At 44.3% G+C, this 144,179-nt stretch overlaps 1 protein-coding gene across 3 annotated transcripts; it reads left to right on the plus strand.

The window, feature by feature from the left end:
- Positions 1–51,797: 51,797 nt before the first annotated feature.
- CACUL1 (CDK2 associated cullin domain 1) lies at positions 51,798–119,522 on the plus strand. Of its 3 annotated transcripts, XM_008685056.2 has the most exons (9): positions 51,808–52,566; positions 75,253–75,379; positions 76,706–76,808; positions 96,223–96,318; positions 98,366–98,468; positions 104,243–104,332; positions 107,088–107,226; positions 114,061–114,104; positions 114,544–114,717. In XM_008685056.2, exons 1-9 carry the CDS (start codon positions 52,200–52,202, stop codon positions 114,582–114,584), a joined length of 1,110 nt encoding a protein of 369 aa, XP_008683278.2. In that variant the 5' UTR covers positions 51,808–52,199; the 3' UTR covers positions 114,585–114,717. The 3 variants fall into 3 exon arrangements, with proteins under 3 accessions (XP_040479873.1, XP_040479874.1, XP_008683278.2); XM_040623939.1 differs by lacking the exons at positions 104,243–104,332; positions 107,088–107,226 and having other exon boundaries at positions 51,798–52,566; positions 114,544–119,522; XM_040623940.1 differs by lacking the exons at positions 107,088–107,226; positions 114,061–114,104; positions 114,544–114,717 and having other exon boundaries at positions 51,799–52,566; positions 104,243–104,580.
- The last annotated feature ends 24,657 nt before the right edge of the window (positions 119,523–144,179 follow it).

The following is a 144,179-nucleotide window of genomic DNA, read 5'->3' on the forward strand; positions in this document are numbered from 1 at the left end:
TTTATTTATTTATTTGACGGAGAGAGAGAGAGATTGAGAACGAGCAGGGGGAGCGGCAGGCAGAGGGAGAGGGAGAAGCAGGCTCCCCGCTGAGCAGGGAGCCTGAAGGGGGCTCGATCCCAGGACCCTGAGATCATGACCTGAGCTGAAGGCAGACGCTTAACCGACTGAGCCACGCAGTGCCCCCAAAGCAAGAGCTGTTAAAGTATGGTCTTTGGACCAAAGCTTTAGCATTATCTGGGCACTTATTAGCAATCCAAATTCTTGGGCCTTGACCTAGACCTACTAATTTAGCAACAAATATTTTCTGTTCACATCCCCACTTCCTTCCGAAATTCCAGTCACATATATATTTGGTTGCTGGGAGTTGTTTCAGAGCACAATGATGTGCTTGTAATTAAAAAAAAAAAAAAACTCTGTTTCGTTTTGGATTATTTCTACTGCTGTCTTTAAGTTTACTAATCTTTTCTTTTGCAATATCTAATCTGCTAATCCCATCCAGTGTTGTTTTTTATCTGAGACATTGTAGTGTTTTTTACTAGAAGTTTGATTATGGTCTTTTAAAAATATCTTTCATAAAAAAAAACCCTATCATGCTGCTTTTTCTCTTTTGAGAGAGCTTGTTTGGGGTGGGGGGTGGGTTGCAGAGGGAGAGAGAATCTTAAGCAGACTCCCTTGAGCACGGAGGCCGACAGGGGCTCGATCTCATGACCCTGAGATCATGACCTAAGCCAAAATCAAGAGTTAGACGTTTAATTGAGCCACCTGGGCACCCACAAACTTTCATGTTTCTATGTAACTGTTCAACATATGGAATGCAATTTTAATAATTGTTTTAATGTCCTTGTGTGCTAATTCTAACATCTGTGTCAGTTCTGGGTTGATTTCAATTGATTGAATTTTTTCCTCACTATTGTGATTTTCTGCTTCGTTGCATGTCTGTCTAGTCATCTTTGATTGGATGTCACATGTTGTGATTTTACCTTGGGTGCTGGATTTTTGAATTCTTGAGCTTTTTTCTGAGATGCAGTTAAATTAAAGACTCTTCTGAGTCTTGCTTTTAAGATTTGGCAGGCAGGACCACAGCAGTGCTATCTGGGGTTAACTATTCTCTACTAAATCAGGAGCTTTCTGATACTCAAAACCCATGAAGTTTTCCAGTCTGGCTGGTGGAAATACATACTATTCCTAGCCCTTCTTTTGGGAGGTTCTTTCCATGACCTATGATAGTTTCCTTGTATGTATGTGCTGATCGATCTCTGCTAAGTACTCAAGGGGGACCCTCCGCAGGTCTCCAGAGCTCTCTCCTCTCTAGCACTCTATCCTTCAACCTGTAGTGGCCTGAGCCTCCCCAAACTCTTAGCTTTGTTTCTCCAATTCAGGGAGTCCATGGAGCTCCTCTTGGGTTTCCCTTTCCTGTACCTTGTCTGGAAATTTTCCGAAGGTAGCAAACGAGGCAATTATAGGTCTCATCTTGTTTATTTCCTGTGTCTCAGGATCACTATGCTTCCTTGATGTCCAATGGTATTGAAAATCATTACTCCATCTTGGTTGAATGTGATTCTGTAAGCAAATGTGTTGATCTCAGATATTCTGATTGGTCAAAGTAGTAACTCAGACTTTATAAATTATGGTACATTAATTCCTCAGAAACTGCCATGAAGAATTTATTTTTGGGGTGCCTGGGTGTCTCAGTTGGTCGAGTGTCTGACTCTTCATTTCGTCATGATCTCAGGGTCATGAAATTGAGCCCTGTATTGGGCTTTGTGCTGGGCATGGAGTCTGCTTAAGATTCTCTCTCCCTCTCCCTCTGCCCCTCCCATCCCCCTGCTCACACATTCTCCCTCTCTCAGATAAATAAATAAATCTTAAAAAAAATTATTTTCATTTTACAGTTAAGGAAACCAAGGCTCAGACATGTGAAGTGACCACTCGTTTGACACCTAAGCTTTCATATGTTCATCATTTGATGATGTTTCTTTATGCGTCTGCCAGCCCTTCCTGGGATGTCTCCTCTTCAACACACACTGGGAGTGCAGTAGGCAGAGTCAGATCCTCCTCACTACTCAGAGTGTGGGTTGGGGGCCAGAATCATCAGCATCACCAGGAACTTGTTAGATATGCAGGAGCTTGGTCTCACCCCAGACCTGCTGAATGAGAACCCTCGGGTTGTTAGCGAGATCTAGATCTCAGGTGACTTTCTGTAAGGCATTTCAGTTTGAGACACATTAAGTTAGAAAATAGTGCCTGGGCCTTGATCCCCTGGCCCAGTCCTGGTTCCCTGGGAACATAGAGCCGAACTGAGAGGGGGCACAGCCAGACACCGGGGTGAAACTGTAGGTCCCCACCTCTCTTCCCATGGCTGTTCATGTGCCAGCAAGAGTCCACTCTGAACACGTCTCCTGGAGAAGCCACGTTCTAAGCAGAAAGACTTAGGGGTTCCTGGGCAAAGACAGACATAGCTTTCTTGATAAGACAAGTCATTTTAGGCCCTGGCCGTCTTGTGAAAGGGTGTAAGAACAGCCCCTAGCAGACCAGCAGGTGGCCTGATCGTATCAAAGACAATGAACCAGGAGTAAAAGTTCCTGTGCTGATTCAGAAGTGAAGATTGAGGTCCTCAAGTTATCTTTGCAGGATCTAAACCCCTTTGAGCCCTAGGCTACCAGACCAGCTAGAGCCAAAGAATTGATGATAGCCTCATGACTTTGACCTGGCCTCAGTCACCTACAGATGACTTTTACCCCAGTTCCATGCTGTGTTCCCCATTGTGCAAGCCCCTTCGTGAACATGTATGCATCCTTAGCTTAAAACGTCCCCAGTGTTATTGTTCGAGGAGACGCCCTGTGGGAAATAGCCTTGGTGTTCTCCTTACTTGTTGCAAGTAAAACCCTTCCTTTTCCTATTCTTTGGCTGGGCTGTGTGTTTTGTCTTGATACTCACCTGTCCTCTGGGAGTTCGTCTAGACCACAGTTTCCCAGGAAGCTGTGACTCACCCTGCCTTTATCTACCTGCCAGGTGCAGAGGCCAGTGGGCTGATCTCTGGGAGAAGGAGCCGGGAAGGCCTCTGGGAAGGGGGGAAGTGAGAGGAGCAGAGGGTAGTGGAGAGGGGCTGCAGGCCCTGGTGCCTTCCCTGCAGGGGGAAGGGTGGCTGGAGGCCTCTGCAGCATTACCTGCCCCACTCCCCAGCCCTCCAGCTGACCACAGCTAGAGACAGGCCATCAGACAGCTGCTCAGGCCACCTTAGCATTTTCCCGCTGAGGCTTTGTCTCTGCATTTCAGGGAGAACATTTCCGAAAAAGCCTCTGGATTCCTTCTCAGTAGGACAGGGACTTTGAGTCGATGGTTGTACAGGACTAAAACCACAGGGGAGGAGAAGGCAGGGCTATTAAGAAGCCATTTATTTCTTGTTTATTTCCTCTGAGGCCAGTATCTTGCAATTCACATAGATTGCTCCCAGGAAGAATGTGGCACCCTAAGGTCCAAAGGGCTGGGAGAGGGGTGCCTGGGTGGCTCACTCAGTTAAACACCTGACTTGGTTTTGACTCAGGTCAAGATCTCAGGGTCATGAGATCAAGCCCTGCATCGCGCTCTGCTTACAGCAGAGCCACGCGCTTGGGACTCCCTCACTCTCGCCCTCTGCCCTTCCCCTCTGCACTCTCTCTCTCTCCCAAATAAATAAATAAATCTTAAAAAAACAAAGAGCTGGGAGAGGCTTAACAAAGTTCCTGACCAGCCTCCTCTTCCCAGGCAAGCATGCTCTTTGTATAGACAGCTCCAGAGGCAAGGAGAATTTTTCTCCTCACCAGGAGACACTGCAGCGCCTCTGTAGGTGTGGGGTTCCCAGACTCCTCTCCCCGGCGGCCACGAACCACACTGCAGCCAGGCGCCAGGGACAAGTGATCCGCGCTCCGTGAAGTCGTGGTGACCTGGCTTGGCTCCGGCGTGCACCGAGTATCAGCTGTGAGGCTCCCGGCGAGCTTAGCGGCTTTGGGTTCACGTGCTTGATCTAGACAACGGGGGGATAATAAGACCCACCTGAAAGTGTTTCAGTAAAGTGAGTTAATATAGGGACCAGGTGAAATGGTTCATTTTACGGGTCAACTTGACGGGGTCCTGGGGTACCGAGATATTTGGCTCCACATTACGTCTGGGTGTATCTCTGAGGGTGTTTCCAGATGCTGTTAGCGTTTGAATTGGGCGGTTCAAAGAGCTAACTGATCCAGGCTACAAAACCACCTAATTAAACTGTGAATACGTGTCTGATTTATCTGGCATTTTGCTTCACGTCCGTGCTTTTGTTTAGATGCACCGCACTGTTAACCCAGCCCCGCATCTTATTACAGTCACTGTACCCACTTAGAAATAACTCCACTGTGATATTTAGCAAATTATTTTTAATCTAATGAGTAAACTCACATTAGTGCAGCTGTTCATGTCAGAGAGAAAGGAACAGAGTGAGGGGTGTTTGGGCGCCTGCCGCGCTGGCTTCATCAAAGGGGGCTTGTTATCTGCGTTCTGTCTCTGGTCGTGCTATTTCTGCCGGATTATGCTGTCACTGCCTTGTCGCCGGTGGCAGTTATGACACTTGAAGAATGGGGAAATGTCCTGATTCAGTAAGAGGGCCCTGACTAAGCACGTGAGGCGGTTTTCCAGCTGAAGGAGGACGCTGGTCGCAGTCTCCTGGTCCTCAGCCTTGTGCTAGGCAGGCTTCCTGCCCAGCCCCGTCTTCACTGGGTTTTCTCTTTCTTCTGGAGAACTCCCTCCCCGGCAGAGAGCATCAGCTGCCTCGGTCAGTGGCCAGTTGGGTTCACCTGCCCACAGGAGATCTTCCAAAGAAAGGTCCTTCTGGAATCGTAGCCTTCATAGTTGCTGTTCCCTCAGCTGGGGACAGGCTTCCCCCAGGCATGTGCGTTGCTGTCTCCTTCCCATTCGGGCCTCAGTGAGAATGTCACCTCCGCAGAGAAGCCCTCCCTGACCACCTGTCTAAAGGAGTCCCCACCCCTGCCAGCCATCTCATCCACTGTCCCCCATGTGAGTGAGTCACTTCAGACACCCGGCTCAGCCAGGCCTTCAGACGGTCGTGGCTCTAGCTGATGGCCGCGTAGCTGACTGCAAGGACAGAAGACTCCCAGTGAGAACCACCCAGCTGAGCCTCAACTCATGGACCACGAGGGATGTAAGCTGTTGCTGTAAACCAGAGTGTTAGCTAAGTTTCCCTCACAACAACTACCTCGCTAGGAGGAGGGACAGCCTTATTTTTTTTTAAAGTTTTTATTTTAATCCCCTGGTACTCACCTTAAGTTCCCTCCTTAATCTCCATCACCTGTGTAACCTCCCCCCCCCGCCCCGTCACCATCCGTGTGTTCTCTAGAGTTAAAGAGTCTGTTTCTTGGTTTGTCTCTCTCTCTCTCTTTTTTTTCCTTTGCTCATTTGTGGTGTTCTTTAAACTCCACATACGAGTGAAATCATGGTATCTGTCTTTCTCTGACTTATTTCACGGAGCATTATACCCTCTAGCTCCATTCTTGTTGTTGCAAGTGGCAAGATGTCCTTTTCCTGGCTGGGTAACAGTCCGTTGTGTGTGTGTGTCACATCTGTTTATCCAATCCTCAGTCGATGGACACTCGGGCTGTCTCCGTAGTTTGGCTGTTGTAGGTAAGGCTGCTGTAAACATCGGGGTGCATGTATCTCTCTGCATCAGTGCTTTTGTAGTCTTTGGGTAAATACCCAGTAGTGCGATTGCTGGATAGTAGGGGACGTCTATTTTTAAGTTTTGAGGAACCGAGGCGGGACAGTCTTATCCCCTTTAGAAAAGAGGAAGTGAAGCCACAGAGAGGCTCTTTTATCCCTGCAGCCCGGATGCTAGCCTCTAGCCTCTAGCCTCGTTGGGTAGAGGATAAACTGAGGTTCTCAGGGGTTAGAAAAGCTGCCTGGGAGTTGCTGCTGGGGGCTTTGGGGTTGGTAAGAGGCCCAAAGACCTCAAGGCCTGAGCCGCCAGCCTCTCCCCTCGCCACTTCCCCCTCCTCCTGTCACAGGAGGGCTGTTTTCCAGCTGCACGTCTGCATTTCTCACCTTTCCGGAGAGCCCCACCCTCCCCAAGCAATCACCAGGGGCTGACATTTTGTGAGCTGTACTAGGAACAGGGCTGGGCAAAAATAAACTCCAGATGGAGCAAAGAGCTAAACAAACAAAAAACTAGAATAGAATATTTGCAGAATATATAGGAGCATATTTTTGTAATCTTGGGGAGTGTAAGCCTTCCTCGGCAAGTCACCAAACCCAGATGCTACCAAGGAAAAGATGGACACACCTGACTACGTAAAAACAAAAAAGCCTTCAGATTGACAAAAGGCACACTAAGTAGAGTGAGGCCCCATCACAGACCAGAGGAAACTTTTTCTTCATATCCCACAAAGAGTCGATATTCAAAATACTCAATGAGAAGAAGTTAAAAGTACCCAATTTCAAAAATGGGCAAAGGTTTAAAGACCATTCACAGAAGACAACTGCAGCTGGTCATCGACCTGTAAAAATGTGCTTGGCCATATCTTGCGTGGTCAGGAAAAGGCAAACTAAAACAAAGGCACTTTGTTAAAAACTCAGATGGACAATTTTTTAAAAATTGGTGATATCAAGTGGTGTCAGGGATGCAGGATGAAAGGCATTCTCAGACCTGGCTGGTATTTGTAATTTCCTGCTTATGTATATAAGGTGCTTTGCCTTTTAAAGGACGTGAAGTTTTCCCACTGACTTTCTAGAAGCGTGCTATTCCCCATGGTAGCCATACATACCAGATTGTAAAGACTTGGTAGGAAGAAAATAATATAAGAAAATAGTATAAAGTACCTCCTCAGTGATTTCCTAATATTGCTAACAGGTTGAAATGATAATCTCTGGATATATTGCATCAGATAAAATATTATTTTATGTGTTTCCTTGTTCTTTAATGTGGCTCCTTGAAAAGTTAAAACTACGCGTGACGTGCATTTACTTTACACGCACAGCACTGTTTCAGAATAGGACTAAGTGAACACTCTTTGCCGGCTGTACGAAAGTGTGGTTCGGCTGAGCCCGGGTTTAGTTCCCCCCAGTTCTTAATTAATGGGGCCACATGACTGAAGGCTTCCATCTTCCCAGCCTGGGATGGGGAGCCGGTGAAGAGGGGCGGGAGGAGCCAGTGTTGGTCTCTGAATCTGTCAGGCTGGGTGTTGGGCACGTGCGTCCCTGCCTCTCCTAGCCTTGGGGTTCCTCTTGTAGGTGACATGGAGGAGTGAGGCCACCTCCAGGGCCTCTGCTGCCCCGAGAGAGGCAGACTGGTTGGCTTCTGGCCTTCCATACCATGGTAGGCGTAGGGGACTCCTGACAGCAGCCGTTCCAGGCCTGACTCTCTAAGAGGCAGAGATGGACAGACTTCTGGGACTTAGAAGGAGGCCACGTCCCTGCTCAGTGGCCTCAGGGGGAGGGGTGCCAAGAAGAGCTGGATGGGGATGAGGTATAGGAAGCAGCGGCCCTGGCAGCCCAAACCCAACGCCAAGGCTACGTTGGCCCCATTGACCTGAACACGTGGATAAAATGGGCTTGAACCTCAGAGAAGTTGGAATATTCTGAACCAGCAGACTGAGTGTGCTTAGCATGTGTGTGTGTGGGGGGAGTCACCATGGCCAGATTTCCTCCCCCTCCCCCAATCCCCCGTTTCACAGGGGGTTCCCCCTCATAAATATTGTTTCTTCTTCCAGCCTGACAGACTGAGTGAATCAAACCTTTGGGGTACCCACTGCCAATACTGAAATGTCCATAATCCTTATTGTGTGAGTTGGAGATAAAGAGCCTCCCCACACCCACCTCAGTAAAAACCCTAGTGCAAACACACCTCCTCAGGTGTTCTGATTTTTTCTCTTCTGCAGAAATCCAGAGGCAGGTGTTTCAGGGCTGGTGTGAGCCCCACAGTAATCAGGGATTCGACCTGCTTCTGCCTTCCTGCTCCACGATTGTTAGTAGCTTTCGTCCTTAAGTTTGCCTCAGCTTCAAAAGGATTGTTGGAGCTCCAGCCATCACATCTGCATTCCAGGCAGGGAAAAGAGGAAGAGAGGAGAGCAAAAATATGCATCCCAGCTTTCTGTTCTCCGAGGTAACCTCTGCTCACATTTCATGGATCAGAATTTAATTACTCAGGTGCAGGGGAGTCTGGGAAATGTGGTTTTTTTAGCTGGATGCATTGCCACCTTGACTTAAACAAGAGTTCTGTTTCTCAGGAAGAATAGGAGAATGAAGCTGGATGGGCATGACAGTCAAGGCCTTGAATGAACTTTCACACCAGCGAGCCTGTTCTGTTCCTTCTTCCTGCTCTGCAGGCATGGCTCACAGATGGGTCGGCAGGGAAAGTCCGTCATTTGGCCATTAGGCTTGTCTGCCCTGACTTTGATACGCAACTCCTGAGCAAGCCTGAGCTTGCTTTTTTTTTTTTTTTAAAGATTTTATTTATTTATTTGACAGAGATAGAGACAGCCAGCGAGAGAGGGAACACAAGCAGGGGGAGCGGGAGAGGAAGAAGCAGGCTCATAGAGGAGTGTGATGTGGGGCTCGATCCCATAACGCCAGGATCACGCCCTGAGCCGAAGGCAGACGCTTAACCGCTGTGCCACCCAGGCGCCCCAAGCCTGAGCTTTCTGCCTTCTGGCTCAGCATTTTTGCTGCTTCCAAGGCAACATCTGGAAACCCATGTGAAGGGCAGAGCTGCTAACAGCTCTTGTTCTGTTCCCCGGTGAGTAGGGCAGTTTCCATCCCACCCTGGAGTTGTCCACTGAGAAGACCGAGTTTGCACGTGCACACCTCCATTCCAACTCTCACCTATGGTTCTCCCAGCAACCTCTCCCTCTTCCTCTCTCTCTCTCTCACACACACACACACACACTCCCCTCTCAAGGAAAGAAACCTCGTGTTAATACCTTTCCACCTGGAGCAGGTTACACAGGTAAGCAGTCTCCCATAACATGGGCAGATCTCCGCAGGACCCCAGCACAGGGGAGGGGTGCCCGCGGCAGTGGGTGATCCAAAGCCCCGCAGGCCCCCCACAGGCCCCTGCATCATCCTTCCAGCTGTGCAAATCAACAAATCAAATATCGCATCTAATTCTTAAAGCTGTTTTCACGACAGCGGTTTTCCATTTAATCCCCCAGAGCTAACAATATGTAATCAGTTTTCCTTAACAAATGACCTCCTTTAACTTCATTAGTTCATAATTAATTTGCTAGCATGTAACCAGAATAATTAACACTGCGGATGAGGGACAGGCTAAAGAAGCAACCTCTTTTCTCATGGCCGAGGCAAATATTGATTAAAATCTGAGCTGTTTACTTAATTTTCCTTGCAATTTAATTCATTGATGGTGGTTGGTGATTGGTGGGTTTGGTATAAAAAATTAAAGTGGAGGCGAGAGGAAGGGGTCTGGCTACAGAGCACTCCGTTGCCGACTTGTGTTTTGGATAATTTGCTTTCTTGTCCTTGGATACAGAGATAGGAAGCCAGAAAATCAAGGGGCAACTGAATATGGTTAATGGAGACTTTAAATACCTGCGGTGAGACTTTAAATACCTGCGGTGGCCTTCGGCTCAGGAGGCAGGGAGCTGGGCCGGAGCGAGGCGCTGGGCTGCACGGCAGCGATCCTGATCGCGGGCATCCTCTCGCCAGGGTTCTGGGGCCCGTGGTGTACAAAGCCCCTTCACTCCCTTTCTTGTTTGGCCCCCTGACGTGGTTCCAGCATGGGCATGGTGGAGAGGAGCCACCATGCTGGCCTCAGCATTTTGGATAAGGAGACAGCCCCGGAGAAGGGGGGGGCGGGGGGTTGCACCCTGCGTCTCCCTGCCTGCCTTTTGTGAGCACTGGTGCAGATGTTGGCTGATGCCTGGCTGCTGGGCTCTCTCACGTGCCCTGCCATACTGTCAGTGAGGGAAGCCAGGTGCCAGGCCAGGAACCTTATTTAAGGAGCCCTTATTCTCAGGCACCTGCATTTTGTGCCCTTGCTACCTGCTGGTTTCACGCTGGCCCCGGCCCTGCATCCCAGCTTGCTAACCTCCGTTTCGAGCTTATGCCCTGCCAGGCCCTGCAGTTCTCATTTTTAAACGTATTAGCTCATTTAATTCCCGCCATCCTAGTGATACGGGTATAATCGGTAGCTGCTTTCGTACTGCGTTCTTACTGATGAGGACGACGGGGCTTCGAGAGGGAGTAACTTGTCCAGAGTCACGAGACTGGAAATGCAGAGTTCGATTGGAGTCCTGGCTGGCTGGCTCCAGGCCCTCCTCTCTGCTAGCAGGACCCTGGATTTCCCAGGGAGAGAAACACGTGGATCTGGACATTATCTCCGCATGGGCTTCTTGCTCAGCCTGCAATGAATGGCTGGGGGTTCCCTGGAGAGGGTCCGGAGAAGGGAGAGCAAGCCAGGTGCTGCATGGCTTGGAAACGTGGCCCTGGGTGTGTGTGTGTGTGTGTGTGTGTGTGTGTGTGTTAGTGGTGGTGATGGTGGTGGTGGTGGGGAGGGTGCGACGCCAAAGGAAGGAAGCAGGGAATCGCCCTTAGTCTGCTCACGTTGGCAGACCCCGCTGATGAAGACAGGCCTGCTTTCCCCTTGGCGTCTTGCAGCCTCCCAATCTTAAACACAGAATTCCTTTGCATTCGGCTTGTCCTCTGGGTCTCCAGAGCTGGAGCCCTTCCCTGGGGACGGAGGATGGAGTGGGCATGCTCCGTGGGGTGGGGTTTGGGGCTTACGCTGTGTCCAGCTCCAAGTCTTGGAGGCTGATGGCAGGGCAGCTTTCTGGGGATTCTTCTGGGGCAACCCCATCACCCCAGCCCAAGGAGCACTTGCTCTTTGGGGGAAGGAGACCTGGGGGCAGGAATCCCCTGGGCCATGAACAGTGCTTTGAGGGAGGCTGCCCAGTCCCCCTGCCCACAGTGGGATGAGAACCATAACAGCAGCTGATCTGAAAGACTGTGATCTATAATTCATACCCAGCTCCTTCCAGAAAGGACTAACGGCTGCCTGCCAGAGGATTTGTAACTGCGGGTTTTGCTTTGATGAAGCTAAGGGGATTTCAGGTGGTCCCTCGCGTTAGGTGGTACTAAATTCAGACCATCTGTGAAGCAGTTTCCCGCGTATTAACTTCTCTATCTTCACAGCGAGGCTGCGGAGTCAGATTAATTCTCTCCACGTGACAGATGGGGAAACTGAGGCTCAGGGTGACATGACTCGCCCAAGGTCCCACCCCTGGGGAAGGCAGGATTTAAGTCTCTTCGATTTGGGCAGCATCTAAAACTATTCCCTAGGAAGCAGATGTTGATATCATTTAAAAATCTCTGATTGAAATCTCTTTGTTGCCTACAGGCATTTTAGGCATGACCCAGCTCTGCGTGTTTCCTAGATAATTCTAGCCACCTACGGAACTCTGCCTCCTATTTCCCTGGGACCATTTCCACCCGAAACCTGGGTCTTGGCAAGCCCCAAATAGGGCGTCTTTTGTTGTGTAGAGTAAGGAGGGAAGGGGGTGAGATTTGATGTCTGTGTATTTTGTACACGGAGACCTGGCCATAAGGAGATCTTCTCCCCACCTCTCCCATCAAAGAATTGAATTGTAGACGATGAGGTCCTTAAGAATTTGGCTCTGAAGGGCACCTGGGTGGTTCAATCGGTTAAGCATCTGCCTTCAGCTCAGGTCATGATCTCAGGGTCCTGGGATCGAGCTGCGTCTGGCTCCCTGCTCAGTGGGGAGTCCGCTTCTCCCTCTGCCCCTCCCCCTGCTCGTGTGCAAGCTCTCTCTCTCTTTCAAATAAATAAGATTAAAAAAAAAAAAGTATGGCTCTGAGGTCAGATTGCATTTCCCGCGTCGGCTCTCCTGTTGGGCGATGTGCTTGTCAGCTCAGGCAGCCATAACAAAGCACAGACTGGGTGGCTCGAATGACAGAAATGTGTTCTCTCACAGTTCTGGAGGCTGGAAGCTCACGATCAAGTTCAGCAGGATTCGGTTTCGTCTGCGGCCCCTCTCCTTGGCCTGCAGATGGCCACCTTCTCGCCGTGTCTTTACGTGGCCTCTCCTCTGGGCACATCCCTTCCTCTTCTTATAAGGACACCAGTCCTATGGGTTCTTACTGGATTGGGGCTCCATCCTTCCGACTTCATTTAACCTTAGTTCTCCCTTTAAAGACCCTGTCTCCAACTACAGTCGCATTGGGGGTTAGGGCTCCACGTATGCATTTTGGAGGAACACAGTTCCATCCATCATAGGTGAATAGGGGCAGGAGCCTCCCGGAGCCTCAGTGACACGAGATTAATAAAAGTAACTATTCCGTGGAGCTGTTGAGGGAGTTAAAGGAGGTGACGCATGGGGACAACACATGGCCTGTAGCAGGTGCTCAGCGTGCTAGGGGCCAGCGCCCCTCACCTTCACCATCACCCCCAGCGTCACCACTGCATTATCTCTGTCAGTCTGGAGGGAATTACGAGGACCCAGGGGGCTCCTGGGTTCAGACCTCTAGTCCCAAATAGCCCTGCGTGTCGTTCTTGCCTCAAGGTTGCAGAGCTGCAAGGATCTTGACCTTTGATACCAAATGCTGATTTTTACAAGTGGAAAGACTGAAGCAGAGTAGGTGGCTCACCTTGGGTCAGAATGTTGGTCCCCCGGCCCCTGTTCTAGTGTTCCCATGGCTTTTTGAACCATCTCAGGGACCACGAGTGGCCAGGAGGATCCCCTCCTTGTTGGAGCCACCATGAAGGATCTGGACAATTCAGTTAGTTTTTTTCCCCTTCATGTTTTAATGCCCATTTCCCTCCTGTCCAGACAGAGTGCCTGTCACATAGTGAATGAATGAAAGCCATTAATTACCAGCTCCCTACACATGGGTGCCCAGCCCAGCCTCCCCCTGCACAGACCCAGCGTCCCAGCTCCTGGTGCGAGGACATCAAACCCTTCCAAGGGCAGCCTGACATCTCCTTGCCTTATCCCATCCAGGCATCTGTGTCTCCCCGGGAATTTGGATGGAAGCATTCATAATCCACCAGGTTTCAGTCAGAAGGGCATGGTGACTCACTTGTTTTGACAGTATAATAGCTCTAGTTAAAAATAATGCAGATGCGAAAAAACAGAAGTGTCAACAAAGCCTGGCGGCTCGGTTGATTTCTGACCAAACATCCACCCCTGCCCTTGTCCTTCCAGCAGAGCCCCAACTGTGCTCATACATGGGGTGCCGTGCACTCGGTGGGGGTCAGCCTGGAGCCCAGCTCGCTCTTGTCTTGTGTTAAGACTGGGCACGTGACCCAGTTCTGGCCAATGAGACTCAAGGAAAGGCTCCTGGGGACTTGACTTAGGTGGGAAGCCCCCTGCCCCCCAGCTTCGGGTCTCGGGCTGCAGCAGCTCCCCTGCAACCAGGAGGGCAAGGCCAGAACAGACGCTCAGAGGATGCACCAGGAGCCCTGACGTCACAGAGCTGTTAACCCACTTCAGAACCTCCTGCCTCCCGCTGCTTCTTAACTGAGGTGTGAGGTTTGCTCGGCTGTTCCTTGCCGCCAAAGCCGTCCCAACCAAAGCTGAGTTAGGTGCCGCTTGGCCAGGTGCCGCTAAGGGAAGTCATCTGTTCCTCCTTAAGGGCAAAGGAGGTTCTAAGGACACTGGATGCAGTTCTCCATCGTGATGTCTCACCTTGTGACGGGTGGTCAGACAGTCCTCCCACACCTCCTCCTTTCCCATCCCCCTCCCCGCCTGCATGCAGCAGACCAGTGGGCACCGCCCTGAGAGATGCGGGCCGGGGGTCATTCCACTTTTCACCAGCTTTGGATCAGCCGCCTCCGCCTTCCCAGGGCTGTTTCTCCACCACCATCCCCTCAGCTCATCCTGGTTCTGGACTTCAATTTTCCTTGCAGATCCAAGAAGCAGCTACTGAGGACTGCACATGCTTCAGGCCATAGATGTCCTACACCAGACCCCTCCATGCACAGTGTCAGATTCATGGGCACCCAAGCCGGTCACAGTGTTCACCGCATTTTGCAGGTGGGAAGGTGGAGTTGCGTGAGGCCAGGTGACGTGCCAAGGTCCTGTGGCCAGGTGTTATACCCAGGCCTCTTTCTGCTCATTTTTCCCTGTAAGATGGGGTGGGTTGGTAATATAAGGTCATCAGTGAGGGTCCCAGCATGAGGCTGAGTGGATTCAGATGTGGCTGGGTGTGGGCGTGGGGGGCTCACTGGAAGTGCATTTGCCTGATGGCCTAAAGAATTTGCTGGGATGAGAAGTCACTGAAGGAGAGAGTTGGCAAGACAAGTTCAGCTCAGGACTGACCGCGGTGCAGCGGAGGGGGCTATAGGGACTGCACCGAACCTGAGTGCAGTTTGAGACCTCAGCAATCTATGGGGGAAGGGTGGCATTTCAAGTAAGGACTATAAGATGTCAGGATGGCCCCACTGCCGCTCAGGGGCCTGTGGGACCTGTGTGGGGAGAGAGGCCTCAGCATGGCCTGGTGGCAGGCCAGGACTGGAGACAGACTGACACACACATGGGCAGGTCCAGTCCCCAGGTAGGGTAGGTGTGCACGGGGGCTCTGTGATCCCCCAGACTTTTGTGGCACCCACATGTGAGGGCTTTGCCTTGTAGGAAAGCTGTAGACAGCCTCTCCTGCTGGCTTCCTTGCCTCGGGGACTGGAGTCCAGGAGTTGGCAAATTGGGCTCACCACCTGTTTTTGTGTGGCTTATGAAATAAGAATGGTTTGTAAATTTTTAAGTGGTTAAATTTTAAATATTTATGCAAGTATCTACACAATATACTGTTTTGCCTCTTGGCCTACAAAGCCTAAGCTGTTTACTGTCTAGGACTTTATAAAGTTTTCTGGCCCATGGTATGGTCTGTTTTTAGAGTCCAGCCTGAGGGGCAGTTGCCTGCCAGTGGAGAGACCTGGCTTTGCCCGTGCCTTGGTCCTAGGGAGGGTGGGATGCTGGGCTTCCTTGGCCTTGGGCTCAGCTTATCACCATGCCCCCCACATTTTCCCTGAGGCCCCCCAAGTATAGAGGGTAGGTCTGGGAGAGGGTGCCAAGCTCTAAGAGCAAGCCCATGGCTCCAGCCTTCCCAGGGCCATCAGTGCTTCTAGCGGCCACTCTTGCTGGGGGCAGGTGTGTTCCTGCCAACCGAGCAGCATCTTGCTGATAAAACCTAATGAGCTGCGTTTAACAACAACACGGTCCTGCCATGTGGCTTCCCCCTGGGGGCTGCCCATCTGCCAGCCTTGGGAGACCACTCTCTGTGCAGCTGGAACCTCCCCCACCATTGAAGCAGGAGAGAGCTGAGGTCCCCCGAGCCAGGCCCAGCACACAGGCCAGCAAATCTCTGTGCTTAGCCTGTGCCAGCTGCTGGCCACCTTCCAGTCTCTCAACGACACCGCCAGATGGTGGCTAACGAAGGGTGAAAAGCTCCCGGGGAAGGCCTGGGCACAGAGCAGTGTGGGAAGGCCAGCCAAACAGAAGGTACCCTGACCCTGGCTGTGGGGAGGGCTCCAGGTGTGGCCTGACTTTGCTTGGGCCACCAACTTTTATTCCTGACCCCTTGCCAGCTGCCCTTCCTTTTCTCTTCTTGTCCTGGCCAGTTGGACACTCATACATTGCACAGGACAAGCAAAGGCAAGGCCTTAGTGGATGCGTGTAGTCCCCAGGCCCAGGCCAGCGTATTCTGGGACGTAACTGCTCTATGGTCCTCTTACCTGCAGACGTCCTAGCAGACCGAGCCCTTCCTTTCTCCTGGAGTGAAGGGTTGGGCATCACGCCTCTGGGATCTCTGTTTCAGCGTGCGCCCCTCCAAGCCACAGGCTGGTCTGTTCCGGTGAAAGAGTTTGGCCTAACTTACCAGAGCTATGACTGATGTTCACTTCGTCCCCCGATGCTTTCAAGCGTCGTGTTAGGCCACTTTGCAACAAGTCCCGTCCCCACCTGGGCCAGGGTCGTCTTCTACCTGGAACCCCCAGGGGACCAGGTGGGCAGGGCCAGATGGGAGAACGGGGCGGGGTCAGGGCAGATCCCCCTCCACATAATGGAGAAAATACCGTTATAAAAGAGCCCAAGCCAACTGCAGGACACCTGTCTCCCCAGGGGAGCGCATGCGGCATGCTTCCCCGGGGATGAGGGAGTGAATGTGGGCTGGAGGAAGGAGGGCACCGCAGGACGTGCTGGGCTGTTAGGACAACGGGCCATGGCGGACTTGCCAGGGGCCCCCCAGGGCTGTTCGGTGGAGAAAGCTGAGCTGCACGAACAGCACGGGGTCTTTCTGAGGTTGTAGAGGAGCCGGTGATGAGAAAGAGCGCCGCGCAGCCTGGGAGACGTTGGCTGTTGGAATGGCTGGGGTGATGAGTGTGGGCACCTCCAAGACTGAAGCTTAAGCCTGTTTTGTGGACCGTCTGCCCTTCCTCTTTCCAAATCACCCGTGCAAACCGCTGCCTTCTCAAGGCCCCGGGTGGCTCTGTGCCCCGTGGTTGGACAGGGCCACATGAGCACACAGAGCCAGCCAGGGGACAGAGAGCAGAAAACAGGAATTCGGAGGAGGAGGGATGAGAAAGGGAGTGATCCTGGGAATGGAACCCTCTGGGGAGGCACGGGCTTGGAATGTGGGAGGGGGCTCTGAGGCAGTGTTGTCTAGATCTTAAGGGACAGAGTGACCCCAGGTGACATGTGGGTTATAGCCACTTTAGAAAAGGGAATTGAGCCCTTGAACCCACAGTGGGTGGACGATGGCTTTGCTCTGCTGCTTGCTGACCCATTTTCCTGGCAGTTTGCCGGCCGAATGCCTGCGTCTCCGTCTCCCTGGCTTTGGAAGTGGAGATAGGAGTCTGCAGCCCAGGGCTCTGTCAGGTGGCGCAGAACTCTAAAAGGGCGCCAGTCTTCCCTCTGGGCAAGGGAAGGAGCTGGGGCTTTTGGGGCATCTGCTTACTTTGTCTCACCGATGGGGAGTAAATGGCAGGAATTCCAAATCCAAAGAATCTTAAAGCTTTAAGACAGTGAGGATGGGGATGGGAATCTGCCTGGGTGATCTCCAGCGCCTTCCTGACCCAGGACCCCTGCAGAGTGGAAACGGTTCTGGAGATCTCTGTGGGGAAGAGCATGTGGTGAGACGGTGTAGAGGTGAGGTGGCAGGGAGGGAGGCCGGCCCCAGAGGTTCTTACCTGCTGAGGGCTTGGTGCTTTCTGGCTGGTGAAGGTCTTGCTTGACTAGGTCCTCCAGAGCCAAAGAAGGTGGAGCAGAAAGCCCAGATACACCCTATCGATTTTGGCTGGAGAAGGAGCCAGACTTGCTGGTGAGCCCAGATTGTAGCAGCATTTGTCACCAGGCTCCCATCGGGGCCCCTGGGGAGGCAGGCATTCGCACGCACCATGCTGAATGGGGCATGGAGCCGACTGTATTGTGCAAAGAAGGCAGTGCCACCAGGCACCCCGCCTCACGCTCTTCTTACACTAGGACATTGACCTCCATAATGCAGGGAAGCCTGTGTTCCCTTCCCCGAAACTGGGCAGACCCTGGTGACCGCCTCCACCAATAGAGTGTGGTGAAGTGACTTCCGAGGTTAGGTCATAGAGGGTAATCCAGCTTCTGCCTGCTTCTCTCTTTTGGGACATGCACCTGTGGAGCCCAGAGCCCCCAGGTAAGAGGTTTTAGTTACACTGAAGACACCATGTGGGGGAGAGCATGTGGCCAGACCATGTAGAGAAAGAGAAGCTCAAGGAGCCCAAGCTGCCATGGTAGCCCAGCAGAGCATCAAACCAGAGAAGGAGCGAGCCCTCAGGTGACTCCAGCCCCATCATCCGTGTCACCCCCACCGGACGCCAAATGCAGCAGATGAGCTCCCTGCCAAGCCCTGCCAACACTCCAACTTCATGGGCAAAAGAAACACATAGCTGTTTTAAGCCCACAAGGTTTTAGGCTCTTTGTTATGCAGCCATAACTCACTGATACAGGGGTGGGAGGAGGCTATGACTACATATTAAGCAGCCATTTGCCAATATTTCACAGGCATGAACTCGTTCAATTCCTACAACAGAAAGGTAAACACCACTGCTGGCCCACCTTTAAAGATGCAGACACTGGGCATCATAGGAGCTAAGTAGCTGGACACAGGACACATGCCTGTGGGTGATGGCATCAGGACCGGAACCCCGAGCTGACCTGGAGCCAACGCTGTGTCCCATGGTGTTGCCTCCCTGTTCTGGAATTCTCCCCCCCGCTCTGTTGTGAGCCGACTGACCAGCCCGGGGCAGCCTTGCCTCCTCACCTGTGCAGCAGCAGACTCCCAGCCTTGTACCCGAGGCCTGGCCCAACCTCTTCCTTGGGACACACGAGGCTGCCCCCTGTGGACCTACAAACTTAGGTCTTTTGAGGCCAGTGGGGCTGGACACATAAACATGCATGAGGGGTGGCTCCCCAGCAACGGTGGCAATGGGAGGAAGGTGTGCTCTGGAGCATGGAGTTTTTTTTGAGGGAGCTGAGAAATAATCTCTTTTGGGGCACCTGGGTGGCTCAGTCTGTTAAGTGTCCGACTCTTGATTTCGGCTCAGGTCATGATCTTAGGGTTGTGAGATTGAGCCCCGCATCCCCATGCCCAGCGTGGAGGCTGCTGAAGATTTTCCCTCTCTCTGTGCCCCTCCACTGCCTCTGAAAAAAAAGAAGAAGAAGAAGAATCTCTTTCTGTGTCTAGCATTTCCCCTGTGCCGAGCACTGCTCGAAGGGTTTTATGAGTAGTGACTCATTAATTGTCACAGCAGCCCGATGAGGTGGAGACCTGGCTGTATGGATAAGAAAACTGAGACACAGGGGTTATTGCATTCGCCCGAAGTTACATGGCTAGTGAGGGCTGGAACTGGTATTTGGACCCGTCAGTTTGGCGGAAGAATCCCACGTGGAGGGATGTTAAAACAGCTCTATTCTCAGACGGGTCCAAGCAGATTCTGTGCTGTGTTTTCTTTCCTCTTCACATCCATTGTTCCTTGATCAGAATCTCTTGGAGAAAGAAAACGGAGATGCGGGCTGGCACCAAAGGGGGAGGTGGGGTGCTCTGGGCTTCTCTCTGGTCCCCAGGATGCATTCAGTGACTAGCCCTCTCCAGCACAATGAGAAGACAGAGGTCTGAAATGTCCCTGGAGAGATATTCCCATCTGAGCAGGCTCAGAGTCTCCACAGTGCCTGTTGCCATGGCAAACAGCCATTACCGAGAGCCAAACAGATCATTCCAGAACCCCCGCGCCACCGCTTACCTTGTGACGCAGCACAGTAAATAGGCTGTGCTTTGAAGATGCAAAGTCTCTAACCTGAGTCTGAGCTCAGCGTTTGGCCTCACCTTGGAGAGGCGCATGCCCGCGCTCGTGCTCTGGACCCAGAAGTAGCTTTCTTCTCACCCCACTGGTCTGGAGGGAGACAGCACAGTGTTCAGATGCTCACAACCCCTCAGCCTTGGAAAAGCACAGTAACTCTCCAGGTGGATGAGACTGAACCCTTGCATTTGAGCTGTTGCTCAATGTCAGTCCTGAGCTAGCTTCCCTTCTGGGCCTTGCATGTCCCCACATCAAACACTCAGGAGCAATTCACTGGAAGTGGCTGAGGCTGGGTTATCGTTTTGTTGGATTAACCGGAATATCTCCCTTTTTTGGGCTGCTGGGTAGATAGAACGAGGTATAGTATATTTAGGATATTATTTTAGCACAAGGATTTAGCACAAGGATTTAGCACAATGCCTGGCCCTAGGAAGGGGCAAATTCTTATTCTCTGTTCATTGACCTGTCCTGCCCCCACCCCTGACTCCCCAGTATACCCTCCTCTGTCCTCTCTTCCCCTGAAAAGTACTCCAGAAACTTGAAAGAAAGCCTAGAGGGCTTCCTGGAGGTGATACTCCTATACCCAAAGTAGGATGTATATTTTCCAGTAAAATAATGGCCCCTATTTCTAGAGTGTCTACTGTGCGCTGTGCACGATTGGTATGCTGTCTCACTTGATTCCTGTTTCAGCCCTTCAGGGTTTCATTATCCCTGGTTTTCAGTTGAGGAAATTCAGGTGAGATACAGAGAAAAAAAGTAACCTAACCCAGGACCACAGAGGTTATGAACCTAGGAAGTGTGATATCAGAGCTTGGGCATTTAACCCCCATGCAATACATTTTTTGTGTCATATTTATGCTTGTGTTTGTACTGGGTGTCTTTCCAGCTGCCCCTCATACCCCGTTTCCTGCCCTGGCTCCTCTGAGCACCTATGCCTCCCTCCCTGAAGGACTGGGCACTTATTGCCTCTGCCCCTACTTTGGATTCTCTATGCCTTCAGTTAGGCAATGGCTATTTCTCCAGCTCCTGGACCACACCTTCCAGTCCACTGAATGAAGATGGAAAGAGAAGGGAAAGAAAGGAGACAAGCTCAAGTGTGAGACTGACTGGGGCCATAGCCATGCTGGTTGGCAGGCTTGTGGGAGGGGGAAAGTCCCCAGGAATGGGGCAGGTGTGGTCCTGCCACCCAACAGCAAGCTCTGGACAGTCTGGGAAGCAAGCTCTCTCTTTGAGAGAAGGGGCTGGAAAAAATTCAAGCAGCGTTAAGTCCCCAGTGAAGCAGACAGAGGAATTAGAACTGGGATCCCGGTCTGTGGGGCAACAAAGTGCTAGGAGGGAAACTGAGGCAGGAAACTTGTTGTCCATGCTGGGCCAACCCAGGGGTCTACATGCAGGCTTCGGACTCCTAGCCTGACCTGGCCATGCAGCCTTAGGCCTGTGGACAGTAGGACTTTATCCCAGCCCCAGGGGCTGCCATTACTAAGGCTGTTGAGACATCCACTGCCTGTTAGGATGGTCCCAGACCTGGGTCGTGCTCGGTCTGCAGGTGGGCATGGGCCTTCCAGCTCAGGGAGCTGGGAGAGAAAATCAGGTGAGAAGAAGTGAAGGTGGCAGCTTTCAGCATCCCATGTCTCTCACCATAGGATCCTGCATGCACAGAGCTCAGAGTCCTCAGACCTCCAGGGTTTGTTCTCCAAGGACCCTTAGGACTGGTGTCATCAGGGCTTAGGAGGGAAGGACCTGACAATCTGATTGTAGAACTTTATACTAAAGTGTTGATGACTACTTGTTTTTTTAAAAAAGGGTCTGAGGACCTCAAAGAGGCCCCTTCTTTTTTTTTTTTTTTTTTTTTTTTTTTTTCTGCTTGTTTCTTTCTTTTTTTTTTTTTTTATTAATAATGATTTTTTATTATATTATGTTAGTCACCATACAGTACATCCCCGGTTTTCGATGTAAGGCTCGATGATTCATTAGTTGTGTATAACACCCAGTGCACCATGCAATACGTGCCCTCCTTACTACCCATCACCGGTCTATCCCATTCCCCCACCCCCCTCCCCTCTGTAGCCCTCAGTTTGTTTCTCATAGTCCATAGTCTCTCATGTTTCATTCCCCCTTCTGATTACCCCCCTTTCTTTATCCCTTTCTTCCCCTACCGATCATCCTAGTTCTTATGTTCCATAGATGAGAGAAATCATATGATAGTTGTCTTTCTCTGCTTGACTTATTTCACTTAGCATTATCTCCTCCAGTGCCGTCCATGTTGTAGCAAATGTTGAGAACTCGTTCTTTCTGATAGCTGAGTAATATTCCATTGTATATATGGACCACAACTTCTTAATCCAGTCATCTGTTGAAGGGCATCTTGGCTCCTTCCACGATTTAGCTATTGTGGACGTTGCTGCTATGAACATTGGGGTGCATATGGCCCTTCTCTTCACTACGTCTGTATCTTTGGGGTAAACACCCAGTAGTGCAATGGCTGGATCATAGGGTAGCTCAATTTTTAACTTTTTAAGGGACCTCCACACGGTTTTCCAGAGTGGCTGTACCAACTTGCATTCCCACCAACAATGTAGGAGGGATCCCCTTTCTCCACATCCTCTCCAACAATTGTTGTTTCTTGCAAAGAGGCCCCTTCTTGGTGTGATGTGGGGGTGGTGGTGTTGACTAAGCTGGGGGATGCCATATATACCAATAGCCTAATTAAAGCCTACCTGTCTCCCTCCACAGCCCTCTTCTCTTCTCTTTATAGATGTCCTGGGACCTTGACTCTCCCCTTCTCACTCCTGCTTTGACCCTCCATGTTCTCATTCTTCCCTCTCCCTCACTTAACCACAATGAGAACCAGTCCCCCATCTTGTCTCTGGCACCCTGCCTGGGATGTGACTTCTGGCATTTGCTTCCCGCCCCAACCGCATGTTGGAAGGACCAGTAAGAGATGTCCCATCTCTGGTCTATGGTACCAGTGAGCTGTACCCAACGTGTCCAGTCTCTGCTGCTGGAGTTCTGTGGGGCAGGAGAGACAGAAAGTGATGAAAACCGTGTGGTCCTTTGGGGACCTTTGGCTCCCCTTCCTCCCAGCTGACCCCTCCTTCTGAGAAAGAGGCAGGGGCGCCGCATGGTAGTACAAAGCGAGCCACATAGGTAGGCCACTCTGCTCCCTGGGGTCGGGAACGCTCATCACCATGGTGCCTGTCCTGTAGTCCCGGCCTGTTGTGAATTCCGGCACTGTGACCCCAAATGGAGAGGCCGGCCATGAAAAAAGCAATGGGGAGAGATGAGGGAGGCCATTCCTCAGTGGCTCTCTGCTGTTCGGCTCCCACACGTAACATTTATTATTCCCAAATCTCAGTGCTGGGGTCTGCCCTGCCAGGTGTCAGCCCTCCTGGGGGTCAGTGGTGCTGGGGGTCAGCCATACCAGGAGTCAGCCATGCCGCTGTGCTGGGGGTCAGCCATGCCGGGGGTCAGTGGTGCCAGGGGTCAGCCGTGCTGGGGGTCAGCGGTGCCGGGGGTCAGCTGCGCCGGTGGTCAGCAGTGCTGGGGGTCAGTGGTGCTGCGGGTCAGCCGTGTTGGCCTCTGCCTGCAGCTGTGGCCACCTATCTCCGTTCCACCAGCTTCATTCTACCTAATGACTGCTGGGCACCTGCACGGGAAGATAGATGGCTGCTGTCACTCGGCAGGTGTGCCATGCAGAGGCACAGATAGAGGGCCACAAGGGCAAAGGTGGCAGCTGCAGTCAGGTTGGGAGCTGGTTTGGGGCTTCCGGGGGGACAGAGCCTCCAGCCTGCGGCCTCGCATGAAATGTAGTTGCCACTCTGTCCTCCTTGCCTCTTCCTCTTCACTTCCTTCCTGGAAGCCAGCCAGCTCTCCCTGCCAGGACCATGGGCCCTGTGGGCTGTCCTGCAGCTCCACTGCTCCACCACTCCCTGCCCCCAGGGATGAGAGGGGAGGCTCCCCAGTCTCATGTGACCCAAGTGCTGGCTCTGGCCTTCTGTCTTTACCCTGATGCCATCATTGCAGTGTCCTTCCTGGCTCTTACCAGGAGGGGAGGAGGAGGAAGAAGAGAAGGAAGAGCGAAGGAGGAAAGCGAAGGGGAAGGAGGAGGAGGGGGAGGATGAGGAAGACGAGGAGGGGTCATCGATTCCCATGGGCCGCTGTGGTGGGAGAAATTCCCTCCCACTGAGCTGTGGAACTTGAGTGACCAACAGGTTCCGTTTGCCTGGGACCAAGGGGGTGCCAGGAGGTGGGACTTTGGGTTTTAAAACTGAGAAAGTTCCTGGCAAGCTGGGATGAGTCGGTTACCCTGTGCGGGAAGTGGGGCTGGATGGGGCAGGAGGCACTGCCTTATTCCCCTGGGAACAAAAGTGCCTGCTTTCCCTGTTCCCTGGACCCTCTGTAGGAATGCAGCTTTTCGGTCACCTGGCTTTGTGAACCCAGGTATGGCTCCTGGGGGGGGGGGGGGGGGGGGGCTATTTGCCTCCACACTGGATAACCCTCTGGTGAATTCCATGTTCCAAGTATTGGTGCACTTGGAATCTTGGCAATGCCCTGAGAATGAGATTGCCCCATTTCACCGGCACCTTCCCGTCCCTGGGTGGTGGCCCAGAGCCTGTCTGTCCCTGAGTGCGGAAGGGCCAAACCTGAGAAACAGATGCCTTGCCAAGTCCAAGGGTAGGGGTGGGAAGTGAGGGGTCAAGGACTTCTGAGAACATGAGACAAAGCTGGGGTCAGGGCTGTGTTTGAGACTCGTGAAGATGACTGGTTTATAAAAGTCACTCTCACCTCCCTGCAACATCAGAGTGCCTGTGGAGTAGGTGTTAGTGCGTAGGACAGGGAGGACCTGGGGGAGCATCATCTTTGACGCTAGCTTTGCAGAGCGCGTAGCAGTGCAGCAGGGCTGGGCCCTGGGGAAAGTGGTCGGCTGGGGTGCTCCGATGCGGCCTTTGTTCCTGGGCATCAGCTCCCTGCTCCCCTGAAGCTGAGATGAGGATTTCCACCTCCCTGGCCTGGAACCTTCGTACCTGCCCACTGGTGGCTGTTCTGAATGACTCAGTCCAGCTGCCCACCCCCCAAATTAGCACTCCTGGTCATTCTGTCACAAGGAACATGGAAAGGAAAGTCTGAGACCTCAGGCAGAGATGTTACCAGGCATGCGAACAAGCTTCAACTTTACTCAAAAAAAAAAAAAAAAAAAAAAAAACACACACACACAAAACAAAAACAAAACAAAACAAAAAACAAAAAAAAAACAACAACCAAAAAAGCAGATTTCCGGTTTGCTTCGGTGAAGAGGAAGTTTTCCGCAACTTCTCAAATATTTCAGGCCCCAGTGCTGACTCTTCTCCCGGGGAGGCACCTACAGCCTCAGACCCGGCTGAAGGTTTTTCCCTTTATGCGGTCGCCATCAACCACATTTAGCTTTTTCATAGCTGGTTCCAGCCAACCTCCTCCTCTCCCCATTTCCAACCCTAAGAGCATTGCAGAGATTAATTAGAGAGAAGCTATCTGCAAGAAGGCAACCACAGTATGAGTCTCTTGAGAGCAGGGCCCCTGTCTAATTCAGCTACTCGTTCCGTAACTGTGTATTGAATGTGCCTGGCTTTCTTCCAGGTCATAGAGAAGAGTGGTGATGGTCCGGGCTCTGGAGCAAGACTGCCTGAGTTCTTCCCTCAGCCCCACCACTTATAAGTTGTAGGACCTTGGGCAAGTTAATTAAGCTCCTTGAGCCTTGGGGATAATGATATTACCTGCCTCGTAGGGTTTTAAGGATTAAATGATATATGTAAATTTCTGAGAACATGGAATGAGAACATACATCCCCCCAAAACTTGTGCACAAATGTTCCTAACAGCCAAAGAGTAGAAACAACCTAAATGTCCATCAGCCAACGACTGGACAAAATCTGCTACCTCCATACAGTAGATTGTTCAACAATAAAAAGGAATGAAGTCCTGACAAATGCTACAGTAAGGATAAGCCTCGAGAACATTCTGCTAAGTGAAAGAAGCCAGTCGCAAAGAACCACATATTCTACGTTTCCATGTATACGAAATGCCCAGATTAGGGAAACCTATAGAGACAGAGAGTAGATTAGTAGTTGCCTGGACAGGGATAGAGGAGAGTGGGGAGTGATTGCTAGTGGGTACAGGGTTTCCTTTAGGGGCAATTAAAATGTTCTGAAATTGACCATGGTGATGGCTGCACAACTCTGGATATAGTGAAAGCCACTGAATTGAATGCTTTAAAGGGGTGATTTGTATGGTATGTGAGTCATATCTCAATAAAGCTGCTTTTCAAATGTCTTCGAACAATGCCGGGCACATCTTGAGCACTAAATAAGTGTTAGCTAGGATTATTTGGAGCTAGGAAAATAGGAATGGAAAAGATGAGCAGGTTCTCTGCTCCGTAAAGCTCGCACTCCTAGAACTCACTTCTGTATCCCATGCATCGTGGAGCTCAGGGCTGGCACGTGGCCCACACTTGCACCATCGGACTGTAGTGCCTTCTGTGAAGTCCTGTCGTCTTATTTTATGTGAAGACGTGACTTCTGATATCTGGCTAGCGCTATCTGCCTGTCCGTTCTTGCCCCTGAACAAAGCTCAGCACCCTCTCATGGCCCACATGGCCAGCTCACCAGTTCTGCTTCTGCGTTTTCTCTACTCCTGACCTGGCTTTGTCCTCCTCTGTAAAGCAAGCAGGAACTCCATGTCTCCTCTAGCCTTGCTCTTCAGAGTGAAGTTCTAGGACCAGCAAAGCATCTGCAACACCATGGAACATGTAAGAAACACACCCAAATGTCAGGCACCTCCCCAGAATGACTGAATCAGGTGATGATTCATTTGTACATCAAAGACTGAGAAGAAACTCTGAAGCCCCTTCAGGCTGTAAGGCTTTATGATTCTATGGGAAGGCGTCCAGTGACACCAGCCAAAATATATGGACCCCTTACTCTGTGCCAGGGCCTCTCCCACGATTCCATCTCATTTCCACACGAGCTCCAAGCAGGGGCAATCATGCCTCTATTTTACAGGAGAGGGAGCTGAGGCCTGGCTCAGGAAAGCTGGGCTTCTCTGCTGAGGTCACCTAGCTAACTGGGGACAGAGCTGGATCCCCAATCAGGTGGGCCTGACTTCAACCACCCTTCATGCTGCCTTGCCTCAGGGGGCCAGGTGATGCTTCAGAGAGGAATTGACATCAGAATTTTGCATTGCCAGGTGATGAGGAGTTTGCCAGGTGGTTTGCCAGTTTGCCATGATGGGAGACAGACATTCCAGGGGAAAGCAAGAGCAAGGGCAGTGGTCCAGGGCTGGGAGAAAGTTTGGCAAGTCCAGAGAGTCACCTAAGGTGTTGTTTTAATAAAATGAATGATAATTTGGCGAGAGCTGGTTTTAGCTGAGCACAGCATGGGAGTAGGGGGAGATAGTCAAGTTACCTAAATTATCAGCAAGTTTCTATAAAATCTGATGACATTTTAATGTGTTTTCTGAAGATGCTACTTACTGAGGTGAAATGTATCATACTGAGCAAATGTATCATATGCTCATTGTGCTGGAGAAAGATCGTTCTTGTGGATTGCATTTGCTTTTTATAATTTAGCTGCCACTATTTAAAAAGAGTCAACTTCACCCTAGCCAGGTCAAGCATCTCAAGGGTCACAGAACCGGGTCAGAGAACCAGGAGTGTCTCCTTGCACGGAGGAACCATCCCCAAGGAACACCATGCTTGTTGGAATACTTCCTGTGTTTGCTGATCTGCCCAAGTTTCTGAAGTTGTCCTCAAGCGGTCCCCATGTCACTGGGCAAAGCGTCACAAAGTCACAGCAGTGAGGCTAGAAGTCATTTCATAACAGATTGTAGCCATGGTGAAAACTGTCAAAATCAAATTTCACAGACATCCATTGGAAGGAAATTTTTAAGCCGATCTTTAAAGATTTTGTTAGAGTCTTTGCCCCAGTGACGAATCACTTGGTAAAACCAAAAGAAAGAAAAGATAATCAACACATCCTTCTCTTTAACTTGGATTTTCCTCTTCTGAGGAAGTACCTGAATCAGGAAGACTTGAGCTGTAAGGCACAGAAACTGCGAGGAGATGTGGTCTAAATAGCAAGATGTAACAAGTAGGTCCAAGTTAGGGCAGCTCCAAGGGCTCGCTATGGATGGCTTCTCAATGGTGTCCTGGCCTCAGGCTCTTCCCAATATGTCTGCCTCAGAATATCGGTTCTCTTGTTGGCTTCGCTCATGGTTCCAAGATGGTAGCAGCAGTTCCAAAAATCTAGTGACATGAAAAAAGGAAGCGTCACCTTCTGGATTTCTTTTAAAAAGGTTTAAAGCCTTTCTAGAAGGCCCCTCAACCAGTCTTCTCACATTTCATTGGCCATAACTGTGTTATATGCTCTCCCTCTCTCTTTCTTTTTTTAAAGATTTTACTTATTTGAGAGAGAGAGAGAGAGAGCATGAGCGGGGGGTGGGTAGAGGTAGAGGCAGAAGCAGACCCCCCGCTGAGCAGGGAGCCCAATGTGGGGCTCCATCCTAGGACCCTGGGATCATGACCTGAGCTAAAGGCAGACGCTTAACTGACTGAGCTGCCCAGGTGCCCCTATATGCTCTTTCTTAAACCAACTACCAGCAAGCTATAATTGGCTTGGATCATGGAGATTTGTACCCTGGAGGGGCAGAGGACACTTTCTCCAAGCACTTGTCTGGGCTGGGCAAGGGTGAAGTCCTGGGGGAAAAAAAATCAAAGCTCTATGAGCAAGGAAGAATAGCAGAGGGGCATGGATTTGGGTAGGCAATCAATAGGATTTGCTAGTAATCACTTAGTCATGGCAATGAAAAATTTCTTGAAATTCTGAAATCAAGGGGTGTTAGAGTCAACTATTGGTACAAAAATGTTGTAGGGCGCCTGGGTGGCTCAGTCAGTTAAGCATCTGCTTTCGGCTGGGGTCGTGATTCCAGGGTCCTGGGATCGAGCCCTGCATCAGGATCCCTGCTCAGCGGGGAACCTGCTTCTCCCCCTCCTTCCTGCTCGTGCTCTCTCTATCTCTGTCTCTCTCAAATAAATACATAAAATATTAAAAAAAAAAGTGTTGTATAACAACCACAAAATTTCAGCCAGATGCATTGGAAAAATAACCATTTATTTAACTCATTGGTCTGTTGTCTAATCTAGACCGTGCTTGGCCAGGGGTCTAGGCTCCTCTCCACCTGACCCTCACCCTCCTCCTGGGACCAGCAGACTAACTTTAGCCTGGTCTTCGAACGGAGGTGGCAGGGGTGTGAGAGCCTAAACCCCAGTGAGTAAGCAGGTTTCAAGCCTCTACTTGCATCATGTCTGCTAATGTCCTATTGGCCAAAGCAGGTCACATGGCCAAGTGCAACCTCAAGGAGCTCCACCCATTTAGTGGGAAGTGCTTCATAGTCAGACGGCTGAGGGCTGGGATTGAAGGAAGGGGACAAATTGGAGTCAATGATGCAGTCTCTAACGGGGAAACAAAATATTAAATCAAAAAGAAAATATTTTTGCTTTTAAACTGCGCCTTAAAGATTCAAAGACTTCTTTTCGGAATATAAAGGAATTTGGGAATGTTCAGGTGAATATAAACATTTAGAAATTGTGTGTGTGTGTCTGTGTGTAGATTGCAAAGGATCTCAAAAAGCAGATCTTTCTTTTCTTTTTAAAGGATTTTATTTATTTATTTCAGAGAGAGCATGTACCAGCATGAGCAGGGGGAGGGGCAGAGGGAGATGCAGACTCCCTGCTAAGCAGGGAGCCCGATGGTGCAGGACTTGATCCCAGACTCCAGGATTATGACCTGAGCTGAAGACAGATGCTTAACCGACTGAGCCACCCAGGTGCCCCAAAGCAGATTTTTCTAGCTGTGAATACGACCAGTATTTGTGGTATATGTCAGAGTACTAGTTTTCACGGAGCTAACTACTCTCATTGCCTTTATCCTTCTCTTAAAAACCAATACCTATGGTCTATACTGAGGAAATAAATAGAGACCACATAAATGAGAACAAACAAGCCATTTACCTAGAGCAGAAAGTCAAAAGCAGGCAGGGGAGTGGAGAAGCTTTAGGGATAAAGAAGGAAGCCCTGATTGGAGATTGTTGGGACACTGGAGGTGGGTAACTGGAAAGGGGGTGTTTTGTGTCATTGGTCCTGAGTTGGAAGCAGGGGCAAAAAAAATAGGGAAGCTGGCAGTATGGATTGAGCCCTGGCCTTTCTGGCCGGACTGCTGCAGGGGCTGTACTCTGGCTTCCTGGCGGGGGGGTTGCTGTAGAGGATATGGTTGGAGTTCTGCTGTCAGCCATGGTCTGGCCATTGTCTATTTGTATATTAGTCTCTCAGGACCGATGGTGGGAGAAAGCCCCAGCTCCTCAGCATGGTGGAAAGAGCCCTTCACTCTGGGCTCCAAACTTTTCTGTCCCACCTCCAGACACCAATGCCACCAGCAGCCCGAGAGACACACACAGCTCGCCCCTCACCACCCCAGCCACAGGGGCACCTCCCTGGTCCCAGAATATAGTGTGTTCCCCATGTCCTGCCTGCTTTACATCTGTCCATCCGGGTCAGGCTCAAGAGCCCCATCCCTGCACCTCTCCAGAGCTCTTTTCCTCTTTTCCCCCAGACAGAACAAATTGTTCCTGCCTTTGTGTCACCCAATTTGTGGGAACATTTATTAGGATGGGCATGGATCACGTTGTGTGAAAAGCATGTGTTATCCGCTTGTCTCCTTCCCTGTGCTGTGAATACCTTGAAGGAGAGCGTTCGGCTTTATTGGTACCTAGTAAAGGACTTCGCAGAGAGCAGGCTCAAAACAAAGGCTTTTTGGAAGGAAGGGTGGGAGAGAAGGCCGTAGATAGGGATGACAGATAAAATGCAGGATACTCAAATTTGAATTTCAGATAAACAATTTTTAAAATATAAGTATGTTCCAAATATTGCATTATAGGGGCGCCTGGGTGGCTCGGTCGGTTAAGTGTCTGCCTTCAGCTCAGGTCATGATCCCAGGGTCCTGGGATTGAGCCCTGCATGGGGCTCCCTGCTCAGTTGAAAGTCTGCTTCTCCCTTTGCCCCTCCCCCAGCTCGCGCGCGTTCTCTCTCAAATAAATAAAATGTTTTATCTATTTATTTTTATTTTTTTTAAAGATTTATTTATTTATTTATTTGACGGAGGGAGAGGCAGCCAGTGAGAGAGGGAACACAAGCAGTGGGAGTGGGAGAGGAAGAAGCAGGCTCCCAGCAGAGGAGCCTGATGTGGGGCTCGATCCCAGACTGCCAGGATCATGCCCTGGGCTGAAGGCAGACACTTAATGACTGAGCCACCCAGGAGCCCCTCAAATAAATAAAATCTTTTAAAAATTTAAAAAAATATATTGGGTTATAAGTAGATGCAAAAATAATGCGTGGGGGCATACTTACACTAAAAAACCTACTCATTGTCTATCAGAAACACAAATTCAGCCGGGCATCCTGCATTCTAATTTGCTAAATATAGCAACGCTGACCACAGGGAAATGCCTAGTTAAACTTCAAAATGGTTTGACTTCGAGGCCAAGAGGAAATCTCCCTAGTCCACTCTTCCCTTCCCTGTGAGGCCAGAACTCTGCCCCTGGGGTTGGCCAGGCTGTGCTGCTATTGTGCCCACGGATCAAACCCCAGATGGCTGGCTTCTTCCCCAGAGATCAGAAACCAGGCTTCTAGTTTCCTGGAAAATGTTTGAAGATTCCCAGAGGAGAAGAAATGCATGGAAATGGTAGTGAAAAGACAGGAGGAAGGAGGCTTATGGTCCTTAAAGGGCAAGAAATTGCTTCACATTGCCTTCAAGTCAGAAAACAGCAGTTAATCTTGAACAACAATGAGGAAATGCTTTTTTAAAGTTTTATTTTAAAGATTTTATTTATTTGACAGAGAGAGCACAAGTAGGGGGAGCAGCAGAGGCAGAGGGAGAAGTAGGCTCCCCGCTGAGCAGGGAGCCCAATGTGGGGCTCGATCTCAAGACTCTGAGATCATGACCTGAGCCGAAGGCAGATGCTTAAGCCACTGAGCCACCCAGGCATCCCGAGGAAGTGCTTCTTTGTGTGGGGAAGTCTTCTGTGATGAAGCATGGTTTTCAGCGAAGTCCTGCATGGTCACGAGAGAGGAAAAGACAGAAGCTAGTCCACGCTGTACCCCGATTCACCTTCTGGGCTCCACTTTCTCTGTAAAGATTGTGGGGTGCATGTGTGCCATGGGTTGAATGGTGGCCCTCAAAACCTGCAGATGTGACCTTCTTTAGCCATGGGGTATTTGCAGATGTAAATACCTCAAATGGGGTATTTGAGATGAGAAGATCACCCTGAATTACCTGGGTAGACCCCAAATCCAATGACAAATGTCCTGATAACACACAGAGGAGAAGAGAGACCCACAGAGGAAAAGGCAACGTGAAGACAGAGCTGGGTGAGCCGTGAGCCCAGGAATGCTATCACCACCAGAAGGTGGGCAGAGTCAAGGGGGGGGATTCTCCCCGAGGGGCCTCCGGAGGGAGCCATGGCCCCGCTGACACCTTGATTTTGGACTTCTAGCCTTCAGAATTGTGAGAGACTTTTTGTTGTTTTAAGCCATCAAGCTTATCGTGGTTGTGCTGATAGCTGCAGGAAACTAATACGACATAGGGGTAGAGTCCTAAAGCCTGGTGCATGGACTTGGGGATGGAGTCAAGGAAGTCCTCCCAGAAGGCTACACACTGACGCTAACATGAAGCCTTTCTTGTTTCTTATGAGCAAATGGCCTGCCATCCCATAGACTTCCAATTTTATATAAGACCGAGTCCTACTTAGCCGGTACTTTGTATTAGCTATGCAGTTGTTACAAACCCTGGGTATAAGGCATTGTTTTAAAATTGGATGTCATGTGAAAAATCTCACATGTACATTTGTAAAAAAATATTTATTTATTTTAGAGAGATGGGGAGGAGGGACCGAGGGAGAGGGAGAGAATCCTGAGCAGACTCCCTGCTGGGTGTGGAGCTGGATGCAGGGCTCAATCTCACGACCCTGAGATCATGACCTGAGCCGAAACCAAGAGCTGGACGCTCAACCAACTGAGGCACCCAGGTGCCCCTCACATGTACATTTTTGAAATCAAGTTTAATTATGTGTATCTGAGATTCTCCTCATGTTTGGTTTTGACAAAGCCAATCAGTGGTCTCCAGGTAAGGGAGCTCAACACAGTCCACTGCGTTGCAGGAAAAATAGTAGAACTTTAGGTCAAAATAGTAAGAAAGCAGTTATATTTTCCTAGTCTTTATATGTTGAAGCCCTAACCCCCAATGTGACTGTATTTGGAGAGAAGACCTTTAAAGAGGTACTTAAGGTTAAATGACGTCACGAGCATGGGGCCTAATCTAATACAGTCGTGGCCTTACAGGAGAGAGAGATGGATCTCCTGTAGGCCCGCGTTGAGAAGGCAACTGTCTATAAGCCCAGGAGAGAGCTCTCACTGACACCTGATGACGTTGGCACCCTGATCTCAGACTTCCAGCCTCTAGAACTAACAGAAATAAATTTCCGTTGTGTAAGGCCCCCAGCCTATGGTATTCTAATGGCAGCCGAGCTGGCTAATACAGGGGTATGTTATCAAAAACATTCAGGGACTACTGAAGTACACAGTACATGGTTCCTATATACTCCTTCCCTAATTCTTACCAAGTTCTTTTTCCTCTGGAAAGTGGCAATGGCTCAGAGAGGTTGACAGTGGCAGTGATGGCTCCTGTTTGTTCTTGCTTCCCTTGTTCATTCCCTGTGGGTGGTTCCCTCCCACTTTGGCCTTGGCCTTGTGACTTGCTTTGGCCAATACAAGGAGAGGTGCTATGTCATAGGTGGAGCCCTGGGAAGTGCTTGTGAGTTGGAGTTTGCTTCTCCTCTTACTGTGGGACCTTCTGGAACTTAGCAAACAAGCCAACCATCATCTCAGAAGGCTGAGAGACCATGAGGAGAATGGCTGAAGACATCCCCACGGAGGCTGGGAGCCTGTGCATGGGGCCACCCTGAACTACGCAGCTCTGATCAGCTGGCCCTGATCGGCAGAACCTCTCAGATAATGCACGGAGTCATGAAAAGGTAGAAATGTTTGTCATTAGACGTCACTAAGTTTTGGGGTGGTTTGTTACATGACAAAAGCTAAGTGATACTCAGGTAGGTAGATTATAGGGTCTTTCACCCAGTTTAGATGAGTTGCCGTCCAAAATATGGATGGTCGCCAGGTGAGATGCTTTCCCAAAGTCTTTCCAGCTTTGTTGTCTTGCGCTTATCGGCACATACTGAATACATGTTAGATGCTCAAACACAGCTGTTGAGTGCAGATGCCTCATAGCAAAGACCCAACAGCGTTTCTTACATACGCTGACATGGATTATTTTACTTAATCCTTCACCCCAAATATGTAGTAGGTACTATGATTACCACGCCCATTTGAAGATGGGGCAACCAAGCCTTAGGGAGGTTAATAACTTGCCCAAGACCAGGCAATCGAGAGCAGCCAAATTGGGATGTGATCGCTCCCATATGTCTGCCTTTGCTGTACCCACTTGGTCCCACGTGACACCACGTATTCTCAGCTTCTCTACTGGATGAATTCTGATGAAAGCTAGAAACAGCAGTTTCAGAGTCCACCCGTGGCTCCTGTTGTATTCAGGACACGCATCCTGCCGCTGCAGGCATACGGTAGTAGATGGGGTCTGATCACTCAGCTCCAAGGACCTCGTTTCTCACGATGGTGCAGCTGTGGGCCTGGTGGGCCCTGCCTGATTGAGAAGAGGTCACCGATGGAGGTTGTTAAGAGTAAATGACACACAGCCCAGGAGCTGGCAGCTTCCAGCGCCACTACCTGGGAGGAGAGCCAGGGTGCCCCTGCAGCTTGGGCTCACTGAAAACTAATTGATGGCAACTGCCTTCCCTGGGCCCCAGGTGGTGCCCATGATGCAAAGAGACACAGCCAGCTCGGTGGAGGGTCTATGCCAGGCAGGGTCTGCGGCCAATAGCTTTCCATCCTGGCGGTCTGCGTGAGGCCTTCTGTCTGTCCGTCCTCCCACCATCCATCCTCACATGGACAGAAAAAGCACAGATTGATCTACCCTGGGCGGAGCTGTGCTCGAGCTGCCTGGGGTGATGGAGGCACTTCGGCTTTGTGAATGGCAGTCCCGCCTCTGAAGGGAGTCGAGCTGGCAGCTTCCGGGCAAGGGCTGTAATAGTAACGGGAGAGGGTGCTCAGAGCCTTAACATGAGGTTATTCTTTTAGCCCTGACAGGGGATGATTTCCCAGGTCCCTGTGCCCCAGCACCTGTTCTTCTCTGTCACGGTGAACTGTTTACTATGAATATTTTGTTGGCTAATTCATTTGCTTTTTTAATCTGCTCTTCCTCATTGGATATGAAGCCCTGTGAAGGTGGAGACCTTGTCTTTTTCGCCATGGCATCTCCAGCGTAATGGCATGTAGCTCGTAGATGCACAAGAAAAATGTGTTAGGTCAACTCTTCAAGACAGACATTATTCTTATTTAACAAAACAGGAAACTAAAGTTCAGAAATGTTGGGTAACTTGCTTAAGATTACACAACTAGTGAATCTTAGAAACCAAATTCTAACCTGCGTTCGACTGACTTTGAAGCCTGTGAGGTTTCTCTAAAATGTGAGGCAGGTACCACCTGTGGTAGGAGAGAGAGTTTAGTGCCCAAACACATTTAAATAATACTGAGTCAGAATGCAAAAGTCATTTCCTTTCCATTTATCTTTCAATCCTGGTTACCTCAAAGAGTTTTTCCAAAAAAGAGTAGGCCCCAAGCTTAGAGCCAGACTATCAGCATAAGGTTTGGCTATGAGAAGCAAAAAATTTGAGAAGTTTGGTTGAACAAATAAGGTATGTTTCTCTTTCATGTAAATGAACCTTAGGCAAGTAGTCCAGAGTTGGAAAGGTGGTTCTATGATTGTCAGGAACCCAGCTTTCTACTCTGTTGTTCTGGCACCATTATCATGTAGAGTATACTTTATAGCCCAAGATAGTTGCTGCAGCCCCGACCATCACATCCACCGTCTAACCATCAGGAGGAAGGGAAGATCCTGCCCTTTTCATTAAAGGCCACCTCCTGGAAGTCATGTGCAACAATTCACTTTATATTCCTTGGCCACTGGAGAATTTTATTTCTACTGCTATGTGAGGAGCCCGGCTTTCACAAGGTCCATGGGCTCATTGCATTTGGCAGAACCTCCAATATTGGAAGCTTTGATAAGATCATGAAGTGCTCTGTTGTTGGACAGGCTATAAAGTAGGACTTGCTCTATGGCTTTGGGCCCAAGACTGATGAGGACAGGGAGTCAGTCTGTATGGGGCTGTGTGAAGGAGGGCTATGAGGGGCAATTTCCTTTCCTCCCCAAGGTGTGGGGGGGTAAAGGGGGAGGAAGGGCTGCTCCACTGTGTTGCTCCCCTCATTGTGCTACCGAGCCCAATGAAGGGGAAAGGTTTCAAAAGAATCCCTTGTAGGGACTAGGGTGCCCGCAGGAGGGGGAGCCTGGCACTCCTTCCTGATCAGAGAGTGCTCGGGCCCTGGACATGCTGATCTCCAGATGAGCCTCATTGAGCAAGGGGGAAGAGGGCTGGCGAGAGGTGGCAGGGTAAGGGCAGGCACCTGTCTACCAGTGTGTGTTCTGAACACCCACGTGTATGACTTTCTCAGGAGTCCAGGGGACATGGTGGGAGGTGGCTGCCCCCAGGGCCAAAGGACCCCAGCAGTAAGAGACTGTGGGTATAAATGCCAGGAGGGGCGGCTTAGGTGTGTGGTGGAGTGGAACCGGATGGCTCACTCAGAGAACTGGCAAGCAGAAGACCCCTTGGATCCGGGAGAACTCAAGCCTGCACCCACAGGCACTGGCATCTACAAGCTGCCCCCAGTGAGGATTCGCCAGGCAGGCAGCCCCTCCCGACCCAGAGAGGACTGCAGTGTGCCAGCGCCAGCAGGAGACCTCTGTCCTCTCCCCTGAATTGCCGGTCCCAGCCCCCAATCCCAGACAAGCTGGAGAAGGGAAGGGTTTTCTTAAAGGCACACCAAGCTCCCCTTCACTCCTAGGTGTAGGGAGGAGGAGGAGAAAATAGAATGCCTGTCCTCACTCAGGTCCCCAGACCCCAAGCCCACTTTTGATGGGGAAGGGGTGACCTTGGAATCAGACAAGAAAATAGCATTCTAAACCAGACTGGGCTGTTTTAATGAGGAAAGGGATCTGAAAGTTCTGAAATATGCCCAAGATCTTGTTTAGGGACGGGGAAGGGATACTCAGCAGAGGCTGGTTCATTCTTTTGACTTATGTACTTACCATCTATTTACTAAATGCTAGTCACTGCCAGGTGCATAGGTCCCTGCACTCACCAGGGGTTGGGGGAGACAGATGATGGGAGATAAACCCCCACTCCTGGGGTGGGGCATGAAACAGGCTATGAAGGACCGTGGAAGGAGATGGAGGGAGGTAGCTCTCTCTCCAGGGAGGGGATCTTGAGCAAGGGCTTGAACAAGCAAGGGAAGAACTCCTGTGACTATTGGGGGCTGAGATCAAAGTTTTCTCTACATTTCCTACAGGAGGAGGCCTCACCAGCCTGGTGGGGGTCTCCCCAAGGGTGTCAAAGCTAGTGATTATTAGAATCTCAGATTCCCAAGCCCAATCCTGGGATTTTGATCTGGTTGCATTGGAGGTGGGCCAGAACCTTCCTGAAAGCTCGTCATCTTATTCTGATCATCTGAAGGTCTGAGAACCAGATGAACTCAGTGATCATATTTGCTGCTCACGTGCACCTGCTGGGTTGAGGAGGGAGCTGGAACTGTAAGAATTAAGAGCTGTCACTGTGTATCAGGAGCCCTGCTAAGCACGTTGCTTGCATTATCTTTTATATGTCTATCTATCTGTCTATCTATCTATCTATCTATCTATCTATACACAATGTTTGCAAAAACACTGAGGTAGGTACAGTTCTTCTACCCATTTTGTAGATGAGAAAACCAAGGTTCATTGATGTTAAGTCACTTGCTTGATTGAGATCACAAGATGACATGTGGGGGTATCAGGTTCTGACCCCAGCATGAAACCGCGGCCGTATCTTCCCTCTGCAGAGATGAGATAAACACTCACTAACACAGGAAGCAGACACCCAAGGCAGGACTTCCAAGTGATAGATAGGAGTGGACCATGCACAGCTTAAGACTTTGGAGGTGACAAAGTAGCCAGCGAGGTCTGGAAAGGGAGGAATAAGGGCTGGACTGTCCCCGGTGGGGAGCTAAGCCTAGGAGACAAGGAGCAAGCAGAAAGCAGTGCCCAAGAGCAGGGACAGTCGCCCAGAGAGAAGCAGAGATCGGACACCACACGGGCCCTGGATGGGGAGCGGAGGTAGTCCTGGCCTTGGTTTCCTATGGCAGTTTGGACCCTCATACCAGCACAGAGGGAGATAAATGGAGCCTAGGGGCCAGAGTTTGCCTGGAAACAAATATCAAACAGTGTAAAACTAGTGGTTTCATGTTCAACATATCCAAAAATAGTAACTCAGTACGTAACTAAAATAGAAAAAGTTGTCTCCCTGAGTCTTTGTGACGGGCACTCAGGAACCTGCGTCCCTCTCCTCTCCTCCCTTGACGTGCCTCTGATTGTTTGCACAATGCTTGGATGTGCTTTGTCGCCAGGGTCCATGAGACGTAGTAGCCTCATGATAGATGCTTCTGCTAGTTCGAGTGGTTTCTGATCCCTGCAATCAGCATACGCTTGTCTAGCATAGAGATGATGAATCTGGTCCAGGCCAGTTGAGATGCGGGGGTGGGATCAGGCAGGGTGGCCTCTACTAGCAAGCTGGAAATGAAGAGATGGGATTTGAGCCATGTATTGAAGATAATGCCAGCTGCTGTGACACACAGACCCTGAAAGCTTAGTAGCTTAACTCACTAGAAGTTTACTGCTTTGTTTACACCATGGGGTGTGTGTGTGTGTTCCTGGTCAGGTGTGTTCCTTCATCCAGGGACCCAGATCCCTCCATGTTGTGGCTCCTCCCTCCCTCCTGTGCTCAGCCAGGACTGCGCCGAGCCTGTGGGAAGCACCCCTGCCCAGATGTGACGACGATCCCTTCCACTCACTTGCCATTGGTGAGATTGAGTCGTTGGTCACACCATCTTCCCAAAGTGCAAGGGGGCGATGCTGTGGAAAACAGTCTGACAGCTCCTCAAAAGGTCAAACACAGAATTACCAAGTGACCTGGCAATTCCACTCCTGGTATGTACCCCAAAGACTGGAAAACATGTTCCAACAAATGCTTGTACATGAGTGCTCACAGTAGCACTCTTCACGATAGCCCAAAGGTGCAAACAGCCCACACGTCCATCAACAGATGAATGGATCAGCAAACTGTATGGAGATCCATACAGCAGAATATTATTCAGTTACAAAAAAGAATGAAGTATTTTATATGCTACAACATGGGTGAACCCAGAAAACTTAGGTGAAAGAAGCCAAACACAAAAGGTCCGATACTGAACGGTTCCTTTTGTTATAAGAAATATCCGGAATAGGTCAATCTATAGAGACAGAAAGCAAATTGGTGCTTTCAAGAGGTTGAGGGGAGGGAGGAATGGGGAGTAATTGCTTAATAGGTATGGAGTTTTCTTTTGGGATGATGAAATGTTTGGAACTTGATCTAGGAGGTGACTGTACAACAATGGTGAGTGTATGAAGTGCCGCTGAATGGTACATTTCAACACATTAATTTTATGTTAACGTGAATTTCACTTCAATAAAACAACTGTGAAGGGGCTGGGAAATGTCCAGGGACAGCTCCACACTCCTGAAGGGTGTCAGGTGCCCCTAGTGACCAGCTAAGCATCTTTCTTCATCTCTCCCCCAGAACACATCTCCTACCCAAGGGGGATAATTCAAAGACCTCCCAGGTCCCCGTATCCAGCTTAAAGCTGAGGCTGTCCAGTCCTCTCTTGAGTTTAGATGTGGCTTCCTTTGCTTTGGTGTCATATAAACTAAAAGGACACCACCTTCACAGCCAATACCTGGGGGTGGAGCACAAACAGCAGGACTACAATACAAACATATTCAGGAAGGGGAAGACTGGCAGACAGAACGGCCACTGGCCCCTGGCGATTGTGGGCTCGGCTGGGCTGGCACCGAGGCAGGTGGGACCAGGTGGGGGTTGGGGGTGGAGAATTTCCCTGGTTAGACTCTATTCTGATTTCTGGGAGGAGCTCCCTCGTCCATTGTTCTTTGTGGCCGTGACTCCATCCCCTGGGAGAGTTTGCCTTGATCATTATCTCCCGGGCCGCATCTAAGGTGAATGTTGGAGAGTTCGCCCTACTTTGCGGCCGTGCACTTGCACAAGCTGACTTCCTGCCTGTGCAATCTCAGGGCCCCAAGGGTTGTTTAATGCTTGAACAGTCAAAATATTTGCTAGTTTGGGCTCGTCATTTCTTTGGCAATGAAACACATAAAAATTGTAGTACGCTTCTTCCAAGATACACAAAAAAGTACATTGTGTATGATTTTAGTTACATGATGTTTGAGAATAGGCAGAATGAATCCATGATGACACCCTGTGTTTGATTGGAATCCCACGACGAGAAGATTCAGAGGGGCTGAGTGACTTGCCTAAAGTCACACAGCCACCAGTTTGAGCAGAGGCAGAACTCGAACCCAGGTCTCCAAATGTACAACCCGGGAAGCTCGCTCTCACGCTTGGCTCTCACAGGGAGTGAGCAGACACAGCAGTTTCCAAATGCAGCTTTTTCTTTTGGTGCTTTTAATTAGCATATATGAAATACACTGCCAATCTAATTTAATTATAATTAGGTAACCAGAAGGCTGATTATGTTGTAAATTTAGATTAAAGAGCTGTTGTTTTCAATTAGGTTTGATTGTAAAGTGCTTTGACACTTCTGCTGGCCTCACGGAAAGTTCGTTATATAACTTCCCACTGACTCTCATTTTGCCAACAGGTCTGGGGTGGTAGTAACTGGACTAAGTTTCCCAGGACACCCCAGTGTGGTGCAGATTTGGTACCTGGTACTTATCCATTGGTGATAAGGACCGCCAGGTGCTCCTGGGCTGTTGTAGCAGGGCACTTTCAGCCGCCTATAATAAAGGGTCCAACTAGAAAAGCTCGAACCTCAGGGGACATACAGTCTCACACAATAAGACATATGGAGGCACGCAGGTCCAAGGTTGGTTCATTTGCTTTCAAAACATCCTTGAGGACTCGGGCTCATTTCATCTCCCTGCTCTGCCAACCTCAGCATACTGGCTTCTGTTCTCAGGCTTGTTGCTAAGTGGCTATGCGATGGTTGCTGCAGCCCCAAGCTTTCCCCTGCCCCCAGAAGGGGACATTCCTTCCTTGGGTCCCTTGAGCCTCCAGCAGCCTTCTCATGGCTCCTTGGCCAGGTCTGCAGCACGGGTCCAGCCCTAAGTCGACCACTGTTCCCAGGGAGTCAGCCTGGCTGGCTCAGGCGTGGAGTCTTTCCGGGAGCCCAGGGTTGCCTGATGCCTCCCAGCAAAGTAGTAGAGGCCATGGGGACAGGAAGTGGCTTTTGGCTGGGCTGCCAATGGTCCTTGCCAGAAGCCTGTGTGCCCACACCCTAGGCAGACCTGGCTGAACTCAGCTCGGGTTCTTGACTCTCCATCAGGTATCTGCTGTCTCTCTATTCCTGAGGGCTAAGCTTTGGCACTGTTTGTAGGCAGTGTTGGCAGTACGAGGTATGGTTAAGCAAGAACAAGGATGGAAAAGAGGACATTTTAGAAGATAATGCAAGCCAACTAGAAGATGAGAGAGAAGTGCATATAACTATGGGAGTGGCCAAGCTGCCCCAGTTGTCTCTGGGGAATATGGGGAGCATTGCCTTGGAAAGAGGGTATCAAAGAGAATGGGTTTGACCCTCAGCACCTCAGGTAATGCTCCCGGCAGTGCTCTGAGGTATTATCTGACCTAGCCTCTACTTTTCTGCCATACCAGGCTGCCTCCAGAAGTGACCATCCTCTTGCTGGTGGGTCACCGGAGGCTGCTACTTCCCCCTGCTGCCATGCATGGCCCACTTGTGGACAATGGAGTGTGGGGGATGTGTGGCTAGGTCCTGGGGTCAAAGTCCTCGTGCTCACACTCCAGCTCCTCTCACTTCTGACCTTGGGAGTTTCTTTAAGCTCTCTTAGCCTCAGTTTCTTCATCTGTAAAAATGCTTCATAGGGTTCTTGTGAGGATTAAATGAGATAACCTGTAGAAAATGCCTTAGCACCGAGTCTAGCACGTAGGTAATAGGCAATGAGTGTTTGCTGTTTTTATCACTACTCTTAGTAGCATTACTATTATTATTATTATTATTATTATTATTATTATTATTATTATTCATGGTATTCTGGGCCATGTGGAAAAGCTGGCGTATGCTCCGGCCATCATGACCCCATAATCCTTTTTAGCATTGGTGTTAAGGGTAGCTCTGAGCACAGAGAAAAGGCAGCCCATGCTGGCTGGAAAGAGCCTCTGGTATGGGCCTTGGCATATCGTAGGTATGCAGTAGCTATTAGTTGTCTTTGCTGCCTTAAAATTATATAAACAGCTCGATGGCCTTCCCATTCTCTCCTGTCAAGCCTTCAGAGCGATGCTTAAACTGTCACCTTGGAGACGGTGTGCTCCAGGAGAGAGGTTTCCGTTTTGAATCTCTGATGACTGCTCAGGCAACCTCCAGTTTTAAAAAAAATCATGTTCGTCAAAATGTTGGGGCATCTGAATGCAGCAAAGTCGAACAATGGGTCCCCATAGTTGTAAAAGGTTGTTCCATTCTCAGAAAGCTAAACATACAAAATCCTCGATCGTAAGTGTCCTTTTTTGATGGTCCTTAACGGTGTTTTGTTGGTTTCTGAAATGAATTTTGTTCTTTTATTTTGCAATTAAACACATGAGTAACTGGCTGCAGTCCAGTGAATGGCCAACAGAGATTAGAGTCTCTGCAGCACTCCTAATGGTTTCCATCTGTGGCTAAACGGGATTAACTTTATAGCTTTTTAAAAATCACTGGTATCAGTTCATCCAGTTTTCCATTTTCCCATTTTTTACAGAACAATAAGGCAAAAACATGCAATTTTCATAAACATATACTGTTGACCAGATAATGGAAGGGAGCTGCCAAAACTGACCTGCTGGCTGCAGGATACAGCACTGTGCCAGAGCCGGAATGTTTGGGTTTAGACTATGAAAGGCGATGTGGGGTATAATGTATGAAAGTGCTGATTATGTGTGAAAAAAATGGAGTTGAGACTCATTTGTATCTGCCCCTTCTTAAATATGACAAGATAGATACTAACTCCTACCAGATGATCAGCGTGGCCTCTAAAAGGACCTGGCCTCTGCCACAGCTATTCCACTGAGGATGCTGGCCCCATGATCGCGAAGCATCTTGGTCCAACCACCTGGAATGCCAGTGAGCATTGCCCAGATTTACTGGCCATGAAGAACCAGGTGTTTCGAGCTCATTGCTGCCAACCACAGACATGCCCACGGCACCTGCCAGTGCTGGCTGATGGTGGAGGGCCAGTCCTGAATTTCAACCACAGGAAGGGCCTCACTTCCAGGCCACAGCTGAACTGCGTTGGGCCCAGGTGTTCCCTTCCCCTAAGGCGCCACTGGGATTGGATGCACTGGATCTTTCAAAGCTGTTTCATCACTCAACGCGCCAACCATGACTTTTAATAAACTTCTGCATTTTCATCTCCAAAGTTCCCTGTAACCTTCTCCCCTGACACACTCCTTCACCCCACTCTTCCTTCACAATCCCTTTCACTGCTGCGTGATCAGCACATTCTTTGATGTATTTTTTCCTCAAATTTTCCCCTCCAAGTCTTTGGTTTAACCCCACGTCCCTGTTCTCTGAGCGCAGCTTCTCTGCGACCTCTGAAAGAGACACGTTTCTCATACCCTGTATCTCTCCCAATGGGGAGGTGGTGTTGGCGTCCTCCTTGTCCCTTCCCTCCCCCTTGTGAGCTCCACTGAGGTACACACCACTCCCACATGGCGACCATCTCCGGGTTATTAGCACCCCTCACTTTGGTTTTTGGATGACCTTTATCTCCATGTCAACTTCTGCCATCATTCCCATGAGGGAAACTTAAACATGCATGTGGGTGGCCCTTCCAGTCTTCTGAACTCTTACACCCCCCCAGCCCCCCGACCAGGCCCTATTCTAATATTTGCAGCAAGAGTACAAATGGAGGCTCATCTGTGTGTCCCAATATTTAAATGTTACACATCCAGTTAACCAGCTGTTACATAACACATAGCCTATTCCCTTTCCTTGATACGAAAAAAGGTACATGTAAAGTTATGGTAAAATATCAAAGATAATGGAATTGAGCTGCTTTTGTAGATGTCTGGGCACTCTTTCCAGGAGCTTATTATTTGGATAAGTGACAAAATGAAGTCATACATAATTCATAAATTATATTTATTCCATAAAAGTTAATTTTCTTGCCTTCATTTAAGTAAATTACTAATTATGTTGTTATAATCAAGGCTTTCACATAATTTGTGTTCTATTGAGAGTAATGACTAATTAGACAACCTTCTGGGGACATTGTGGTTCTTAGGGTGTTTTCATTGAGTTCAAAGTGGAGAAACTGTTTGGCTGAGGTTGAAGCAGCTGGAATTGTCAAGTAAATTCTTAAGGCAACACTTGGATTGGAAAGGAACCATGAGTTATCACTATATCACATTAATATGATCATGATGTATCATGAGTTTAATATATAACTTTGTGATAGGGTTAAGTCATATATGATCAATTGTTACAGAAAATAGGATAAAATCTTTTAATCTCATTATATAAATCACTGATCACCAATATCATGAGTTTCATTGTCTCTTGAAAGAAATATCAAGGTCCATACAGTATTTTAAAGTATTTTCCTTTCGAATTCTTCAATGCTGACAATAGCACCATGTTTTTAATTTGTTAAAATTTTTCTCCAGATTACATTTTGTTCTGTAACAGTCCAAAATAGTCTCTATAGGTATTAGTTGGGGGAAATTTTGTATGACTTTCCTTCATAGTCATGCAAACTTTTTGTTTTCTTTAAAAATTAAAACCACTAATGCTTTAAAAAGTGAAATAGACAAACTTAACTCTGGTTTTCTTTGGTAAGCAACAGCTTATCACAGATAGCGATGGGTAGTGCAAATACACTTTCTGCAAATACATTTTCTCCTGAAGACTATACTTCACTCATATCTGAGGATCTTCTGTTGTTTTACGTAACTCTTCAAGTGCATCTCATCTGTCTTGTCTAAATTAAATCAAATTGCTTTAACACAGCGAGTAACTCTAAGACCGTGAATCAGAACATGAAAATGGACAATTGGCGCAACTGGGAAATGTTACTTTTTTATGCAAGAATCCATTGCATTAATGCCAAGTGGAAAGGATTCCAGAAGTTAATTTATGTTCTCTTTCAGTTAAGTGCTTCTTTGGCTCAAATCCTCCCTGCATTCTGATAGATCTCTGTTTTGTATGTAGGTGGTGGGTACCACCCAAAAGCCTCCAGGTATCCAGGAACGGTCACTTGTTTTGAGGACGTGGGGTGTAGAGAAGCAATACTAAGTTGTATTAATTCAAACATTCAACCTTTTGGTAGAATGACCTATGACCAACCCGCTGGTTTCTTAATTAAGGAAAGACATCCTTGCAATAGCTCTTCGACCTCACGGAGACTTCTTTCCATAAACAACTCTACCTTCTCTCTAGCCATCTGCCCCAGCTGGTCTTTATTTTCTCATCCAACTTGAAGTCTCTGATTCATCATTTTTATCACTCACCCAACTCTCCTTCCTTTGCATGCATTTGATAAAACCCCAGCTATGGATGAGGCTGGTCATCTACCCAGGTCTGTATCAGAGTAGCTGAGTTATCCTTGACACCTTTCCTTCTCTCACCTGCAGTATTTAATGCATCGAGTCCTGTCCAGTCTAACTCCAAAATCAGTCTGCAGTCCACCATCTCTTTCCATGCCCACTGACATCCCCCTAGTCCAAGCCACCGTCATGACTTGCCTTAAGTATTTGCATTAACTCTCTACTTGGTCTCTCTGTTTACTCTTTCCATTGCCCCCTCAGGGCAGTTGGACATTCTTATAAAGCACATCACAGCACATCCTTACCCCTTTTCCATTCAAACAGAAATACCAAATCCTCAACAGGGCTGACAAGGGCTTGTATAACCTGGCTATCTCTTCCTTTAACCTTTCCGCCATATGTCATATCCCCTTACCTCTCCCTCACTCCACTCGAGGCTCATTACTTTCTTTAGCTTCCTAGATGATGGCAAAACGCCTTTTCCCATGTTGATTCTCCTGCCTGGAGTGTTCTGTCCCTAAATTGCTGATTGATGAACTTCTGCCTCCTTTCATCTTAGCAGAAATATGCTTTTTCAGAAAAATTCTCCTTGATCGCACAAAGTAAAATAATTTTCTGTTATGCCATCTCCTAGCATCTAGTATTTTCCTTCACAGTGCTTTGTCATACTTTGGCTTATGTGGTTAATTGTTTAATACTTGACATCTCAGTGGAATGGAAACTCCACGGGAGGCAGAAACTCTTTTTGCCTGTTTACTCTCCTAGCTCCAGCACGTGCCTGGACACAGAAAGATTTGTAAATGACTGAGTGGAAGGGATAGGCCTGCAACAAGGTGTGGATAGGAAGAACTTTAACTCTACGGCCTCCTTCAGTCTGGAGTCATTTTCTTCAGCTTCTAAATTCACGATGTTTACAGAGAGAATCTGCATCATTATCTGTTTCCCTGCTAGGATGGAATTTAGGATTCGGATGCTAAGATGCAAAAGGAAGGAACAAAATCCAACGTGGAAAGAAATACCGAATAGAGAATACTCCCCCGAGTGGCTACACATCTTCACTGTAAGCAGTAATCTCAGTGTGCAACCATTAAGGCTTATTTCTATGTCTCTAATCTTCTTGCCTTCTAATCGAGATCATTCCAATAGCTTTGCCTTTAGACTTCCAATTGCATTATGCATCACGAGTCATTTCTTTGTCAAGTGCTGTATCGGTCCATTATAATCTCCTAGGGATTAAAAAAGCATTCTTCTTTATTCTAATATAGTTTATCTCTATCAAAGTCGTGTTTTTAAGTTTTCTGTGCTAATGCCTTTATGAAATTAATTTATAGTAAAACACCAATTAAAATAAATCATTTCTATGCTGTATGTTGTCTGCCACATCTTTTTTGATTCAGTTCTTACCTGACAATTTAGAAGAGGCATGTATAGTCTGTGGATTTTTTCACATAATTTTTCTTGTCTTCTTTCCTCTTCCTGCTCACCTCTGAGCAATGTCATCCTTTACTAACGAGGCAAGAATTAGGAGGGTAGAATAGATAAAAAGATGTAAAAATGGCAATAATAAACTTCGCTTTGTCTTAGGGAAAAATGTATCTCACTGTACAGATCATGTTTTAAGAGTTGACTAAAAAAAAAAGAACCGTTGATATGAATAAGATTTCAGGTAGACTTCAGTTAGTTATGCATGTGTTTATTCAAAAGTATTGAACAATCACAATGGACTATTCCATGGGAAAAGTGACACAAAGGTATTTAAAGCCAAACAGACTAATTCTTAGTGACAAAGTCTCTGTATCTCACCCCCTCCAAATTTTAACTATTTTAGACAATTATTTATTTATCTAATCAGTATATACACAATTTTGCATAAACACATTAATTAGGGAGGTGCTAATGAAGGGGTTGGAGTGGAGAGGCTGGGATGAGGTTATATAGTGGATAGGCTCCAGGAGATTAGGTACCTGGGCCTATAATGGGCACTGTTGCATACCCAGCACACATTTAAACCTCTTCACTTGACCCCAGTTTTGTTCTTGTATCCATTCTTCACTTCTCAGCCAATGTACTTAAGGAGAAGCTGATCCCACTCTGGGCTTCAGGGGTGGACCTTATTTTCCAGGAATAAATCCATACTCTTTCCAGTAAATGGCTCTGGAATATGTCTAAATGTCATGTGAAATCAGTTGCAGAAGGAGCCAGTGAGGCACTGAGAGGAAGTTTGCTGAGGGCTTCTGGAAAGAACTTGCTTGCTCATAATAGAGAGCTACTAGAAGTTATGGGCCTCCTCGCCCCCTCCCCCTCCCCCCTCCTCCTCTTCCTCCTCCTCCTCCTCCCTCCTCCTCTTCCTCCTCCTCCTCCTCCTTAAAAAGATCTTATTTATTTTGAGAGAGAGAGATAGAGATCACGAGCAGGGGGAGGGGGAGAAGGAGAGAGAGAATATCAAGCAGACTCCATGAGTGCTTCCTCTCACAACCCTGAGATCAGGACCTGAGCCAAAATCAAGAGCCGGTTGCTTAACTAACTGAGCCACCCAGGCGCCTTGGGCCCTCTTCTTGACATCTTATCCATGCATAAGAGGTACAGGGCTGTGACAGCCATTTTGCCAACAGCCTGAGGATGAAACTTATAAAAGAGGAGATCAGGACAAAGACCAATGCAGAGAACGGAGCTGGAGCCCTGGCTGAACCATATCTTACCTTTGCCCTGCTTAGACCTTGTCAGTCTGGTAGTCCACGAAGAGCCTTGATTTTTATGCAATTTTTACTTGAGATTTGTGTTTCTGGGAGCCAAAAGAAGTATTTTAATGTACAGAATCCCAATTTATACTTCTTTAATGTTGTGTTTATTTAAAGAATTTATTAATTTATTTGAGAGGGACGAGGAGAGAGTATGTGCAAGCGGGGGAGAAGCAGAGGGCGAGGGAGAAGCAGGCTCTCTGTTGATCAGGGAGCCCAATGCAGGGCATGATCCCAGCCTGGGATCATGACCTGAGCTGAAGGCAGATGCTTAACTGACTGAGCCACGCAGGCGCCTCTTTTGTGTTTATTTTTTAAAGTTTTAGATTTTTTTCTGATTATAAAAATAACACACACTCATTGTAGAAAATATAGAAAACATTGAAAAATACAAAGAAGATTAAATCTGCCCATAAAGCCATTATCCCTAGATAACTGCTATTACTATTTTGAATCAGTCTTCTCTTTGTGTATACAAACTTATGATGCAGACTGGCCAGGTCCGAGGATCCAGAGCAGGTCTCACACGACAGCCATGAGGCTTCTTGGCTTTGCACAGGACAGAAATCAAATGCAAGCCAAGAGGAAGTAAGAGCAGAGTTTATTGAAGACAGAACAGATACAGAATGTCCAGGAGACTCAATATAAAGGGAGCAGGAGTCTTGTCTTTGCTCAGGGGTCTGGAGTTTTGAGCGTAGTGGTCTGGTGTATGTGTGCTCTCAGGCATCCAGGAACTGGTAGAACAAGAATGAGTGCTCAGGTGTCCTTCACAAGTCACTTTATGCCCTGGAGCCAGGGGTCTTGGCATCAAGGTGTTTGGAGTCAGTGGTCTTGGAGAAGTTTATGACCCTGACTCCTTAGATGTTATGTGTTGTGCTGGAAGACTCCAAAGAAATCATTAACTCCTTGACCTTTACAAGAACATATGTTGAGGAATGTGTAAGGCAGGGGTGCAGGTCCTAGCAAGAACAGATGCGGGAAAAGGAGCAAAGAAAACCATGGCTTTTTTCCCCTCAGGGGGCCCCTTTATATATATATCCATATATCTATATAGATATAGATATAGATCTTACATATATATTTTATAGATATCCTGATTTAATGAAACTGATAACCTAGTGCAAAATAGAAACCAACCAACCTAAAAGCGAAACAAATAGATTAATACCTGCAACCATGGGAACTTGCAGTAATTACTAACGTGTTTTAACTGTCCAGTATTGGGTCAGTGGTCGCTAGTAATGTTATTCCCTCTCTCCATATCCTAGAACAAATCATCTAAGATTTTAAGTTAATAATTATTAAAATATAATATGCTTTTATGTGTAATTTATGTCTCATAATGTCCATAAAAACAATTATCAATATACTCACTTGGTTTCCCTTTGGTAGGTGGTACCTCTTCTTATTTACAGCAAGTTGCATCCTGTTAGTGATTGCTTTGGCCCAATCATCATTAGATTTTTCCCTGATGGTGTGTTAAATACAACTAAAATGAATGTCTTATATTGGTCATTTTGGCGGTATACATATGAAGGGTCCAGTGTTCATGAGTATGCGGGGTAAAAACCTCTGGAGTAGGGCCTTGCTAGGATGGAACCTGCGTTGCTAAGATAGTACCAATCCCTTAAGTTCTAAATGTTTTCCAATTTCCATTATGATTTTCTGACCTGTGAGTTGATCGAAAGAGTAGAAATATGAGGGTTTACTAGCTGTCTGTTGGTTATTGATTTCTAATTTACCTCCATACTGGTCAGAGAATGTGGTTGCTATGATACCAATCCTTAGACATTGTAGAGAGACTTGCTTTATGACCTAGTTCAATTTTTGTCAGCTTTTCACATACTCTTGTGTATATTTATTCCGTGGTTTTTGAGTGCAATGTTCTATTTGTATTCATTAAATCAAGCCTGGTAATTGTGTTATTCAGATCTTCTAGTTCCTTAAAGATTTTTTTATCCTCTTGATCTATGTATTAGTTTCCTGTGGTGCTGTGACAAATTACCATGAGTGGTGTGGTAAACAACAGAAATGTATTCTCTCACAGTTCTGGAAGCTAGAAGTCTGAAATCAAGGCATTGGCAGGGTAGAATTCTTTGGAAAGTCTAGAGGAGAATCCATCCTTTGCCTCTAGATTTGGGTGGCTATTGACATTTGAGTGGGAATGTGGCACCATCACTCCAGTTTCTGCTTCTGGGGTCACATTACCTCCTGACTCATTTTCTCACATCTCCCGCTGCCTTTCTGTTAGGAGGACACTTGTCATTGGTTTTATGGCCAACTTGGCTAATCCAGGAAGATCTCATCTCAAGAGCTTTAATTACATCTGCAAAGACCCTGTTTCTAAAATAAAGTAAGATTCATAGGTTCCAGGGATTAGGACACAGATATATCTTTTTATATATCTGGGGGCTACTATTCAACCACTGCAATCTATTACAGAGAGATGTGAAAATCACCTACCGAGACGGCAGATTTCTCTTTCTTCTTGTACTTTCATGAACTTTTGCTTCATTTATTTTGTGACGTTATTAGAGATATATTTATGATTTGTATCTTCCTTGTATATTGAATATTTTATTATGTAGAAACCTCTTTATCTCCAGTCACACCCACCCACCCGCCTATATAGAAAGTCTATTGATTATAAATTATCACTTGCTGTTTGTAAAAGATTGTGATTTGTTTTTCCTTTTTCCAACCTCTTTTTTTGCGGGGCACAAAATTCTAAGGTTACATTTTTTCCACCCTTAGCATTTTACTCAATTATCTTTCACTTAAGAAAATATTCCAAAAATGTCCCAGGGCCAGAGAATTAGTATAGTTCCAGGCCCAGGGAATTAAAAACCTGCACTGCTTCAAAAAATATGTGCCATTAATATGTGGGAGCAAAAATTAAATCATTAAGTGGTAAACAGTTGCATTAAGTATAGCCCAGAATATAGTGGGAAAACATACGTAGAGAAACCCAAATAAATGTGGACATTGAAGTACATTCAAGACAATGATTTTTCAGTGGCTGAAGTGATTGTTCACACTAATTACACATCTGTGGAAATGAAGATTCATTATCTGCTAGAGTAAATGTAATAACAGGTTTTTCTAGACAACTTTATCACCAGTAGCTAGAATGAGCTATAAACATAATAAACAATGATAACGCTTGTTCTCCTATAATATTGCTATAATTTGAGAATGCAGAGAAATTATAATATAGTTACATAAACTCTCCTTTTTGCTCCTCAGGACTCTCACACATAATCTCCAATTTATAATCAGATTTGTTGAACACTGTGTGAAGCCTGGCATTTAAAAATTTAAAATTCCTGGCCTCAGTGTATGGAGACGCTAAGGAACTTAAAAAAAACTCATGACTAGCTCAAACGTATTTTTTTTTTTAAGCCATCTTACTATGTTTCGGTTTTTATTCTTCGTTTTGAAGGTGTCAGTAGTGTGGGCTAAGGCCCACCAGCAGACCCATCAACGCTCACTCAGGGCAGTCCCACCCATTAATATTGCGCGAACCCAGGCCTCTTGGGGTTCCCTAGCTCCGTGTCAACCAAAGGCCTGGGCGGCGACACCCTGTGCGGTGCGAAGACCCAGTAAATCCAACGGGCGTAAGAAAAACACCACTGAAACAGGGGCCTGTACCGCAGCGAACGCCAGAGGGTTTGGGGCGCATCTTCAGGCGCGGGCCAGATTCTGGTCGTCCTGGTAACCAGACACAGAACGCGCGTGCGCAAACTCCCTTGTCACGTGGGGCCGGACCGTGGGCGGGACCGACGCCTGCTCCTTCGGACCCCGGGCCCCTCCCCTCTCAGCGCGGGGCCAGCCGAGGCGGGCCAAACCTCTGCCCTTTTTGCGTGAGGGTGACTCACAGCTCCTGCCCCTTTTTGCTTTGCTTTCTCCTGGCTCGTTCCTTGCACCACGTGCCCTCCTGGCCGCTCCCCCAGCTGCCCTTTCCAACTGCCTGTTGGAAGTTGCTGTAAAATGTCGTGAGGGGCGCTATCGCTTTACGGCTGCCTCTCCCAGGCTAGAGCCCGGGAGCGCCCACCGCCGTCAGCCCTGTCTGTAAGAGTCGGCCCGGCGGAGACGGAGAGATCCGGCGCGCCGCTCCCCTCCCCGCCGCGCCCGTGCCGGCCCCCGGCAATGTGAGCTCGAGGAGGCTGCGGTGCCCCCTGGCCCGGGGTTGAGACGGGTGGCAGGTGCCTGTGAGGCGGGCGGGTGCTGGGGGCCTGCAGGATGGAGGAAAGCATGGAAGAGGAGGAGTGGGGCAGCTACGTGGCGATGATGGACGACCAGAACCACAACAACTGGGAGGCCGCGGTGGACGGCTTCCGGCAGCCCCCGCCACCGCCGCCGCCCCCCTCGTCGATCCCAGCCCCTGCGCGAGAGCCGCCGGGGGGCCAGCTGCTGGCGGTGCCCGCGGCGTCGGTGGACAGGAAAGGCCCCAAGGAGGGGCTCTCGATGGGGCCGCCGCCACCGCCGGAGGCCAATGGGGTGATCATGATGTTGAAGAGCTGCGACACGGCCGCCGCTGTAGCCAAGGCGGCCCCCGCCCCCACCCCCAGCTCCACCATCAACATCAACACCTCCACCTCCAAGTTCTGTGAGTCCAGCCTCTCCCCAGCAGCCTTGGCTTTTCTCCTCCCCACCCGGACGCCGAATCCACCCTTCTCGGCCAGCCCCGCTTCCTTTGTTTCAGGCCTGGGTCTCTCCTCCCCTCCCCGCCTCCCTCCCCCCTTCGTTTGGTGTCTGCGGCCAGCGCCGGAGCGGCCCTGGCTTCTTGTGTTACCTGGCCTAGAGAAGCGGCCTGGTGCGCACACAGCCCCAAGTTCTCCTGCAAATGCGATCTTTATCACAGCTGGCTATCTCGCAACATTAAGAAGCTCTTTTCTTCTCCGTTCCCTCTTCAAAGTTTCGCCCTCAAACGTGAGGGGAAAATAAGGCCGTCTGAGTTGCGTTAGGGAGAGGTGTTTTGTTTTTTTTTTCTTTTTCTGTAGCCACTTTGAAATCTGGCAATTGTGTTCTTGTGCTTTAAGCTAGTCTGCGTTAAACAACTCAGGAATTAGAAAGTTGACTAATATCCACACCTCGTTCTTTCCCTTCTTCAGTGTACACTTTCTGCGTCCTGTTAGAGAAATGTATAAGTTGTTTCTTGGGTAACACCGATGCGGTGGGAGCGACATCCGTTTTGAAGCTAATAACGTATAAAATTACTTTTCAAAGCCTACACACGTAAGAATAAGCCATTTAGCATGTGTCCCAGACCAAGAATATGTTGAATGTTGAACTTTATGTTCGTGATGTGCCTTGCCTTAATGCTCTATTGCGAGCAGAAAGATGGAAGACCAAAATCTCTCTTGTAATCCCAAACTGTCCCTAACCAGGAGGTATGCTTCTGTAGCTAGGGGAAGAAAGTGCTTTTGCTTTGAGTGGGTTTTTTGGGAGGTGGTGGTAGTGGTGAAAAGTGACCATGGCAGCCAGATTTTACTCTCCTATTAATAACTGCAGGTTTTGAATAGCATCTGGTAAAGCAACTGGAGATTTCATTTCTAGTTACTAATTTTATCAAGTGGTACCAGTAATTGTCCAATTAGCTGTGCAGGGAAAATATCTGCCTTGATTCAGATACACAATTACAGCCTTACACTTTTTTTTTTGGTGGGAACAAGCACATAATCTATTTTCCTTCAAGATAAAGCTTTGGTCAAGGACATTCATGTGTAGGTATGGTTGGTAAGAATTGGATATGATATTTTTTTGTATTATGCATATGAGAAAAATATGTATTTTGTGTATTGAAGTCTGTATAGTGAAACTAGGCCTTGGACAGAGTGGCCAGGTGACTTATCTAAATGCTGGCAGAAGCTTGTTTTAGTGCTTAAATGGTTCTTTTGAAGAGTTCAGAAAACACCATCAAGTTAAGAGCAGAAACCAGTGAAGTTAGGAACAAAAAGATTTGCCGAACCAAAAGATTGTTCTTTGAAGATTAATAAGATAGACCTCTGATAAGATTGATCAAGAAAAAAAGATGCAAATATAATTAAGTGAAAAATGGGGAATAACTACAAGCATGAGAATTTTAAAAAAGAATTTTATGAGCTATAAGTTAATAAATATGAGAGCTTAGGTAAAAAGTATAAATTCTTAGAAAAATACAAACTGAATGTTGGTATTAGAAGAAATGGGTAACTTGAACTAATATTTAACAAACTGCAATGGTAAAGACCTCCCCATTCAAAAACTGGACTGAGATCAGTGAGTTGCGTTGAACTTTATATAATATTTCCTTTTTACTAGTCATTCTGGGAAATAGGGAAATAAGATGCCTAGCTCAATTTATAAGATTAGTGGAATCTTGATTTTAAACCTAGATAAGGACAAGATAAGAAAATATAGATCTATTTCGGTTATTAGCATAGATATGAAGATCCTACTTCACGTCTGTGTTAAAGAAATCATGATCCATGGAGTTTAAGAATGTAGATATGATTCAACATCTATTTATTATTAACATAATTTATTTCATTAATAGACTCAAGGAGAAAAATCGTGATTATCTTGATACCATAAAAATACTCGATAAGCTCCAACAACTGTATATGATAAAAACTCTTAGCAAGCTTGGAATATGTGATAACTAGATCAAGGTAATTGCCAAAAACCTAAAGCAAATAATAATACATAATGGAGAAATTTTAGGTACATTCATTTTAAGATCAGTAACAAGGATGCTGTCTTATCACTGTTGTTGTTAAACATGATAAGAAAGGTCCTGGCTAACACTACAAAGGGAAAAAATAAGAAATATAAGGATATGAAGGGAAGTATAAAAACTCATTATTTGCAGATATTGTCACTTAACTACAAGAACTATTAGAATCCAGAGAAACTATTAGAACTAGTAAGAGTTTAGCAGGGTTACTGGATTGAAGATCAAACTGCAAAAATTAGTAACATTTACCATGCTAGCAATAACCAACTAGTAAAGGTAATCAAAAGTAAATATTGTAAATAATAAAAACATCAAAACTATAAAGTCTCTAGGAATTAACACAAGAGTACATAAGAACTTTAAGAAGAAAACTTTAAAACTTGAATAAGGAACTAGAAGAGGATCTAAATAAGGAAAAACTTTCCATGTTCTTGGGATATGTTTGTTTATTATGAGGGTCAGATTTCTCCATTTTAATCTAAAACTTCGATTAAACTGCTATCAAAATTCCAGTTGGTTTGTCTGACAAACTCAGTAACCTAAATCTAAAATTCGTATGGCAGATGGGATAAAGTTTGTGAATAGCTAAAGCAGTCTTAAAGGTTTGTTTTGGTGGGGCTTGCCTTATCAGAAATTAAGATACAGTTTCAAGGCTATAGCAATAAAAACTGTAGTGTAAGTGCATGAACAAAAATAGACTTGGGGAACAAATTAGAGAGCAGAGACTTACCCATGTGTGTTCAGGAACTTAAGATAAGGGTGGCATCATAAATCACTGGAGAAAGGAGTCATGTTAGGAAGAGTGGTTCACTATATGGAGAAGAAAACAAACCTTACGCTATAGACAGGATGGGTTATTGATAAAAAGACCTAAATGTGAGAGCAATTATAAAATTAATGGAAGATATTGTCCCTTCCTTGACAAGGAAGGACTCTTAAAGCTTTAAAAATTTATAAAGGTAAAAAAGTAATGACTTGGATTAAATAAAAATCAAAGATTTTCATTCAGTAAAAGACGTGAAAGAAATAGAGAAGGTATTTGTAGTGCCCAAAATTGATAAGGGATTAATACGAAGACTAGACAAGGAACTACACATCAATAAAAAGAGGGCAGCAACCCCTGTAGAAAAATAGTCAGAGGATATTAATAAGTAGGTTACAGAATAGTAAATCCTAACATGCATAGAAAGAGGTGTTTGGAATTACTAAGTAATCAGAGACAGGCAAATTAAAAGAGTAATAGTGTCTTTTCCCACCTGTTAGTTTGGCAAAAAGTAGAAAGCTGGATGGCACCAACTGTGGGTGGGGATACAGGATTTGCTGGGTGAGCTAACAATGTAGTGGACCTGTGAGGTGTCGAGATGCCCACAGTCTCTGTGGACCAAATAATGAAAGATAGCTGGAGTGTTGATGAAGCCCTGAGCTATGACAGTCAAAGTGTATTTCTGGACTGTAACATGAAAACAGCTTCTGGTGGTCTGTTTTTGAAATAGGTAAAAAAAAAAAAAAAAAGCATTTGTTAGCTTGATGGATGCATATGAGGTACCAGGGATTGTATTGATTTGTCCCAGTAGAGACTGTATCTGGAACCATTACAGTTGGAGTCACCACTTCATTTGGTTTACTATAATCCACAGTCATTCTCCAACATCCAAGTTCTCTGCACTGACCCAGTAGGCTAGTGAAACAAAAGGTCCTAACAATCCCCATCCCACCATGGTTTAAGTCTTTGAAGTTGGTATTGTCCTCTCCAGTTTCCACAGAGCTGTGCTGTTGCTTTGGATTTATTATTTTGTTAGGAAGGAGCGCATCTATGGGATTTTACTCGGCTTTTTTTTTTTTTTTTTTTTTTTACACACTTGGCCCTTCTTATGCTGGTAACCCTTACTCCATAGTTTAGGGAGCCTTTAACTGTGTTCAAGAGCACAGGGTGGGTCTTTGGATTCACTGGGTCCACTCTGAGATGGACCGAAGCCAAAACACTTTCTCCGTATGACATCACAGCTCTTGATCTGACTGGTTTACCACAGTGACATTCTGGTCCTTAAGGGTTAGCATGGGCTTAGAGTCAGTGTTGAGTAACTCCCAAAAAGCCCGAGTGATTCTGTTTCCCACATGTGTTGTCTCCTTGATGAAAAGCTGCTTGTTCTCTTGGGAAGGCTAGGAGGAAGATTTCCAAGTATGCTCTTGATGCAATTTTGTAGGGTCCTTCCTCGGTGGAACCCTTTGTCCCCTTTTTTCCAGGGGCTCTGTGTCTTTGAACAAGCTCAGCGTGTGCATTAGGTGACATGCCATAATTCTTACATTGTGGCCACTTACATCAGGCCTCAGTTTGATATACCTAGAGTGTTTCTGTTTTTGTTTTCTTTTTTCCTTCTAATCAAGTATACTGCCCATCTGTTTTTTCTTAGGACACCATGGTTAGCCACCACCAAAGATCCAAACCATTCTGATGACAGGTCTGGCCCTCTTGCCTATTATAACCATGCCTATGTTATATCTGAGGATTAAGTGCTTCTACTTATCCTTTGTCACTCTGGGAATCTCACTATCCTGTTGAGATCAGGGAGCCCCTTTTAATGGCAGTATTGCCCATCTTTAACCCAGAACTACAAAGGACAGCCACCACGGCAGTTTTCAAGGAAATCAGTACATCTTTCACCAATATATTTAATTCCTTGAGAAAGGGTTTTCTTGGAGGGCATTTAAGTGTGTGTGTGTGGGGGGCGGATGTGATGAAAACACTCAAACATTCTTTGTTAAGTCTGGATTGATTCATTCTACATCCAAAGGAATATCTGTTGTTCCAACCTCTTCTTCCCTCCCTCTTCCTCTTCTTCATTCTCCTTCTCTTCTTTCTCTTTTTGTCCATTTCCTTCTTTCTCATTCACCTTTTCTCCTTTCTCTTCCATTTATGTTCAATAAATTGTACCCGTTTGAGGCATAAACTTTTATCTAGGATTTGAGCAAGCTAAAAGCTAGCCTGTTACTGTCACTACTGGATGCTGGCAGAAGCCAGAGACTCCTGGATCAGAGAAAGAAGTATGTTATTCATGGCACAGAAAATAGTGTGAAAATCAGCATATTTGCATAGGTTTCCCTTTCCCCAAGTCTCCCAGAAGCAATACAGTATGGCCAAGATGGATGCGCCCTCATTGGGTTTGTGTTGCCGCTGAAAAATATTGAACTTGGGGAATCCACTGCTTTTATAGAAAGCAGTAAGCGAGCTTGCTCTTTGTTTAGGGGAAGACATTACCTCATCTTTCAAGGTTACCAGCTATAGAATGGTTCAAGTTCAAGAGCAGTTGGTCTGGGCCTTGCAATCTTAGCACACTCAGCAAGACATGTAGAAGTGCAAGAAGCCCAAGGAAGACTGTCTCTCCTACAGTAACCACTAAAACAATCAATAAAACATTTTCACCACTAAAATACTTTTTATGCTTCTTTGCTTTCAGTACTCCTGCCTCTAGCCCCTCTGCTTTCTGTTACTAGGTTTTCTTACAAATGGTATCATACAGTCTGTATTATTTTATGCTTGGCTTCTTTCCTTCACCTTGTTTTTGAGATTCCTACATATTCTTGCATGTTACTACTTTTTAGGACTGAGTTCTGTTTTGGGGAGGATACCACAAATTGTTTATCTGTTCATACGTTGGTGATCATTTGGGTTGTCTCCAATTTGGGTTATTGTGAATAAAGCTGTTTATGAACCATCATGTAGTTTTTGTGTAGACGTAAGTTTTCATACAAATACCTGTAAGTGGAATTGCTTGGTCCTGTATTAGCTGTATGTTTACTTTATGAGAAATTACCAACCTGTTTTTCAGAATGGTTGTATCATTGTACATTCCCATTAGAAATGTGTAAAAGTTCCAGTTGCTCCACATATTTATTGATATTTATACCGGGTACATTTCACATTCTTGGTATTGTAAGGTTTGTTTGTTTGTTTTAATTTTAGCCGTTTTAGAGGGAGAATAGTAGTATCTCGCTGTGGTTTTATTTTGCATTTCCCTTTTACACATGGCATTGGCTTTTTCATATGCTTATTGCCCTTTAATTTTGTTTGTGAGAATCTCTTTAAGTTTTTCTTGGGTTGTTTGTCTTATTGCAAGAATTCATCATTAATTTTAGATACATATTTTGTGAGATAATATATATTACGAATGTTACCTCTGTGACAATGTCCTGTGAAGAACAGTTTTAAGTTTTGATGAAGTCTGACATCAGTTTTTCTTGTATGGCTTGTACTTTTTTTATTCTAAGAAATACTTACCTCCTTCACAGTCAGGGAGATATTTTTTTTCCTGTATTTTATTTTAGAAATCTTATGGTTTTAGCTTTTATGTTTAGATCTGTAATCTAAGTTATGACTTAATACCTGTGTGTAGTATGAGATAATGATTGAAGTTCTTTTTTTTTTCTTTTATATGGATATACAGTTATTTCAGCACCATTTATTGAAAAGATTATCCTTTCCTCACTGAATTACTTTGGCAGCTTTGTTGAAAAATAACTGACCATATATGTGTGGATCTAAATTCCATTAATCTTTTCTTTGGTGTATTATATTTAGGATTGTTGAATCTTCTTAATGAATTGGGTGTTTGATCATTATAGAATGTCTGTCTTTATCTTTCGTAATAGCCCTTACTCTGAAGGCTGCTTTTTTTTTTTTATAGCCTTTCCCATTGTTTGTTTTGTTCTGTTTTCAGAATTATTGTTTGCACACTATATCTTTTCCTATTTTATTTTAACCTATCTGTGTATTTAAAGTGCATTTCTTGTATACAGCGTATGATTTTGTTTTGGTTTTTTAAATCTAGTCTGACAACCTCTGCCTTTTTTTTTTTTTTTAAGATTTTTATTTTGAGAGTGCAAGTGCACATGCAAGTCGGGGGAGGGATAGAGGCAGAAGAAGAGAGAATCTCAAGAAGGCTCCATACTCAGTGTGGAGTCTGGTGTGGAGTGTGATCCCATGACCCTGAGATCATGACCGAGCTGAAATCAAGAGTTAGATGCTTAACCAACTGAGCCACCCAGGTGTCCTAACCTCTGCGTTTTAATTGGAGCATAATTTAGACCATTTACATTTAATGTAATTAACAACGTGGTAGGGTTTAAATCTACTGTCTTCTGATTTGTTTTCTCTTTGTCCCCTCTGTTCTTTTGTTTTTCTTAAATTTCCTCTTTTTCTGTCTTCTTTTTGATTATTTTTTATGATTCATGGTTGTCTTCAGTTTGGCTTATTAGCATGCTTTTTTTTTTTTTTTTTGCTTTTTTTTAAGTGCTTATGTTAGTATTTACAGTATGAAAATTAAACATATCACAATGTACCTTTAGGTATTAGACCACTTCACATATAATGTAACAATCTTATATCAGTATACTTCATTTCTCCCTCCTGTCCTTCATGCTGTGTTGCCATTGTCATAATCGTACTTCTACGTATAACACACATCAAATATATAGTTACTAACTTTGCTTAAAACATCCATTTATCTTTTTAAAAATTGAGGTGAAATTCATGTAACGTAAAATTCACCATTTTAGAGTGAACCATTCAGTGGCATCTAGTACATTCACAGTGTTGTACAACCACCCTTGATCTGGTTCCAAAACATTTTCATCATCATAAAATAACATCTGGTACCTGTTAAGCAGTTACTCCCCATTCCTCCCTCCCCCACCCTCTGGTACCCACCAACTAGCTTTCTGTCCCTATGGATACACCTATTCTGGACATTTCACATGAATGGAATCATATAATATATGAAATTTGTCTAAAATAAAAAACTGGAAAATAATTCTTTTTTGTTTGCTCAGAGAGTTACTGTTTCTGTTACTCTGTATTTCTTTGTTTGGACCCAAGTCTCTGCCTCTTATTTTTCTTCTGCCTTGAGAACTTCGTTAATATTTCTTATAGTGCAGTCCTTTTGGCCTTGAACTTATTCAGCTTTTGTTTGTAAAAGTATTTTATCTTCATTTTCTAATGATATTTTTGCTGGATATAGAAATCTAGACGGACAATCTGTTTTGTTTTTGTTTTTCAACACTTTATTTATTTATTTATTTTTTTTTTTTAAAGATTTTTATTTATTTATGTGACAGAGAGACAGCCAGCGAGAGAGGGAACACAGCAGGGGAGTGAGAGAGGAAGAAGCAGGCTCCCAGCGGAGGAGCCTGATGTGGGGCTCGATCCCGGAACGCCGGGATCACGCCCTGAGCCGAAGGCAGACGCTTTAACGACTGCGCTACCCAGGCGCCCCATATTTTTTTTTTTTTTTAAGATTTTTATTTATTTATGTGACAGAGAGACAGCCAGCGAGAGAGGGAACACAGCAGGGGAGTGAGAGAGGAAGAAGCAGGCTCCCAGCGGAGGAGCCTGATGTTGTTTTTCAACACTTTAAAAGATGCTTTTTCCATTGTCTTCTGGCCTTCCTTGTTTATTATAAAACATGTCCATATAGTCTTAGATTTGTTCCTCTCTCTAAATTGTCCTTTTTTTCTGGCTGCTCTTAGGGTTATCATTTATGGCTTAAGTTTTCAGCAGTTTGATTGTTATATTCCTTGGGGTAGGGTTGTCTTTATGTTTATTCTTTTTATTGTTCATTGAGCTTCTTGGATCTATAAGGTTTTAGAATTTGTCAAATTTGGAACATTATCATTTTTTATATTCTATTTTATATTATAATTATATATTATATTATAATATATATTTTATATTATAATTTTATATTATATTATAATTATGTTATATTATAATTATATTATAATTTTATATTATATTATAATTATACTAATACATATTCATAGTTACATAAGTATAACAATATTATAATTATATATAATTTTTAAAAAATTTACCATTCACTCCTTAGTTACACATGTGTTAGACCACTGGTTATTGTTCCCTAAATCACTAAGGTTCTTTTCATTATCTTTCTGTTTTTTTTTTTCCACTCCCTGTGCCTCAGTGCAGGTAGTTTCAATTGCTTTGTCTTCCTTGGTATCTAATCTGCTCTTTAATCCTGCTTTTACTCAGCAGGTGTTCCAACTGTCTTTAATGTAGGCTGTCATTGAGTCCAGGTTTCAGTCAGTTGACTGAGCCAACTGTTTATAACCATATCTAGTTGCTTGAGGTAGTACAGTAAATAATCTTTAGTAGTGCATTCCTTTTGATAACTTCAGTCTTATCTAAAGTTGTTCGTTCTTATTCAGTAACCCTAGCATCTGATCCCATGCACATTTTCTAGGTTTCTGTCAACATAAGGTGTTAAAGTCTTTGGAAGTCTTAAAGTCTTCCAAAGCGTATCGTTTTTTTTTTTTGTAATGTAAGCTGACTCCTGTTGGTTTAAATTTGGTACTTGTTCCCCTGGGGAATCTGATTGGGTCAGAGGTTTAGGGGCAGTGAGGGCTGCTTGCAGATAAGGCATGAGGAGATCTGCATTCCCTTGTAGGTTTCAGGTAATGGCTTGACAAAGTGTTCACTTAGGTAATGAGTAGCCTCATGTGTGGAGGAGGGGTTTTTCCTAGGCAGGGAAGGCTCAGTGACTTATGTGAGGTCAGGGTTCCCAGATGATCAGACTCCACCAAGCTGGTCCCATTTCAGGTCTCAAGGCCCTACTGTTCCACAGTCAGTATCCTTTCACTTAAAAGATTTGTCTAAGCTTTGAATTATTTTTGTATGTTAATTGTGTAACTTGCAGGATCATTCTATTTCTGATTTTTGGGCTATATCAACCCTGTACCTATAAGAACTAAGAGGTGGTTTTATGACAGTCACAGATGCTCTTTGGTCTTTGTTCATTGAGCTAATCATTTTCTTAAAAAGTTTTCACCTGTTACCAAATCAGCCCACTCCACGGTCTTTGTTTCTCATTTCCATCGTAACTGCCAGAATGGTCTGCCATGTTGTTTCCTCAAGAAGAACTATATACCCGGTGTGTACAGGTGATAATTTGAGTAACTCTTTTGCTGCTGCCTGCCGTGTACTGTTGTATTATGTTATCTGATGTTGGCACTGTCATCACTGCCTCTAAATCCAACTAGATTGGAAAACCAAAGCCAGCTTCCTGGCTTTTGAGAATGTGTCCTGTCACTACTCCAGTACTTTTATCGATTATAGTTCAGTGCAAGAAGGCACTCTAGATATGCAGAGCAAGAAGATATTTAATACCGGAAATCAGGGCCTTCAAACATTGTTGAGAAGGCTGGAGGTGTGGAAGTCAGTGAGGCTGCGCCACTGAAGCTGAGGGCAGGCTCCCTCCGCTGCTGCGCTGCCGCCATCCGCAGGTCATATCAGAGTAGCTGCCTCCCTCACCCCTGAAGTGGGCCACCAGACACTGGAACTTGGAGCTTGGATGTCACAAACTCTCCTGTCTCTAACTTTACTTGCCAGAATCACCAGCAGCAGTAATACGTCCTTTGCTTACTTTGACCTTCCAAATTGCACTCAAATGTGTCTCATTAGTGGACTCAATAATTTGGGAAGTGTAATTATTTAGTTCAGCTTTCCATTCTACATTGGTTAGCTTTCTATGATAATAACCCCCCAAATCTCAGGAGCTTATGGAACAACATGGGTTTATTCTTGTTTGTGTTACATTCGTGGCTGACAATTGGCTGTGGCTTTTCACATGTCATCTCATTCTCAAGAGCAGCTCTTTTCTGGGTCCTGTCAGTCTTGGCAGAGGCAAACAAAAGAGAGTGGACAGAAGCACTAAATGGCTTTTAAAGCTTTTGCTCAGATGTAGCACATGTTACATCTGCTTATATTGCAAATATATTAAACAGAATAGAATGGTTCCCTGTCACGATGTGTTGGGGATGGAGGCAGGTGGGACTGGGGTATGAAGATAAAAGTGGATAGAGAGGGAGGGTTGGGGGGGATCTTGCATTAACTGATACTGTGCCGTGATCTCAGGAAAATTATTAACTCGGTGCTCCAAAAGTTTTTCTTCTTCAGATGAACAAAAGCTTCACGGGATTTTAAACTGAATTCAGTGAAATTATTCTGTTTTTAAAAATTAATGATTAAAAAATGTGTTAAAATTGACTTTTGAATTAAATGAAAGTGTTAGCTGATTTTGGTAAATCCTGCCCTTTACATCTGGCAGTTTGCAGACTGGCAGATCCTTTTATAAGTGTATCAGGTCTTAAAATACGCACCGTTAGTAGCATCTGTGGTTGTTAATTGGTATCTTCTTGCCTTCCAGCTTGGTGGAGTTGTGCTGCAGTAAGTGGCACCATGATTTGATTGATGGACTGAATTTCATGGTCTCTTTGGGAATCTTGTCTTGCTATTTTTTGACATGTATTGTTCAAAGTGACATTGGTGAAGCTTTAAGAGAAAGCCGTTGTGATGTTTATGTAAGGCCCAGTCCCAAATCCCTAAAGGAAATGAATGCTGCTTACTTCCTCTTTAAGCTGTAACTCTGTGAGCTGTAGACCATGTGTAATTACATGGTAAACTGTTAAATACCATATAAAAATTATTGTTGATAGCCTTTTGTAACATGTCTTAGCAGGACAAACTGGCCTTCTGTTTTTCTTTCTACTTTTGTAGTCATTTGGCTACTAACCTCTGTAGATAGAGTTATAGATCCATAATTTGTAGTTGCAGTTGTGCTGACCAGACATCTGAATGGCATTTTATCCAACAAATATTTATTTAGGGTCATCCGTATGCCAGGGTAATATTCTAGCTTCTGGTGATGAGGGAGAGTTTAGTGTGGGAGATGATGACAGATAATTATGATGTTATGATTAAATGCTGTAGTAAAGCTATCTAAGTACATGGTAGAGGAAAAAGAGAATCTTTATGAAAATGAATAAAAGTTTGTCAGAAGAGGGGCCCCTGGGTGGAACAGTGGGTCGGGCCTTGGGCTCTTGGTTTCAGCTCTGGTCACAATCTTGGAGTGCTGGGATCGGGCCCCACGTCCAGCTCCATGCAAAGTCTGCTGGGGTTTCTCTCCCCCTCTGCCTCATCCTGTACTCTCTCTCTCTCTTTCAAATAAATAAATATATATATATATTTTTTTTGGTGAGTAAAGCGATAGAAGTTTATTAAGTGAAGATACAGAAAAAGCTCTCAAAAATGAGAGGGTTCCCCACAGGGTTGCCTACAAATAAATAAATCTTAAAAAAAAAAAAAAAAGAAAGTTTGTCAGGAGGATTGAGGAGGCGGGATTGGACTCAAAGAGACTTCCTTTGCAGAGGGGGCATTCTGTGCTTAAAACCCAGAGTTGACATTGTTGGAACACAGGGTGTGAAGATGGAGTGGTGCAAATTAAACCCAAATAGGAAGGTGTCTAGTGAGGGACATGCCATGTTAGAAGTAGGATTTTCTTTTGTAGGAATAGGAGCCACTGAAGGGTATTAACTTGGCAAAGTTTGTCTTACTGTGTTAATTTAGATTGGAAAGGAGAGTGAATGGAGGCCTAGAGATGAGTTAGGGGGTTGTAATTGTTGTAGTCCAGACAAGAGATGATGACCTGAACAAATAAAGCATTGGAAGAGATCATGTTTCAGATTTTGGAAATATTTGGGGACTAGAATCTACAAAATTTGGGGGTGAAGGAGGGAGGATATAGATCTCTGTGTGTGCGTGTGTGTGTCTTTTTAGGTCTATGGAATAGTCACGTAGAGGTCTAGTGGGCATTTGGTGAACTCTGAGCTGTCTCATTCCCTGTGCCTTAGAATATTTATTGAAAATACTGAAACAAAATTTATTTTCACTAGATTTTTTTTTCTCTTTCTGAGGATTTGAAATTCACCAAACGCTTTGGCCTTAAAACAACACCAAACTTTGTTTTTGTTAAAATACAGGTTTATGGGGGCGCCTGGGTGGCTCAGTTGGTTGAGCGTCTGCCTTTGGCTCAGGTCCTGATCCTGGAGTCCTGGGATCGAGCCCCAAGATGGGCTCCCTGCTCGGTGGGGAGTCTGCTTCTCCCTCTGCCTGTTGCTCTGCCTGCTTGTGCGTGCGCTCGCTCTCTCTCTGTCGAATAAAGACTCTGTTTCTTGGTTTCTCTCTCTCCCTTAAAAAAAACAGGTTTATAATTTAAAAACTCAAACTGTATGAAAAATACATGATGAAAATCAGTGGTTCCTTCCCCTGCCCCTTCCCATTCCTGGACCTATAACCCAGAGTCATTCATTTTGCATTCATTCAGCTGAGTTCATTTAGCTGTTTCTTCTAGTATATATCCACACACTTCAGTGTGTTAATGTTGTTATTGATTGATTTATCACTTTTATATGATAAGATCTATTGGCTTCCTGTTATTGATACGAGGTTTTAGTTCTCTTATACCTCTACCTACCTTACACCTTCAGTTCTTTTAATACCATGATTTTTGGTTCAATTAATAAACGGTCTTTACATTATGACTATGTAAATATTCACCAAAGGCCAGGAGTGCACTCAGATTACGTTTTCTTTCACATAGGTCTTTGTTATTAGTTGCTTTGTTTATACTTACATCATTTTTGTTAAACTTATTTTTAAAACTTTCTAATGGCTTCATCAGATCCACCATATATCTGTCACTTGTGTTTTAAAAATGCCTACTTGGGGTGCCTGGGTGGCTCAGTTGTTAAGTGTCTGCCTTTGGCTCAGGGCGTGATCCCAGGGTCCTGGGATCGAGCCCCCCATCGGGCTCCCTGCTCCGCTATGAGCCTGCTTCTTCCTCTCCCACTCCCCCTGCTTGTGTTCCCTCTCTTGCTGGCTGTCTCTCTCTCTGTCAGATAAATAAATAAAATCTTAAAAAAAAAAAATAAAAATGCCTACTTAATCTGTATTTTCTTTTTGTCTCCTTGTGAAGCTGTTAATCTTGTTTCTATTTATTCCTTAGGGCCACTGCACAGTTGCCTTGCAGGGGCTTCCCAAATAGTTGGAAAAATTGTTACTTGATGTCCTCTTTTTCATTGTTTTCCCGTGGTGTGTGTGTGCGTGTGTATGTGTATAGAACATATCTTCTAGTAGCTTCCTGAGAAAGTGTGTGTATATAATAAAGTTTCAGGTCTTCTCTGCCTAAAAATTCTGCCTTCACCTTTAATTGACAGTTTGGGTATAGAATTATTAAGTGAAAACAACTTTTCCTTGGAATTTTTCAAGTGTTGCTTCATTGACTTTAAGCTTGCAATATTACACTGGAGAATTGGTGCCATTTTAATTTTTGTTAATTTGTTTGTGACCTTTTTTCCCCTTGAAAAATTTCTGGGATATTTTCTTATATTAATGTGTCAATATTTTTCTCCATTTACATTTTTTCTGTTCTTCCTTTTTTTCTGGAATTATTGGGAGTCAGATGTTGAATATCCTGTTTTTGTCTTCTATCAACTATTTTTTGCTATATATCCTCTTAATGTTTGGGGAGAATTTCTTGATATTCTGTTGTTTTTTTTAAACAGCTGCTATATTTTTATTTTAAGTGGATTGCTTCTTTTTCATGCAGTGTCTCTAATTTTTATCTTAACCTCTCCAGGGATAGTAATTATAGGTTTTTTTCAAGTTTTTCAAATTCTCTTAATTATCTTTCTTTTTATCTTTTCAGTTTTTGTTTTGATTTCTCATGTCTGAAACTTCCTGCAAATCTTGGTGATCCATAGCTGTCTATTTATATATAAAACTGAAAAAGGCTAATTGTGGTAGTTCTGTGTCTACAAGGGCCCTTACCAAGTGTAAATGTTGGCTTTCACTTTAGGCTAATTAGATGCAGAACTGCTATTTTGTTGGGGGACTGTCAGATATTAGTATGTGAATGTCCTTTCTCTGGCTCTATTCAGTTTCTCTAGGGGAGGGTCTTCCATCCTGGGAGAATGGTGGGGGTAGTAGCTAAGTGGAATAGGAAGTAAAGTACATTTCTCCTGGTCCATGGCATTCTAGAATTCATGAGAAGGGGCAGGATTAGATGTTCGAGTGTTTTTTATGTTGACTTTTGGCTTTTACTTAATCCGTCGGCCCTGTGCTTCATACAGACATGCTTGTGCGTGTGCCCCTTCCCCCTTTCATGTATCTGTGTCTCAGAGTCCCAGGCTCGTGTCTTTCAGTTTCTGCACAGATTAACCCTTTTCTTCTTACTGTTTTGGCTACAGATTCGCAGCCAGTCTTCGCCTCTCCCCTCCCTGCCCCCCATTCTCTGCCTCTAACCCATACTCATTGTATCCTGTCTTCAAGCCCTGAACTTCTCTGGATCCTGCAGGGCAAATTAACTCACTTATTGGTGTTTCTACCTCAGCACACACTGCCTTGTACTACTACTTCAAAGTTAAACTCTCCTGTTCTTAATGCCACGGAGAGATTGACTGGTAGGAAATCAACAGACTCTTACAACTAGGGCAGACCTACACTTAGCATGATTTACACCTATGTATTCAGTTGAGCGGATACTTTCTATATGAATATTATGAGATTTTGGATTAGTTGGAGTTAGAACCATAGTAGATGATAGCCCTTGACCTTTTCATATGTATTATCATAACATGTTCATTTAAGGAAGTGTGTTACAGTCTCAAGTGTGATGTATTTGTAGAATAATGTTGTGTGGTAACTCTCCTAAAGGAATATAGATTTCAGTCTTGCTGTAGGCCACTGCAGCTGGTTTTCTGAGATAGTAGTGAAGGATGTTTGTACCATTACATTTCGTGAAATTGAGAAATGCGTGGATTTTTAAGCAATAAAACAATAAAATGTATTTCCTATACAACTTTTACAATGTTTTGAGGAAAGAAGCATGTTATTTGAAGTAAGACAAAGCAGGTTATATTATTTCACATAGTATGTTAAAAGCCTTTTGTGGACTAAAATGTTTTCCTTTTGGGAAGGATAGGATGGGGTGGGAAGCATAGACTCCTTAAACAATGAGTTAATGAGGACTTACACAAAATAAAAATAAGATATTAGTGTTATCTAATTGTTTATGTGAATGTAACTTCGTTTTTACATGGAATGATTTCTTAATGATCATGGTAGGCATTTTATATTGCCTGTAGTATTTAATTGAATTTAATTGAATTAAACTACAAACTCTAAACCTCCTAAACAAACAAATACCTGAAGCACGCGACTCTGAAAACCTTTGTGCCTACTTTAGAAATAGTTGCCTCATTAGTACTTCACATTGGCTGTCCTCCTCTATTGGCGAATGGAAATACACCTGAGTAGTAGGGTTTTTTTTTTTTCCTAATAAGGAAAAGGATATTTAAGGTATTTGGTAACCCCTTTTACTATTATTATTATTTTTTTAATTGCTAGTTCTCTTAGGAACAGCTAAGTAGTACTATCTCTTGTCAGTATCAAGTTATTTTCCTTTTCAGAGAAAAAAAGAATTGGATTTTTTTTTTTTTTAGTTAACACCCCATTTATTTATTAGAATATACTACCTTGTTCAGATTCTGATTTTTCTGTTTTACTCTGTTCCTTTTCTTCATTGCCAAAGGCTTCCCCCCCCATTCCCCAGACTTTGTTTTTGGCCTTCAGCTTCTCTCTGCCCATTACTTGAAAGGGTTGTCATCGCCTTGTGCTGTAGAGAATAGAGCATTCTACCAGGTGGTAATGTTTTGGACAATACAAGTTTATTTGTTACTGATGGATGGACACACAGTGGCAACAAGAAGTCGGAACTTTTTTTCTGAGGTCACATACGCTAGCCAGAGTTAAATAGAAAACCCAGAACTTTTTTTCCTAGTCCATTCTTTCATCTTATCTAGTCATACTTACAGTTAATCTACAAAGTCATTGTGTTTGAAACATAATTTGGCCTCTTAAATTTGGCTTAATCATTTAATTCATAATTGCTTTTGCTGTATTCTTAAGGAGTCAATTCTGAATGAAGGCAGTGTTCTTGGTGGGGGGAAAAGGGTTATGGAAGAGTAGAACATTAAGGAGTCTTTGATAGGAAAACGGTTTGATCCGAAAACGGTTCCTAGTTGTTTCTTTAACATTTTTCTTTGATATATTTACACCTTTGACTCTCCAAGTTGTTCAGAACAGACAAACCATGTGCTAGCAGTCGAGGACAGAACACACCTGTGACCCTGGCTGTCCCGTGGCTCTGCTTGAGCAGGTGTAAGAATCTCCTGGAGGGCTTGGTAAACAGATTCCTGTATTGTGAATCCTTCCGTGCTCTCCCCAAGTTTCTGATTCAGTAGTTTTGGGTTAGGGCCTGGCATTTGGCATTTACAACAAGTTTCCAGGTGATGCCAGTGCTGTTCTGGGTATCCTCACACTTTGAGAACCACTGATACAAGGTAATGAGAAGTCTTTGCAGTAGATTAGATATAAATTAATAATACCTGATATAATTTCTGAATATATCTTTCTTTTATAAACAAAGAAATTCAAAGGAAATAGTAGAACTTCCCCGGTTTGCTTCAGCCTGTGTGAAATAAAATATGCTTTAAGCTTTAATTCCAGAATGACTGATAAGTGGTATGCTGTCAGCTCTTTTTCTAGTAAGCATTTATTTTGACTTTCATTAAATTAATTTACTTCACATACGTTATTGAGTACTAATCAGGTGCTAGGCACTGTTTGGAGTTGGGGCTCTAGTAAATTTCTCCTCCAGGGGGCTTTTGTGTAGTTTGAGGGAGATCAATAATAAATGTCAAGTTTTGATAAATTACTTGAATAAAAAAGTATGAGAGTTGAACAAATTTACTCCTACCTGGTATAAATTAAATATTTCTAATAGTTTCTTATTTATTAGTAATCTGCTAATATTTCTTGAACCTTATATTTCAGCTATTCCATGTATTTTAGACTTTCATTTCACTTTATTTTAGTAAAGGTCAATTGAACTTTCTTAGGAAGACTTAGACTGCATGGACTTTTTATCTTATGTGTTCCTAGGTTTAAGTCTTGTGGCATGATGTTTTGAGGCCAGCACTAGGGTTTTTACGTTTTTTGAACTTGACTGTCTCCAGAGGGCACTGCATCCTTCAGTTTTTTGAAGCACTCATTGTTCTTATTTTTACACTCGGACTGCTTTACTCGTCTGTGTTCCTGGCCTGGGCCTTGTTGGCTTTTGAGTTTGTAATAACCTTCTTCAGACTGTTTGAAAAAAAAAAAGTGCATTATTTTCAAGCTGGAAAATCTAACCTAGATAAAATTTAGTATTTTTTTTTTTTTTTTTAGATTTTATTTGAGAGAGAGAATGAGTGGTGGGAAGGGGCAGAGGGAGAGAGAGAGAGAAGCAGACTCCCTGCTGAGCAGGGGAGTCCGATGCGATGCCGGGTTTGATCCCAGGACTCTAGGGATCATGACCTGAGCTGAAGGCAGACGCCTAATAGACCGAGCCACCCAGGTGCCCCCAAATTTAGTAATTTAATGATAATTTCATTTTTGTTTCGTTTCCGTGCTTTGTATTTCTTTTTGTCAGTCTGAACTTTTTTGTGGACAAAGTTGAAAGTGATTGACTACATTTTTCTAAGAAGATCTGGTTTTAAAATTCAGGACTGTACACCGCACACATTCACACATATGCTTTGTATGTATTTTTCAGTCGGTTGAGATTAGTGAGGAAATAAATACTTCAGAGTTTTTTGGATTGTTACTTTAAGTGTTGTCTGCAGATTATGACTGCAGGTATGAAAAACCTTCCTCATCTTTGGTTAAGAGTATATACCAATGTGTGTTCATTCTTCAGACTACCTCTAGTTCTTCTGATACTTGTCTGTATTCTCCTGTTCTTTTGCTACAGTGGTGAAGATTGGCTGGTTTCCTAGAAGAAAGTTATATTAGCTAGTATCTTAGTCCATTCAAGCTGTTGTAGCAATATCAGAGACTGAGTGGGTTAAAAACAGCAGAAACTTATTTTTCACAGTTCTGGAGGCTGGGAAGTCCAAGATGAAGGTGCTGGCAAATTCAGAGTCTGGCAAGGGCCTGCTTCCTGGTTCATAGTAGACTGTCTTCTTGCTGTGTTCTTACATGGCGTAAGGGGTGAGGAAGCTCTCTGGGGGCATTAATTCCATTTGTGAGGATCTCACTCCTATGACCTAATCATGTCCCAAAGGCCCCACCCCAGTACCATCACATTAGAGGTTAAGATTTTACCGTATGAATTTTGGGGGAAGGGACACAAATATTCAGTCTACAACAGCTAGCATTTAAGATCAACTGAACTGGCTTCCTATTTATTTCTTTCTCAAGAAAAGTATATGTAGAAATAGATTTTTATTGTATTTCATATATGGAAATGTAGAGTGGAAGCAGATAGGACTTTTTTTTGATGTGGAAATAGGCTTTAAGATTTTCTACCATGATCATGCCTTTTTCATTTTGGTTTTAAACTCTTTTCAAAGATATTTAAAATTTAAATTTCATTTAAGATGGAAAAAAGTAAAACATGCCACGTGAAAGATACCTAAGAGGCACCAGCAGTTACCACTTCTGTAGTGGAACTCCGTTCAGTACTTACAGCTGCAGGACTTTACATTTTAGATTCTTTTTCCTCCTTTGTATCTTTGACTTGGTAATTTGCTGAGGTGTAAAGCCTGTGCTGGAGAAGTAGGAGTCCTTGTCAGCTGTAGCCGGGGCGGTGGAGTTCATTGCATGCAGCAGACAGGGTGCCCGTGGGATTATGGTAATTCTTGGCCTCTGTACTTGGCATTTTCTTTCTGAGCATGTCACTTACTTTCTTTAAAGTTCAGCTTTTGGTGTAGAGCCAGTATGTGATATGATTTAGGTGATAGACTAATTGGAGATTCAGTAATTAAGAATCCCATAGTTGAAAAAGTGATGTTCTTTCTAGATATTTCCAGTTGTCTTTTTCAGTTTTCTTTGAGTCCTTCATAAAGCAGAAAGATGGTATTTTCCAGCTAGTGTGTAACACTTCTCAGCATTGGGCAGTCTCCCATTTTTCACAGGGAAAGCAAGCTCCAGGTTCAGAACCTTTTAGCAAGCAGTAGGGCAAGGCTGAAATTTAAATAAATTTATTTATTTATTTCTGTATCACCTTTTGTTTAATGGAAAATGACACTGCTTTTCTATTTTTGATAGATTCCTCCCCCCCCCCTTTTTAAAGCACAAATAGTTGTAAGCACAAAGGGGGTGATTCTAGGAAGCACCTACAGGGGAGTGGAGAGATGAGACAGAAAAGGTAAGGAAGCCAGTAAGAAGTCACCACTGTGGACACCAGGAGCGTAAGTCCAGTGGGGAGCTCTGGGAGTCGATATAGCACATGCGCCTCAACCTTGTCTTACTCCAGAGTAAAGGGAGATACTGCGATATTTATACCGAATTCTTGTTCGTTGTTACTTGCAGGCTCCTGGGGTTGTTAGTTCTTCAGAACTTCTAAGCTGCTCCTTCTTCAGTCAGAGCAGCTCTGACAGCCAGAGAACACTGAGGCAAATAGTAGTTGCTGTTGACAGTGGCCTTTGTGGACAGAGTAAATGGGTGGGGCACCAACAATTTCTGCTGTATTCTCAAATAATGCTAAGCTTTTCTTAACATTCTCCTCATCCTGGTAAACAGCAGCCCCCTCCTTTGGTGCTCAGGCCATCCTTGACCCTTCTCTCACTTCTCCCATCCAAACCATCAGCATATCTGGTTGGCTCAACCTTTAAAATTTATTCCAAATCTGATCTCTCTCATCCCCACTGCTGCCACCTGGATCAAGCCCCATGATGTCACAGCCTCCTGACTTTGCTCACTCCTAACGTAGCAGCTGGATGAGCCATAGAAAACCTAAGATCACATCACTTCATCCAAAACCCTCCAGATGTCCCCATTTCAGAGTAAAAGCTGGTCTTTAAAATGCCCATTAAGGCCCTCTGTGATCTGGCCGCCTCCATCCATTTGTGTGTGTGTGTCTTTGTGTGTACGTGCGTGTACAGTTCTTCTTGTTTTTAGCCGTATGTGTAGTCAAAACATTTGTTTCTTCATTCCTTTCAGTGCAGGAATTCATTTGTGAAGATTTTCATTCCATCTTTACTAGTACATCCTGGTTGATTTTTTTTTTTAATTTTCTTACAGTAAATGTACTTTTTTATGGTATACAGTTATGTTGGTTTTGACAAATGCCTGGAGTGCTGTATCCACTAGGATATTTCTATGCAAGAGTTCATTCTCCCATGCTACCCTTTATAGACAGTCCTCCCCATCCTCCAGCCCCCAGTCTGTTTTCCTTTTTATAGTTTTGACTGCATTAGCATCTTATAAGTGAGAGTCTTCTAATATATAGCCATTTTGGTCTGATTCTTTCAATTGGCAAAATGCATTTCAGATTATTCCATGCTCTATAAATCAATAGTTGATTCCCCAAGTGTCCTTTAGAATAAATTTAAGCAAGAAAAAGTGAATTGATTTAAAGAAAATACTGAACAACAATGACAGAGGTGGTATGTACATATGAGAAACATTTTGAACCTGAATTTAGAAATCAGTAATGTGATAGAAAGGTGCTAGATAAAGGCTTTCTTTATCTGGTACTTCTGGCAATAATTAGCCATGTACTCTTGGGGAAGTCAACTCTTTGCTCCCCCAGTTTCTGGTAAAATACATAGTAAAATACCTGATCTAGTAGTTGTTAGCTCCTATCTCCTGAGATAGTGGTGGTTCATAAGACACGGTATTTTGGGCACCTGGATGGCTCAGTAGATGAAGCCTCCGACTCTTGATTTCGGCTTTGGTCGTGATATTGGGGTCGTGGGATCAAGCCCCGTGTCTGGTGTCTGTGCTCAGTGCAGAGTCTGCTTGTCTCTCCCCTGCCTCTCAAATAAATACAAATAAAATCTTAAAAAAAAAAAAAAAAAGACACAGGGTATTTTTGGCTCTTTGGATAACTCTTTTCTCCGGGGCAGGCTGGTAGTCGCTGTTTTTCACGTTAGTGTTTCATTGTTGTGAAGCAGCTGTCGGCCTGGATTTCAGAGTTGTTAGGACCAGCTGTTAAAAAAGCTTTATGAACCTTCAATGAAGGCCTAAGAGCCAGACAGTAGGAATGAGGTAAGCCTCATTGTAAGTCTCCAGTTCGTTGATGTTTTCCTGTTGGCCTTATCAAGTGTGAGGTAGGTACAGACTGAGTCAGAGCTGTAGTCATGTCCAGGAAGTGCTGGTGGTGCCAGAGATCCTGGCAAGTTTCTAGCAACCTCTTTTGTGTTACGGTAGCATTTGGACTTTAACCCCATAGTCCTATTGCTAGGTAGATTTTTCTCAGGGTGTCTCTAAAGATTGATTGTTGGGGTTCATAATTTCCTAGAACTTTATTATGGTTCATGGATAGGCCATGTTGTCACCTCATTGACAATGTATATGGAAGGGTGTGTGTGTGTTTGAGAATGTGCCACTGTTAACGGATAACTGGAAAAGGAAACCAATGATGCTTGCTTGTTTCGTTTTTATTTTGAAAGATGGACTCATGGTCATTCCTTTTTACATCATAATTAATGGCTGCTTTAAAATCCCTGAAAAGATTGCATTTTCTTTGTTTTTTGAAATGGGATAGCAGCTGATAAAGTGTCAAAAAAATTTGTGAAATGAGTAAGTGAAAGGAATTTGAGAGCACAAAATTGCTGTGATTTGTGTTTACTTCACATGTGGTATATAGTAATATTTGTTTTAAATCTTTTTATTTTTAGTAATGAATGTTATAACTATTGAAGATTATAAGAGCACATACTGGCCAAAATTGGATGGTGCCATAGATCAGCTTTTAACCCAGAGTCCTGGTGACTATATCCCCATATCCTATGAACAGATATACAGGTAAGTCAAGATTTCATTTGCCTGGGTTTGAGAGGGTGTGTTGAGGTGCATGACGCCGTGATACATGGCAGTATGTGCACGCATGTAATACACGTCGGGTGAGGATCTGTAGGTCATGTGTGTATTCCACACTTGGAGGTTGGAGGTTTGATTTATACTTCCTGCTTCAGAATTGGGTTTCAAATCAAGATAGTTGTAAGCCCAGCTCACTGAGACGTCTTCCCATCTCAGCCTATTACCCCCAGTATACATAATGAAGAACTTTGGGGGTCAATGAAAAAAACAATGACAAGTATCTGGTGCCGAAATGCGTATTTTTTTTGGTCTCACACGGAGATCCTAGCTTAATCTGTTGATGTTCATTGACACACAGCCCTAACTATCTTTGGTTATTTTGTTTCCCAGGTCCTGGTAAATGGAAGTAGCAAATTAGTGAGGACCTGGGGTGGGACATGAGATCAGCCTAGTCACAGAGGGGGAGGTGACAACTGTGTTGTTCTACACAAGTGATGCACAAAGAGGTTACATTACAGACCTTTTTGTGAGTTAGAAACTTGGTGCTAATTATCACTCTCTTTCCCCTATTTCGACATTCATTGAAAGGAGAGAGTGAGAGAGAAGCTGGTTTGTAAGTAGTTATTGTAGTCAGATTTTCAGATTATCACCCAATACTAGATTATCTAGTACTGACAAAATGTGTAATGCAGTACTCAGGAAGATTTACAGCTGGTGGTATTATCTCTTTCATCTGAACACTGATGGGGCAAGGTAAATTTCTATTTAAAAGTTGTGATTGGGGGCGCCTCGGTGGTTCAGATGGTTAAGCGTCTGCCTTCGGCTCAGGTCATGATCTCCAGGTCCGGGGATCAAGCCCCATGTCGGGCGCCCAGCTCAGCGGAGAGTCTGCTTCTCCCTCTCCCCCTGCTTGTGCTCTCTCTCTCTCAAATGAATAAATAAAATCTTAAAAAAAAAAAAAGCTGTGATTGGTCGGGATGCGTGGGTGGCTCAGTCAGTTAAGTGTCTGACTCTTAATTTCTGCTCAGATAATTTCTTGGGGTTGTGAGATAGAGCCCTGCGTTGGGCTTTTTGCTCACTGTGGAGTCTGCTGGAGATCTTCTGCCTCTGCTCTTCCCCTGTTTGCATGTATGCACTCTCTCTCTTTCTATCACTCTAAGATTAAAAAAAAAAAAGATGTGATTGGTCACTTTTTCAGGCCTGAGTTAATTATTTGACTAGTGGCTGTATATCCGAAGTATGCCTTCATCTTAGGTTGAATGAAGTGCTTCATTGTTAACTTGGTTTTTCTGTTTTGGTTTTTCCCCACAGTTGTGTGTATAAATGTGTCTGCCAGCAGCACTCAGAACAGATGTACAGTGATCTGATTAAAAAGATAACTAATCACCTAGAGCGAGTCTCAAAGGAGCTGCAGGTAAAGAACTGATCATACTGATTTTTGCTTCCTTGGGATTTTTGGACTGGTTGGAATTAGTATATATAATATATATTTGGAGGCTTATTAATTTAATAATGGTATAAATTTATAAATATTTCCTAGATGAATATTGTCCAAATTATATAACCTTTTAGAATACATTGTTAGAAAATTAGATATAAATTGTGGAACTTTTTAGATTGAATATACTTCAGACTTTTAACTGATTCCATTTATTACCATGTCAACGTTTCTTTTATTTAAAACTTTGTTTTTCTGCTAACTTCAATATTTGATGACTTTTTTAATATAAATATATGTATATTTTAATTTTTTACTGTAACTTTTTTGGTATTGTCTTTGAAGAGTGGTGTTTGCCGGCTAGTTTCTGATATTTGGTAACATAAAAACAACTGAAGTCAGCATTTTGTTGATAAGCCCTCTATAGACGAGCATCATCCCAGCTGTACAGTCTGGGTGGGGACAAGTTGTGGAAGTACTCTGTTTAAGGAAGCACTTGGCCTCTGATCGCTGCCCCTCCCAGCCTTGGTGAAGTGCTTGAAGGTCAGGGACTCTCTTTATACCAGGGCCAGATGATATTTTAGTTCTGGTGTAGAAGTAACATAATGTGTAGAAAAGTCACTCAGCAATAGACGAGCAGGGTCTGTACTGCACTTAGGAAGTGCTCCAGCAGTTCTGTAACATCCCCAGTTTCTCGCAACTGCCGGGGCGTGCTTTGGCCTTGAATATCGTTCCTCACTTACCTTGTGGTCTGAGGTATCTTAGTCTTGTTGACCCCAAACAGTTGCTGCGCTAAAGTAGCTTTTTTTTTTTTTTTGATTATAGTGAGAGCTATGTTTATTATAGCCAAAATACATACTTTTCCTGTTGTTAGAGTGTAAACTGTTTCCTTAATCCTTTTGCCACTAAATTATGAAATCTTTACTCATTTAACAAATATGTTTAGTACCTAGGCATTGTATCTAGGTTGTAGATGAAACCCAAGGCCCATGCATTCATTATAGCTTTGGATTATTTGCTTACTCATTCTTGACTCTACCCTTGCCCTTACTTCTCACATCCAATTTATTACCAAATCTCGTTTATTCCTTATTTCGTTCTTGGCTCTTGTCCACCTCTGTTCACTTGCCACTACCAGTCCAGCTACCATCCACGCTTTCAGTGTTCTCTTGAAATGCTCATCTTAGTTGGCTCTGCCTCTAGTCTTCACGTTTCTTGCTTATTCTTCATTTCTGTCAGAGTGGCTGTTTATAAAGCACAAATCTGATTATCATTTTTCTGTTAGATTTAACTTTCTGATATGATTTAGGAAGCCTTTCATTATCTGATTCCTGCTTATTTCTGTGGCGTGATACATTACGTCTCTGCTCCTGCATAGTGAACTTTTTCACTTCCTTGAACAGTTTATGTACTCTCTCACTTTTTGGCTTTCGCCATGTTAACTTGACTCCCTGGAACATTCTTCGTTTTTCTCTGCCCTCTTATTTTTTTGGTCAGTGTGAACATTCCATTTTGGTTGCACGTTGGACATCATTGTTTTAGAAAACATTCTCTGATACCTTGTTCTCCCAAGCCTGGGTTTGGGGGCCCCTCATCCGTGCGTCTGTAGCACCTAGTATATTATTGTAGTTCATCTGTATATTATAATTTCTTGTTTAGCTGTGTCTGTCCTTCCCTCTCTCCCCAGTATTATTTTCTGAGAAGGCAGAGGAACATGTCTGCCTTCTTTGTTATTGTGTTGTTAGTACCTAGCCCAATATCTGATACATACGAGGCATTAAATACCTAATGAATGAAATGTATATGAAATGTTTACCAATAAATAATTTACTATTTGTTTGAATAAAGTTTTTCTAGTAGAAATCTGAATGTGATCATGCTTCTTAACATCAAGTGTTCGGTGGTCTTTAGGGTTCCGGGAGTACCAGGGCTTTCATTAGATCAGCAAAGAACTTAGTATCCTCAAAAAGGATTGTTTTATTAACATTGGTTTGCTGTTATTGAAATAATACTAAATAATCTTGTAAAACAGAAAGCAAACCATTTCAGTTCAAATTATCAGGACAAAATATATGACTTGCCTTATTTATATCTATGAAATGGGAGTTGGAGATTTTATAATGTGTGTTATACTTGGGCTCTGACCTCACATGTATGTCATGAATTTGACCAATAGAATTGTGATTTGCTAAATTCATTGTCATATTGGAGTTTTTGCTTGAGTGGATTTTTCTTTTTCTTTTTTTTAGTATATATATATTTTTAAAGATTTTATTTATTTGAGAGAGAGAGAGCACAGGCAGGGGTAGGGGCAGAGGGAGAGGGAGAAGCAGATTCCCCGCTGAGTAGGGATCCCGACGTGGGGCTCCATCCCAGGACCCTGAGATCGTGACCTGAGCTGAAGGCAGACGCTTAACTGACTGAACCACCCAGGCGCCCCTGGATTTTTCTCGTATTTAGTTTTATTAAGCACTGTAAGACTTTTTTTCATTCTTACAGTTAGAATGTCGTTACAAAATATTTTGCAAGTTGGACGGCACTGTAATATGGTATTATCAAGCTCATTCTAATTGGTAGTTTTGGAAGGCCACTTGGCTACATTTTTGCCATGAATTTGCTTGACCAGTTGTCAGTAATACAAAGGTAACCTGTTACTTGCTCAGCTGGCCTGTCTGGGGTACCAATACTTTGAAATCACTGAGGTTCAGAGAGTTAAGTTTCTGAGGTTTTGGAGAATGGTCTCTGTCAGTGTGTGTAGAGTTCCCTCCTTCGTTACCATCAATGTCTGATTGTTCATTACACCTTCCTTTATTGAGGCACCTTCATTTATGTAACCATTTTTTGATTGAGGAATATTTACATTGCTTCCAATTTTTGGCTGTTACTAACAGTGCTGCAGTGTTGACTACATCCGACCATATTGTAATTCACAAAAGTTGTACCAGAGTTGTACTCCAACCAGTTACGCATTTATCAGCGAAATGACTGTTTTCCCCCACCCTTGCTAATGGAGCATATTATAAGAGTAAATAATTTTTGCATTATATAATAGGAATTTTTATTAAATCTAAAACGTAATACTGCTATCTCTTTTGATGTTAGCATTTTGGAAACCATCCTGATAAATGTAAAGATAATATATGATGTAAAACCAGGGAATTTAGTTGATTTGTAGAATCAATACGTGGTCTACTTCAGAGTTCAGCAATATGGCCTGAAAAAAAATCTTACTTCAGAATGATATCTTTTGTAAGATTATAAAGTCTAACCATTATTAAATGGCCTGGTGAAATGGATATAAACATGGGGACCTCAGTTTTGGTTTCAGTTCTGCCATACAGCTGCTCTGTGCCTTTCGATTAAACATGCTAATGTCATCTTGTAAATTTTTTCAACATTGAAATGAAATGGCTTTACTGAAATATCTGGTTGCTTTAAGCAGAGTTCTAAGATAACTTGTCTCCTACTTCCTGCTTGGCCAGTGCTGCTTCATTGTTTTCCCAGGCTTAAACTCATTAGTGTCCACCTGTGTGAAGTGTTCTGGAGTCCTCGTGCTCCCCTCAACACAAAACAGACCATTGGAATTTCTTCGTCTGTGGACTCACAGCCTTTTGGTAATAACAACCCTGTAAGCAGTGATTGTGTTGTATTATTTCTGCATCCATGTCTGGCCCCCTCACAGGTCCTCCTTTGAGGGCAGGGGACTCCGTCAATGTGTGTCTTTTTATCTTTCATGTCTGGCACAATCACAACTCAGCAACCAAAACTGACCTATACCATGGAAAGAGTAGCATAATTAGCTTCACATGGTCACTAATTTTTATCTTCTGTAGGTGTTTAGGCATTTTATTAATTTATTTAGTGTTCAGTTAATTTGGTTCATTAATTTATTCAGTGTCACAAATATGTGGCATCACGGACTTTCTAGAGACCTTAAGGGCACTTTTTGTGTGGAACAGAACAGGATCCATGAGCCAGAAAAGTTTATTTGGTTGGAATGTTTTGTTTGCTGCTCTGATTTTAGAAACGAAATATTGTTATTACGAGCTAAAACAAGAGTGGGATGAATTGCATTTGGCAGATAATCAGAAATGTAGTGCTGGTGTTGATAAATCAATAAGCGGGACCTTTGGGGTATGGGCCTTTATCTTTCAAGGGCATCTTAGAATAGCTGCTGGTTTGTATCGTTTGCATGTCAGAGTGATTTATTCATCTCTATCCAAAGGCATATCGTGAGGGTGAGACTGAAGAGTATATGTAATAATGTTTCATATTCCCAGTGACTGACCTAAAAACTAGAGAATACTATTTTCAGAGATTACAAAAGACTTTAATTTGTTAAACCTAAATGTTCTTATGTAAGAGTATAATCTAACGTGCTGCCCCTAAAAAAAAAATCACTTATTTCTTTCTTTTTAAAAGGAACAATGACTTTTCCACCATGTTAGTAACTTTATGTATTTATTTATTTTAAAAGGTTTTATTTATTTATTTGAGAGTGAGAGAAAGAGAGCACAAGCAGGGGGAGGGGTAGAGGGAAAAGCAGACTCCCTGCTGAGCAGGGAGCCTGATGACTTGGGCCTGATCCTAATGTAGGGCCCATCCTGGGACCCGGGGATCATGACCCAAGACGAAGGCAGATGCTCAACCGACTGAGCCACCTAGGCGCCCCTCACGTCAGTAACTTTAAAAAACTTTTTGTTATTAAGTTTAGTAAGTTACTAAAATCACTTAACTAGCTAACCCCACTTAGTATTCTGCTATTATGTTACGTTGCATGTAAATCTCTACTTTTCTGTCTAATTCTAGGTTGTTTGAACTGTGACAGTGTATTTTGCCTTAGTTTTTTTTTAAACCATTCTCCCCTGCCCCTGCACTTTGCACTTGACTCCTCTCTTCTTTAAATGGGATAAATTTTCTTTCTTTTTTTTTTTTTTTTGAAGATTTTATTTATTTATTTGACAGAGATAGAGACAGCCAGCGAGAGAGGGAACATAAGCAGGGGGAGCGGGAAAGGAAGAAGCAGGCTCATAGCGGAGGAGCCTGATGTGGGGCTCGATCCCATAACGCCGGGATCACGCCCTGAGCCGAAGGCAGATGCTTAACCGCTATGCCACCCAGGCGCCCCATAAATGGGATAAATTTTCTATTAATATATTTTCCTTTTTCCATGTCTTCAAAGCCTCAGATGTGAATTGCCAGTCCTGATTTTTTTTAATATACCAATGACTGGAAATAGGTGACTGGTTTCCTAGTTCAGTGAATAATCTGTTAGTTTTGGAAAATTCTGTTGAAAGTTTTAGCAATCACCATGCTTTGGCGAGGGCTCAGACCAGTCTCCAAATGTCTGTTCAACTTGGATTTCTTCTTATGGATACCTCATGTTCGTGTCTAACTCTGAATTCCTCTTCACCCAAATCATTTTCACTCTCAGACTTGAGATTTCATGTTCATCTTTGACTCCTTTTTACTCCCTTACCTCTTGTTCCCAGGTGATTGTCAGGGTTGATAGAACACTGTCATTTCACTTGCCTCTTTCCCCTTTCCTTCTCCACATCATTATTGGCATGTGTCTGCAGTGTTCTCCTAATTGGTTTGTTTTTCTCTATTATTTGTTTGGCTGAGTAAACTTCTAAAAACACTAATTTGTTGGGCATATTTCCTTGTTCAAAACCTTTCTCAGTCACAGTTGATTTTTTGGTTAGTATAAAAAAACTGAGCTGGTTGATTTGTTGCAGGGGTTCTTAGGGGCAACCTGATATAGCCAGGGCCTTCTATCCGGGTGTGCAAGGGACTCTGTTAGGTATAGGAGCAGAGATGTGATTGATAAGACTAGATAATTTGGACCAAGCCTCCTCCTGATAAGAATTTAAAAAATAAACAAGGTTGCTAATAAAAAAGTAAAGAATTATAGGACCAAGATCTGAGAGAAGAAGGAAACCCAGAGCGGGAGTCTAGCATTTGAGCCATTTTTCTGCGAGGGGCTAATTGGCTGAGAAATTTAGTAGAATTTTGATGGGCTTATGGAGGGTAGGATGATAAAAATTGAGAATTTAGGGTCCATCACACCTGAAGGATCACATCCCAGGAGTAGTGAGAATAATACGTTATAGACTGTTGCAGCTGGAGCCTGATTCCTAATGCATTAAGATGGTCTGGATTTACTGGTGCCTCTAGTTGCTTACCAGAAGCAAAAGTAAATTCTCTCTGGAGAAAGATAACATTATCCTAGGCATTAAATTATTTGCCTCATTTTTCACGAACGGTATCTGACAATCAGAGTAACTATTCATATTAGGAGGTGAGCATAAAAGAGAAATGGTAAAATATATTTTTAGACAAGAATTGAGAGAATCCATCACCAGTAGTCTCTCACCTTAAAGAAATAATGAAGAGTGTTTTTCAGATAGAAAGAAAATGTTCCTAGTTGAAAACTTGGAGAATCAGGTAGGAATGAAGAGTAACAGAGAAGATAAGTATGCAAATGTAGAATAATAATACTGACAGTGTCTTATAGGGCATAAAATATATATAATCAAAACACATGACAGTTGCATGTAAGGTGGATGGGAGCAAATGAATTTAAAATGTTCTAAGGCCCTTGCATCGTGTAGGAAGAGGTGAAAGTACTAATTTAGTTTAGACTGATATAGCAAGGATGCAGTCTGTAATTTTAGAGTAACCACTTGAAGGAATGGTAAGAGAAAGTGTAATTAACGGGATAATAGAGGAAGAAAATGGAATAATTTTGAAAATAAACAAGGAAGTCAAAGGATTAAAAAAAAGGTACAGAGAACAGATGGGACACAGAAAACAGATAATAGTTTTAAGCTTCCATGAATCAGTTGTTATGTGAAATGTTAAAGACCACTTTAAAAGAAGTAAGCAGATTATCAAACTAAATGAAATTCTGCAGCCTTACTAAATGCTGCTAATATGAGGCAGCTTATTTGGCATAATTTTAGACAGACGGATTGCAAATAAATGATGGGAAAAGATACACAAACATTAGCCAGAAAGAAAGATGATATAACTATATTGATTTTGTAAAAAGTGGTAGATTCACAGCAAGAGGTATTATTGGATATAAAGAAAACTTTTTATAATGAAAAGTTCCAGTTCCAGGAAGGTAACATTTCTAAATGTGTATGCACCCAATAACATGGCCACAAAAATTAACAGACCCAAAAGGACAAAGAGACAAATCCACAATCATAATGAGAAGTTAACGCATCAATGACAGTTGCATTTATTTCAAGAAATTAGAAAAAGAATACGAAGAAAAGCCAAAGAAAGAATTGGGTCACAATCTTTGCTAGTAGAGTTTGGAACAATAAGAAGTATTCAGAGAAGTGTGGTGCAAAGCAGAATAAGAAAAGTGCCCTGTTTGACTAAACGTGAAATAGTCAAAGCCACTTGGAGGAATAAAGAGGAAGTAGCATTAAAAATAAATCACTGTGGGGGCTCCCGGGTGGTTCAGTTGGTTAAGCGTCTGCCTTTGGCTCAGGTCATGATCCCGGGGTCCTGGGATAGAGCCCCACATCACCCTCCCTGCTCAGCTGGGAGTCTGCTTCTCCCTCTCCCTCTGCCCCCTGCTCATGCTCTCTCTCTTGCTCTTTCTTTCTCAAAGAAATAAATAAAATCTTAAAAAATTTTTTAAAAAATGAACGCCATGAAGAATGGGTAGATGTTTGGGGAGGGGGCTATTTAGGCTGAGAGAACTTTATAAGCAAAGGCAGTTTTTGGAGAGGTTTGGGTAGCAAGGAGTGGTCCTGTGAGAATGGAGTGTGGAATTTGAGAGAGATTGGGAGGAGATGAGGCTGAAAAAGGCAGATTGGAGCCAAATTGTAGAAGCCCTTAAAGGCCAGGAGTTGCATCTTAGAAAGATCGTTGTTGAATACAAGAAAATATAAGATAGGTTGAAGTAGGAAAGAATGGGAGGTAGGGAGATAGTAGTGGTTGCAGTAGACAAGGTGAATTACAGGTCCACAGTTCTTTATCTGCAATTCCAAAATCCAAAAGAAGCTTTACAAATGGATTTTTCTTTTTGTAAGTTTGGTGTCAAAACTCATGTGGTAGTAAAACTTGGTCTACACTCTTGAGGAATTTGGGGGGAACATTCATATGTTTCTTTTCCCGAAATATCGATGTGTTACGTATTTTCTGCTAGAAATATCAGTGTGTTGATACTCCCAATCTTTACTGGGTATTTTACATAATATATTGTGTAGATATCAAGATACCTTCTAAATTTGTGAAGTTCTGAATTATGGCTTACATCTGGCCCCAGGAATCTTGGACATGAAATTGTGGAGTTGTTGGTAATGGGAAGGAAGAAGTATCTAGGATGCGTTGCAGGGATCAGAGAAACAGTATAGCTAAAACCAGGACCTGCTGGAAGAGAGGCAGGGTGAGAAGATTGAGAGATCGATTTGGTTTCCATAGAAATGTTGGCAGTTGCTAGAGGGGACTTGAGGAATAGGGAAGGAGGATGGTAGTGGTTTGAGAATGTTCAGGTCAGCAAACATTGACTATCCGTGTGTGAGCACGTGTACTAGATGCTTAGGCTGCAGAGATAATTAAGAGGCAGGTTTATTCTTTAGTACTGCTTAGGGGAAAGGTGTAATGATCATTTTAATATACTGGCATGTGATGAATAGTAAGCTAGAGATAGGAAATGAATCACAAGTCTTGCTAATTTTCCCCCTTGTAAAGTGTCTCAAATTTATCCCATGCCATGTGCCTAGTTTAGGTCCTCATTGTTACTTGGCTGAAAAATAGAGAAAGATTTCTGATTTGTGTCTTGACTGTGTACCTTGCTTCAGTACACGGAGTGGGGGAGGCAGAGGGAGAGGGAGAGAGAATCTCAAGCAGAGATGCTGAGTGGGGAGCACAGTGCAGGGCTGGATCCAATGACCCTGAGATCAAAGACCATCCTTAGCAAGGATTTCAGGGCTCTTCACACTATGAACTCAGCAATAGAGCATAACATTATTTTGCTATTAAAATTTAAGTGGGCTGTGTGTTTTTATCTTTGTGCATTTTCTCATTTGGTTTCTTTTGCCACTGTAGTTGTACCTTGAACAATGCGGGGTTTGGGGCACCAACCCCCTACCCAGTTGAAAATCCGAGTATAACTTTTCACTCCCATAAACAGTCGGTTAACACAGTTACATGTGTTATATACTGTATTCTTAAAATAAGCTAGAGAAAAGGATATGTTGTTAAGAAAAATCATAAAGAAGAGAAAATATGTTTACAGTACTGTACTATATGAAAAAAATCCACGAATAAGTGGACCCATGTAGTTGAAACCCATGTTGTTTGAGGGTCAGCTCCCCCCTTTCTGCACAGGGGGCATTCTCCTTGTCTGCTGTGGTTTGCTGAGCTTTTATCTTCAGTGTTCCTGGCAGGCTTCGTGAATCACTTTCTCTTCTTTGCTTCTGTAGCGCTGTATTTATGTTGCTACTACCGTCCTGAGTTTAGCACTTTGGGGTAGGTTAGTTACCAGCAGGATGCCATTGTTGCAGCATTGTGAGCTTCTTGAGGGCCAGACGTACTAGTGTTGGTTTCTTTTAGCCTATGGTAATCTTGAAATAGTTAAGTACTCATTAGATAAAGGTGCTGGTCATAGTGCTACTGACGAAATGTTTGCATTTCTCTTACTTTTTGATACATGGTTAAGAGTGTGCATCTCTATCCCATTGAAATTAGACTTAGCCAAGTGACTCACTTTGGCCTGTGAATTGTGAATTCAGGTGAGGTGTGTATGGTGAAGTGTGTACCCAAAGATATGAAGCCCTTAAGATAGCTGTACAATTTTCCATGTTTCCCTTTGCCTGCCAAGGGAATGGTGGTAGATGGTAGAGGCTCTTTTATCCTGGGTCCCTGGGTAAGTATGACATGGGGCAGACTTTCAAGATGGGCCCATAACCTGAGAAAGCTTTGCTATGTATTTTTCTTTCTTGATTTTTAACCCATTAAAAAAATTTTTTTTGAGGTACAGTCACATACTCAAACATTCACCTTTTTTAAAGTGTACAAACTCATTGGTTTTTAGCGTAGTCACAGAGCTGTGCAGCCATCACTGCTAATTTCAGGACATTTTAGTTATACGAGAAAGCAAGCCAGTCGTCACTGGCAGTAATTCCCTATCCTCCCCTTCTCTTAGCCACTGGCAACCACCAATCTACTTTGTGTCTCTGTGGATTTGGCTCTTCTGGACATTTCATAGAAATGAAATTAGACAATATGTGACCTTTGGTGTCTGGCTTAATTAATTTATAATATTTTCAAGGTCCATTCATGTTTGTATCATGATTAATGCTTCATTTTTTTTATGGCCGAATAACATTCCATTGTACTACATTTTATTTATCCATACTTTGTTATTTTAAATCACTGAGATTTTGGGAGTTATTTTTTGACTGACACAAAAAGTATTTGAATTGACAATATTTAGAATATCCTTTTTGCCCCACCATTTGGATAATTGAGTTTAATGGATATAACATTCTTTACTCTTAAAACTGTCTTTAAGTGACACTTCCATATTTTGATTATTTTTGTGTACGTCTGAATCCAGAATCCATTAGAGTAATCGTGAGGCACTTTCCCCCATGTAATGTTGATAAATTTATGTATTAATGCACTTTATCCTGTCAGGAGTATATTTTCACTTTTACTACATAAAAACTGTTTCGATGTTTTGATCTGCTAGTTTATAGCCAGTAACGCATTAACAAGTGTGTCCTTCAGCAGTTTGTCAGTGATTTGGAACTTACGCTGTACGTTATGTAACATAACATGTACAGAGTGTTTAAGCAGACTTGGTTCCAGGCCAGGCCGGTAACGTTAAAGCGTTAGGAAAACCACTGATAATCCTAACCTGAGTTCAGGTCTCCTGGAGAGACCACAAACACAGAGGTGGAGAAGAAAAATGTTGCAGTTTTTATTCTCCCAATAGGGCTGAATTTGGAATGGTTTAAATGACTATTTGTCAACTAATTACATTTTAACCATTTATTTTAATAAGAGTACAGTAGTTTTGGTATCTTTTGAGTTTAATTCATCTTGGCTGAGGTAAATATAATTGACTCTCAAACCTATTAGTAATAATGGAATTTAGTAGAAACGAAACCATTATTAATCAACATAACTTTGTTTCGCTCTTCACGGACACCAGATTACATATAAAAGCACTACCAAACTGTCAACAAACTGAGCCACATTCTCTTGGTTTTTAAAATCAGAGCAAGGTTTGCTTTGCTGTTTATGTTCTGTCCGGTGGGTGGCAGCATAACTCAACTGGTGGTCTTGCATGTGGTCATTGTATATTTATATATATTTTTAAAGACTGTAATTTCTATATCTATTGAACTACAAAGTGTGTTTTTAGAAAAACTTTCATTCCCCCAAATATGCTATTCACTCCTTGCCGAATGAGGATGATTTTAGATAATAAGAAAATTGCCTATGTATCCCTACATGGATTTCAAGTAAAATAAATGTCATTGCCAACTGGTAGGTAGCTCTTCATATGTGTATTCTGCTGAATTTTTTTCTGAATATGTTATTTGGAGATCTGTTTTTTTAAATCCAAGCTAAAACATAAAGTAATTGTTACAGCAGAGTTGTACTTACCTCACAGAATTTGCCAATGAGACACTGTAACCCTCAGCAGACCATAATTTAATAAGTTCACTATCATTTTTTCGAGATAGGGACTGTGTTTTCTTTTTGTATGTCCTCATTGGGCTTAACATAGTGCCAGACCTAAAGAGAGATCCAATAAAACACTTAGTAGTTGATAAAAAGCATATGCTTGAGATTACTAGAACCATCTACTTGTTTGAGTTAGAACAGCATCTTGAAAATGGAATTTGCGATGAGCAAGAGAGTCAAATCACTTAAATAATGAGTAGTTATTTGCAGTTGTTTGTCATCACAGTGTACAGAGTGCACTATGAGTTGTAGTCTTTTCAAAATAAACTTTTTGTTTTGAGACAAGAGTTTTGTACTTGCATTGGAAAAGATAAGGAAAAAGTTTCCTTTAAAAAAAAAGCACACAAGGGTAAGTGGTAATTTTTGCTACATGTTAAAAGTGGTGAGGTGTGTAGGAAAGTGAGAAGTCATCCTACTCCACCTGACTTCTTTAGATATTTTCCTCTATTAAGTAATCCTTGAACCTTTTGTAACCGCTGTGTCACCTAGCTTAGTCACTGTTACGTGGATAAGCTAAAGGAATCCAGGATCACAGAGGATGGACTTTTAATTCAGTTTACTTGCAAAGAGCCAGTGAAAACTTCTATAAAGGAACGGGAGGTGTGGACTGTCCTTGTGTTGAGACTGCCAGGGATTCTGTACTTAGTTTACACTTGGCCTTACTGACTGGTCACAGCTTCTGTTGTTTTCTTACCAGCTCTTATGGCTGCCATCACCGATGGAGAAACTGTTTATGTGTCTGTTCTTTCCTTAGAAGAACTGGTCACTTTTTATTTATTTTTTTTTTTAAGATTTTTTTTTTAAAGTAATCTCTACACCCAAATGGCTTGAATGCATGACCCCAAGACCAAGAATCACATGCTCTACCAACTGAGCCAGACAGGAGCCCCAGAGCTGCTCACTCTTTGGAATTCATTTCACCTGGTTGGACAGGGCAGCTGTAAAACACAGAGCCCTGAGGTCTCTGATGAGCTTGGAGAATTATGTAGTCTAGCTAGTTTTTTTTGTTATTGCTACCAGGGTGGGTCTATGTTCTCTAGCAGCTTTCTGGATTTTCAAGTGGATATGGAACTTCACTGTTACATTTGAATAACTTTATAAGCGCTGAATTTGACAGCAGTCAAGAAGCTGTTAAATTTAAAGGAAGAATTCACATAGAGTCAAAATGTTAGCGTATCATATTTTTACGAATTTCAGTATAGTGCAGCTAAATTGTCGCTGTTGGCCTGCAGTAAGTCACGTCTTGTGTTGCATCGGTAATTACTGCTGAGCCCTCTCTTGAATCCTCTAGACTTCTTCCCATGAAACTTCTTTTCCTTTGAACTGGTCTACGCTTGAGTTTTCTAAATGTTAAATGGCTGCTGCACTGACTCTTTAAAGATTCCCCTGAAGTTCTCATTAAAAATATACACTTCTGGAAAGTTTCTGAGTCAGGACTTTGGAGTGTGGCAAAGGAATCTGCGTCATTAACAAGCCCTTCAGATGATTTGGAGAACAGTATTCTTTGAGATTCACTGGCCTGTGGAAATGCACCATTGTTCCTGAACCTGGTCTCTCTTAAGCAAGGGGTGGTGGCAATTTTATGTTTAAATATAAGATTATTGCTGAAGCCACTCAACACATTTGCAGCACTCAAATCCTAATCTGAATTAGAGGATCCATGCGGACCTAGATAATATGCACAGTTAAGCATAGCTTAAGTATCTCGTGAAGAAGGGCAGATAAAATAGACAATGGTGTGTCCAGATGGTCATTATGTTGTAGAAATGTATTTGACCTGGCGGATGCTGATGATCCATAGCTGGGTGGTAAAAGCAGATTATAAAATAATATAATTCCTGTTTGTTAAAACGTGCACACACACATACACACAAGAACAGAACAAAACATTAATGGGTAGTTATCTACCAATGTTGGTAGTGGTTATTTTTCTATAATGGCATTTTTTATTTTTTAAAATTTCAGTAAACATGTATTACTTCTGTAAAGATACAGGTTAGTGGCCTTGTTAGTGTTTTTTACTCTACCTTCCCATCCTGTCTTCCCTGTTTCATTTTAACATGCAAAAGTCATTCTTTATTTGAAGACAGACAATGTTTTTGTGAACATAAGAGCACATATTCTGAAAAATGTTCCATGTTTCATTTTGGTGGGGTGGGGGCCGAGGAGGAAGAGGAGGGATAGAAGTATGAAATTGTGGAACTCGTTCGTATTTTGCATCTGTGGTGTCCATTTTGGTAGCCACTAACCACATGCAACTATTGAAATGAAAATGAAATAAAAACTTGGTTCCTTAGTTTCATTAAATACATTTTAAGTGCTAAGTAGACCTATATGGCTAGTGGTTACTATATTGGACAGTGCAGATAGAGGACTTTTCTATCATCACAGAAAGTTCTGTTGGGCAGTACTGACCTAGATCATAGTACATTCAAACATTGTACTTAGAGGAACAGATTTCTTAAAGTGTGGCTTGAGGACCTCAAGGGTCCCTGAAATCCTTTCAGGGGGTCTGCAAAATTGAAACTTTTTCTAGTACTCCTAAGATGTTATTTGCCCTTTTCCGTGTGTTGATATTTGTTCTGATGGTTTACAAGTATTGGTGGGCAAACTGTTGATGCCTTTGCTCAGATTTTCACTTCCACCCATTTACAGTAGAAAACAAAAGCATTTCACTTAAGAATATCCTAGATAAAACAGCAAAGATTTTTCTTTTTGTTTCATAATTTTACTGTGACTTTCGATATACTTTAAAAAATATTCTGTGTGAAGAAATGGGAAGTTACATACCAAAGTACAGTGATTGTTTAAAGAAAAAGCATTTGTGTGGTTGTATGAGTTTTGAGCTAAAGTGGGTGGGGTGTTTTTTTCCTATAGAACACTGTTTTTATTTGAAAGAATGACCGACTGACAAACAGTGGTTATTTAACTTGACTTTGGTATTCGACATTTTCTCAAAGATGAAGTGTGTCGCTTCAAGGAAAGCAGCTGACAGTGTTTGTTGCCAGTGGTAAAGTTCGAGCTTTGAAGTGAAAATTAGAATTTGGAAAGCCTGGATCTACTACCATGACCTCAGTGGCTTCCCAGTACTTAAGAAGACTCTTGTGATGAACTAGGTGGTGAGAGTAACAAATGTAATTTTTTCTTTTTGATGTGTAGTGAAATGCGTCAACATGTGGAAGATGTAGGCAACTCAGTATTTTACAAAAGACGAATTTCTGATGTTATAAAATGTATGTATTAAAAGATCCATTCAAAGTAGAAGATAGACCAATGGGTTTTAATGTAATAGAGTACAGAGAGTTCATTGACAGTTTCAGATTTCCTGTTGCAGCTAACCTTTAAGAAATTTGTCAGGTTTCAGAGAAAAATATCCACAACTTTCTGAAAAGAATATTAAAATACACCTTCCTTTTCTGCCTGCGTATCTGTGTGAGGCTAGATTTTCTTCATTTACTTCAACCAAAAGAGCACGTGACAGCTGACTGCATACAGCAGCAGATAAGAGAATCTGTCAGTCTTCTGTTAAGGCAGATGCTAAAGAGACTTGCATAAATGTGAAAACAATGCCATTTTTCTTACCTTTTTGGGGAAAACAGTTATTTACATTTAACTGGTTTATAATATAAAATATATTTTAGCATCAAATGTTAAGATGTAGACTTTATTATTGTCATTTTAGAATAAATTAATACATATTTTAAAACCCAGCTTTAATTTCTAATATGGTAAATATTGATAGATATAACCCTAATAAACAAAAGCTTTTTGGAATCTTCAATTATTTTTAAGGTTGTAAAGAGGTCCTGAGACCAAAATGTTTGAGAACCACTAGAATAAAAGTTTTCCCAAGATATGTTGTTAGGAGAAGTACAGACTGATGCGGTTTTCTGTTAGCATTTGTGTGGAAAGGGATATAAATGGGATACTTATTTTCATGTATGTATGTAAAATTCTTCTGGAAGGATATAAAGGAATGAAGTATTGGTTCAGAGAGGAAGAATAAAGGTAAACTCTTTACTTCCTTTTGAATGCATTTGAATTTTAAACCAGATGAATGCATTACTCATTAAAAAAAAAAAAAAAGCAGAAGAAATTGAAGCATTCCTACCAGCTGTGTTACAAATTTCAGGGAATCTGGCACTGTTTTGAAAAGTTGGAGCAAGTTTGGAGCAATAGTTATTTTTTCTGGCAGCTTGCTTTTTCTTTTCTTTTTCTTTTTTTGAGAAGAAAACAAAACTTGCTTATTTTAGGGTAAAAAACTTCATTTAATGTCCAAGCCAAATACATTCATGTTGAAATAATATAAATCAAATAGGTAGCAATTTCCCCAATGGGGCCCAAGGTATACTGAACTTACGTTCAAGCAGGAACAATTTGTTATTTTTTTTTAATGGCAGTTATTTCTAGTTCCTCATAAGGAGATTGGATTTATTTTAGAAGACTGTTATAATTTATAGTCCTGTCATTTAAAAGGTTTTGAATAAGTGCTGCATGAAATGTGCAACTAAAAAGCTAAATAAATGTTCTGACATTTGATTTAGTACAAAAAGTGCTTTTTAATACTCCTAACCTTTGAGGCTTTGGGAATTCTTGAAAAGAATAAGGAATTCAGTTTTATTTATTCTCTCTGCTATTAAGTGTGCATTGTGATCAGTGTTTGTACTTTTAACTTTTGAATAGATAAAAGTGTCCTTTTATGAAAAGGGAAAATTATTTTAATGCAAAAACTTCAGGTTTTCTTTTTCTCATATAATACTTCTAAAATGTATTTCTTTGCATGCTGAAATATCATTTCCAGGGCTCTTTGCAGCAGTTTAGAAAAAGATATTACATGTGATTCTGCCCATTCGTTATAGTTAAAAGTTTGCCCATAATGTAGAACCATTTCCCCCAATTTCTTTAGTTAACAAAGACTGCCTTTATGTTAATGGGTTTTTCTAAGTATTAGACAAATAGTTAATTCATGAAGGAGTTTACTTATCCTCACTAGTTGCATGTGTATTTATAATGTCTGACATTTTTCAGAGCATACACATATTATTTTCTTTGATTGTTGGCACATCTTGGAAGTAGCACAATTAGTATTTTTCCTATTTTATGTTTATGGAAATTGAAATTCAGAGGGCAAAATGAATTGCTTATGTCAATAAAGCCTTGTTAGATCATAAGAAAGCAGTTTATATGGAAATGAGTCTAGGGTAGATTTAGATTTAAGCAAATTTAGATTTAAGCAAGACTGTCCTTGCAAAAAAACACATTTATCTCTGCATACTGTCTTGCAGGTTTTGCGGTCAGCCGTGGAGGTGTCATAAAGACAAGACACAGGTCTTGCCCTCCAGGGGCTTGAAGTTTAGTGGCAGAGGCCACCTAGTGGGAAAAGTGAAGAAGTGGAACGGTGCTCTATCAGAGGGCCATATGTCTCAGACGGTTTTGAGGAAGTGACACAAATCTTGAACAGTGCATAGAAGTTAGCCAGAGTGACTGATTAGGGGGTGGTGATAAAGGCATTCAGGAAGAAAAGATTCGAGGAGGTCTAAAACAGCACACCGAAGTGTTAGTAGTGCCGTGGGAGTGCTGTGCTGGGCTGCGTGTGAGAAGAACAGGATGTGAGAGGGATGTAATGTAAATTGATGGAAGGACTCAGATTGACTAAGGTTTGAGTCGTTGTTCTTGCACTTATTCACTATGGGACTACACGTAAGTGACTCTTTCTGAGCCCTAGTGGCTTCATATGCAGAATGGGAATAACATTTGGTTTGCAGGTTAATTAGGAAGACTAAGAAAAATAAGTGTAAGAAAAGGACATAGTATGTCCCAAATCTCTAAATATGCAGTCATGGAAGATGAGTTAGAAGTAAGGACAGTTCACTACATGTTATTCTAACATCTAAGTAGAACTGAAAAAAATAGAAATGAAATCTTATTTTAAAAATAGTATTGGAACATTTGGACATTTCTAAAACAGCTAAGCTGAAGTGGTTTTATAATTTCATTGTTGAAGTTTAATATTTTGGAATCTTTCAGTGTGGCATTTCCTTGTTTTCCTTGTTTGAAAGCAAGACTTTCTGTACCAGGGTATGGTTGTCAGGTAATGAGACTGCCATGGGTTGGAGTCACTTTTGTTTGCATGATGATTTGTGCCATGCCCATCTCCCCAACTGTCTGTCCCTGGAATGAATTCTTAGCTGGAACCTGGATCTATCCTCTTTTAACACTCTTAATTTCAGACAAGTGACTTGCCCATTTGTGCGTTTCTTCAATATTAAAATGATACCTAATTAATTTAGCTTTAGAAAATAAAATGAAACAGTAGATGAATATACTTTCATAAAACACAGCGCCTTAGTCTGCTGGGGCTGCCGTAACACAATGCCACAGACGCTGGGTGGTTTAAATAACAGATATTTACTTCTCCCTGTTCTTGAGGCTGGGGGGTCTGAGATTAAGGTAGTAGCTGATTTGGTTTCTGATGAGAATTCTCTTCCTGGCTTGTAGATAGCTACGGGCTTGCTGTATGCTCACAGGGCCTTTTCTCTGAGTGTTCTGGGGGGTGAGATAGGCTAGAGGGAAAGAGAGAGGAAGAGAGGGGGAGGGAGAGCCAGCTCCTTGGTGGCTTTTCTTATGACACTAATCCTAAAGGATCAGGGCTCCATGTTTATGACCTCATGTAGCCTAATTGCTTCCTTACTCCAAATACAGCCACACTGGTTTGGGCTTCAACAGACGAATTTGGGAAGGGGGACACATAATTTAGCCCATAACATGCAGTAAAATTGGAAGTGTTTCCTTTGATGGCTTTATGACTTGGTATTTTGGTAATAATGAGTTAAAAGCCAGGCATGTATTATGTTTATTTTATTGCTCTCCAGAGTTGCAGATGTATATGGACCATTTAAGTCTCTGCTTTGTAGCTAATTGGTTAGCTATAGAAGTGGTTTACAGCCAAGTTGGTATAGAAGTCAGAATATTACTGTGCCTAAGGTAATTGTTAAAATTCAACAGCCATTCTAATAGTATGTTAAGCCTGTAACATTTCTCTGAGTTTTTTCTCTTTTTCTTTTTATTCTAGGCTCAAATATGGTTTGGTTCCTATGGGAAATGTCCACATAGTTCAGGGATAATTTTTAAACTCATTTATCTTAATAAACACAACTTGTGAATGCAACTTTTTACTCATTAATTGAGCAAGCCTTTTAGCTAACATAGTAAAGTTAACACGGTTTTTAAAGACAGCTAAACTAAATCTCAGTTTTGCATAGCAGATTTTGGAACAAATATAAAAGTCTTAACCTTCAGGATATAAGCCTGTCCTTTTCTTTATTGTAAATTTCAATATGAATTTTGACTTGGGGGGCGCTTGGGTGGTTCAGTCGATTGTGTCTGCCTTGAGCTCAGGTCATGATCTCTGATCCTGGGATCAGGCCCTGCATTGGGCTTCCTGCTCAGCGGGGAGTCTGCTGCTCTCTCTCTCTCTCTCTCTCTCTCTCTCCCTCCCTCTGCCCGTCCCCACCTCCCATTCTCTCTCTCTCTTTCTCTCAAATAAAATCTTTGAAAGAATGAATCTTGACTTGGACTTCTGAGTCTGTTTGCATTTTAGATTGTGGTGGATAAAAGGTCTTTAACTTGGTCCCGGAATGATCACATTTAATGTTCTTTCTCACAGGCCAGCCCTCCAGATCTCTATATTGAAAGATTTAATATAGCTCTTGGACAGTATATGGGAGCATTGCAGAGCATTGTGCCTCTTTTCATATATATGGTAAGTTAGAGCTGTTTTCCCTTTCCAAATATCTGTTTATTGGTCTAAGTACAGATAGATGCAGTTAAGCATGTTCTCTTTACCTTTTGCTATGTATTATGTTAGAAAGGGAAATTTATTTTAGTAATGTTTGATTGTGTTGACATAGAATTGTTTACCCTTTTACTGCTTAAAAATTCCATAAGTAGCACTGCTGAATAGACAATTAGGCATTAATAATCAGTACTCAGCATTTATTTTATTTCTGCTATATAGAAGATACTGTGCTTGGAAAATAAAGACCTATAAGAAAGGTTTCCTGAGAAAGTGGGGAGTTAAGACATCTATCCAAAAACATGTATATGATAAATGCCAAGTAAGTCATTCCATAAAAAAAGTAGAATAATAAAATTTTCTTCCATTATGGTGATGTGATCCCTTTCATTTGGAGAATTATGCCACGAGTATAATTTGTAGTCTATAGACTTCGTTGATTAGCCCCTTCTCTCTCCTAAATATATAAAATTATAGAATCTTAATGTTGGTGTTCCTGTTGAAGGCAGGGGCCCTTAGCAACCATTATCCCAATTCCTCATTGTTTGTTAGAGTAGAGAACGGGATGTTTGGGTTGATCTTACATTCTGTAGCATAAAGATTGCTGTATGTGGAATACTAATCTTCAAAATGATTTATTCTCCATAAAATATACTTTACTGAAGAAACAAAACAGAACGTTGAGAGAAATCAGTATTATCAGCAGAGGACTGTTACTTAATTTGAGGGAAGATGTTTACAGTAGAAAAATAAGCAGTTTAAGGTAATGACATGTATATACATTTAGAGAGAAATCTTCCCCAGATACATTAGGTGAAAAAGCAAAAAGCAAAGCAGTATGTGATATTTCATCACAGCCAGTGTTTTTTCCTTTATTGGGGGAAAAAAGCCTATCTATCTATCTATCTATCTATCTATCTATCTATCTATCTATCATCTATCCATATATATGCAAGGAGCATTTTAGAAAGAACTTAAAAAAGTTTTCCCAGTTGAATGGGGCCTTTGGGAATGCGGCAGAGGGTCTGCTGTGGGAGACTAGTTTTATTTTGTTACCATGTGCATGTTATTTTTTATAATTTTCATAATCTGCTGTTTAAGAATTAAGAAAATCAGTGAGCAACTTGTTAACATTCCTGTTTTTATTTTCCACACCTATACACTGAGTTAACATTTAAACATGAACAAATTCAGTCTTGTTTGACCTGCCAGTCATTCTAATCATGATGCTTTTGGCTACAAAAACCAGAACACCTGATTCAAAGTGATTTAAGTAAATAAGGAAAAGTATTAATCTCTTGTAATAAAACAAGCAAATAAGGCAGTCTCTAGGGTTGGTTGAATCCCATGGTTCAGTAGTGTTACCAGGGACTCAGGTTTTTTTCTTGTCTCCTTGATGTACACAGCATCTGTTTCATCTTGTTCTCATGGTCATAAGATGAGTTATGACTTTGCACTGAAGCCTAGGCTTCTCTCAATCTGATTGCTGTATGTAGGGTCACGTATCTGTCTTTGAACCAGAGACCATTCCCAAGAATGGCATAAGCTGAATAACTTAGCTATCAGTGAAGTGGATTATATGTTGGGGAGTCAGCCAGTGCATGTCCACTGCCTGCTCTCAGCCTAGATCATTAATAAATGGGGTACCTTTTATTAGTGTTTCCTGTTGTTGCCTTTTGATGGTGATACAGTATTCTTAAAGGGCGTAATATGTGCCTGTTACACAGTGTGGTCCATTTGTCTCTACATTTCTGTTTAGTTAATGTTGAATGTCTTCCTGTGTTCTTTTGGAGGTGTATGGTTCATGACACTTTATCTTTATGTGCTTTAAGCCCATGCCAGAAAGACAAATAACTAATAGTAGCTGGGCTTTTGGTGTTTGATGTTGGGTTTTTATGTTTTAATTGATACCTTTATTAATTGTTTCCTAAAATAATTGAGTTTTTGGTGCTTCAGCTCATTAGACAAATCATTTCCCCCTAATTGAGGCACTAAAAACAATTTTCTTTTTCAGAATAAGTTTTACATCGAAACCAAGCTTAACAGAGACCTAAAAGATGACCTTATAAAGCTGTTTACGGAACATGTTGCAGAAAAGCACATTTACAGCCTAATGCGTAAGTAATTCAACTTACAGGGATGAGAACACTAGCAATGAGCTTTTGATTTTTGATCAGAGAGCATTGGCTTATACAGCCAGTGTTGACATCCGAATCATATAGCGAGAAGTGTTTGTTACAAGTCCGGTTCTATAGAGAGAGACCTGGAGGAATTGAAAATGTGACTTGAAGTCCCCAAGAGATCTGGGAGCAGCTTAGCCAGGTCATTGGACCAGTGCCTTTGTATCTGGCCTGATACTTACCTTTTTTCCTCCCTGACAATGGGGGAAATATTAGTAAGGGGTTCACCCTAACTTCGTTACTGGTAATTCTAGAAGGAGCACAGTGTTGTATCTTTGGATTGGTAGCACAGAATTCTCTCTGAGTTTTACTCTTTGGTGTAAAATCCCTTCTCTAGTCTAGTCTAGTCATTTATTAACTAGAATTTATGCAATCTTCTCAGTTTTTTCTTCTATGAATTGGGATTTATAAAAGGTTTAACTTGGTAATGTAGATTAGTAAGTAAGCAAATCAAAGCGCCAAGTTCAGTTAGTTTTTCTCTCCCCCTATTCTTGGGCCCCCTGCCCCCTCACAGTAGGTGGCGTCTTATCCTACCTTTCCTAAAAGAGTATACCTCTCTAAGTGGGGTTTAGGAGGTCCCTACAACCTGATGTCTCAGCATCTTTTAAAAGTTCATATTTCATGTGGTATATCATTGAAGTCAATTTTTAGAATTTGGCACATACTTGGATTTATAGTATGTATTTTTTGCTTTTCTAACTGTCATAATTAGTTTTTCTACCACAGTGAACTTTTACCAGTATTTACAGAAGAATTGTTCTAAGCTTGACCATAAACTTTTTTGAGTTTAAATTAAGAGAATTAAGAGAATGAATTGTTAAACAATGGGCCAGTTTATTTTAGAAAGGCCAGATTTTCAAATAATATGGTAGATTAAGGTAATATTGGTTTCATTTTTATGTTCCCAACAGATTTTATTTATTTTTATTTTTATTTTTATTTTTTTTAAAAGATTTTATTTATTCATTTGACAGAGAGACAGCCAGCGAGAGAGGGAACACAAGCAGGGGGAGTGGGAGAGGAAGAAGCAGGCTCCCAGGGGAGCAGGGAGCCCGATGTGGGGCTCGATCCCAGAACGCCGGGATCACGCCCTGAGCCAAAGGCAGACGCTTAACAACTGCGCCACCCAGGCGCCCCCCCCCCAACAGATTTTAGAATCAGAATAGAGACCAAAATCTTGGGAGCACGACCTTTTTTTTTTTTTTTTTAAAGCTGGATAGAGGTTTATAAACGTCTTTAAACATAGTCTCATAAGACATTCCAGCCCTTATAACCACTTCAGAGACATTGTTTTTGCTTTCATTGTAAAATAGAACACAACATTTTGAAGTCTTTCCTGTTAAAATTCTTTAGAGAAACGCTACCATTTTGTAGAAAAGCTTATTTACTCTGTGAATATGTTTTTATACTTGTCATTAATTTGGAAATCAATTTTATTGGGCATATGCAAAGAGAATATTCAAAGAAAATACAGTCATCCAGATCTGGTGAGAGAAATCTCTCTTCTGATCTGTTTGAGCTTTCCATAGATTCATGGTATTTTACAAGATCATACCCTGGGAAGTGTCTCCACATAAAGGCCTCTCCACATAAAGACATGAAGTCAGGAAAAAAATGAGTCTTTTTCTGTTAAACCTTCAAGTAATTTGTACTTTATTTTTCAAAAAAAGTAATAATCTTCCTCTCGTTTATTATATAGCTTGATTTTCATTCAAACTATACACCTTGCTTTTCCAAATAAACTAAAGTTCCTTAAGCTTTTTTTTTTTTTTTTTTTAATTAAAGTAAGCTCCACTCCCAGTGTGGAGCCCGACACAGGGCTTGAACTCATGACCCCAAGATCAAGACCAGAGCTGAGATCAAGAGTTGGACACTTAACCAGCTGAGCGACCCAAGCACCCCAAAGCTTTTGTAAATTGAATAAAACGAGCTTATCACATATTGAGCAATTAGCAGGCATTGTGCTTAGAGTAAGGGATTCAGACTAAGTGAGCACCTAATGGTTTGGGCTCTGTAACAACAAGGGACACTGTAAGTGTTTATTAATGCGGTGTGGATGGTCATCAAAAAGATTTTTAAAAAATACACTCACTGCTTACTATGTGGTGGGACCTGTTCTAGATACTTTACAAATACTAACATTTATTTCTCATAACCCTAAGATGTAGTAGTCATTACTTCCACATTACAGATGGGGAAATTGAGGCATAGAAAGGTTAATATTAATTAAATTGGAAAAACGGAGCTATGAAGAATTGATTTCTCGGCTCTAGTTGTACATTTTCCTGTACTTCCCCCTCACTTCAGCAAAACAAATAACTACACTCAAAGTCTATATTCTAAATTCTAATCATTTAATTTCCTTCTGTGGCTTTAGATACATTTGAAAATGCTAGTGTTTCGGGGCGCCTGGGTGGCGCAGTCGTTAAGTGTCTGCCTTCGGCTCAGGGTGTGATCCCGGCGTTCTGGGATCAAGCCCCACATCAGGCTCCTCCGCTAGGAGCCTGCTTCTTCCTCTCCCACTCCCCCTGCTTGTGTTCCCTCTCTCGCTGGCTGTCAAATAAATAAATAAATAAAATCTTTAAAAAAAATAAAAAAAGAAAATGATAGTGTTTCATTTATTATTACGGTTATTATGCCACCCCAAAACATAGTCTTTTTATAAAGTCTTCTATTTTGCTCACAAACCTGCAGTTTGGGCAGGGCTTGGTGAGGCACTTTATCTCAGCTGCACTCAGCATTGGCTGATGTGATTCTCCCAGGGCTGGGGGACTTTCAAGATGGCTCACTCGTATGCCTGGCAAGTTGTGGTGGCTGTAGTTTCCTCTCTTGTGTTTCCACTAAGAGTGAGTGTCCCAAGATAAAGGAAATGAAAACTGCCAGTTTCTTAAGTCCTGGGCCTGGAAATTGGCACAGTGTCACTTCTGCTTTGTTTTGTTGGGCAGGCAGTTACAGAGCCGAGATTCCAGGCAAGTGGGTGTGGACACACCTCTCCATGGGAGGCCTGTTGAAAGAATTTAGGGGCCCTGTTTCACAGCAGAGTCCGATGAACACCCCCTCTGCTAACTAATAACTGGTACTCAAATGCCCTGTTTCAACGATTGTTTCATGAATGAAGACAGTGACTTCTCACTGTAAAGAAAGGTCATTTTCTACCATCTCTCCATACGTATGTGCTTATAAAATAAGATGGCTTCCACTTTTGGCTGGTAGTAGAATTGTTTACCTTTGAATTAAATTTTTACTTTGCATTAAACTTTGAAAACAGAAATACTAGGATCTGCCTTAGCCAGGGTTATCTGTAGAATTTTTATATTGATGATTCTGAGCAAATATGACAAAACGGGCCGGTTAATGGTAGAAGTTTATTGAGAAAATGTACTATGCTGAGTTGCAGTAGAAGATTTATAGTTCACTTTGACAGAGGGCTTTAAAAATTTATATGATTATCAGTTATTCTTAGGTTTTGTCTTTTAGTTCAGGCCCTTGTAGTTTAAGAATATTTTTAATTTTAGTTTTGATTTTAAGAATTACTTTTCAAATTAAAAAAGGAGAGAAGCCGTTAGGTAAGGCCATAGCTCTGAGGAGTAACTGAAAGAGTAGAGGAGCTGGGCTCCGGCTGCAGTCCAGCTGCTAAGCTGTGTGACTTTCAGGACAGCACTGAAGTTCTCTCTAGACTTCAGTGTCATAAACTGTAATGAAAGAGGTTAGTCCTAGAAGTTCAGGAAGGCCCTAGTCTAGTTTTAAAACTGTTAAATTAAAATCAACAATCAGTGGACTTGTTGGAGGATTCTTGTTTTGTTTTTTAATTCCATAATTTTGGGGAGAAAACTGTTAACTAAGGGTAAAACTTCATTAGGACCTGTTACATATAAGATCTGCATTTCAGTGGTGGCATGGTGAACTAGAAAGAATGCAGAATTTAGAGTGAAACACAGGTTCTCAGACCTCTCTGCCACTTGCTAGCTCTATGACTTCCGATGAATTACCCAGAGTTTTTAATTTTGTTTTGTTTTTAGCCTCAGTTTCCTTATCTGTTAAAAAAAAATAAAAGTTGATGGTAATTAAGCTTGGGAGAAAGTATAAATCCTAAATAAAGTTTAAAAGAATTAAACCTGTAAAGTACCTAGCACCTGTTAAGTACTCAAGAAATATTTTCTTCCCGGTCTCAACCTGCTCCCCAGCCCAAGATTTCCTTCTTTTTCCTTAAAAGAGGAGACTAACTAGAAAAATCTCTTAAGCACCATTCTCCTAAAAAGAATTTAGGTGGAGAGGATTTTAGTGAACGGTTACACCTTCTCAAATCTGTAGTCGTTTGTTATTGAATGTAACTCTTTTCATTAATTCATCCCAAATTTTTATATATTTTATGTATAATTTAATCTGTGAATGTATCATATCTTCATTTACAAATGTATATATTTGACTACATTATTAATGTGTGATCGAACGTGAAGAGTTAGTGGGAACAAGACTTATGAAGGCCAAAACAATTGTCAAAAAGTAGGAAAATGAATGAATAGAAATAGAGCCTGCATGTGGGGCACATGTTGAAAAATTAGAGATAACCTTGCGTTAAAGAGACGCCCAGAACCTAAAATTTAGAATTGTCATTTTTAAACATTACATCCTAAAACATGATTTTCTGCAGTGCTTAACATTTGTCATCCTTAAAGTTTATCTGTGCCGTTCAGAGTTACACTGTGCATTGCCGATAGAATCAGAAGGATACACTTGAATGGTGTACCTCTGGCCTTTATCATATAAATTCAAATGTAACTCACATTTTATGTTTGAAAAGTATCAGATCGTTGCTGGTCAAGTGAGGAGGCGCTTTCAATTTTGAAAAGGCATAGGCTGTACAGCTTTACAAGCCTGGCTTAGAATAAAATTATGCCAAGTCTTGTGGGTTTGGGGGGTAGTAAATTGCAGGTGGTCTTTGAGAGAGAAATTAAAAGTTAACTGTTTGGAATCATTGGTATCTGTTGTATCCACTAAAGTGATGGAGTACATTCGTATCTGTTAATGACGTTATCTAGAGGAATTATTCCTATGTATTTAAAAATGTTCTAATAAAATTTTCGTTGGAGAAGGTAACCTCAAAGAAAGCTGACTTGGCACAGTCAGTCGGGGACGTGTGGTTGTGAGAGTCAGGAAAGTGAGGATGAGCCAGGCAGTCTCTTGCCTGTATGTTTAGTAAGGAAAACGTACGTGCAGCTGCAGCGTGTGGGAATGTGAGTTTCTGACTCCGCTCGCAGTTACTAAAATTACCAATAATGTGTCTTTCAGAAAAATCCCAAGAGCCTCAAATGTGATTTGGGGAAAGAGGAATGGTTGGGGGAGTTAGAGAACATTTTATTTTCCAAATGTAAATCTTCTGACTCATGAACTTAATGGGAAGCACTTTCAGCTCACTCGCTAAGTACCGTGAATACTACTGCTTTTGGAAAGCTTATTTTCAGAACCTCCGTGAATTGAATCACCTCCATTAGTGTTTTAACAGACCTGCACGTATTTACTTGTTAGATTGAGCTCTACTGCATTGGGTTTTTTAAAAAAAATCTTTAGTGTATAGACTTGGTTTGTCCTCTGGGGCTGTTCTTTTCTTGCACTTGTTTGCCCTCTAGTCTTTGGGAGAAATAATAATAGAGAAACCTTGACAATCAGTGTGTTCTATCATTTTTATAACCCATTTTCTCCTCTTCTCTCAGCTTTACTTTTAGAAGCCCAGTCAACACCATTTCAGGTCACACCTTCAACTATGGCAAATATTGTGAAAGGCCTGTACACTCTCAGACCAGGTAAACAGCCACCATTTCTTTTGTGGTTGGACTTGTTTATTTGTTTGTTTATGACACCTCTAGCCTTATCCAAGAGATCAGAGTTTGTCTGTTTTTTGAGGCCTAATGGTATTTGGATTTGTTATAGCAAAAAAAAAAAAACCAAACAATTGAGTAGATACTACACTCATCATTGTGAAATGTCAACTCACATTTGGAATTCTTTCTGTACTGGTGAAAACCAACTAGTTTAGGAAATGCAAGAAATAATTTGTAGCAGACGTTTTGGATAAAATTGAATCTCATGTCTAGTATTAATCTGTCTTTTTTTGTTGTGGAGTTTCTCCTTCACCTGTACCCCACACTGCAGATACGCATAGACATACACATCCACAACGCCCATCTTCCTAGGCCTATTTTGTAACTTGCAGGGAATCTAGACGTGTTGGTAAAATTACAGTCATTTCATAAGTATATTGTGAGGAGAGAGATACTCAGAAAAGCAGAAACAAAAATCAAAGATCACTATATTCAAAGGCATAGTTTGTAAATTATCTTAATGTATCTCTCTTAGAATAAAAAAGCCACTGTGCATTTAAAGGAATTCCCAATATGTTCTTGTATATATCTTCCTGTGTGTAAGCCAGAACCTCAAACTTGCCATTCAGTTGTCTAGCAAATTTTTTAAAAGTCCGTAGTAGAGAGATTGCAGAAGTTCTCAGGGTAGAACATTGTGCAACTGTCTAGAAACATAAGGGATGCTTTTTGGACAGTACTTTATTTGTGGAATTCTTTTGTCATTTAAGGGTAAATGAAATAAAACATTGCATAAAGAGCTTAGCATAGTACCTGATAATAAGCATGGCTGACATTAGCTGTTTGTATTACTGTCCAGTTAGGTCTAGCAGTTATTTTAATTAATTGAGGGCTTGATTGTTTGCTTAAAGATACATCAGGATTTAGCTTGCTGAAATGGAAGCCAATTAAAAACTGTGGTATTGTGGGTGGACTGTGATGTCATAATACCTTCTTTCCCAGGCTACTTTAAGCAGTTAGGGTCTTCTAGAATATCCAGATGTCATATTAACTTAAATTTGCATCAGGTCTTATTCTATTCTTTATAACTTCATAAATAAGTTATTCTTAGTAATTACTTCTATAAAGTAGCAAAAAAACTTTATTGCATATGTCCAATAAACTGATGTTTCTAGTTTTTCAGTTTTGTATTCATTTTACTAAATGTGATAAAAATGGCTCATGAATTTTTCTTCTAGTGCGAGGTTATGAATGATTTTTTTCTTTTATTTTGGAAGGCATCCAGGTGCGGTCTAATACATTTCTAAATTCTGTCTCCCAAGTAGGCAGCTTTATCAGCTCTGGCTTTTATCATAAATAACAAAATTGCAGAATAAAACTATCACTAAGGGTAGAAAAACTCATGGATACATGTTTATCCAAATGCTGTTTTATCCAGGTTTGAGCTCTTGTAATAGGATTCATATGACTTGTGAGGAGAATTCTGTATTTGAGAGTTGTCCTTTTGAAAAGGAGAATTTTATCAGAGACTAACCTTTTGCTGCCCTAGGCATTTTCTGAGATACTATTAAACATATTTTGACATTTACATGTCTTGCCAGTACCCATTGTGTTCCTGGTTTGTTTTAAAGAAGTTTTATTCACCTGACAGATTAAGGTTAAAATATTTTAAAAGTTGAATTTTAAGTGTAAAAGTTACGTTCATTGCACTGGTTCTCAAGTGGTGATCTTTGTATGACGAACACATCCGAATCACCCGAGGAAGTTTTTTAAACTAAATTCCTGGGCCCTAATGCTTAGAGGTTCTGTGACTATTAGAATTTTTGGTCTTTCCATCTGATCTTTAGAAGCTTAATTTAGGCACAGTGCCAGCTGTCCTGCCCTGCCCTTCTTCATTTAATACACATATTTTTCTTTGATTTCTTCATCTTTATTTTAATGATTAAAATGGCAGATCAGTTTGACTCCTGCCACCTCTCACTGATGGATCCAGTGGTTCTCCAGGGCACCGTACCGAGACTCTAAAGATATATTTGAGTTGAGCTGAAAGGAGGGACCCTGTTGAGAACATTGTGTCATGAGTTTATACAAGAGATGAGTGGATTGGCTCTGGTGTTGTTTTTGTGCTACTTGTTTTTTGTTGTTGTTTTGTTTTGGTCACATCTAACTTAACTATTCTCCTATTGGACATTTTTTACTTACCATCAACCCAGCATTACACAGCATCAAACATGCTTGTTTGTTTTTAAATTTAAAATTACCTACTCAGATTACAATTTTTAAAGTGAGCTCACTGGATTAAATACAGGTTGACATTTTATGATTTTGGATCTCTACAGCCGAGATGTTTTCCAAAGGGAAAATTTGAAAGGGCAGGATTGAAAGAATCTAAAAGGGGTAGCAGTGCTAAATTAGGACAAGGAAGGGGGAGTGCTAGTTTTAGCATGCCCTTGATACAGGTGGATGTTATTTATATTTAGTGTTCACAGAATAAGCGGAAGAGAGTGTTTGTTTATCAGCAAAGTGTAAAAATACCTGCTTTCTTTGTACCATAAATTCTTTTTAGAAAGGACATTTAACCTGTTTGTATATTCCTTATTAGAATGGGATTGCACTAATTTTTCCCCACTTTAAGTTTGGTTTAATACATATATTCTTTCTGTGAACAAAAGAAAACTTTCCCTTTTTCATTTAATTTGTCTTTATGATTTCCTTAATGAATCTTTTCCTTCCCTCACAGAGTGGGTTCAGATGGCTCCAACTCTGTTTTCTAAATTTATTCCAAACATTCTTCCTCCGGCGGTGGAATCTGAACTTTCTGAATATGCTGCTGAAGATCAGAAACTTCAAAGAGAACTCATACAGAATGGTTTTACGAGGCAAGGTTTTTTTTTTGTTTTTTCCTTTTTGACAAAATATGTCCATTTCCTTCGGCCAGTTTGGCTTGGCAAGGGAGGGAGGCCGGGGTTCTTAGAATGGGAAACAGCCATCGAGCAGTTAAGGTGATGCTGCTGGGGCAAGGGGTTAGCTGCCTGTATTTGGTTTTACTGAAGCTGCCTTTCACCAAACATGGATTTGGAAGAAAGGCGCTCTCGTTTTGGGGGGGCACGGACGGTGGGAGGCCTATAAGCGCTCTTCCAGTTGTGACCCTCTGCATTGTTCTCACCATCGGTGAGATGTTATGATGAGTTATGATGTACTTTTATGACTGAACTAGCAAACTAGTTTATGACTAAACCAGTAAAGCGGCTTTTCGATTCTGGTTTTCGTATTTTTACTTTTGCCCTAAATTCGACTTGTTTCTTCTTAAAAAGTAGGATATCTCTTTATATACTGTCCAGAAAATTTGCCTTGCTTGGTTTTGATATATACCTGTGGCTGATTTTTCTAAAATTTGCAATTCAGGATCCTAGCTATATCCCAGAAAATCTTCCAAAGTGCATATTTTCAACCGAAATAGATTATACTATAGGAAAATACCTGGTTGCATCATCAAGTCATTGAAGGGTGCAGTAATGCCTTATGTTTTCATGATCCTTACTTTGTACTTAGCACTTTTACGTATCTTCTCTTATTTGAATTCCTGACATTACAGGAAGAAAGTTACAGAAAGTTAAGACACCTGGGTTTCTCCCTGAGTTATAGCTGTGATCATAAATAGTAGGTTGAATATTGACTCGCTTACCTGACTAGGGCTAGGGATGGACATTCTCTTTTATAGGTTCTGAGGCCAAGCTGAATCTCAGAACACCAGTCTTGACCGAGGTCAAGATTTTACTGTCTCTGTCTCAGCACAGGTTAGGAAAGAAAGTAGAAAATCTGTTCTTTGCAGCCTCATGCATTGGTATTTATTCCCCTTTTGTCCGGGTGCCATCTGTATCCCTGTGGAAGTGGGGGCACTGAGTAATCCACTGGTCATTTGCCCACTCACTGGCAGCTCGCACAGGAAAAGCCGATGGAAGCTGTGTAGGTAGGTCTGGTAAACCTGACTTTCTTGGGTCAGGTTAAGGGAAGGCAAGGCCATAGAAAATGCTGGAATGTAGGCAGCTGATTTTTCTCCCTGAAGTCCAGTGGTCAGGTGTTTTCTGACATTAATTACAGTATTTCTAATAGCGGTATTATTTTCATGTACAGAATGAGCCCATTTAATGCCATAGTAATTTTACATAGTCATTTTTGAAGAGCTATTATATTCATGTGGTTCAAAAGTCAAGATGATATAAAAGTACACATTGAGAAGTTTTGCTTCTACTTGTCTCCTCATCTATTCCTACCCCTTTAGGTGACCATTTTATTCCTTACGATTCCTTTCAGTGCTTCTTTTAATATACAGATACAAGCAAACACAATATATGTTCTTTTACTCCTTCCTTACCCATTCTGTTGTGTGGATAGAACTTATTTAACCAGTTCCCTGTGGATGGCAACTGCAATTATTTCCAGTCTTGCTGTGCAGAGAGTGCTGTGATGAATACCCTTGTACATGCATAATTGTGTACCTCTTGCAGGTATAGCTGGAGAGTAAATTCCCCCAAGTGGTATTTCTCCGTCCAGAGTAAATGCAGTTGTAGCTTTGATTAATATTGCCTAATTGCCCTTCACGGGGGATTGTGCCATTTTGTATATCCACCCCACACAGTTTGAAAAGTTCCTCTTCATGGCCTTGCTGGTAGAGTACATTGTTGGGCTTTTGGATTTTCACTGGTCTGGCAGGTGAAAAATAATTACTCGGAGTTGTTTTAATTTGCATTTGTCTAACTAAGAGTAAGGCTGAGAATACTATTAGGTTTGTATTTCTTCTCCTGTAAAAGGCCTGTTTATGCCCTTTGCTCACTTTTGTATTTGTTAGCCCTTTTTCCTTGAATTCTAGGAGCTGTTTTATGTTGAAGAGATTGATTCTCTGCCCAAGATAAGTCAGTTAATTTTTGCAGTTGGTTTTTGACTTTGCTTATGGTGGTTTTTTGTTTTATTTTAAGTCATGCAGAAGTTTTATCAGGTTTTTTCTTTATGGCTTATGGGTTTTGAATTACAGTTAAAAGTTTTTTCTTGGGGCGCCTGGGTGGCACAGTGGTTAAGGCGTCTGCCTTCGGCTCAGGGCGTGATCCCGGCGTTGCGGGATTGAGCCCCACATCAGGCTCCTCCGCTGTGGGCCTGTTTCTTCCTCTCCCACTCCCCCTGCTTGTGTTCCCTCTCTCACTGGCTGTCTCTATCTCTGTCAAATAAATAAATAAAATGTTTAAAAAAAAAAAAGTTTTTTCTTAAAATTTTTTAAGTAAATGCAAAATAATCTGAGTCTACCTTTTATGGTTTTCTCTAGGCTAACCATAATATTGAAGTCTTTTATGCTTTTGTTCATGTTTTATTTGAATGTTTGCTTTTAATTTTAGAGGTGAGTTTATTGATGCCCTTAAAAAATAAACAGGCTTCTGAAAACTTTTATTTCTATGAAGCAATGTATGAAGATAGTGCTTGTGGATTTCTCTGAACACCTTGAACTTCCCTTCCACAACAGTGTGTGGAACTATGTAAACACAACCAGAGATATTTTCCTAACCCTAATTTTGGAAATGAAAGAAGAGAACAGGGTGCAGGGCTGCATAGTGTATAGGAGCTCTTAAAATTTGCTTGGGAAGAGTGAGTAACTGACTCCATAAATAGTCTCGTGGAATATTGCCTTTGTACGTGGAGGACTAACATGGTACCCTTCTGCCAAGTCCAAGTTGGTCATATTCAGGGAAGTACCTTGGATTTTGTGTAAATTTGAATTTTTGTTTCTCTCAGAACTTTTTCATACAACTTCTGCCTGAAATTTAAACGTTAGTATTCCAAGAGGTGATACGATTAAACTGTTCTGTTGTACAAACCAAATTAGGCCATTTCTAGAATTAACAACATATTATATATTAATATGAGAATTAAAGTCTGCCTCACAAATTATTCTGGTGGGTACTTTGCACATTGTAGATCCTGCCCAACCTGACAGTCTTGGACTTCCTCCAGTCTGCTGCGGAGCTGGCCCAGACCCGTCGGAAGGGATGTGCACCCGTCATATACTTAGCAGCTGAGAGAAAGTCTGCCTGTGCTTCCAGCTCTTGTGTGTGGGCCTTCCACATTCTGCCCTGCCAGGCGCCGTGCTGCCTTTGATCATTATTTGACTAGGATTGTTTTGGAAGAAATGATGTCCACTGGTGCAGAAAACCTCGAGAATATAGTCCAGGCTATCTAACAAGAATTCTGTTACTGGCTGTTCTGATTGAGCAGTCATTTTATGGTTTATGCCTAACCAGTCATAGGATTCCTGTTCAGCTTTGCGAACTTTTTCATTTAAGGCTGTGTTCCGTTTACGTGGTATAGTCCTGAAAGGCAGCATCCAGCTTTGACGTAGATGGCTCAGAATGTCTTCAGAGTGTTTTGAAGTGATGTGAGTGTTGTCAGTATATCCTTGGTTGCAGTCAATGGGTGTTTCTCATTTGAGCTGGCGTTTCTGTGCAGCGTCTTTAGATACATGGAAGTAGACTTATTTGTAAGCTAGAATAACATATAAGCTAAGAGCAGCATTTTGTTTTTATCAGTTATCTGTGTAATTGAATTGATTACTGGAGGGTAATTGAGGGCAGGTTGGTGCCTGAGATTACATTATGGAGAGAAGCTTGTTTGGGAACCTAACATGCATGCCCTCAGATGGAACATTTTCTTTCAAACCAGCCTATTGGGCCTCTTCAAAGCTTGTACCAGATAGCTTTTAAAGGCAAGTATTTTGCAGAGTAATTGTTAACTTGGATTCCTGGAACAAAATGGTACCTTGTAGGGGTATTGTTGATCTTTTCGCTGAGAGGGTCGCTCTAGAATTGGCACTTTTTCATTTAGTAATGGGTCTGGTTTTGAGGGCAGCCATAGCTTTCCAGATTTGGGGCATTAGGTGATATGTTTGGCAGTCTCTTGCGTAGGTCACGTCTGCATTCTCTCTCTGTGCTTTCTGTTGTTTTCACATCTATATTTTTCTATTGTTTTTGCACGTTCAGTTTTTATTTAACCTTTCAGGGGTGGGAATGAAGGTTATCTATAGAAGTTGAGGTTCTGGATATAAAATCCTATGTCTTCCTTTTTGATCAGCATTAACTTATTTGTTTCAGAATATTTGGTGAATGTCACTGTGAACGGTACTCATATAAGATAATGTGTAAGTGCAAATAATACTACAAGATACCAACTGGCTTTGTAGGCATAGTGTTAACAGGAGAGGCGTGGCGTTAAAAAGTGGCGTTAGGACACAGGTGTTGAGAGTTCTGTAGGCTGCCTGAGGCTAGTTCATGCTAAATGTTGTGCATCTTTTTCTCTAAATGCCCAGACGAGAGAAGAACCCTTCAGAGGCTATTTGGTATCTTCTCTTCCTGCCGGGTCATTGAGAGCCCTCACCTCGCCCAGCAAGAGGTTTCTGTCCTGGCCGTGAGCACCGCGGGGGAAAGGGAGTGGGCAACTCCTAATCTAGGTCACTCTGAAGCGTGCGGTACTTACTCGGGCTGGCGTCTTCATTGTCTGCAGAGCCCATTTCTGAATCAGTCACTGATTTGTTAGTTCAGCAAATATTTATTTTCTGCTAGGCACTGTTCTAGGTACTAGGTAGACAAGTTCCTGTTTTTATGGAGCTTATTCTCTAATGTTGGGAGATAAATAACAAACATGTAGGCAAATTATTTCAAATAATAAAAAGTGCTGTGAAGAAACTGAGACAGAGCATGGGATAGAGAGTGAGTGAGTGAGCAGGGCATGTGTGGAGAGGGCTGGTCCAGCTAACTGGGAGGGGGAGACATTCCATTGAGGATGTAGGTGATAAGGAAAGGGCCACATGGCTAACTGGTGGCAAGAGTGCTACAGGCAAAGAAGAGGGAGAGTACGAATGTGCTGGCACGTCTCAGGGAAGAAGGAAAGCCAGCATGACCGACATATAGTGAACAGAGGTAGGAGATGAAGGTGGGGAGGTAGGCAAGAGCCATGTCTCACAGGACTGGGAAAATGAATATGAATTGATTTTTAACTGTGATGGAAAGCCACCAAAGGGCTTTAATCAGAGGCATGAAATGATCTTATTCCTCTTTTTACGGATTGCTCTGGCTCTAGTCTGGACTAATAAGACTCTTGCAGATTTCATAGGGGAGAGATGAGAGTGGCATGGGTTGGGAGTGGAGCCATGGAGTTGATGGAAAGTGTTTGGTTTGGATTATGTTTTGCTACAGAGTGCTCTGGAGTGAGAGGAAAAAAGAAATCAAGAATGAGCTAGGATTTCGGTCTGAGTAATTGGGTGGCTAGTAGTGCCATTTATTGAGAAAGACTGAAGAAGGAGTGGGGATGGAGTGGAGACAGATTGCATTCTGGCCATGGTAAACTGGCAATATTTATCAGTCATCCAAGTGGCAGTGGTGATGAGACAGCTGGACCTATAAGTCTGAAGTGTAGGGAAGAGATCAGAGCTGGAGACAGAAATCTGGGAGTCACTGGCATATGGATAGTATTTCAAGTCACGGGACTGGTATGATCGCCATCCTAGACTACGCAGAATATATACACGGAGAAGAAACAGTGGCCAGAGACAGTGTTGGGTGGAGCCGAAAGTATTTCGGGAAAGAGGAGATGAACTGTATAGACGCTACTAAGGGACCGAGCAAGAAAAAGCAAGCCAGTCCGTTGTTATTCCTCATTACCTGAGCATTTTAGTTATTTGTCTGGATTATTGTCTGAGAAACTGGAGAGACAAAACTAGGATTTTACAGGCAGCACAGGACCTAATCAGGACCTCTATTTCCTTATCTGTAAAGTGGAACTAGAACTTCTACAGGTGTTGAAGATGAACTGCTTAATTCATGTGAAGGTTCGTGTTCTTCCACCTGCAGGAAGGGTGTTCGCATACCTTAAGATTCTGAGATTTTTCAAAAGCCTTAAGCAGTGTTTGGTCTTACAGTCGGGCTGCGTGGGGGGAGGGGCGCCTGCGTGGCTAAGTTGGTTGAGCATCTGACTCTTAATCTCAGGGTCGTAAGTTCCAGCCCCATGTTGGGCTCCACACTGGGTGTGAAGTCTGCTTAAAAGGGGGGGCATTTTGGGGGAACATTTTGGATTATCCTCTATTTCATATCTGAAATCTGTCCAAGTATATGCAGGTCACTAGGGATGTTGGTAGCAGAATCCAGGTTTATCTTCAAAGACATTTTTATTTTCTATTTTATTTTTTTTAAAGATTTTATTTATTTATTTGACAGAGACAGCGAGAGAGGGAACACAAGCAAGGGGGAGTGTGAGAGGGAGAAGCAGGCTTCCCGCCGAGCAGGGAGCCCGATGCGGATACTGATGCGGGGCTTGATTCCAGGACCCTGGGATCACGACCTGAGCCGGAGGCAGATGATTAACGGCTGAGCCGCCTGGGTGCCCCTCAAAGACATTTTTAGTTTAAACCTGTTTCTAGAACCCAGTGTAAGCCATTTTTATAGATAACCCTTCCTTCGTTTGATAGCTTTCCATATTTAAAAGGCAGCACCGTTTAGCTAAGAATATTCAGGTTGTAAATGACTGTACTACTGTTTAAGTTTAATGTCTGTTTTAAGATAGGTTAGAATTGAAGTATCTGCTTTACTTGTTATCGGTTCTGTCCCTTCATTCCTCCTGTTTGGTGTATGAAGATGTCCACGTGTTCTGTTGATTACTTCTTCTTTTCTTATCCCCAGAGGTGACCAGTCCCGGAAAAGAGCTGGGGATGAGTTGGCTTATAGTAAGTAATGATGTTCCTTACCATTTCTGCTGGTTTTGTTATGGCAGGCAGCTCCGGGTGGGGACCGTGAGGTGAGTATAATGAAATCCATAGTGTTCTCGACGGTGGCCTCACGAGGCACTCTGTGTGATCAAGGCCAGACTGTTCCGCAAGCTGCGGCAGCTCTGGAGTCTAGTTGGTGGCCGCGGTTTTCAGCAGCTGTCAGGAGCCTCCCAGATTCTGGAGTCTCTCCTAGAATGGGACGGTAGCCCCGCCTCAGTGCCTGATGACGCAGCCCCTCTCGCTTCAGTCAGCTTTTTTTTTTTTTCCTTTCTTTTTTTTGTAGATCTTTTGGGGATTGAGAGAAGGGTGAAAAATACGTATTAAATAAACGGTTTCTTACCATTATCAAATGCCGTCTGCCAGTCATACTTTTTCCCATTGCATGTTTGTTTTCCAGACAGCTCATCAGCATGTGCAAGTTCCAGAGGGTACAGATAGTGAACGTGTTGAATGTACTTTGCTTCCCGAAAGGAGGACACAGGAGCTGCAGAGACTGTATCGGAGCACAGCGGGGGCCTGCAGACACTCAGGAGCTCTGTCACGGAGTTGTTCTTGGAAGAGGGTGTTGGACTTCTTACTTTGGTTTGTAATTTTAAAAAACAAAAAAACTAACAAAAACAAAAAACAGTCAGTTGCTGCTAGACTTGGGGATGATTTTGAAATGGGACAATCTTTTAATGAGTTTATCTACAGATTCCGTGAGGAACAAGCGTCTTGAAAAGTGACCATTGCTAAGGGAAATCCAGCAGCCAACATCAGCAGCTTCCTCCAAAAACATAAGGGCAGAAGAATCTTTTTTTTTTTTTTTTTTTTAAGCACTTGTTTTGTTCATTTGTGGACTTGGCGTTGGCACTTCAGCATCTTGGCTTTACACATCAGGATCTCTTTTGCTTTAAAATCAAGCAGATCATTACAGTACAGTGTTTTTCACCCATTACCAAAACAACCCCCTTTTAAAAGAGTTGGTCTTTGTTTAGCATTAGAAAGTCTTGTTAAAGGAAAATGCCAACTCGGCTTCTGCTGTAACTTTTCCCCTCACCAGTTCACAACTTTTTTCTACTCTGTGCCTTGAGCTTTGTGCACTTTGCAACTCTGTGACCATGGTATTCAACTCACAGATGCTTCCTGAAAAAGTGTATGGTATCACAGACTAACCCACTAAGATGTCAGGTGTGACTTGGTAGCAGGATGCTAAGTAAGTGGGAAAATAGAAGCGTGTTGCTCATTGGTCAGATCCCCCCCTGCCTCACCGTGGCATATTCATGTTAACGTTGGGGACCAACTCTTGTAGAACATATCCATTCCCTCTGTCACTTCACATGATTTCACCAGCTGCTGGAGTATTGGCATGATGCTAGTGTTGGGGTGGGCTGTACTCATAGCACTAAAGCTCCCGTTTTAGTATCGTGGAGAATTTTCCAGTGGTAACAGCTAGTTACTGTGATGCTCTAGGAAGCAGATACGGTTATTAAATCCAAATATAATAATAGGTGTGGGCTTCCGGATCCATTTCATTTTAAATGGGTGAGATAGGTACTTTAAAAAACAAGTCTGCAGTCTGCGTCTTTTTTTAGCATTATATTCAAGTATGATAGTGAAGTAGCACTGCTGGCTCAAGCTTCCTTCCAGCCTGACACAGCTGTGTTCTACACCCACAGTGCTGCTTAGTTTCTTACAGAAGACTCTAAAGCTTATTCTGTTGGTTTCTGGAAGGCAGAGAAAAATAGATGTGGCAGGTGAAAATATTTCTCTTCTCAAATTCTGCTTGACTCTAAATTGAGCATTAGCTTGGCTCTGTTTGGCTATGTCACACTAATATTTACCTCTTCAGAGAATTTGGGGCAAAATAAGATGTATCAGGGATAGTGTCACACTTCTGATTGTCAGGTTTTTCGTAGATTTGCCTCTGCCAATTCAGTTTGTCTTTTTTCGGGAGCAGGCTGGATGGGAGAGTTTGAAGTGTGATGATAGGAGCAAGGAAGTCATCTAATAGAAGTCCTCTATTTGTAAAATTACTGTTCTGAGAAGTAAACGTAAAGATTGTCAGGTTTATTTTTTAAGTACTTTTCAACCAGAGTTGGTGGATTTTGCAGAGGACTTTGAACTGGACTCATTTAACTCTGCGAGTGTCTGAGATTGTGTTGATAAACACTGAATTACTGGAAGACTATATACAGGATCTCACTGTGCCCTGTACAGGTTGATTTGCTCCCCCAGTAACATTGTGGTGTCAAGGAAGAATTCCATTCTATCATGAAGTCCAAATTTTACTGTTTGCCACAGAATGCTTGCTGCAGGCTTGTAAGTAACACCTGCGACTGACGTCTCTCCTGAGTGGTTTTAATAGTACTTCTGAAGGGAATAAAATTGGGATGTTTCTTTAAGTGTGGATGAGTTCTTCATTATCCTAATAATGTGCCCAAATGTTTTTTTCTGGGAGAGTCTTCTTTGGTCAACAATGGAACTTTCTCTATAAAAGCATTGTATTATGATGTGAATTGGCATTAAAATCTTCGGATGCTTTTGCATTATTAAGTTAATGGAGAAATGTTTCATATTGTCTTCTTTTTATTATTATTATTATGTATGTGTTAACAAAAAGTGGGCAAAGATTGCAAAATTTAGTTTAAGTATTTGCACAGCGACTGCAGCTCGCAGTGGGCCAGGGCTTGGTACTGCAAAGCCGCGAATGGAAGGCACTGTAGAAAGAATATCCTCTCCTCCTAGTGCATGTGACTTGGTTGTTACTCATTTTGGTCCCTTGAGGTACATTGCAGGATGAAAAACCTGTTTCTTGATTTTAAGTAGAAATTGACCTTGTTTATTTAATTGGGTTTCTTAACAAAATTCTTAGTTTGCAACATGAGGAGAAATAAGATTTGCCCTCCATTTTGTATTTGACTAAGCACGGTCGGCCAGAAAGTATTTTCTTCTCATGTTTACTTGTATTCTTCTTGCCAGTACAGTATCTAGTTTTTCCACCCTCGTCAAATCCTGGCTTCTGTGGGGCCCAAATCACTGAGGACAGAAAATTGTACATCGATTGTCTCACTCGGCTACACGTAGTCGATTCGGCGAGCCTGACTGGTGTGTACGTGCGGCCTGAAACTAGACTCTCCAGAAGCAAGCCAGCTCAGTCACCTTGGAATAATGACCTGTCAAAGTAAATGGTGATGCTTTTGAGAGACGGTACTTGCTTCAAAAGTTGGTCACCAAGCCTTACGCTTGGGTGACAGTGTCCTCTCCTGGTCTCTGTTGTCACAACTGCCCCCTAACCTGACAGGAGCTACTGCTTTGTTTTCTGTGGGGCAGAAAGCAGAACTTGGTCGAGTGTGCCTCTTATCTAATGGCTCTTAGGTGGCTGCAGAAGAAACACAAACCTGGATGCATGAGTTGTGCATTATTAAATTTTGTAGGAAGGTTTTTTGGGTTTTTTTTCCTGTCCCTTTTACAAATTTGGGGCAGTTCCTCTCCCTTACTTTGGGTGTAGGATGGAAACCGAGTGGGAAGTGAGACGGCAGGAGAATGGGCGCCTGTGGCGTTACTGCTGTGTGTGCGTCTCCGGTGCCCCAGCCCCGTAGGGCTACCGCTCCCCTGGCTATAGACGCCGTGCTTTCTGTCGGGTTGCAAATTTGCACACATGGAGAATTGCTCAGGAAGTTTGCTCATGCATCGCCTTGCAATATTCTGTACTGACCGAACAAGGGACTTGAACGTTTCAGCGGAAAAGGAGAACTTGAGAGTGGTGGTCTGCGCACACGTACTAGCAAAGGTCATGGTGATCTAGCAGTGTGCCCAGTGTGCCCAGTGTGCCGGTTTCTGCAGCATAAAGTGAGCAGGAGCACTTGTATCATAGTATTTAAATAAGCCTGTTTAATCTCCGGAGTAGCCCTTCCAGATTCTGTCTTCTTTTCTTATTGAGACTGGCTATATTTTCTTCTGTGTTTTCTGTTTTATGGCAGTTAATTATTTCCATGATTATTATAGAGGCATTGCCCTTGAGCTAAAATTCAGTTGTTTAATAAGCAGCTATTATTAAAAATAACTGAACATTGTTTTATGAATATACACTAATCTGAGATATTAAAACATTTAAAACGAAGAAGGAAAACAAAAAACCTACATTAGGTATCCAGTCGGTTTGGATGTTTTGAGCTGATTTTTTTTTTTTTTTATGGTGTCTCATTGCGCTTCAGAGTATTATGTTTACTTTACTCCAGGTCTAGGCCTCTTAAGGGGACTTTAAAATATAAGATCAGAATGTGAATCCCTTGATGGACACCTAGAATAGGTTTCTAGGACCTTTTCGGTTGTGGTTGCAGTTTTCAGTAAGATTGCGTAAGATGCAGTTCATGTTTATCAGAAGTTAAAATAGGAGTTCTTGGAGAAGTGGCTTTCTTGTTACTTTCATTACCTTATGGAAATTTGCCCCAGTTTCTGGCCACCAGAATCGATGAAAGGACCCCTGTTCCTTTTCAGGGGTAATGATTCCTGTTTTGTCCCCTTGGTTTTGATGAAGTAAGTCACTGACACTTTCCCTCCTCCCCTGGCCAAGACCCTGTTTTGAACTTCTTTCCAGAGCTGAGTGGCACAAGTACATACACTATTTCTGCTGATGTTGATGGTGTGGCTGTGGGAGAATTAGAGAAAATCCTCATCAGAGGTACATTCTTACAGGACCTCAGTATACATTGTACCCCTGCTGGTCGAAAATTATCTTCATTTCTGGTTGGACTGCATTGTTTAGAAAAATGTTAATGGTTTATAATTCTAGGAAATTTATAGTGTGACTCTGGGGTAAATTTTGTGGTTTGGAAAAAAATAAATATTTTGTATTGATTCTAACATGTCATTTCAACGTGGTGATGATGTACTAAATGCAATGAGACTGTGGATATTCTCTTAGAAGGGTATGTTTTGTTAAACAGATGGCAATTTAATTGCTCTCGTTAGCCCTGTTTGTCAATATTACAACCATGCAATTCAGGAGAAATTATTCAACTGTGAAGTTGTGGGGAGCTATGGCTGGAAACAGGAATGCTTATGAATAAATAGGAGGTCAGATGCAGACAAGAGGCTCTTGCCACCCACCAGCACAGCCAGAGCAAGGATGAGCAATGAAGTCTAGTCCCTGGTGGTGCTTATTTGTTGGAAAGCATGGTGGAGCTTAGAACAGGGTGTTCTGTACACCAACTCTTTTATCAATCCAAGAAAAACAAAATGGTAGATGAAACTCTTATTGATTGGGGATTAAAGCCACTGACTTTGGCTCTGACCTTTAACTCTTGATGGATTTGGATTCACTCGTTCTGTATTAGGGTGTATACCATCACTCGAAAACATTGTGGTTAATGAAATAAATCTTGTACAGATGTCCTTGGCTTGTTATGTTGATACTTGGTTCACTGGAACTTTGTTATAATACAGAACATATGATTTTGCTTACAGTATATTCATAATGCCTCCTAGATAATGACCACATTCAGCACATTGTCTGTTCTGTCAGCTAGTTAATCAGCTAGCAGGGTGAGTGTCCATCTTGACCTTTGTACCAGTGATAAAAAAAACGGGGTGTGTGTGTGTGTGTGTATTTAATTATATACATATAGTTACCTAGTCTGCATACGTATGTGGTACCATACATATGTACATATGTATGTTGTTTTTCTTCGTTAAACACTGGCACATTGTGGACCCTTATAAAAAGCTTCTGACTTGTGATTTTTTGCATTGATGATATCACGCTTTTAAAAAATAACCCTTTGTGGTTTCTTGCTATGAAATTAATATTATCCGCTAGGTTTTTTGAAATCTCACTTTATAATTTTAGTTCTCTCGCTTTCTCTTTTCAAGTGTCTTTCCTACTGTGTTCTCAGAATGCCAGTTGTCATCCTTCTCTTTTTTAAAACCTAAGCTGTGTTGTACTGGTACCTTCTTTTTGATTACCGCACACAGCAGGATTCCATGACTGTCTTTTCTTTTTCTCTGCATTGAAATCAGCTGACAGTTTCCTCCTTCAGCTTTTTCTTTGTTTCAGCCACATAGGGAGTTATTTAAGTGCTCTCCCTTCTCTTAGCAGATTTTTTTTTTTTTTTTTTACTGAGCATAAAACTTTTCTACTAGAGTCAGTTCTTTGTGTGTGTTGATGTGTGTTTAATTTATTTCTTCTATTGGCTTATGTCTTCAAATTTAAAATTCTAAAACATTTTGGATTTCAAAGAACATGGTTTGGTAGAAGGAATATGATACAGGTAATCTGAGAGCAGTCTGTCCTAGCTTAACTGAGTTGTGTGTTCTTGGGTAAGGTTATTTTTCTCAACTTTAGTCTCCCCATATTAAGCCCTTTTTCCTCCCCAGATTACTCATGATAGAGCCTCTGCCTCGGGTAATGGGTTTCACTGGCCAGAAGGAAAGAACAATTCTAAACTTCTTAATTATGCACCTTAAGTGACTAATAATATGCCTCAAAACCTATATTTAAAAAATGGCCACAACTACAAAGAGAAATAGGTTAATCTACCAATGGAGTGGGCATTTTAAACATACCTCCCTGATTAATTAATCATGAAGAAGACAAAATGATGATATGAAGGGCATGAAGATTTAAATAGCACAACTAATAAATTAGACCTGATGGAGATACATAAAATCCCCCCGCACCTTCCAATAAGGAAATAAACATTTTTTTGCAAACCAAATCTAAATTGTATTTAAAGTACAAGGAATGATGACCAAATTGGATTTATCCCAGGAAGCAAATTGGTTAATATTAGAAAATCAATCAGTGTGACTCATCTGTTAACGGACTAAAATATGATCAGATTGTCTGTGAAGATCCAAAGGGTCTACAAGGCAAATTAAAAGACATAAGAGTTTATCAAGGTCACCGAAACAAAATCAATATGCAGATGTCAATTGCATTTCCATGCATCCAGCTACCAGCTGTAATGTCTTAAAAATTTAAATGTAATTAAATAAAATTTATAGTAGGAACAAAACAATATAAAGTATATAAGAATAAATCTTAAGAGCTGTGTAAGCCTTTTAATGAGAAAATGATTTTAAAAATACCCAACACCTTTATTGACCTAAATAAATGGAGAGACTGTGATGGAGAAGATCATCTCGGTCTCACCTCTTTGTCCAAATTGGTTAATAAATTAATGCAATTCCAACAAAAAGTCCCAGTGGTTTTCACTATGGTACTTGACAAGCTGATCCCAAAATGTAAATGGAAGCGCAAAGGGCCAAGATATTTAAAATATTTGTTAAAAAAGAATGAAGTGTGAGGGGAACTGGCATGGCCAGATTTTAAAACTTACCTAAAATGAAGAGAACAGAACCATCACTCAGACATCTAAAGAAGCAGCATCAAAAAACTTGACTATAAAATGTAGTGTTGAAGACTGTGGAATTGGTACAGAGATTACGAGTAGATGAAGAGACAAGGATGGATTGCTCAGAAACTCACCCAGCTAGTACGAGAACTTAATGGTTAAAAGGGCAGTCAGGGCAGACCTTGGGGAGGAGGATGGATTATTTAATAAACGGGGCTTCAGTAATTTTTCACATAGGGACAAAGGTGAATTGGACCTTGCCTTGCACCAGGCACAAAAAGCAATCCCAGGTGGATTAAAGTTTCACACAGGAAAGTAAAACTATAAAACTTCTAGAAGACAATATAGAAGAATATTTCTATGACTGTGGGGAAGGGAAGGATTTTGTAAACAAAGGAGGAGGTGCAAACCATTGAAAGATGAATAATTTGACTACACTGATTGTGCTTTTGTTTACTAAACATTCCACAGTGAAAAAATAAGCCCAAAATGGAATACGATACAGATATTCACAATATATCCAACTTGTTAAAGAGCTATCTACATGCAAATCCGTAACAAAAGGGAGAAATGGGCAAAGATGCAAGCGTTTCACAGAAGAAGGACCAGAAATGACCCATAAACCTGAAAAGATGTATAACTTGATTAGTCATCAGGAAAGAAGCCCATAAATATCATTTTCTGGCCACCAAATTGGCAGCCACTAAAAAATGCGAAAATACCAACAATTGGAGAAATTATGACAGCAGGGTCTTTTTCATCTGCTGCTGTTGGCGTGTAAGACAGTACTACCACTTTGGAAAACAGTATTATGTAGTTAAGCTGACCACAATTACATCTTGCAGGCAACGATTTATGTTCAGAGAAACTCCTGTGTGGGTGTGTACACCCAGGAAACCCACAAGAACGGTCTCAACAGCGTTGTTTATAATAAAAAGAAGGAAGAAAGCCAAATAAATGCCCATCCACAGTATAATGAATAAGTGAAATCTATGTGTGCAACGGAATTCTGGTGAGCAGTGAGTGTAGTGTAGAGCTTTGCACATCATGGGTGAATCTCAGAAACCATGTTGAGTTAACGATTAAAGTCAGAATGATTCATGAGTAGTAAAAAGGAAGATTAACAACATCTAAGATCATGGCTTCCTTAGAGATGGGGTGGAAGGAAAGAGGAGCACGGGCTTATAAGCCCTTGATAATAGGAACATTTTGACCGTTGTAAATATGTCAGTTCTTGAGTTAATATGTATATTTGGTGCAAAGTCAATCCCAATGCCAAAGAGTATTTATTTTTAATACAAATTAAAAATTCATATGGAAGTATAACAGATGAAAATAGGAGGATCTTCATTGAAAGGGGAGAAAAAAGGGAACTTGCTGTACCAAAAAAATTTTTTTCTTTAAAGTGCAATTAAATTTTTACACTCATAAAAATAGACAATTCAATGGAAAATAGGTTTAAAATAGACTCAAATGCTTTTAAGAATTTAGAGTACATGAAAGGTGGCTTTTTGAAATAATTCCAACCTTGATGGATTATTCAATAAAAGGTGCTGGTTTAAGTAGAGAAAATTAAATTTATTCCCATCAGACCATTCACCAAAAGAAATTCCCGTTGGACTAAAAATTTAAGAATAAGTTATAGAAGAAGACAGTGTAGTTACTATTTGGGGGGATTGGAGAAGTTTGTTCTAAGGACGTACGCAATGGCATGAAACATCCAAACCAGTCGCCCGAGTGTGTGTAGAGCACCACCCCAGCATGTGTATATAGACCTGTATATTTTTAAATTAATGTTTATGTACTGTACCAATACACATAAGGAAAAAAAATAGAGGTGAAAATGTTCAAAGTATCTTTTGTGTGTATGGAAAAAAAAACAACCTTTGCTCTTTCTAAAAAATTTTTTTCTTTACGTGAAAGCTATACAATTAAAAATGCTTCATTATTTTTGAAACTTCTAGTTTTAACATTTTGTGATAAAAATTACTTAATTTCTGGTTCTAAGGTAAGTTTATTTTAATGCTGGGTTTTAATGACTATTGTAGCTAAAAAAAGCCACTTCATTAAGATCTGTGGATCCAGATGACTGCTTACTGAGAAACAGTGCTCACTTCCAGCTCCATCTACTAGTCTTCGAAAGTGTTTGTTGAAATCTTTATAATAAATTTCCATCTTTGTCACTGTCAGTACCTTGTTCTCTTGCTCAATTGCAAGTGTGGCATTTTTATTGGTAAAAAAAAATGGGTTCAAAACTTAATGAAAGTCATTTTTGGATTTCATTTCTCAGGTTTTAAGTGTGCACTTACGAGAGTTTTCATAGGTGACAGTGTTTGGTAATACATTTTCATAAGGCTGGAAGCCTGTCTAACCGTTTTTTTTTTTTTTAAGATTTTATTTATTCGATAGAGATAGAGACAGCCAGCGAGAGAGGGAACACAGCAGGGGAGTGGGAGAGGAAGAAGCAGGCTCCCAGCAGAGGAGCCTGATGTGGGGCTCGATCCCACAACTCCGGGATCACGCCCTGAGCCGAAGGCAGACGCTTAACCGCTGTGCCACCCAGGCGCCCCTGTCTAACCGTTTTTAAGATGCTTTTAACATGAATTTCTTTTGGAAAAGGTAGCTACTTTCTTACTCATTGTTAGAATATCATCTTTACCTTGAAGGGTCAGATAAAGTCTGGTTGGGTTTTTTTGTTTGTTTTAATACCTTCTACATTGCATACTACTGACAGGCACTTGTCACCACAAGAAAGGTTGGCAGATAGCAAGCAAACATTTTCTTTTTCTCAATAAATACGTGCCACCTTTAAGTTTGACAATGCTTTTTAGAAAACCAGCAGCCTCTTTTGGGATTTAAATTTCCCCATCTTAAAAAATATTGTAAGCGTGCTCTTCTGTCCGATCAAATCCGTGAGTGCAGCTGCCTTGTGGGGACACACAGACTGCTCTATTCTGCAAGAAGGTGGCGCCGTGGTCGCCGCTTGTGGAGCTCTTGCTGCTTCGTGCGGTGCACCTCACTGTTTTTCTGCGCGCTCCTGACCACTTACCAAGTGCACAGTGTTGATGAAGTTTGGGGAAAGCTTCTTTACTCTTAAAAACATAATACAGCTCATGTGTTCTTCCTGCACCTCTGTGGGTCGTCTTGTTTACTTCAGAGACCCGCTAGCTTAAACATTAAGGGAGTTGAGTTATCTCACAAAACTCCCAAGATTGGGCAGTTCCAAGGTCATTGACATCATCCAGGAGCCAGGTTTCTTCCAGTTTTCTACTCTGCCAGCCTCAGTAGGTTAGCTTGTTCTGGAATGGCTTCCCTCAGGTGTTCTCTTGGTTGCTACGGTTGTCAGACCATGAGGCCAGCCACTTGAGGAGAAGACCTTGTTCCCCAGCTATTTTTTTCCCCCCAATTGGGGAAGTTGGGATACATAGACATGCCCCAACTAATAACTGGGAAAGAGATTGGGACCACTGTGGGAGACTTAAATAGGTGTCCCCGCTGGGACTGGGGCTGGTCTCAACTTCCCAGTGGCCTTGGGAGGAGGATGGACCCGAACTGAGCCAGGTCTCTGTTAGGAAGGCGGAAGGGAAGAATGGCTGTTGGTGACTGTTGGGTGCTGGGATTCACAGCACAGGGCAATGACTGCTACTTAGGAGCCTCTGGGAGATGCCAGAAACAACCCCCCTTCCCCCGATTCTCCATCGACTTTGTTTTCCTCACAAGTACACAAATACTAACTCATACCACCTCTTGTTTGGAACGAACTGCTGTACTCTTGTTTGAAAGTCATGGTGGTCCAAATCTAGAATGCATAAGCAAGGTATAGGCACAGCCCTGACTGGAATAGCCAGGGAACTAGAACACAAAGCCAAAAAGAGCTTGAGTTGCCTGGACATAGGCCCAAGAAAACCACGTCCCTGGCTGGGCAAAGTTCTCTCTTGGCTATGACTGGCTTCACCCATAATGAAGCTAGTTAGGGTGATGGTATGTCACAATGTAAAGGTGACGGCATCAGGGAACAAAAGAAGGGCCATGTTTGTTGAGCTAGTGCTTGGTGAACACATCTGTCCATGAAAGGGGACGGCTCAAGTAGTGTAAAAGAGGAAAGGAAATAGATGTGAACCAAGCACCTACTTTATGGGTAATGGTTGCCATTTACTGGCTATCTGCCTGTATGCCAGGGGCTTTGTGCACATTTTAAGAGCATCCGAGTGAGACAATTATTAGCCTGGTAGAAGCATGGTAGGCAGCTTCTAACATGGCCCTCCCTGATCCCCACCACCTGGAATTCATTCACCCTCAAGTGGGAGCTGGACCTAATGACTCACTTCTAATCCAGCAAAAGTGATGGGTGTCACTTCTGTGATTACGTTACAGAAGACTGTGACATCGTCTTACTGGTGTGCACTCAGGCTCTTCTCATGCTTACTCTAGTGCAAAGGCCCCCATGGCAAGGAACTGAATGTAGCATCGGGCCAACAGCCAGCAAGGATCTGAGGCCTTCAGTCTAAGCCCACGAGCAACCGAATTCTACCAACCACTGCTGAGGGAACTTGGAAGTGGATCCTGCCCCACTTGAACCTTGAGATGATTTCTGCCCTGGCCAACACCTTGATAATAGCCTCACGAGAGATGCCGAAGCAAAGAATGTAGTTAAGCTGTGCCCAAATTCCTGATCCATAGAAACTATGAGGTAATATGTGTGTGGGGTGTTAAGCCACTAAATTTTGGAGTAATTTGTTACACAGCAACAGATTGCTATTACGAGATGGTCAGGATTTCAGAGATTAAAAAAACTGCCCAAAGTCACATAGTGATGACAGATCGGAGCCTTCATCTGCCAGGATGCTTTTGTCTCACCACCTGGCCTCCGTCCTGGCTGCCGTCAGTGTAGGTAAGCGCTGTCCCGGGACCTCTGTTCTCTTAGGGGCGGTGTCATACTTAAGACCCACTAATCCTACTTCCCTACGTGCAGCTGTTAAAACCATGTCTGTAATAACCTTAGGAGACAGCCTTCTCGACATGAGAAGCCCTACAGAAAGTGGTTTGAATAACTTTTTAAAGATTTTCCCCAAGGATGGTACATAGCTTCCAGAGACACAGAATTTCCATATAATGTATGCCTTTACGGTGTAAGGGCTTAATTCTCCCCCTGAAACCCCCGAGAAGGGCTGGGGGGAGACAGAAGCAGAGCAGGGGAAAATCGTGGGGTATGCTGTGGAGAGAAAAATGCCTTGGGTTTCCGCTAGAAGAGATCTTCCTCATGGAGCAGCCTCCAAAGGCACCCGTGGACGGCGGGAACTCCCTCTGTGCACAGAATCCTCGAGGGCCCGCTCCAGGCTAGCCCGTGGCTCTCCCCGGGTGAGAACTGGGTGAGGTCTCAGCTGGGTTGGGTGCTGGAGTCCCACTGCTAAGGTTTCCTACATTTTCCAGGGGCATCTGGAAGTGGGTGAACCACATGAAAGGCTCTGGGGAAGGAATAGAGCCCCGTCCACCGCGGGGTGCTAGAGTGGTGCCCCCAACTCTGCTGGTTGGTGTGGACCTGTGCCATCCTTTGCTGGCCTACCACTTTTTGGCATTCTCTGCCTATCTCCCGCTCAGGTGAGTTCTCCAGGGACGGACCCGGGGTGCATCCCAGCTCCCAGGAGGAGGGGATTCAAGGGCGAAGGTAGTTTCATCCCACCTCAGAGGATGCCCCTCATCCCTTTCCCTCAAGGGGTGCAGTGTTGGGGCAGAAGTGCTTGCCTCAGCTTCGCAAAGGGCAGCCTGTGGTCCCTGCCCTCGAGGACAAGTTACGGTGTCTTCTCCAGCAGGTGCAGTCCGTGGGCCACTGCAGCACCCCCGCCTTGCACGTGTCTGCTGCTCTGGCTCTTCGGTAGGTAGAACGGAGGACATCCCGTCAGCAGAGGCTGTGGAGTGTGGGTTTGTCCTGCAGGGGCCTGTGAGGGGGCTCAAAGCCCACAGCTATGGGAGGATTTACACCCTAGAGCGCTGGAGGTTGGGGCTCCTGCAGGCAGGGTCTGGCGTCCTGGCTCAGCCTTCCCCGGCTGCTGGCCGAGGGACGGTGCAGAAGCCAGCGCCCCACCCCCGCCCCTCAAGGGCACCTGCCATGGCTTCATGGTTCTTCATGTCGGAAGTCCTGGTTTTCCCAAGTCTGTCTCTCTGGGCAGGGTTGCACTCCACGTGGTTGCTGCCTCATTTCCTGGCCGCCTAGACCGGGAGCACCTAACCCTTCCCAGGGCCGGCCACCCAGCAGCACCAGCAGCTGGCGTGAAGTCTAGTGGAGCTCTTGGGAAGTGAGAAACTTCGGGTAGTGTTTTTCAGCCACGTGGGCTCTTCACTGGGCCGTGGTGTCCCTGTGCCTGAGAATGTCTCTTAGAATATTGCTTGAGTACTTCATGCTCCCCCAGGTGGTACTTCACCTGTCACCTGGCGCCTGCACTTAGGGACCCCGTACCCCCTGATGCCCTGAGAAGGATACTTCACCTCCGTAGCATTTTCTCCAAAATCCATAGCCTCGGTCTACACACGAGACAATGTCAGACAAATCCCAAGTGTGGGGCTTTCTGCGAGACACCTGAGGGCTCCATCATCAAAGGTGTCAAGGTCATGAAAAATGAGGAAAGACCAAAATCTGTCAGATTAAGGTGACTATGGAGACATGGTAACTAAACACGGGGGATCCTGGGATTGAAAAAGGATGTTTGTGGAAAAGCTGGGGAAATCTGAATAAAATCTGTGCCTTTGTTAATAGCGTGGTACCAATGAGGATTTCCTAATTTTGATAAATGAACCAAATGTCAGTTTTTAACCCTCAGGGAAGCTGGGGGAAGGATTTACAGAAACTACTATCTTTGCAACTCTTCCATAAATCAAAAACTGTTTCCCAAAAAGTTTTTTTTTTTTTAATCCCATGGGTTTCTCAGGGTTATAAAGGGGTATGAAATGACAGTTCTCAGGGAACCCAGCTGCCAATTCCTCTTTCAGGAGCCGCAGTAACCCCAACGCGCACGTGGTGTTGGGCCTGATGGCTGATGGCCAAGCTCTGTCAATCAAAAAATCCATGTTTTGAGAGGACTTAAGTTTTTCTTCAAATCAAAGGGTCTGACCTTAACAACACCTGTGTTTTGCTCCTACTGTCCTCTTGCTGGTGTTGACAGTACATTTTCGGCTTCTAATCAGGGATTGGAGAATTGGGTTGACGTTGGCATTACCAGCCTAGCTTTAGCTAAGACATGGCAGCTCATCAGCCCATCAGAGGAAGCTTTGAAAGGGGCAGTTGAAGTCCCTGGCACATGGGTCTCCTGTGGCTGGGAGGTCTTCACTGGGGTACTCGAGGGGGGGGGTCCCTCTCTTCTGGGTTGCTTGTTCCCTCTGCTCTCAGGCTTTCCAAGGATAACCCGGGTTTAGTCAGATACTCCCCAGTTCCCGCAGACCTGGAGTTCTCACGTTGACTGAAAGTCATGCTAAGTCAAGCCGGTCCAAGGTGTGAGGTGGGGAGGTGCTTCAGAACGGCAAGCACAGCAAGAAGGGTCAAGGCTCAGCCCCATGTGCTGACACAGGAGAAGAGATCAAGTCGAGGACAGCAGGCTTTCTGCGGGGGGTGCTATCTTCGCAGGGCTGCACGGGAGCCTCGGAAAGAAAAATGGGAAAATTCAGGTGAGAGGCAGCTGCTCCAGCGAAGATTGGGTGTAAAGGCATTTTCAAAAAAGATTGACTTATTTGAGAGAGAGAATGTGTGCAGGGGGAGGGGCGGGGGAATGAGAGAATCTCAAGCAGACTCCCCCTCTGAGTGAGCATGGAAGTCAAGGTGGGGCTTATCTCATGACCCTGAGATTTTGATGACCTGAGCCAAAATCAAGAGTCAGCTGAGCCACCCAGACACCCCAGACATGAAGGCATTTTTAAGCGCTGAGACGGCCAGTCACATCAGGCCATCTGGGGCCACGGCCCATGGGGAGCCATCGTGGCCCGGGGACACGGGGTGCGGGGGTGTGGGGCTTGAGACTCAGGCTAGGGGAGCAGGTGGCAGAGCTGGGACACTGACCAGGACCTCTGAGAGGCAGCGTGGTGCGCAGAGGTACGTCGGGGTCTGCTAGCTCCCGGTCTATGATCTCCGTGTCCCTGTGCAGGTCACTTCAGCTCTCTGAGCCTCAGTTTCTCCTGCCATAAAGCCAGAGGGCTCAGGCTTTCACTTGCTCCGTGGCCCAGATGCTTCTCATCCTTCAGTTCCCAGGATAACAATGACCACCATGGTGATTCTTCCATCGTTCTATCCCCCAGTGTCGGCTGTGTGCCGGGCACTGTGTGAAGCACTCTGTCCATCATCTCAATGATGCTCACAGCAGCTCCGTTTTCCAACGAAGCTGGAGCTCACAGACGTGAAGTGACCTGTCCAAGGTCCCCAACGATCGCACACTGTTGGGTTCATGTAAGGGCTGCAAGATGTAACCAGAACACAGCCTGGCAAACCCAGTGAGTGCTCACCTGCTTCCTTGGGGTGGCCGTGCTGCTCCATGGCGCAGCTGTCCAGATGACAGAGGTGTCCCGGGGGCGTGAACGCAGCCTCCTGTCTGGTGCTGAGTCCTCAGCCTGCGGGCTGTCTCATGCCAGCAGCATTCTCTGCTGGGCAGTGCCTTCTAAGCTCTGCGTGGCCGCTCGGCCTGCAGACGGAGCCCCATCCTTGTGCCCCAGCCTCAGGGAAGACCAGACCTTTGGGGCACACAGAAGAAGAGGCGCCCAACAGGTGGTCAAGAGTCAGCTCTCTCAGCAGAGCCAGAGACTCCTGAGGCTAAAAGGACTGCCCTGCCAATACAGCCAGAAATCGCAATTGAGTGGCTAATTATTATTTGCAGTTTGGAGGGACAGAGATCTAAGCCAAGGGCAAACAGACTCAGGGGAGACTGAACCCTGTTGCAGGGAGAGCTCAGCTTAGAATCTGGAGCAGACTGGGAATTTTGGCTCCACATTAATTCACCAGACAAGTCACTGAACCACTCTGACCCCCAGTCTCCTCATCGGTAAAACAGAAAATTGGTCCATGGTGGTGAACATCATTGCTTGGGTCTTCTGACCTTCCATTTGCCTTCTTCGTATAGTCTACTTCGGGGGATTGCTCCTCTTGTTTACCACAGTCGTGGGGGCAATGCTGGTGGAGCCCTGGGTGGGTGAGGGCCTCACCTGAGCCACTCAGGCTTTCTCCCCCAGAGGTGGGATGGTGTGCGGAGCAATCTGCAGTCTGAAACAGGCCGAAGCCAGCCCTTCGCGAGAGCAGAGACAACAGGGACTGGCTGGGGGTCCTGCCACGGAGATCCCTGGCGCCGCCAGGTGTGGGGACTCCAAAGCGTGGCTCTGAGCACTCCTTCCACCTGGTGACCACCCTCCCTTCGCTCACTGTGGCCTTACCTCCGTCTTATGTGGTGGCCGTCAGCGACTGGTGCTTGCAGCCCAAGTGCCCTGGCTAGACCCCCAGAAGATCTTTCATGCAGGATCCCTTCCCCAGAGCGAGGACTCTGTTATCCACTTTGGAGCTTTTCTGAAACAAGGTGGTGGACAGATAAAAGAACACATTGAAAATAGAGACCATGATTTCCTCCTCCTCTGCATTTTCTCTCTGGGAAGTAAAGGGAAATGTCCTGGTGGATCCAGGATGGAGTAACCAGGTGTGGGGTCCCTAGGAGCCCCCGTCCTTGATCGCCCACAGTGGAGAAATCCAGGTATCTGCTCCACGGGCCCCGACGGGCACAGCCAGGCCTCTGGTCTGCGTGAGCAGGTGTCCCCTGATGGCTGCCCACGTCTCTCTTGAAGTCCCGGTTACCACGGCTTAACGAACTGCAAAACACTTCCACTGCTGCTCTCCTCCGGCGGACTATTTGTAAATTGCTTTTGCCCGACAGAGTGAAAAACGCATTTCCAGTCCCCAGGCAGCAGGAGGTGTACTTCTGCCGCCCCAGCAGGATCTGCTGGGGGGGGGGGTGGAGTTGCGGAGGTGGGGAGGACAGGGGCTCTGGGGCTTCGAGAGCACAGGGGACCTTCTGGGAGAGCAGGAACCAGGTCAGCCTGGAGGGAGGGGGCGGGCCACGGGCAGCTTTTGGGGCCATAGTGGGCTCTAACAGTTGGGGGTGGGCAGGGGCGAGGGTGGCCCCCTCACTAGCCACCACGTGATGTCTGGAAGGAGCCCCCGGAGCAGGACAGCGAACCGCAGGCCTCAGTTTCTGTCTCTCAGTGAGGTTGTGCAGGAAAACAGCCCCACCAAGTGAGTCCTCGTTCTGAGCAGTGTGCCAGGCATTTTCACTCTGTGTCACGTAACCTTACTCAGCCCTGGGAGGCAGGCGCTGCTGTTACATCCCATTTTCCACATGAGGTTCAGTCCTGGGTCCCAAGCAGGGCTGTCTGCGTAGAGAGGGGCTTCTGTTACACTGTGATCCTGGGGAGCCAGCCAGGTCTCCCAGCACCAGCCCCAGGGCCATCGCCTCTCCATCACTGCTCTATCCATGCACCTGCTCCTGGCCCGGCACTGGTTGGGGGGGGGGGAGGTGCCTCCTTGGAGGGGGGAGGTTGCAGTGCTCTGTGGGGCCTCATCATGGGTTCCTGGTCATCTGGTGAGACAGAAGTGTGAGAGCTGCTGCTGTGTTAGCTGCTGTGGGGTTTTCTTCCTGACGTTGCGTACTGGGTGCTGGTTAGCAGCTCGGTTCTCTGGAAACAGACCGATCTCAGTGCTGCCACTTAGGGCGGCGTAGTGGTGGCCTGTCTTTCCCTGACCCGTACAGGGCGCTTGTACTGGAGGCGGGGCGAGTGGTGGTCCCGGGGAAACCAGGCCGGCTCCAATCTCCGTGAGCGTGAATGACTTCTTTCCTTTAAAAGTCATTATCACAAGCTGGAGAACAACAGCAGTTATGATCATACTGTCTAGCCAAAGACCACTATTCAAGTTGCTTTTTAACTTTCTCTTCTTTGGGCTAAAATTAGATGCCTGTTTTCCTTTAACTCAATAAACAGCCAGCGAGCAGCCCCCACGGATTAGATTAGGCGGTCTCCATGGTAATCGATGTGTCTACACATCTTATTAGATCCATACCTAGGCTGCGGTCCCGGAATGGAAGTCCTTGGGTAAAAACAGTAGCTTTCAATTACTGAGTATGTCTGTTGCCAGGCTGTGAACTAAGCACCTTGTATACACGATGGCATTTAAGCCCTAGAAGAGTCCCATGAGGGGGCTGCTGGTATTTTCAATCCCATTTTACAGAGGGGTAAGTGGGCTTCAGAGAAATTCAGTAAACCATCTGAAGTCCCTCAGCTACCAGGAGACAGAGATGTGGTCCAACTTGGGTCTGTCCCCAGAGACTGTGCCCCTTGTCCCGGGCCACACTGAAGACTCTGGAGTGGGAATGGGGCTCTGGGCCACCTCAGCTTTTCAGGACACTTCGCAGGAACCAATCATTTACCCCCCCGAAAGGCTGCTCAGCCTGGCTCACTCTGCAGCTGAAACACTATTAACTCTTCGTGGCCACCCTGGGAGTCTAACTTGAATCTAATCGGCCCTTGGGCAGTTAAAGATGTGATTAATGAAAAAGAGGGTGAGTTAGCACTTAACTGCGCTGTGGGCAGGCAGCCTGGAGGCTGGTGGGGCTGGGAGCCGGGGAAGGAGGCGATGGAAGGGCTTGGGACCTTCGGTCTGGGAGCTCTTGTTTTGCCCTCCCCCCTTTGTCTGCACAGAAGCAGGGAGGGATGAGAGTGGGCGGCAGGGAACCAGAAAGGACCTGAGAGGCAAACACAACTGAGTAGCCTATGCCCTCTCGGGCTCCCCCAACAGCTCCCCCAGGAAGGAGGACCTCTCCTTATTCCTGGTTTCCAGACGAGGAGCGGAGGCTCAGAGAGATATGTACCCAGGGTCGCACAGCTGGTAGGTGGCGGAGCCGAGATGGCCAGACCCTAATCAGAGCCCCACCTGAACTATTCCCTCCCCTGCCGTCTCCGCTGGTTGGTTGCCACTGCGCGGCAGTGGACCCCAGACCAGTAGCTGTGCTCCTTCCCGAAGACCCCACTGGGCTGAGCCTCCCAGCCGGGCTTGCATCTACTCCACTGGCTAAAAGGGCTGCCAGATCCCCATCTGCTCATGTGCAGCTGAGACCCATCTTGCTGCAAAAGCCCAGAGCCTTATGTCGACCTGTCCCCCAGCAAATGCAGGTCTGGCACCACCTCTCCGTCCCCCAGCTCAGCAAACGTGGTGTTCATCAGCTGGGTCATAGGCCTTTTCTTGACGTTCCCTTGCAAGGGGCTCTTGGCCAGCTGGCTGCCCCTCTGTCTTCTCAGTGGCAAGAAGGGGGGCTCCTGAGCTTTGATGGGCCCAGCTAACACCCAGCAGGCTGTTAGTCCCCTCCCCTCCACCCCTTTGCGATTCTGATTCTGTAGGTCTGGAGCACGGCCCAGACACCAGCATTTCAGCATCATACTCCAGGGGCCTTGCATGCGCGCGGGGCCCACCACATGGGGGAAGGGGACGCAGGCTTGATCTGGTCGAAGGTTTGAATGTCCATGGACTCTAGTTGAAGGCTAATTCTTAGTCACCCTTCAACTTTCCTCTTCCAGGGCTACAATTAGAATCCCCCATTTAGTTGACCTTTTCATTCACCTGTCACCATGAGCTGAACAGCCACTCTGGTGTCAGGACCTGGGGTGGGGGGCTGACAGGGACACACGGTGGTCCCCGTCCCCCTGCCATAGGGTTCTCGTAACAGAGCCCTTGGCAACAGCTAGGAGGAGCTGAACACTCCACAGGGGGCCCAGCATGTAGGGTACATGAGTCCTGTTTTCTGGACTTGACGATGCCTTTCCCCCTGAGTGTTCTCAGCCTCCGCAGACAGGGACTTGGCCCGGGCTCCCTCCTCTCAAGCCCTGTGAGCCCTGCTGCGGCTTGGCGAGCACGGACCTCGTTCCGGGGACTGCTCAGCCCGGGGGAGCCTGTTGTCTGCTGGCCCACTTAGGGCGGTGTGACAACCCAGTTAGCTGGGGATAGGATGGGATGGGGGTGGGGGAGATGGGATTGGAACGGAGTCTCCCAGAGCCCTCTGCAGTCAAGGGTTTTATTAATATAGATTAATGAGCATAAACAGGATTCTTGATTTCCTCAAATAAATGGATTTTGAATGGTTACTCTGGCAACGAGGCCTGGTTCCATTCATTATCCAGGGGAAGGAGAGTGAGCTTGAGAGGATCTCTCTTCTTGTCCTTGTATTTCACAGTCTCTGAGTTGGGGGTGGGGAGAGCAGGGGGGGCATGAAGAAGGATAGGCTTCGCTGGCCTCTTGGTATGAGGCCAGGCCCTGCAGGGAAATAAGACAGATCTCGTGTGGACTCTTTAGCCCCATTGTCCTGGGCCAGTGGGCCCATCACCAGGGGCTGTGAGTGCTGGCAGTGGTTCTGACATCCGAGGACACGTGGAGCTTGTCTATGGGGCACTGATCTAGGATGTGTCCTGCCAAGAGGTTTTTTGGCTGCCTGGCAGTGGGGGAGGGTCTAGTTGGGAGTCGGGGCTTTGTGGAGAGCCTCCCTGAGCTACCCTCCCCCCTCCCTACCCTTGGCGCCCCCTCTTATGAGGCTCCCCAAGGCAAGAAGCGCAGGAGCTGGGGAGTGCAGACCACGCCAGGCAGAGATGCCAGGCGGGAGTCCAGGAGCACTGGGAAGGGCACCAGGCCACACTAGCAGCCGCTCAGAATTCTCTCTGCAGATACAATGCTGACCAGCGTGAGCGGGGAGACCAGACTGATGCCAACGGCCCGTCAGGTACAAAGCAGTCTTCCGGGGTCAGGTGGATTTGTCGTCCACACCATAGCTGCCCCCCTTTCTTGAGCACTCCTTGATCTGTTTCTGCCTCCCAGAAGCCATGGCAGGCTCAGAGAGGGTAGGCGCTGGGGCGAGGTGGCCCAGGCAGCAAGCGTGATGTAGACCCACACCCATGAACTTAGCTGTTCCTTCACTTCTTTGTGCGAGTCTATTTTGTGCAGGTACTGTCCTTGAAATCAGGGAGAGGCCTAAAGCTTTGGAGCATGTGTCTGGGACCCCAGTGTCAGTCCCGTCCCACCCCTCTGACCCCGGTCACCCCCAGAGAGGCTGACAGTGTCCCTTTGTCAGTATCACGCACCCACCATGCAGAGGCAAATGCCCCCACTTCCGCTTACGGAACATGGCAGATGAATGCTCTTCAAAAGCCTCCTGCCGGGCTCAGCTGGGGAAATGGCAAGGGAGGAGCTAGCCGCCCACCTCCCCTCCACTCTCCCGGCTGCCCTCTGAGCCAGGCCTTCAGACAGGAAAACCAGCAGAGGGGGGTCTGGCTCCTGCCGAGGAGCGTGGATGGGCTTCGCACCTGTCCTGGTGGAGATTCTAAGTCTCTCCCAGGCAGCAGTTGGGCTCTTTCTCGTCTTTGACTTTGTCTTGCTCAACCCTCCCCGGGACAGCCTTACACTCGCAGGAGCAAGGACCTACAGAAGTGCCCCACCTGCAAGGCCGTGCAGGGAGGCAGGCTTCCCCAGAGCAGGCCCTCGTGTGCACTCATGCCCCTTCTTCCCTCCCTTCCTCTCTCCTGCCCTCCTCTCCTCCTCCCTCTCTCCCTCCCTCTCTCCCTCTCCCATTCCTCTTTCTTAAACTGGACTGTCTTTTCAGGACTTCTCTCTGAATGCCTTGCACGCTTCTATCCCTCACCGCACAGCACACCGGCTTGTATGCAGCACAGTTTAAATTTGGCTTCACGGTTCTTAGCTGCCTTTCCGAACAGAGGTGATGACAGACCAAAGAGCCAGAGGCGTGGGAGCAGTGCTGTCCGGTACAGTAGCCGCTAGGCGCGCGTGGCTGTTTCATTCCAATGAAGTCAAACATTCTGTTGCTCCGTTGCACCAGCCGCCTTTCAAGCAGTCAGCAGCCCCGTGCAGCCTGGTGGCTTCCGTCTTGCAGAAAGGTCTCTGGGACAGGGCCTGAGTAAGAAACGACGGAGGGCTTGGGGGCATGAGGGAAGCCAGGTGTGACAACTTTTGGTGGCTGCGGGGACAGTGGCACTGGCATGGTTGCTGATGCTGGGTGTGTGTCTGGAGCCACGGACGGGGGTGGTGTGAGGCCAGGCAGGCCCACGGGAGACCCTACCTCCCGGGATTATCAGGAGGGTCACAGGTGCCAGCAAGTGTCCCCCACCTCTCAGCACCTCTCCTCATGCCCACCGGCGTGGGACACCTGCAAGGGCCGTCTTCACCCTGTCTTTTCTCCGTCTTTCTAAAAAAGTTGTGCCCCAAATCTCCTCACTTTTCCTTTGTTCGCTGATAGCTGACCACATTAATCGGCTTCCTGTATTGTTTTATATTGAAAATAGGCAAACGTAAGCAAATACATATGTATATTCGAATCCATCCCCCTCCATATGCGCTCCTCCCCCTTGCGAGGACACCTCTTCGCTACAGTCCGAGGCCACGCCCTCGTGCCTTTTCACGGCTGCATGGTATTCCAGGTACTGATGTACTGGGCTGGTCCCTTACCCATGAACATTTAGGTTGCTTCCTGTCTTTGCCTGGTAAATACAGGCTGCAGGGAAACTCCCGCACCTCTGCCGTCTGGACCATGAACAAGTCTATCTCTAGGATTACCGTCCAGAGGTGGAATCACTGGATAAAACAGCCCATGCGTTTCCGTGTCGGCTTGCTATTGCCAACTCGCCCTGCTGAGCAGTGATGACAATGGGCTCAGACTCCTGCTGGTGTCCCCGAGACCACCTGTCTACCCATAGATGCACCTAAGGGGGTGCTGCTGACTCTCTGGCTTATTCTCACTCAGACCGGCTAACTGTGTATCTCAATCTAGCGTGATTTGTATTTCTCTAAGACCGACTGGTCTGAGCATCTAGTCACGTGTTCAGGAGCCCTTTGTGTCTATGTTTGCTTCATTGAATCAGCGTCGCCTTTTTCCTGATAATGGACCGAAGCCCTCTGTTTTTCTTCTTATTTGGAAAAAAAAAAATGTAGGATATCATCTCCTCCAGTGCCGTCCATGTTGCAGCAACTGTTGAGAACTCGTTCTTTCTGATAGCTGAGTAATATTTCATTGTATATATGGACCACAACTTCTTAATCCAGTCAAGCAGAGAAAGACAATTATCATATGGTTTCTCTCATCTATGGAATATAAGAACTAGGAGGATCGGTAGGGGAAGAAAGGGATAAAGAAAGGGGGGGGTAATCAGAAGGGGGATGAAGCATGAGAGACTATGGACTCTGAGAAACAAACTGAGGGCTTCAGAGGGGAGGGGGGTGGGGGAATGGGATAGGCTGGTGATGGGTAGTAAGGAGGGCACGTACTGCATGGTGCACTGGGTGGTATACGCAACTAATGAATCATCGAAATTTACATCAAAAAATAAAGAAAAAATTAAAATTAAAAAAGCACAATATTTACAAATTTTTATCTTAGTAGAAAGGAATAACACTAATATGATTACCAGAAGTGGGTGGGAAGCTGTTTTAATGAAAGACAAACAAAGTTTGTATAAGAACATGTTTAAATAAATTTTGAAATAAAAAAGCAAAAAAAAAAAGCAGGACAGTGCAGAGAACAGTGAGAGCGAAGCTCTGGGCCGTGCTGTCCGACAGCACATGACGAGAAGGTGGGAATGGGCTAGAGATGTGCCGTCCTGTACGGCAGCCCCGGCCAGGCGTGGTGAGCTCTTGAAATGTGGTCCAGTGCAACTGGAGAATTGAATTTTACATTTTATTGCATTTAAAGTTGCAGGTCAATAGCCACAGGTGGCTAGTGGCTACCGTACTGGACGTCGAAGCTCTGGAAGCATAAATGGTTGCCGGGGGGCCCCATGCTCCAGGAGACTAGCCATTCTCAGTATTTCAGGACCCTCCTGGACACGAGTTGTTTGTAGCCTCTAAGGCTGAGGTCACATCAATGCAGTGACTTTGAATAGAATGTTAGGAGGCCAACGGAGTCGGTAGCCAGGGTTCAAATCTAGGCCCCGGCCCTTCCTGGCTATGTAGCCTTGGACATATTACTTGCCCTCTCTGAGCAGCCTTCCTAATGGGATGGGGGGGTGGGTATTGCTAGCATCTGCTTTTAAGTGTTTGAAGATTAAAAGAGCTAGTTTAGTAAAATGCACCTGAACCTGCAAAGGCCAGGCCCATGGGAGGTAGGGACACGCTTCTCCAGGTTCGTCCTGACCACTGCTCGGTTACTGAGAGCCAAGAGGAGTCCCAGTGCTCCAGGCACCTGGTGGATATTTTCTTACTTATTCTTCCCTAAGACCCTAAGGCATAGCTACTGTCCGTGGCTTCCCTTGGCAGGTAGGCACAAAGGGAAATCGACACAGAGAGGTTAAGTAACTTGCCTCAGGTCACACAGCGAGGATGTGGCAGATCTGGGCTTCAAACTCGGGTTTAGTTCACTCCCGAGTCTGCTCCACTAACCACCGTGCTAAACAGTCTGTGGTTGAGGGGCTGCTTCGAGGTATATTCTCACAGGCAGTGGCTCTTAGAGCGTGGGCCCTGCACCAGCAGACTCCGCATCATCTCAAAGTTGTTAGAATTGTCAATTCTTGGGCCTCACCCTAGAACAACAGAAACTCGGGGAGGGGCCAGGAACCCGTGTTTTAAGAAGCCTCCCAGGTTGATTCTTGGGCCCTAGCGCTTGAGAAGCATAACTCATGGGGCCTTCAGAATATTGGCTTTGAGTTCCACGGGGTTTCGCGGCTTCTGCGCTCTCTACTGGCCCCAAACACTTCCCTCCCCAGCCCAGCGTCTCCCTCATGCCCTGGCTGCCCTCCATCCATGTTCATACAGCGCCCTCCTGCCCAGAGCTGCTCGTGGACGTGAGAGGTGGGTGGTCAGTGAGGGCTGGCCTGGCCTCTGTCCCCTCTGCTGCTGGCCCAGCTCTGGACCGGGTACTGCGAACCTGCTGTCGGCAGCCAGGCTTGCTTTTCAGGCTGTTATCTGCCCAGTAAGTAGCCCCATGGAAAGCGGTGCGGACAGTGATGCCACTACTCGGTCATTTGCAAAGCGATGCGTCTCCGGGCTGACGGCTCAGTGTGACTAACTGTCAGCCTCCAAGGACAGCAATCAGGTGTCCTGATGAGAACCCCTGCCTAAGTGGCGCTCCCAGGCCCTCAGGGAGGAGGAGACGGAGAAATGTCAGCCTGGGGAGGCTCCGGTGCAGTCACTGAGGCCTTGATTGCTCATCAGCATGGTCTGCGGGGCTCAGAAACCGGGAGCCCGGGCCTCGCCCCAGGCCGTGAACTCAGACCCTCTGGGGCTGACACCTGGGCGCTGATTGTTTTGAAAATCGCCTCAGATGATTTTTTTCCCATCCCAGCTTTGCTGAGATACAATCGACGTGTAACACCGTGTAAAGATACGGTAACGTGATGACCGCTGTAAGGTTAGTTAACACATCCATCACCCCAGTTACTGGTGAGCACATTTAAGATCTACTCTCATAGCAACTCACGAGTGCGCAATCCAGTATCGTGAACCGCCGTCACCAGGCTGTACGCTAGGTCCCCAGATCCTACGCATCTTCTGGCTGGAAGCGTAGCCTTAAACCACCATCTCCTTCCTGCTCCCACCTGCCAGCTCCTGGCACCCCCAATCTACACTCTCAGTTTCTACGAGCTCACCTTTCTGGATTCCACATCTAAGTATCGTACAGTATTGGCATGCCTCTGTCCAGGTTATTTTACTTAGTGTAATGCCCTCAAGGTCCATTCATGTCGTGGCAAACAGCAGGATTCCCTCCTTTTTCATAGATACCTCTATCTCCCACATTTTCTTTATCTGTGGATCCGTTGATGGACACCTAGGTTGTTCTCATGTCGTGGCTACTGTGAACAGTGCAGCGATGAACGTGGGGGTGTAGTGTCTTTGCGAGAGAGGGACTTCACGATTCGCATGTGTAGCCATGGCTGGAAACCATTGCTGTAAATGAGCACGCCTCACCCTGGAAGGGAGGCTCGAATATCCTGGAGATCCTGTTTCAAATGCACGTCCTGACTCAGTGGGGGTGGAGTCAGACCCCAGAATCTGCATTCTAAGGAAAGTCACCCATCAGTCTGCCAAATGACCCATGTGTCCACATCGTCAGCTTTCCTGTTTGATTTGGTAAGTGTGACATTTGGTAGCTTATTAAAGGGAAGCTCATTTTTGCTTAGGAGATCTCATCAGCAGAAAGCCAATTACCAGCATTTCATCGGAGAATTTTAACATTTATGCTAATTTTCCATGTAAGGTATTTTCACTTCATTTGCATGATTTGATATTTGGCAAAATGATTCTCGGTGAATGGGCTGCTTACGGTGTCCACAGAGAAGTCTTTTGGCCAGCCCTGGGGAAAGAAACCACACAGGTAGGTCTTTGGGTGAACCCCTCACTGTCCCAGGGGAACCCCCCCACCCAAAGTTATCAGGCTCCGCCTTCACTTCTTTTACATTTGGGGAATCTGCTGCTAAAAGTGTTTGAAAACTAGATCTTTCTATTCAAATGCTGTACTTGACGGCTGAGAAACATGAGGCTCAGAGAAGTTAAGTGACTTGCCTAAGGTAGCACAGCCAGGCCATTAGACCAGAGACACTGGAGGCCCAACACTGCCGACTCCCCAGCAGGGTCCAGGCTATGGCTAAGCAGCCTGGTGGTGGGATCATTGGGCCACAGACAGGCTGCCCAGAAGGAGCGCAGACTGGGGGTGGGAGCTGGGAGGAGTTTGGACCCAGCTCCCCTAGCAGCATGACTGTGTCCCTCTGATGGTCCCCCTGCCCTGTCTCCTCCATGGCAGTGCCAAGGAAGGGTCAAAGGCCATTTCTTAAGACCCAGTGAGGTATTTGGAGGCCAGAGAACAGGGACGCCTCTGCCGGCCCTTCCTTTGCCGCCTGTTCCGTAAGAGAGAAGCTCCTTCTGCTCTGAACCACCCAAATGGTCATTTAGGAATTCATGGGCTCAGGACCTCTGCCTCTGGCTGGTCAGTAACTTTCATGTCCATTGCAGAGATGAGGCAACTGAGCCCCAGAGGTCAGTCTGGATTGGAGGGAGGCAGGTCTGAACCTTGTTGGGGGTGGAAGGTTGGGGCTAGGCTAGTGTTTCCAGCTGTCCTTCACATCTCACCATCCCTTTCCCTCGCCTGGTCTCTGGTGGACAGCAGAGTGAGGAACAGACTGGAGAGAGCAGGTGTCAGAGGCTAAAAACGGAATGGAAATGACCAGGAACCTTCTGTTGGGGTTTTGGGGATGGAGCAGTGGCTGGGGCGTGGGGCTGGCCCTGTACCCCAGTGGCTGAGCTCTGACCCACAGGGTTGGAAGTTTCCTGAAGATTGGGACCCCGGCCTCCTGCTGCATGGTGCCAGCATGGCTGCAGGAGGCTGGAACTTCTCTGGCGTGTGCTCCGTTTGGGCACAAGGCCTCAAACAGGTGTGTAAAGACCCACACCAGGGAAGTCTGCCGCACGCCCTGTGCCCTCTGAGAGCTGACGAGGACGGGGGCTCCTCCCTCCTGGGACCACTGACCTGATGAAAGCATCCGATGTGGGTGACATCATAGCGGCATCCAGTGGAGGGGCTCCTCATTCCCACCCCGTGAGATGCCCATGCCCCTAACATAGGACCTTCTGCACCTTACCCACCTGTCCAGGCTCTTACTGCATCATGCTTGAGAGCAGGTGCAGGCTTCAAAGCCATGGCCGCGGCCACCACTCCCTGACCAGGCAATTTCCTTCAGCCGCTTGTATCTCCTCTCCTGATCTGTGGAGGGGACAGTATTCGGATCTGTCACACAGAGACAGATGGCGCATATGTGAGTTGGTCTGTGTAAAAGGCTTAGCACGCTGCCTGGCACGTAGTAGCTGTTCAGTGAGTGGTTCTTTGTCACGGTGCTGTCTTTGGGAATGGGGAGGGAGGGGGCACCTAGAGGCAGCCCTGGGGAGGGGTCTCAGCTACAACCCAAGGACGAGGACAAGGCCCGAGGGACTCCGCTGGAGGGGGCAGTGACCTGCAAGTTTTTCTAGGCCAGCCAGGCCCTCCTGTCTTGGGGCCCCCACTCTGGAGGCTTCAGGTTCCTCGTTCCCAGCCCAAGCCAGGCGCAGGCACCCCGGCTTTAAAAGCACATGGGGTTCAGTCGTCCTGCCTCAGCAGCCTGCCGGTTTTTGTCAACAGCCCTGTTGACGGGAGCTGGGCCTCTCATGCCCTCTCATTGCAAGTGGGATTTTTCTATTTCGGAGAGGCCTGTGCTGGGAAAAGGCAGCTGGGGCGGCGGGCGGTGGGGAAAGTCGGTGGCGCATCAAGCAGCCAGGCTGGGTGATGGTGGGGGGCACACTTTCCCAATCCTAATTTGAAAAATCGAGCTGAAACACAGACCGTCCGTGTGACTCAGCGCCATTATCCCTCATCGTGCTGAGAACGCGCTAATTCTGCCTGGCAAGGTCCTGCCGCCACGCCTCCAGAATGATCCAGTGGCGGGGGGGGGTGGCTCGCAGCAGCACAGCTTGCTCCCGAGCCACCAGAGAAGGAAGCCCCTGGAGACGGGTTCTGGTGGCCGGGGCTGGGGTGGGGGGATGGGGCAGTGTGGCAGGTGCCTTCACGTCTCTGCCTGACCTTCGAGCTTTGGAGGGGGTGCGGGCGCTGCAGCATGGGCCGGGTGGGGAGCCTGGGTCCCCCGGGGTTGGAGCCATTCCTGGTCTCACCTCAGCAGGCTCAGGATAGGGCTCTCGGGGAGTCCCTGCCCCAAGGCGGGAGGCATTGCTTTGACACGCAGGAAGCCTCCATTTCAGAAAGACTTAGCACACGCTGAATAGAGGCATTAAAGGTGAGGAGGGGGTCCTCACAGGGACGGACCCTGGAAGATGTCTGCTATACACTACTACGTAAAAAAAAAAAAAAAAGCAGTTTATAAAATGGTGTGTAGAGTATTGTCTTGGGCTGCTCCGGCTGCCATAACAGAATACTGTGGGCTGGGTGTCTTAAACACTTGTTTTCCCACGGTTCTGGAGGCCCAAAGTCCAAGATCAAGGTGCCAGCCAGGATGGTTCCTTTGAAGCCTCTCTTCCTGGCTGGCAAAAGGCTGTCTTCTGCTATGTCCTCTCATGGCCTTTCCTTGTCCTGAGCAAGGAAAGGCCATGTGCTTCTTCTTATAAGGATGCCAATCCTATCAGAGCAGCACCGCCCATGGCCTCATTTAATCTTGATTACTTCTTTAGAGACCCGGTCTCCAAACACAGCCTCACTGCGGGCTAGGGCTTGTGACATCTGGGGGGCAAACTCTGCAGCAGGATCCTGGGCTCCAAGCAACTCCTCTGCTTTCGTGCTGGGTCGCTTGGGTGGAGTGATGCGACTTCTTTGAGGTCCTCCGTTTCCCCTCCTGTACCCTTGGGGAGAGTTTGCCTCCGCCTCCTACCTTCCAGAACGGTCATGAAGATGACAATGACGGTGAGGCTGGGACAGAGCCTTGTAAATGCTCAGGGACCCCAAAATGAGAGGTCGTCTTATGTGAAAGGAGAGCTGGGAACCCTGGGGGACCCCCCACCCCACAGGTTCACCTCCGGTGGGTCGGGGTGTTGACAGAGCCCATCCCCCCCCGCCCCCCTGCTCTTCCGGAGCAGCACAAACACAAGTGCCTGAAGCCTGGGCTGGCCCCCACGGGGCACCTGGAGTCTGCCGGCCCCCACCCCGCTCGGGCCAGGGAAGCCAGC

This window comes from Ursus maritimus, unplaced genomic scaffold, assembly GCF_017311325.1.
Source record: "Ursus maritimus isolate PB19 unplaced genomic scaffold, ASM1731132v1 scaffold_7, whole genome shotgun sequence".
NCBI classification, from domain to species: Eukaryota; Metazoa; Chordata; class Mammalia; order Carnivora; family Ursidae; genus Ursus; species Ursus maritimus.

Coding starts and splice junctions, on each gene's coding strand:
- CACUL1 (XM_040623939.1), top strand. CDS start 52,200: ATGGAGGAAAGCATGGAAGAGGAGGAGTGGGGCAGCTACGTGGCGATG. Junction 96,319..98,365: donor TGCCTCTTTTCATATATATG/GTAAGTTAGAGC, acceptor TTTCTTTTTCAG/AATAAGTTTTACATCGAAAC. Junction 114,105..114,543: donor TGGGGATGAGTTGGCTTATA/GTAAGTAATGAT, acceptor TTTGTTTTCCAG/ACAGCTCATCAGCATGTGCA.